At 42.0% G+C, this 138140-nt stretch overlaps 14 protein-coding genes across 29 annotated transcripts; 8 read left to right on the top strand and 6 right to left on the bottom strand.

Annotated features, from left to right (window-relative positions):
- Positions 1–1189: 1189 nt before the first annotated feature.
- On the bottom strand, positions 1190–4796 carry LOC115047991 (myeloid-associated differentiation marker-like protein 2). Its single transcript, XM_029509280.1, has 3 exons — positions 3880–4796; positions 3374–3791; positions 1190–2299 (listed from the first exon to the last, which is right to left on the bottom strand). The coding sequence occupies exons 2-3, from the start codon at positions 3652–3654 to the stop codon at positions 1657–1659; spliced, it is 924 nt and encodes a 307-aa protein (XP_029365140.1). The 5' UTR covers positions 3655–3791; positions 3880–4796; the 3' UTR covers positions 1190–1656.
- Positions 4797–8475: 3679 nt separating this feature from the next.
- Positions 8476–24268, bottom strand: aspscr1 (ASPSCR1 tether for SLC2A4, UBX domain containing). Of its 2 annotated transcripts, none has more exons than XM_029501849.1 (17): positions 24171–24268; positions 23884–23939; positions 23306–23420; positions 20871–20971; positions 20133–20190; positions 19963–20036; positions 19272–19827; positions 18634–18693; positions 18296–18435; positions 17403–17484; positions 17246–17312; positions 16843–16905; positions 15780–15832; positions 12018–12069; positions 11830–11899; positions 11208–11395; positions 8476–9069 (listed from the first exon to the last, which is right to left on the bottom strand). In XM_029501849.1, the coding sequence occupies exons 1-17, from the start codon at positions 24258–24260 to the stop codon at positions 9059–9061; spliced, it is 1836 nt and encodes a 611-aa protein (XP_029357709.1). In that variant the 5' UTR covers positions 24261–24268; the 3' UTR covers positions 8476–9058. The 2 variants fall into 2 exon arrangements, with proteins under 2 accessions (XP_029357709.1, XP_029357700.1); XM_029501840.1 differs by having other exon boundaries at positions 11208–11398.
- A 2667-nt stretch (positions 24269–26935) lies between these two features.
- Positions 26936–33028, top strand: notum1b (notum, palmitoleoyl-protein carboxylesterase b). Its single transcript, XM_029499206.1, has 11 exons — positions 26936–27562; positions 28291–28343; positions 28458–28553; positions 29124–29184; positions 29487–29545; positions 29852–29954; positions 30021–30212; positions 30292–30389; positions 30480–30627; positions 30727–30774; positions 31606–33028. Exons 1-11 carry the CDS (start codon positions 27219–27221, stop codon positions 31946–31948), a joined length of 1545 nt encoding a protein of 514 aa, XP_029355066.1. The 5' UTR covers positions 26936–27218; the 3' UTR covers positions 31949–33028.
- On the bottom strand, positions 32744–46810 carry tmc6b (transmembrane channel-like 6b). 5 transcript variants are annotated; one of them, XM_029499184.1, is made up of 21 exons: positions 46743–46810; positions 42115–42277; positions 41281–41408; positions 40533–40700; positions 39458–39622; positions 39255–39363; positions 39065–39149; positions 37867–38124; positions 37026–37237; positions 36792–36936; positions 36454–36609; positions 35983–36167; positions 35782–35872; positions 35551–35648; positions 35297–35392; positions 35130–35205; positions 34493–34626; positions 33777–33953; positions 33594–33672; positions 33366–33452; positions 32744–33269 (listed from the first exon to the last, which is right to left on the bottom strand). In XM_029499184.1, exons 2-21 carry the CDS (start codon positions 42168–42170, stop codon positions 33255–33257), a joined length of 2520 nt encoding a protein of 839 aa, XP_029355044.1. In that variant the 5' UTR covers positions 42171–42277; positions 46743–46810; the 3' UTR covers positions 32744–33254. The 5 variants fall into 5 exon arrangements, with proteins under 5 accessions (XP_029355044.1, XP_029355035.1, XP_029355045.1 ...); XM_029499175.1 differs by lacking the exon at positions 46743–46810 and adding an exon at positions 45514–45544; XM_029499185.1 differs by lacking the exon at positions 46743–46810 and adding an exon at positions 45314–45487 and having other exon boundaries at positions 40533–40679.
- Positions 46811–47333: 523 nt separating this feature from the next.
- tmc8 (transmembrane channel-like 8) lies at positions 47334–55021 on the top strand. The gene is made up of 16 exons (XM_029503675.1): positions 47334–47612; positions 49120–49378; positions 50097–50245; positions 50331–50465; positions 50557–50609; positions 50682–50821; positions 50913–51060; positions 51799–51963; positions 52043–52194; positions 52262–52334; positions 52424–52527; positions 52658–52844; positions 53667–53821; positions 54012–54155; positions 54380–54458; positions 54614–55021. Exons 1-16 carry the CDS (start codon positions 47570–47572, stop codon positions 54731–54733), a joined length of 2106 nt encoding a protein of 701 aa, XP_029359535.1. The 5' UTR covers positions 47334–47569; the 3' UTR covers positions 54734–55021.
- A 155-nt stretch (positions 55022–55176) lies between these two features.
- Positions 55177–59246, top strand: LOC115041557 (Fc receptor-like protein 3). 3 transcript variants are annotated; one of them, XM_029499092.1, is made up of 11 exons: positions 55177–55273; positions 55376–55402; positions 55488–55766; positions 55846–56142; positions 56668–56940; positions 57033–57365; positions 57781–57834; positions 57922–58032; positions 58128–58152; positions 58242–58332; positions 59038–59245. In XM_029499092.1, the coding sequence occupies exons 1-11, from the start codon at positions 55234–55236 to the stop codon at positions 59062–59064; spliced, it is 1557 nt and encodes a 518-aa protein (XP_029354952.1). In that variant the 5' UTR covers positions 55177–55233; the 3' UTR covers positions 59065–59245. The 3 variants fall into 3 exon arrangements, 2 of the variants coding, with proteins under 2 accessions (XP_029354952.1, XP_029354962.1); XR_003840625.1 differs by lacking the exon at positions 59038–59245 and having other exon boundaries at positions 57785–57834; XM_029499102.1 differs by lacking the exon at positions 57781–57834 and having other exon boundaries at positions 59038–59246.
- A 276-nt stretch (positions 59247–59522) lies between these two features.
- LOC115041567 (Fc receptor-like protein 5) lies at positions 59523–63447 on the top strand. The gene is made up of 13 exons (XM_029499119.1): positions 59523–59622; positions 59707–59733; positions 59861–59987; positions 60065–60240; positions 60798–60984; positions 61162–61265; positions 61355–61627; positions 61744–62049; positions 62137–62235; positions 62326–62353; positions 62929–62977; positions 63104–63169; positions 63240–63447. Exons 1-13 carry the CDS (start codon positions 59592–59594, stop codon positions 63315–63317), a joined length of 1551 nt encoding a protein of 516 aa, XP_029354979.1. The 5' UTR covers positions 59523–59591; the 3' UTR covers positions 63318–63447.
- On the top strand, positions 63435–69982 carry syngr2b (synaptogyrin 2b). The gene is made up of 4 exons (XM_029499130.1): positions 63435–63666; positions 65761–65998; positions 66768–66904; positions 67703–69982. The coding sequence occupies exons 1-4, from the start codon at positions 63553–63555 to the stop codon at positions 67955–67957; spliced, it is 744 nt and encodes a 247-aa protein (XP_029354990.1). The 5' UTR covers positions 63435–63552; the 3' UTR covers positions 67958–69982.
- Positions 69166–72624, bottom strand: tk1 (thymidine kinase 1, soluble). 2 transcript variants are annotated; one of them, XM_029499142.1, is made up of 7 exons: positions 72425–72624; positions 72317–72348; positions 72041–72154; positions 71509–71602; positions 71230–71319; positions 70834–70953; positions 69166–70715 (listed from the first exon to the last, which is right to left on the bottom strand). In XM_029499142.1, exons 1-7 carry the CDS (start codon positions 72488–72490, stop codon positions 70536–70538), a joined length of 696 nt encoding a protein of 231 aa, XP_029355002.1. In that variant the 5' UTR covers positions 72491–72624; the 3' UTR covers positions 69166–70535. The 2 variants fall into 2 exon arrangements, with proteins under 2 accessions (XP_029355002.1, XP_029355011.1); XM_029499151.1 differs by lacking the exon at positions 72041–72154.
- A 1855-nt stretch (positions 72625–74479) lies between these two features.
- Positions 74480–79581, top strand: afmid (arylformamidase). 4 transcript variants are annotated; one of them, XM_029497361.1, is made up of 11 exons: positions 74480–74656; positions 74744–75037; positions 75689–75793; positions 75909–75957; positions 76043–76128; positions 76215–76287; positions 76403–76500; positions 76651–76729; positions 77824–77959; positions 78339–78443; positions 78667–79581. In XM_029497361.1, the coding sequence occupies exons 2-11, from the start codon at positions 74932–74934 to the stop codon at positions 78694–78696; spliced, it is 867 nt and encodes a 288-aa protein (XP_029353221.1). In that variant the 5' UTR covers positions 74480–74656; positions 74744–74931; the 3' UTR covers positions 78697–79581. The 4 variants fall into 4 exon arrangements, with proteins under 4 accessions (XP_029353221.1, XP_029353219.1, XP_029353222.1 ...); XM_029497359.1 differs by having other exon boundaries at positions 74890–75037; XM_029497362.1 differs by having other exon boundaries at positions 74744–74980; positions 78667–79579.
- Positions 79582–80675: 1094 nt separating this feature from the next.
- On the top strand, positions 80676–86161 carry cant1b (calcium activated nucleotidase 1b). Of its 4 annotated transcripts, none has more exons than XM_029497357.1 (5): positions 80676–80753; positions 82966–83562; positions 83669–83809; positions 84285–84488; positions 84842–86158. In XM_029497357.1, the coding sequence occupies exons 2-5, from the start codon at positions 83025–83027 to the stop codon at positions 85210–85212; spliced, it is 1254 nt and encodes a 417-aa protein (XP_029353217.1). In that variant the 5' UTR covers positions 80676–80753; positions 82966–83024; the 3' UTR covers positions 85213–86158. The 4 variants fall into 4 exon arrangements, with proteins under 4 accessions (XP_029353217.1, XP_029353215.1, XP_029353216.1 ...); XM_029497355.1 differs by lacking the exon at positions 80676–80753 and adding an exon at positions 80765–81084 and having other exon boundaries at positions 84842–86161; XM_029497356.1 differs by lacking the exon at positions 80676–80753 and adding an exon at positions 81133–81339 and having other exon boundaries at positions 84842–86160.
- On the bottom strand, positions 84855–92733 carry ogal (O-GlcNAcase like). The gene is made up of 17 exons (XM_029497353.1): positions 92446–92733; positions 91972–92023; positions 91681–91778; positions 90565–90695; positions 90064–90235; positions 89837–89935; positions 89576–89715; positions 89330–89474; positions 89007–89102; positions 88628–88887; positions 88353–88527; positions 87861–87946; positions 87683–87775; positions 87512–87600; positions 87319–87439; positions 87107–87236; positions 84855–86543 (listed from the first exon to the last, which is right to left on the bottom strand). The coding sequence occupies exons 1-17, from the start codon at positions 92504–92506 to the stop codon at positions 86407–86409; spliced, it is 2085 nt and encodes a 694-aa protein (XP_029353213.1). The 5' UTR covers positions 92507–92733; the 3' UTR covers positions 84855–86406.
- Positions 92734–94656: 1923 nt separating this feature from the next.
- On the bottom strand, positions 94657–101642 carry LOC115046035 (peroxisome proliferator-activated receptor gamma coactivator-related protein 1). Of its 2 annotated transcripts, none has more exons than XM_029506128.1 (11): positions 101537–101642; positions 100068–100172; positions 99737–99892; positions 97529–99248; positions 97368–97421; positions 96410–97283; positions 96125–96322; positions 95925–95985; positions 95714–95835; positions 95448–95599; positions 94657–95152 (listed from the first exon to the last, which is right to left on the bottom strand). In XM_029506128.1, exons 1-11 carry the CDS (start codon positions 101630–101632, stop codon positions 95052–95054), a joined length of 3639 nt encoding a protein of 1212 aa, XP_029361988.1. In that variant the 5' UTR covers positions 101633–101642; the 3' UTR covers positions 94657–95051. The 2 variants fall into 2 exon arrangements, with proteins under 2 accessions (XP_029361988.1, XP_029361979.1); XM_029506119.1 differs by having other exon boundaries at positions 94658–95152; positions 95925–95988.
- A 17764-nt stretch (positions 101643–119406) lies between these two features.
- On the top strand, positions 119407–132323 carry ldb1b (LIM-domain binding 1b). Its single transcript, XM_029503309.1, has 11 exons — positions 119407–119551; positions 124987–125089; positions 125852–125896; positions 126193–126268; positions 126366–126468; positions 126600–126772; positions 127356–127478; positions 127565–127648; positions 128618–128741; positions 128829–128977; positions 130128–132323. Exons 1-11 carry the CDS (start codon positions 119518–119520, stop codon positions 130356–130358), a joined length of 1245 nt encoding a protein of 414 aa, XP_029359169.1. The 5' UTR covers positions 119407–119517; the 3' UTR covers positions 130359–132323.
- The last annotated feature ends 5817 nt before the right edge of the window (positions 132324–138140 follow it).

Genomic DNA, 138140 nt, shown 5'->3' on the forward strand with positions numbered 1-138140 from the left:
GACCAAAGCAGAGAGGAGTGAAGGATGGAGAGGAATAAGAGGGCATGCTCATTGGTATGTTGTGTTTGTACGGGTGTGTGTGCGTTTTGTGGTAATTTTGCAGACCCAGAATTAAGGAGGGAGAATAATCAAGAGAAAGGGGGAACAAAGAGAGACCTGATCTGAGATCAGACCAGTTCTTCTGTTTTATTCCTGTCAAAGATAACACAATAACACTGCTCACATTGGAGGTGCAGCCAGTGAGGCCTAAGGTCAGAAAGACACTGAATAAATGAATGAGGACTAGTCTGCGTTCAAATTTATAGACTGTGTGTGATGATGTGTTGGGTGGCTCATACTCAGAATCATGTCCTGACCTCACACTAACGGCCATATACAAGAGCCACTGTGAACTGTGAAAAAAAAAAACCAAACCTATAACAGATATCACTTAAGAACTTTCTTATCATCACAAACGCTGTATATTATTATTACCAAAAAAATCTGAGTCAACGAAAAAATCCAACGGCTGAGTTGGATTTTTTCATTAGTTGAAGCAGTTAAATGCCTCCCAGTGTTCTGACCTTGAACCTTACGGTCCATTCGGGGCTGAATGCTACAATTTGTGGATAAGCTGCAAATCATGCTGATGTGAGCGTTGAGCGGGAACCACCACAACAGTAAAGAGGTGGGAAGTACGGCACAATGAGTTGAGTAAAGTTTAAAAAAAATAAAGAGCAGCTGCAGTCTGACTGTCATGAATTCTTCAGAGGTTGTAACTATGAAGTCATTTTTTTTTAAAGCAATTATTTATATCAATATTTTATAAAATTATGGAGTGGTTCACCCTGCAACATGATCAGACACATCGTAGTGTAAACCGGATAAGGTTAATGGCCTTTTGGCCAACGATCTATGAGTTAAGGGCATATTCAGGTCATATTTGATAACTTCTGTTAGAAACGGCACTGACCACGTCAAAATTGTGTTTTTAAATTCTGAAAGGAAAATCACCAGTAGAGAGATGGCTTTTTTCTTTTAAAATAGGCTTAACTTTTTATCAAACAGAGGGAAGCGTTTTGTAGAGACACAAGACTTAAATGCTGTCTCGCAGCCTCCCTGTGACGGCAGGCTGCTTGGTCTAGTTTATTTTTGGCAGCCTGGGTAATGCCTGTCGACCTCTGGTGTGGGGTTTACAGATGACAAGAATACCACAGATTCCAGTGTCAAATTTAATATTTATATTCAAAGCTTTTATCTATCATTTGAACAGAAATACAAGTAGCAAGTACGTGTGTGTGAGTGTGCGTGTGTGCGTGTGCCACAGGTCAGCAGCAGTGCGGTTGTATTATTTTACGTGGATTCGCTACAGCGTTGGGCCCTGGTTTTTCCCTTAATCACTCAGAGGGCAGAGGGGATCATTTAAAAGGAAGAGGTGTCACATCAGCAGGGTGTGGCAGAGGAGTCGTAGTAAATATGTCGTTCACATTCCACAGATTGGATCTGGAAGTCTGGCTCAGTGGTGAACCATGTGCTGGGCCTGATAACCATTTCTCCCTCTCGATCAGTTCTGTGACTTACAGCGTCAAATATATGCAAACAAACTGACAAAACAAAGGAAACAAAGGACTGAAAAACTGTCAAGCCAGCAATGCCGCACGAGGGCCGTTTGTGGTGCTACACCCGAGAGTTACGTGAGGAGACAAATCGTATCCTCTGGGAGTAGATCAAGTCGACCACGTACAGTCCAAAGTTAATGAAAGAAAACACTGCCACCACAACTTTGCTGTCCCATGGACACTTTCCCCGTGGACATGATGATGGCCTCCAGGGTGAGCCGTATTTCGTGTCGAAGCAGAACACTGGCCACACCACTGATGCACTCAGGTAGAGCAAAACCTCCAGGAGAGTGCAAACCACCACAAACCGGTCAAAGGGCATGCAGCGCACGGCTTTGGTCCGCCCACAAACAGTCATGATGACCACCACGGCAGTCAGAGCAAAACAGAAAGCATAGACTACAACGCAGTAGATCGTAGCACTGTAACGGGAATACTCGCTCCCATTGGCCAGAGCTCCAAAGATGATGCAGGCAACGAAGCCCTGAACGACTTTGAGGAGGCCAGAGACGGTGGCCATGTAGCCCACCACAGCCTGGCCTGGTCTGGCTCGGCACCAAGCCACTTCAGCTCCGTAGGCCAGGGCGCCCAGGATGGAGCAGACGGTGACGGCAATGCGGAAATTTCGGACATCACAACCTGCGTACGGGCACTCGATTCGGACAAAGAAGAGCGGGTAGACGACAGAGGCTGTCACGAACCTGAGGAAGGCAGGAAAACACGACATCAGATACGTCATCGAAGCAGAGCAAAACATTTGTTGAAGTGCCACAGCGAGACAAATAAGGGCACTGACTTGAACAGCTTCTATAGTGTCTTAGGCTTCAGTTTTAAGTTTTTATTTGTCCATGTCCAGGTTCATTTTCTGGCTTCATCAGAGCTTTCATGTCTCAATCTGGGTTACAAAGGGAAGAAATCATGACCTTTGTCATTACAGCAGTGTTATATAAGACCACTTGCTCACTGAAAGTCCTGAGATGTGTTTGTTCATCCACTGGTAGTAACTGCCCCCCCCCCCATTTGACAGTATAACTCATCGTCATGTCATGTTCACTGCACTTTCAATTCCATAAACATCTTCTTATAAAGTAGCAATGTTAACATGATTGAGTTCAGTGAGAAGAACAGATCAAAGTTCATTACCATTACATGACATGCCACTACTATCTAAGTTTAATATTCACTCTGCCTGTTTTTTGTTCTCACTGCTGCTGGAAATTACGAGTGAACAAAGTGGAAGCATTGTGGAGTGTAAAAAAGAGAACAACGAAATGAATGGCACTAAAATGCTATAAAGAGATTAGGTGATTTGAGCTGAACCAGCTGGTTCATCACTCTCAATTTATATTACATTAATTCTTAATGAACTACAGCTGAGACAGCTTCATAACACTGTGGTGGTTGTTTATAACTCTTGGAAACCTTTAAATGACTATTTATGCATTTAAATTATTATTTTTGTATATAGCCATTGTTGTAAACGGATTGTGGAGCTATACTTTTGCCACTTCCCCTCAAGGCAATTAAAGATTAAATAAATTATTTAAAGATAACTAAATTAATCATATATAATATATATATATAATTAATTAAGCATAATTAAAGATGATTAAAAGTTCATCTAATATTTTGTGTTCCCTAATCTCTGGGGTGTATTTGAGTTTTCGATTAACCAAAAAAAAAAAAAAAAAAAAATGACTTCACATGAAATGGAGGCCAACCTACTCCACCAATCCAAACAAGTGTCATGAATCACACCTGAGTAAACGACTTACATGAGCGTTGCGAAGGCGGCGCACGTGACTGTCAGGTTGTCCCAGGATACAGGGAGGCAGCTGTGGAGACGAGTGGCATCGAGAAAGAAGACCACAACCGACATGGCGAAGCAGAAGCACCATGCTGCCATGCAAAAGACGCCGTGCGAACCGCTGTACCCGGCACTGTGCGTTACCATGGCAATCACAGCACAGCCCATTGCTAACTGGCAGAGACGGGCAGCACCCAGAGGTGAGCAGAGGGCCTTCTTGTTGAGGTATGGACCACCCTGGGAGTCCATGACTGGGTCCTTCCAGCCCTCAGAGAGCCAAACAGCTGCCCGGCAGTTACACAGCAGAGGATGATGTGGAGTTCACGTCTAACAGGTTTAAAGCTTTAGCTCGAGCCCTGTGATGTAATCCAACGTCTTGACGACATCTGTCAAACAAAAGTAAAACCAAAAGATCAATTGATCTCATTGATCTACACATGAACATATTTCAAAATGAGCCTTGTGTGCCTTTACCTCACTTTACTGGCGAAGCAGCTTCTCAGTTTGGAATTGCACTCAAATAAACTCATGAGCATCTGATGTTCCCGGAAAAAACTCAGATCCTCGTAACGTTTTTAGCTCAAAATTATGTTAAACTCTCTGACGGACATGTGTCAGGATGCCTGGGGCTGGGAAGCGTATCTTCTGCCACACTGGGGTTGTTGGGCCCTGCTTCCCGTTGCTCTGACAGACTCACCTTCCTCTCTCTTTGCTGTTTTAATAGACTTGGTGGGGACTTTCTGAAACTCTATTTCTGTGTTGTTGAATCAGAGTGTGTAAGAAACTATGTTAAACACAGGGAAAGGTCTCTAAGTGAAATCTTCTAGAAGAGCTCGAGCTGCCCAGACAGGCACACACACTCACTTCTCAGCTGAGAGATCGAGCTGACTCATCGTTCACTGATATCCTGACTCGGTGCTGTGCGCCCAGTAAACCAGTGAAGATGCGTTGAAACTCCAGTCAGACTGTAGTTTTGATAGTTTTGATGTCTATTATTGCTCATGAACAAGAAGGTGATCCGTCCAGGATGTTTAGTCCAGTCAAATCGAGCGCTCCGACAAAGCCACAGCCTGCTCCAGTCCAAGCCTTCAGATGAAATAGTCTAGAATCAGTGTCTCCTTGTGAATCCTCCTGGATATATCAAAAAGATGTTTTGTTTGTGTCTGCAGTGTCTCTACACAAACAAAGCATGAATCCATGTGTCCACATGGGCCAAGGACGCCATCAGCTCTCCTTAAATATCAGCTCTCATCCTCTTTCTCTCGCTCTGACACATACTCCTCTTAACCCACTTTCCCCTTCCTCAGTGTCTCTCCCGGGGCTGTGAGGAGGGGGTGCTGCTGCTCTGTCAGACCAGAATGGAAGTTATTTTGGGTTGGGCCATCACCACGAGTGTTGGAGGGATGTGTACATGTGCTTGGGTGTGGAGCGGAGGCATGCAGACGCATTACAGACCCAGTGGAATGAGGTGAAATGACTGACCCCTCACTTTCAAGACAAGCAGCCCGTATGAGACAGACTGGCTGATGTCACACTTATTAAACTCTATAGTTTCTGCCACTGTAGCACAGACGCGACCACACGACTTGAGCCCTTCCTCGAACCGTTCTCGCTGTGCACTTCACCCCCGCCATTCCTTTCGTAGGTCACTCGATGTCATCCTATGGTTCCTGAATGACATTTCAATGGCGGTCATCCTGGTCAGTGGAGTCGTCTTCGCTGCCAGACTGTAGCTTTGTTGTTCTGCTGCTTGACCTTGTTCTTATGAACCGCCGTCTTAGAAATTTTAAGGATGTACCCCTCTGCCACTAGAGCCAGAATTGAGCCCTTCTTTTCCTCACACAAAGCTTTTCTTTTCATTTCTTTTGGCATGCCCAATAGTTATGTTGGTTTGTTTTGTTTTGTTTTGTTTTTTTTTTGTTCCAGTTACTTTAGTACTAGCACTAGTTTTTGCCATCCAGTTGGTCCTATTGCAAAAGAAAATGATGACCACAGCAAAGGTTTTTATACATTTCCTCGTTAAATAAGATTTGGTCCAGGTCAGCACCTCAACAGTACCTTATTAGGTAGAAACAGGTAATTCAACAGACACTGGAATGGAATGACATGTCTTATATGTAGAGATGCTGATTTCTGAAAAATCTGCAGCGGTCTCTTAATTTTCTCCAGACCTGTACATACATTACCTTTTCATACAGGAGAATTTAATGTACCCTGCTAGCAGACATACTCAGGGCAGATCGGATGCGAGAGTCAGACTTCCTCTGCTGGAGACAGCTCGTGGAGAGTAGAGCAGTGAAGATGGATTTGGACTGGTAAACTGGTAAACAGCTGTGAATACTGATGTTACTTATGTAGCAACAGAAAAACTCAAAAAAGCTCTTTTTGTGAAAACATTCAACCGCTGCAGCTGGAGAGGAGGAGGAGGAGGAAAATGAAAGTGGAGTTTGGGGCCAAACACAACCTACACTAAAATGGGCTAAAAGCCTCAGTGGAGTTGAGGGCGACAGTTTGGGTGATAAACACTGTGGGTAGTTACACAGTTCATTATTCACAGTCAGTCATGAAGTCTGTTTTTAAAATGAAACTACAGTAAGTTTGATTATGCAGCTTTAACTTGCAACTGCTGAAAAAGCCTGAAATAGTCTTAAAAATCCATCAAAATAACACCACGTTAGTTGTCACACTGACATTTTAATGCTGTTAGTGTGACTAACCTGACTTTACTTCACTAAACTCCAGTGCTTAAACAACATTTTTCCTGCCATACGATCACTGAGATTATCTGTTAACCCCCTTTATTATGAAGCTAGTTGTTATGATGTTGTACCTGGGAGGCAAACCGCGTACACCCGCGACACCGTGTATAGCTCTTATAAGTGACCTTCGCAGCAGGGATTTTTTCAACAGGCAGTTCAAGTCCATGTTGACTCTTTGCATACATGTATTAACTGTCGCCATGTCCGGTGAAGAGGCCTCTCTTCTCGAGTTAAATTTCACAAATGTTCTCTGGTCTCTTACTCCACCTGCAGGTAAGGCTAAAAAACTGTCTAAATAATGTCACAAAGATGTTACGTAGTGACACCAAGTGGTCCACGATCTGCACTGTAAATGTGTAAATAAATAAATAATCTAGGAAATAATACAACAATATATAAAAAAATCACCACTGAATGAACAGTAAAAACACAACAGTCATGTCCAGTCAGGTCCAAAACGAAGTAGCTCAAAGTGTCCAGATCTCATTTTGACTCATCAAAAGGAATGTCGTCCCCCCTCTGTCCCTGTGGCTGCAATGAAGGCATCATCTTCAAACAGATAAAGCAACAACAACAAAAACAGTCTCAGGCCCTCTGCCCCCACCGTCCGCAACATCATACAACAGGAACCTTCCACTTCATTTTACTGAGCTAAAAATATTACCAAAACAAAAACCTAATCATCCCCTCTCCTTTCGAAGCTAAACACTAACTTCAAGATTTATAATGTCATCTGACAGTCACCAAACACAAAGACCGAGTTTATGTTAAAAAAATAAAATGATCGTGTCCTTCTGGGGTTCATATATTAAACTGTCCACTATTCAATTCCACAACATGAATTCATATTTATGGTAATAATATGTAATAATATAATACTTTGGATCTGTAACATATTACAGTCCATTTCATTAATCTGAAATAAATCTGAATTGTGTTTCTGTTTATGGCAGCGTTAGTCTTTGTTTCCAGCAGGGAGCAGCAGCACAGCAGCTGAAAACACACTGAGGCTCCGGGTGCTGACACCACAGCTTCTCATCAGTCTTTTAAACGTCCCAGCTATTTTAAACAGTAAGCGGCTTACCAGCAGCTATGGGCAGCAACAGGCTTTTGAATGCTTTGACTTCAAATAAATAATAATAACAATAATAATACTGTTAGGGGATTCAAATCATTTTCAACTTTTCACTAACAAACATCCAACACAAACTCTATAAATGGCCCGCTGCTTTATTTGGCATCAAAGGCTCTGGGGGCAGTTGGAAGTAATTAATTTGCAAGAGGCAGGCAGAGTGTGAGTGAGGGAATGTAGATGGAATGTACTCCTCCCTCTCTCTCTTGCATGCGTGCGCATGCGCATGCACGCGCACACACACACGCAGCTCTCCCTTGTGCACGACCTCTTTTTGAAGTTACTCTTGCAGCTCAAACAGTGAATGGGTGAGCAGCTGATGGTGACAACATGTTTACCGTTACCTGTAGATGGCCACGTCAGTTGGGGCATGTGAGAGTCGGAGGCCTCATGAATTTGTGAGCATGAGGTTTGTCCTGTGGGATCAAAGCTGTGGTCTCCATGGACCCAGAAGGCACCTGAAAAATGTTGAGCAGCTCTCTAACATTCCCGCAGACAGACACGCAATCACACACACAGACACACACACACACACACGGCCTCAGTTATGGCTCTGACAGACACATTGGCCGAGTTGTTTCAGGTGTAACCTCAGATAAATTTCATCGTTCCTTCCATCACACTCTCGAAACAGTTTGTCTGCTTGCTTTCTGTCAGATAAACTGACGAAGAGCTTGGAAAGGTCGAATTTTGTAATTTAATGTTAATTCAGTTGTTTTGTGTTTCTTACTTATCCTGGAGCCTAATTGGCTGGAAAATAAATCTGAAATCTGTCAGTAGATCAAGTTTTTAGCTGAAGGTTTGGATCCAGTAGAAACACAACAGCCTATATCCACGTTCATCACAGGCCTGGACAGAATTTTAGACTTCAGAGAAGTGACCGTTGGTCCTGGGGCTGTAAAGTGAGGCCCAGTGCTGAAGAGTCTTAGAACTGTACTCTTTTTAAGCCACTGGTTGTAAAAATATTGAAATGTATGGGGAAAATTGTCATACTGCCCACTTGATTATTAGGTCAGTGAACAATTTTCTAATAAGTTTTTGGTCCCAGTCTTTAGTTTGAAGTCTCCTTCAAACACCGAAACACTCATTTTTTCAAATAAGCCCATTTATTGGAAAATAGACCATTAAGCAGGGTATGAATTAGGCGGTAGTTGACAGACTGTACCACACAATGATCCTCATGGGCTACAGCTTCTCCTCCAAATATGCTTTCTTTTGGTTGTCATGGTGAGCTGCCAATGGATACCGCTAAAATATAAACCTTAAAAGTTGTACTCACAGGCCTTTCTTGGGGTTCATCTTAGAGACCAACATGAATCATGGGTGCTGAACAGAGACTTAAACATTGGCTGCTGATTAAGACTCAAAGCTCAAGTTACTAAATTTACTCAGAGGTGAGATTGCTTTACCGAATGTAAGTAAGTAAAAAAAGTAGTTTTTCAATGTCAATACAGGCAAAGTAAGATGCATTTTACTACAACAATCTTTATTCACCATTTCATACATTTTGATCTGCTGAATAAAAGCAGCTTCATCACTCTCCTCCCACAGAGAAGCCAGAATGAAACACATCAATCTGCGTGGCAATGAAATATGAATTATTTACAGTGGAGGTTTAGCTCATTATCTTCACTGTTTGAAAACCTAGTTGAATGCAGGCAACCCACGTGATGGTGTAAGTCCACTTCCATCACAATGCTCAGCCACTTTCACGTCGCAGCAGAGATTTAAGTGCTCTACTCTCTCCTCCGTCCTCCGAGTCTTATTTTTTTCCTGTGTAGGAAACCAGAGAGAGAAATGAATAACTAACTAATTATCAGTGCCACAGCATGAGTATAATGTCTGTAGTTTACACAGAACAAAGAAACAAGAGATCTCCTTAATGGCCAGAGTTTTTTTTTTTTTTTTCCCGCTCCACATTTTATTTTAAAAACCTTTTATTGGATCAAGCCTATTTTATTCCTTTGTTGTAATTCTAAAAAATTGGCACTTCAAATGCAATGAAAATCGTTAAAGATGAGCTCTATATGATCTCCTGTAGTTACAGTTGCTGTCAAAACACCCAGCATGATGTAACGTGTAATAGATCCCATCAACACAGGGTCATCATCATCATGTACAAAGGAGAGGAGGAGAATGAAAATTGTATTCAAAATGTCACAAGAAGATTTAGGTTTGATGGCTCTAATGTTAGTGTCTCCCTAACAGGCTAACTTATCACTGAAGACAATGATGGGCTAATCTACAGGACAATCATGGACAAACAGTCTTACATGGACTGTGTGGTAGTCTACTGTGTTATGGTGTGTGTGTGTGCGTGTGTGGTGTGTGTGTGTGTGTGTGTGTGGTGTGTGTGCGTGCGTGTGTGGTGTGTGTGACCCCTTCTACAAACAAGGTCTGTAAATCCAGATTCATCCCCCTCCCCTCTGTCTTTGTCTTTCAAATTTCTTCATGAAGGAAAAAGCACGCCACAACGGTCTTAAGAGACACACATGGACACACAAAAAGCTCATCCAGAAATAAAGGGCACGCAAAAAGACAAACAAGACACACAGAGAGAAAAGGAAACAAAAACATCAATACGCTGACCACCAGAAAGACCACAATAGACCCAACAGAGACGTGCCGTGCCTTCACTACCCACAAGGGCTGGTGCTGTGTGATGTGGCCCAGTAGAAGGCTCTTTCCCTGGGCCCCGAGTGTCTGTAGTGGTCTCCTGGGCCGGGGGGGGTGCCATCCTGAACTAATTGTTTCATCCTATCTTCTGAGTCATGAGGAATTCTGCCTTCAAAAGGCTATTTCCTATTGACTGTGGCCTTGGGCTTTGTGTGTGCGACTTTAACCACAATAAGAATCGTGTGGTTCGAATCTGTTTCTTCACAACAGAAAAAAGGAGTCTCTGAGAAAAACTGCTGGAGGAGTGAAACTGTTGATTGTGTACAAGTGCTTTCACACCTGGCCTGTTTAGTGTGGTTCACGCAAACTCTGCAGTGTTATCTTGTTTGCTTTGGTTTGTTGGGGTTGGTGTGAAAGCTGTCAATCAAACTCCAGTGCAAAAGCAACAACTAGGTGAAAAACAGTGGCGCTGTTTGAGGAGGAGCTTGACTCTACCATTTGTGGTTGAAAGCAAAGCAGATCAACCAGCTGAACTTCTGATATTCGTGAACTCTCATTGACACAATCTATTTCAGATACTGAGACTTTTTAGGTGAGGTGACACGGGTCCCTACGGAGTGTTGCATTATGGGTTGTGTGTGAGTGTCTCCAAGGTCTAGCTTGACTTTGAGAAGCTCAAAAGGACAAATAGACAAATAAAAGGATAAGAAGAGTGTAAGCATGTGACTAAGAGACAATCTACAAAAGTGCCATAAAGCTCTTGTGGATGTATTTTACGTTCACTTTAAAAGAAAAAACTTAAATGAACTAGGATGAAGCTGAACTGATTAGATGACGTATAGCACGGGTTTTGGCCTGAAAGTGTTTACTATCTTGGGTGTAGTGAATAAAACATGACAACCTCAGAGTAGCATCCTTATTTGCCCTTTGGCCTGTCATCATGCATTACTCACTCTCAATACCTAACTCTTTTGAACCAGAAAATGAAAAATGCAAAGTTCAGTTCAGTGCTGCATGACCAGCTCACCACAACTTGATTTCAACACGTAGATCCAGGAGAACCGTGCAATGAATGAGCTATATCATCACTTCCTGTTTACAGCTCCTAGTTTGTGTGTTAAAAAAAAACCTCAACTGAACCAAAGCCACTGATTCATCATAATCTGACCTGTGGCGACCACTGACCATAGAGGAGTATCTGCAGGTGAGTGTATCTACCATTTAAGCCTTAGTCATGTGCAAGTGAGTGGTGTTTCATGTACACTGGAAAAAGGACAGATGCGCTCCATCCTCACCTGGAAGCTTGAGCCACTTGGGCACATTGCCTGGCTCAGATTTGGTAGGTTTAGCAGCCTTGGCTTGTGTGGCTGGATCTTTCTTTTCCTGTGTGGACCTGCTGGTGCCTGCCGCCTGCTCTGGAGGAGGTGGCAGCTCCTCCAAGTCCGCTGAGCTGGACAAGGGCGTGGGGGACCAGAAAATGGAACTGCTGTAGAAAGGAGGGATGAAGAGTGCAGGTTGTGTGTTTGTGTGTGTGAGAGAGAAATTATTGTCTGCATTAAGTGGCACCATTTTGAGTCAGAAATTGAAAAAATTATGAAGATTTAAAACAGAAGAGGAGTAATGACATTGTTAAGAAAAAACCTACAACCTACAGGTGGAGGTTGCTTTTGGGAAATGGACTATCTTTAGAAGGATATGCGTGTCTTTGTGTGTTTGCATGTGTGTAGAGGAAATGAGGGCACATGGGGGCACCTGCTGTTTAGGCAGAACCTCAAAGGGATTCCAATGATGACAGCTTTGTGACAGGAAAATAGGCTGGTTGCCGCGGGATACAAGTGCATATATATACACACCCAAATACATGCATACCCATGCACTCATTGAAACAAACACACACACACACACACACACACATACCTGGCAATAGACTCATTTGCTTGTGAGGCTGAGACAGAGGATTGAAGGAGTTCCCTCTTTATGTAAAAAGCTGCGGAGGAAACACACAAACACAATGTTACCTATTGTGTTATTTTACATTCCTCAGTAATATACCAGTATCTAATTCAAATCAGCATACGAAAGAAAAGAACTGAAAAGACAAAAACCTGTCTTAATGTCGGAGCCAAAGTAAACCAGTGCACCGGGAAACAAGTCGGCCTGCAGACAGGGAGAGAGAGGAGGAGAAGTCAACGGAAGCCCTGAAAAATGTCTGGCACACAAGTCAATTTCTGCAAAACATGGAAAAATCCAAACAAAACTGCCTCCTGCTACACGCAAAGCAAAGTCAAGTTAATTTTTAAGAATGATTCATTGCTCAGGGTAACCATGGCTCTTTGAAGCAGACCACAAAATGAGCACCAATCAAATGGTTAGTAAAAACACTTTCACCCCTGAAGCACAACACTCCTCTCCAGTGATCGTCTTAATGGTTATAATGGACCAGTCGCAGGCAGATATTATCAACCATACAATTATGAGGTAGAAACACAGACAGACAGGCAGAGCACACGTCTGACTCTAATAGAAAGGAGACAAACAAATCTGTGCACATTCACAATCTTATGTAAGCATAAGTACAAAGTTGAGTTGTATTAACAATGTAAAAACAAGTGGTTAATACAAAGGATTTGTCTCAGCTGGGAATCACAACATTGTCAAAAATGACCACCAGAGAAAAACCGCAGCTTTCTTCTGAAGAAAACCATCATGAGCAATCTCTTCTTTCCCCTTCTCTTTGTATAACTAACTTAGGATGACTAGATCTTAGAATATATTATCATAAATTACATTTAAAAAAAAAAAAAGGTGTTTTAATTCTTTCAACTAACTGGTGAAGTTGCAACAATTCTACAATCTCCCTTTTGGAGGAGGTTCGGTATTTTTTTTTATTATAGAAACAACTATGAGGTTTATGTGTAAATGAAACAACAGTGATACTGTTAACACTTAATTCCTACATCTGCGTTTTCATAGAGGCTGGATGACATGAATTCATTGGAGTCCCTTTTTCATCATTAATGGGACACCTGCAGCTGACTGCCTGTGTGATGATTTTCTTTACTGGCCTTCCTGTAACTATAGCCAACCATCAATCTGACAATTTTCTTTCAATGAAACATTTAAACATTTACTGACGCAAAATATGATGTCTCAAAAAACATCTCATAAGACAAATTTATATTTGTCTTTAAAATGATTAAGAGTCTTCAGTGGAAACAGTGGAAGATTAATTTGCTGTTGAGTGACTGTTTCCAGCTTTAATTATGAGTGATATATGCATATGCTTACAAGCTATTGAACATTTGGAACGTCATTCACCAGAGCTTATGGTGACCTCCATCACATGAACACAGGGGCCAGATTCATAGAGGAGGTAACTGCACGGCAGGAGACACTGTGCCTAAAAGGTGTTCTTTACATTTAGATTTGTCAGACTTCCAACAGGTGTAGATTAACAGTTATTTAACAAACTGATTAGTCACGAAACACCATGAGTGTTTTTAAAAGGAGACGGTATGGCTGTGGGTGGAATTGGGCGTGTTGACCCTCCACTACAGCCAGTTTTACACACACTGGCCTCTCTCTTTCTGTCTCCCCCTCACCCTCACTAACTGGTTCCTTAATTGGGACATGCTGGCCTAATTGCTATTATCACAGCCCTGTGAGCAGGAAACAGTGTTACAGTAGAACAACAGACATTCCTGCAATCTTGCTCCCTGTGGCAGCTGCACTTCCACCCGGGACAAGAGAGGGCAACGTAGTGAGATCTGTGTGTGATTGTGTGTGTGTGTGTGTGTGTGTGTGTGTGTGTGTGAGAGCGAGAGAGAGTATGAAAAAAAACATAAGCAAGGAATGGAGAGAGAGAGAGAGAAAGAAAAAGAGAAAGAATAGATCCTGATGGGAGACTGAGGGAGAGACAGATGAGGGAGGGGACGTGTAGTATCAAAGGGCTTCTGGGTTGGGAAACATTCCTTTCCTGACATGACACAAAGTGATTAAAGTGTGCGCTTGTGTGTGTGTGTGTGTGTGTGTGTGTCCATCAATATGTGTGTGTGTGAGTGAGAAACATAGTAATGCGCGTGCACTCATGTCTGTGGCATGACAAAAAAAAGAGGATTCTTCAAGTGTGTCAAAGATAGATGATTGATGTATAGACAGAGCAACGGGGCCAGATGAAATGTATGTGTGTGTGACACCAAGGGGATTAAAAGATTTTGTTTTTGCGCACTTTAATTCTTTTAAGTCCATAATGGATAGAGACATGGCAGTGAGGGAACGGGGCTGAGGCACAAGAGAGGGTTGGGGAAGAGGGATAGTAGTTGTGGTGCTGGGGGTGGGTGGGAGAGAGGAAAGAGAGAAAACTGAAGTTGGGGTACAGGAGAGGGCCACGTTGTCAAAAACAGACGTGGAGAGTTCAGAAAGGGACAAAAAGACAAAAAAACAAAGAAACGCACATGGCTTGAGAAGATCATATTTGATTCAAAGAGATCAGCAAACCAGAGGGACACTGACACACACACACACACTTCAAAGTCTGTTTTTGAGGATCCTTATCTTTTGAAGCAATCCCTCCAAGGAGCCGAATCTTGTTCATCACAACACGATATAACTTCAAACAACTTTCTCTTCCTCTCGCTTTTTCCTTCACTTATCCCTTCGTCTGCTTCAGATTGTGTCAAAATGTCAAAAAACATGAGGATGGCACTAACTGATGACCAATGTGTGCTAGTTTTTATTTATTTCTTTTTTTATTTAAAAGTAAGAGAACAAGGAGAATCATGTGTATGCTTGTAACAGACAACAACTTTTGTTTTTCATTTTCTACCTCTTCGCTCTTAACTGTACGGATAGCTGCGAACTCAAAGGCACCAAAACATCAAGGCTGCCCATTGCTCTGTATAGATCTGTGTGTGTGTGTCTGTGTGTGTCAAGATCAAAGCAGAGCCTGTATTAACCCCATGTGCCAGTCTGGGAAAAATCAAGCCCAGCTGGGGTCAAGGACAGTGGAGAGGGGGGAACAAGTGTGAGAGTGTGTAGGGGCGAGAGAAGAGGGGGGGATTGGGAATGTGGTGGAGCTTTGAAGAGGAAAGAGGGACCAGCCGATACGTTTTACAGTCAATCAGTCAGTCAGGATCTGTGTGTGTATTTGTGTGTGTGTTGAAAACGTTTCTAAATGGTAAGTCAATGTTTTGCAATTGTTGTTTTCTTGGGTTCGAGTGTGATGTGGTTTATTTGAGTCAAACCACTCTGGCTATGTCCACATATACAATTTTCATTCTCTTGTTGCTGCTTCTTCGCCTCCTGTCCACACAACTCCAGGGTTTCCAACCCCCAAAAATGTTTTAGAAATACTGCTGGCCCAGTTTTCATCTGAAAACTCTGGGGAAACGTTGTGTTTTAGTCTAGACAGGCTGAAACAAAGACCTTGTATCAGCCTCAACCGCCACAGGTGAAGTGAGTAACAAATTACAACTGTTACTGACCTTGTTGTCTTTGCTCGCAAGTGTTGTGCAGCGATGTTGTGCATTTCAGCACCAGCACCTAAACTGTGTCTTGTTTATAGTATTTTCTGCAACTTATCATTTGTGGACAGCTAAAAATAAACAATCTGCTTCCTGTGGACCCACTGACTCGCACACACCCGATGTGTGCCATGAGTGGCCATGTATGTGTCCATCTTCAGGTGTGTTATTATGAGTATAGATTGTTTCTGATACAGAGCTAAAATATTTGTCTGGATGGAGATCATTGTTATTTTAAACTGCCGTTTTGGAATTAAAGTTTGGTAATGTTGGCTATGTCTGGCTATCATCGGGCATTGAATATAGTGCTGCTACATGTTTGGGCGATAATGTGAGGATTCTTACCTGGAAAAGTGTTGCGGAGGGGTCGTCCAGAATGGTTTTCGGAGGCGTGATGACTGAAAGAAAGTTTCGACCGAATGAAAGGGTGAGGATTAATAAGTGTTAGTCCTTAGAGACATTCATATAGGTGCTCATTGACTGTAGACATGTAATTGCACGTTTTTCTGATGTAATGTAATCTGTTTCCATCTATCACTGATGCTGCTGACAAAACAATTTTTTGTCAACATCATGAGACAGTGTACACAAGAAGACCAAAATGATTTCACTGCTTTTCAGGAAATTATGAATAACAGCAAGTCAGCTGTGGAAACACTCAAGACATTTTTGTACATAAGAGTACATCAAGTCAGAAAAGACCTCTGAGGCACGTGTGGAGAATTGAACCGCTATGACAATAAGGTTTGGCTATTGTCATCAAATTGGCTCTAATATACTGAGAAAGTGAAAAAATATTTCACAATCTGTAAAATGGAAGTAAGAAAGAAGAAGGTTTTGTCGACATAATGCAGTTGACAGTAGGCAAACAAGAAACATGGGGCTAGATTTAGGAGATATCATGTAACCCACAAGATCCCCAACAGGGATACTGGTATTGTACATGCATCGTATTTTGCTTTGACAACTTGGTTACAAGTATTCCATAGTGAGTGTGCATGATCTGGGAATGAGAGGAGTCAGACAGGGGTAGAGGCAGGAGCAGTCACTCAGATCAGGTTTTAAACAAACATCCAGATTAGTTCAATGTCAAAAAGTCTAATGCAGACAATCAAATAGCTTGTTTACAAATTATCTGGTTATTCAACTACAGTTTTTTTTTTTTTTTTTTTTAACTCAGGCACTTTGTTGCAGCAAAGTCCCAGGCCCCCAGATCACTTCTGTGAGTGCCACATAATCATAATTGTTACAAATAAAAACAAAGGCTATAAATATAAAACAATTAAATCAGAATCATCTTTTAATCAGGAAACATGTAGATAAACAGAAATATGATTTTATTGCATACTGAGGTGCTTACAATGGAATGACAGGGTGGATTCTGATGTGAGAGATAGTGGACACTTACACAGGTAGAAACTGAGCTGAGGATCCTCCAAGTGACTTCTCACAAAGTGCCTCACAGCACCAACTGGACAAAAAAGACACGCAGACAGCATCAAACAAAGTGATTTGTGAGCAGCTTCATCAGCCACTGTGTGAAGTAAAAATCATTTTTCAGATGGAATTTCCCTCTAATTTGTTGTTCTGATGCTTGTCATGTTGCTGTTGGGGCTGAGGTGGATCTAATCCCTGGAATTATAGACCTGTCTCGTTCTTTCTGTCTCTCTGTCACTCTGGTGTGGCTACAGTCATAAATGTGGTGAGGGAGCCGCAAGTAGCTTTAACATTGCAGCCATACCTGTGGCTAGCCAGCTGAAATGAACACTTTCCACACGCACGCACACACACACACGCACGCACTAACAGACCTGTCTCCAGGGGCCTGAAGAAGCCTTGTAGAATGTTTCTGTCTGGAAACTGGACCCTCAGGACCACCTGGAGACACACAGGGGCAGCAGGTTACTGTAAACAAACATACAAGAAAAAACAGGACTATATCAGTATGAGTTTGTGATTTGTACTCACTTTGGGGTATCGGGTCATCTTTTCTTTCATCTGGGCTTCTCTCAGAGACTTAGTCATCAGTGGTGCCTCCTCAAGTAACTTCCTAAAGCAATCAGGGCGAAAGGAGGACTAACTAACAATGAAATGAGCTGTGAAATAAAAGCCAGACTTTGAGTTGACAAAGGGAGAGGATGAGCAAAGGACACAAAAAAAGGTAGATTTTTCTTCCCCTGCCTTAATTCGTGTGTGGCCGTGTATGCCTGTCTGCGTGTCAAAGGTAAAGATTAATTGCTGTGGTCGTTTTAATTCCACCCGAGGTAATTGCAGTCATTGACATGGTAGTACCGCAGCCATGAGGCAGCCAGCTAAGTCAATATGGAGGGAGATTAAAGGATGTACACAGTGAGGTCTCAACCTGACGGTGTTTGGTTGATAGCTGAAAGATAAATGACTACACAAAACAGGCTTACTAATTGCTCTCTCTGTGCCATATTTAGAAGCTTTTGTAGTATGCGTGGTGTCTTATAAATGAGAACATGTTTGCAAACACACACAATGTCTCAGCAGCTGTGGTTTTTTGTGGCCACATCCAGAGAGTGCAGCGTAAACTTGTCCGCATCTGTTTCGAAGAAGCACTCATAAATAAATAAAAACTTCAAAACACACCCAGCGATGCCCGGCATTCTCCCTGCCTATGGCCTCTCATCACTGCTATGGCATTCTGCAATTAAGGGTTACACATCGACAAAACACCACAGGACCAAATACCAAACGGACTAATTATCTGGAAAAGAACGGTACAGGAACACATCTCACCCAGCCATGTTTCTGCAGCAACAAAGTGTTAAAACTTTATATCACACAGGGCCCTCTGACCCACAGTCAACCACCTCTGATAATTTCCACCTTCCCACCTCTCGCTCTTCAGTTGGGCAAAGCGCTTCCGTACATCATCCATTGTTATTTCAAAGAACTCATCAGGCAGATCCCCATGCTCCTCAGGCTGATGGGATATGGAGTCCAGGTGGTAGATGAGAGGCTCCCTCTCCACTGGCTGCAGAGTGAAAGTGAGCACATTAAAGCACTTTGAAACATCATGGTCATGAACTTTATTACAACAAGTGTTCTGGATGGGAAACAAGCACAATACAAAGTTTATTTTATCTCCTTTAAATGTGGAAATCTGTAACAAGGGACAAACGGGAAAACTTAAGTAAACAGGTTCAAGGGGCTAAAACCTGTTGTGGTGTACCTCCAAAAACTCCTCCTCATGATCCATATCCTCATCAGGCTGACTGGAGGTGGTTTGGCGCTGTGAGAGGGAGAAAAAGTTCCAAATTATACTCTATTACTATATAAAGACTACTGTATTATCGACTGTTTCCAAGTTTAAGAGTTAACTCTCAATCTCAAGAAAACATTCATGAAAGATTATGTTGGAGAAATCTGCCAGTGGAAAAGGGATAAATTACTAACATTACTCGAAATTTGCAAAGTTGTACGACTATGGCATCAGACTTAAAAAGTTGTATGGAAGTGTTTCTATGAGTGCACAGGTTGCCTTGTCTATGGGTCCACTTTATCATCTCCTTTGAGCCAGGTCATGACACATGTAACCATTTTCAGCTGGCATCTTCTGTTTGCATGTCATACCACCCACTCCATTCCCAGGTTTCCATGACCATACAATATTTAGAAAGAGTGCTGAAAATGCTGAAAATGCTCACAACATCTACAGTGCATTCTGCTTGATGGACTGGGCAGATTGAGTTTCTGAAATATGAAATCATCTCAAAATGGAAACTATGTAGAGTAAGATCATTTATTTTAAGTTCTTCATATAAGATCGTAAGAAACTTCTTTTGCACTTCTTGTAGTGCTATTGCTCACCTTGGTGCTAGACCCATGGCTTGGTTTGGCTTTCTTGGCTTTGGGTGAATCTATTGAAGCAGTGAGGGCTGACAAAGAGGAGGATGAAGATACTGAGCTTCCAACTGCTCCTCCCCCAGGGCCCCCAAGGCGCTGACCACCTCCAGAGAAAGGAATGAATGAAACCGATGGAGCAGAAGAGGAGGAAGAAGACTGCTGAGAGCTTAGTCCTGATGGACCTGCTTCCTCGCCATCTTTCTCTGCTGCACCTCTCTCAGCAGTCTGAACTGCATCCTGGGAATGTGAATCCTCTTCCTGTTGAAAAGAAGTGTGCTGAAGTGTGCTTGGAGCAGAAGTAGGATTTGGCGCAGGCAGGGTTTCCATTAGCCTGTCAGGGCTTGACTTTATAAGTGGCATGTCAGATGTTGATGTCTCTGGTTGTGATGGAGCAGGATGAGGATGAGATGACGAGCTCAGTGTGGTCTCCTTGGCAACAGCGGTGGTTGGCATAAGAGCTGCTTCTGTGACTTCTCTGCCATCTTCCTCTCCAGGAGTTTTGTTCTTTTTGAGCAAAAACCTTGAAGAGAAATCATAACAATAGTTTTACCAGAAGCTTTACATGGCATGAATCGCTTAAATATGTAATGTAGTTTAAATAGTTTTGTTTAAAGTATTTAGATCTCATGTAAAAGCTTTAAAACAGACAGTCTACCTGACAATGGCACTTCCTCCTGTGAGACCCAGAGACTTCAGAGTGGCCTTCTTCAGTGCTTCTTCCCCACACACCTACAGAGAAACACGCACGCACACACAGGCATCTGTTTTACTATAAAACTCACTTTCATCTCTTGAAAACAGGAGAGTTGAAGAACCATTCAATACCTCGTCTCTCATGTAAACGCACACTGGGGTGGATCCTGACTCAGACAGCCCTGACGTGCTAGAGTGAGGTGGTGACAGTAAGAAAAACAGATATTAAAATTCAGGGTCAATATGTTTTATTTGTTCAAGCTGTGACAAAACCCAGAAATGACTCTCTCTTGTTGAGGAAATCAGTTCAGTGATTTTACAACAAAACCTCATGCGATGCAGTGGTACGCTGTCTCCATGTGTAAACCATGTGTGCAAAACCCCTGTGTTAGAAACTGAACCATAAATGTTTTACTATTGTTCTCCTCAATAGTGAAAATCAAAGCTTCTCCCTCTGCTTCACAACATTCCCAGAGCTTTGACACTGGAATGGAGTAATATTCATTTCATGGAATGGTAACTTCCTTGAAAAGGGATTAGGATATGGAGTGATGTCATTGAGTAGAGATGAAATGAGGACTGAACGGACACACGGGGACCTGGGACCTCACAGCTGGAACTACTGAGCAACAGCTGCATAAGGGTGTTTGAGTGAGTGATGGTGATATGTGGGAAAGTTAAAACTTCAGTGGAGGAATGGTGAGAAGAAAGGATGTTATCTAACACACTGTTGGCCTGTTCCTGCACAATGACCACCAGGCAAACACACACACAGACACACACATCTGTTGTCTATACTTTTGAGGACAATACTGGGGCTGTGAGGGGTATCAATATATGTTCAAATAGAGCATGCACACACACACACACCTGATCTGAGGGAAATGAGTGAGCAGGTCCCATAAGCTCTGTCCACAAGAGAAGGATCCTTGGAGCCGAGAGCCGTCCTCCATCTGAAGTGCAATTCGCACCTAATGGATTTGAAAAGTCACACACACAACTGTAGATGAGATGTATGGCGAAGACTAAAAACACACTACACACCTGATGATCCAGGAATAAACAGTGTCTAAATTATTGAGAATCAGTCCCTCTACGCCTCTTGAGCTGGATGTGTCACTGTGTGTGCCGTCGAATGACTCTGTATAATTATAAATCTTAAAAGCCCAGTTCACCAGGACATATATTTTTTTAGGTTTTTCTCTCACTTTAATTTTTTTCATTGAGAAACAAGTCTTAGATTTACGTCCAAGAAGTCCAACTTAAAAAGATGAATCACAATAAAAACCCTGGCGCCTATTAAGATAACACTAAACACATATTTAAATGAGTGTCACTCTGATTTTTCGTCACATCATTAAAAAATTTGAGCTGCCTTTAAACACTAGAAAATACAAAAGTTCAAAGGAAGTGGGTGCAAACATGCCCTAATCTCTCATTGTGGGAATATGTGACAAAATGTTTCCTTCGATGCAGAAAAGGAAGTGCTCTACATTAAGTATCATCTCCCTAGGTGGCCGTTTGCAGGTTTTTGGCTCAACAGTGTTGATGCATTTCGCAGAATGAAAAATCTTTGATAGCCAGACTTGATTAAGCTGCACATCTGGGCATTCCTCGGTCAAAAAAATGAGTAACAACAGGCATCAGTCCGAGTCTCTGTTGTTCTTTCTTTCTCTGAGTCATTCTACAAGTTGTTTATGTTTACTCAACAACCGTGTTACAGGGGATCGAAAGCAGGCTGGACGTCAGCACACCAGGAGAGATAAAAGAGCGTGTTGGCTGTCGACAACCAAACACTCACACACAACAGCTTGGCTGACGTGAATGTTAAGAGAGACTGTGTGTGTGTGTGTGTGTGTGTGTGTGTGTATGTGTATGTGTGTTGGAAGAGTGAGTAGTGTGAGTTTATAAAATCTGTGAGGTATCGGCAGTCAACCATCCATCAAATGAACAAGAACAACAGATCAAACCCAGCCGTGATTTTACTGCTTAGATTATGATGCCATGAGGTCATAGGAAACTACAGCTAAGCTACAACAAAGTGCTTTTTTGGATACAAATCAGAGAGCCAGCACAGATGGAGAATTTATGCATTTTCAGGTATGGACAACAAAAAAGTGTATATACATCCAACCAATATACTCAAATAATATAATTTAAGCAATAAAGATATATTTTTAAAATATAGGACTGTATATCAACTGAGATTTTTTAACTATAAAATTTGGGAAGAAAAAATAATACATTTCTTGATACGATTTCATACGATATTGACACTATAACATAAGTATCTATGTTTTGTGTTGCCTTATGTAACCAGAGTTTTTTTCTCACCTTCCTCTAGCTATCCCCTCTCAGAACTTTGGCTTTTGTAAATGGCTGGATTGTCTGACACTGCACTTATGTAGCTTGTTGCTCTTTGTTACAGGATTTAAGTACACATCTTTGTATTTACCTTTGTAAAGTGAAGGTTCCTCATGACATAGGGAGGTACAGGTAGTTGATTTTCTGATACAATATGGGTAATACTGAGACCTAATTATCATACTATAATACGCATATGAACAAATTGAAGTCAAAGTATGAATAAATCAATGCCACATACTGTGGTCTTCACAGTCATTTCACAGATTTCAAATTAATTGAAGAACTTGAGAGGTTTTGGTAAACACATGGGACATTGCTCTACACCAGTCATCAAAAGTCCAGAGAATTCTAGTTTTGTAACTTTTCTTGGGTAATATGGTGAAACAACCTCTTAGTCCAGACACCCGATAATAAATACAGTATTTTTCCATTATTCCACTATTATACCCAAATAAATGTGTGCATATATTTTCATCACAATACCCACATTATTGTCTGTCAGTGTCATCCACCTCTGCCTTCTTAGTCAGACCTTGCATACAGGCTAATACACTCAGGTTATCAGTGATAACGATTATCAGAGATATCATCATACATACGCTCATATTTTATACTTTAATTGAATCAGAATCTGTATCAAATGTATCCGTCACTTTCATAATGTATTTGCTGTATAAAATGGACCGCAAAATTGTTCCCAATGTGTCGTGGATGGTATGATAGCATCATTAAAGCTTTAAAAATACATATTTCAAACGCATGAAAAAATATGCATATTGATGAGAGACTTTGTTCTCTGTGAAATGTATAGTACAGCAGCATAGATACTATTTTTTTCCAAGTTTTCCATATCCATTGTTATAATAGTCTTTATTCGATGTCCGTCCCTGTCTCCCTCTCTATCTGTCACACACATACATGCATTCATTTAAACTAACCTGGCTGTTGGTAACAGCCTGTTTCCTTGAACTTGTCACCATTTCCAGTTTAGCATTGTTGGGTAAGTTGGCAAACCTCCATGGCACCGTGAGGTCAACGACAGTCCTCTGAAACCTGTCACACGGTGATGATAGAGGGAAAACAAGTGAGCACTCCCATATAATAAAAAAATTGACAACATCTCGCTTGTTCAAAGCATTTGAGTGTCCTGTCCCATCCATTAAAAAAAAAGAAGAAAAGAAAAAAAAAAAAGTGTGTTGAGTGCCTAAAAGGTAAAAACTGTCAGCTGGATTTTTGCCCCAAGTCTATTAATTTCTTCCTGAGCTTTATCCCAGTTGCACAAGTAATAGCTCTTTTCCTTTACGTTTATTCTTCCTATATTTCTTCATGTAGAATAAAACACAGCTAAATTCAGTTTTTGAATTCTCTCAAGCCACCCAGATAAACTGTGACAGAGCCCCGTTATTTGAAATAACTATAACGCCGTTTCTTCACTTCACTGTTTACTCAGTTAGCAGTGTGAGTTTATCCACAGAGCCCAGAGACAGATGTATTAACACACTGACAGTTTACTCACTTCAAACCGTGATCGTCCGGGTTAAATCCGTGCTTTTTGCAGACGTCCTCCAACACCTGAGGATGGCGGATATAAGTAGAAAATCACAAGTGAACTCATGTCACACATTGAGAAAAGTGATGTGATTAAATCGGCACGAAAGCAAAACTGATCCGTCACCGGCTAACTGCTGTTAGCCAAACAAGCTAACTCAGGGGAAGTATTTTTTTCTGGTTTGGGAACAAAAGAGCAGAATGAAACAGTTCTAGTGGAGCTGAAAACAGAAGGGCTGTGAAAACACGACTTACCTGCAAAAGCGGCGTATTTGGAGACACTTTAACCGTCTGCCTTCTCCCATTTGGAGTCAGAACCGTTACTGCTGCCCCGCTGGCTGCCATTGTGTGCCGTGACGTCACTGTGTTTGTTTGAATAAACTTTATTGGCTTTCCCCAAGCAATGCAAACAGTTACCCACGATTTTGAGAAAAAAGGACATTTTTAGAGGAGTGAATGAAACTTATTCGTCATGTTGTTATGTGTCAGACACAGACTTGGATAATTTAAAATACAAAAATCTCTATGAAAACGTAATTATCAAAAAATTAACAAATGAGACACAAATTTAGACTGCTTGTGTCAAAACTATGACCATATCACTTCAATGTATTCAGCTAATTACCCCACTAAATGAGAAACCTGAATAAATTTGTGGAGAGGCATGATGCATGATGAGCATGATGTATTGAACATATAAGACATGATTCATTGGGTCCTTTTCACCAATCACACTTTCATGTGTAACAGCAGACGAAGCACAGGTATAAATAATGAAACTGATTACAGCTGAATTCCACTTCCAGGTTCTTGTTCTGTGTGCCTGATGCCTCCCTGTCACGGCTTCCTGGGATACTTCAATAGAACCAAGACTTTGCTTTTTTTTTTTTAGTAATTATGCCTGTGTTTTTCCTTCTGCAACTATTTCAAATGTTTGTTACAAAAAAAATACATATCTTTTCCAAAGCAGCATTAAATATCTACCTGATGAGGATATACTTTATCTATATAAATACCCATAGGGGGCATTAATGATTACAGGGCCCTGTACTTTTGTAATTTGTGGTGGTTCTTTTCATAGTTACATTTATTGATCATATTGCTTAATTCATATTAATTAATTAATTACATTTTGAAACAATGTGCTGTGAAAAACAGGATCATTATTTTTGTCCTCGCATAAAACCTATTTAAAAAGCAAAAACAATACAATTATTAATTTATTTTATATAAATTTATTTATTAACCCAATGACCGTCACAAGAGAAGAGACTGTGTCTGCAGACCAGCAACACTGCCAATCTGTTCTCCATATGGACGACTTCATATATGCACCATATGCAGTTTGAAAGAAGACCTTAGCAGAAACACAGGGAATCAAGGCCGTTTTGTCTCAGCAAGAATCAAATTGGATCAAAGCTGGAATCAGGCTGGATAGACAACTTAACACATGGTGCCAACAGATGGGGAGGTGTGAGGGCAGAGATTCAGAGCACATGAACTGACTAACCGACCATTTCTGATACGAGGCAGAGTCCACCTCAGAGAAGGCAGGAGAGAGAAAGACAGAGGTGAATACAGCTCTGAAGTTCTAGGGGGAAATTGCCGCTGTCTGAATAAACAAACAAACAATCGGTTTCCTTCCTCACTCAGCAGGCTAGAGACTTCAAAACTATGTCTGAATGGATGCAAGAACATCAAGCCATCTGTGGAGGGAATTTTTAAAGCCATACACATTTTTACCAAAAAAAAAAAAACCAAACAAAAAAAACAAACAAATATGTATCAATAGTGAATAATAAAAAGTGGTGGACTAACTTATCTATCAAAGTCAGAGAACAAATTTTTCCGTGTGTGTGTGTTTTTTGTTTTTTTTTTAACGGCCAAAATTGAAGCAGCAGCTGCATCCTCACTTTTCGTCTTTATGGTTCAAATTCCAGGAATAGTGGAGCATACAATTTCTCCAAAGCACCTCCCTGGTTGCTAAATGCTCCTCTTTCAAACTTCAGGGAGCCCAGTTCTTAAGCTTTCTCTTAGAAATATGTGATCCTTATACTCTGTTAACAACACACCCTAATATCATCATCACATTTGACAAAGTTCTTCCAGACAACACTCTGTGCTCACATGTATAACATGTAAAATCAGTGGAATGCCCCTTTTAAGGAGCAGCCATAGTATCACAGACAGACAACAGACAGGCCTTGGCTGATATGAACAGTCTAGATGACCAAACGGTGAAAAAGATTGAAGCAGTTTTCGAGGAGCTGCTCTGGGCCTTTAACAAATTCATGTACAAAGTTAAAATGGGGGGAAAGAAAAGACAGAAGTGACAAGAGACTGTGAGCAGCTGTTGTAGATGGTCAAACCAAAGGTCAAACCAAAGGTCATCCCCAGTGGCGATGTGATGGAGACAACAGGGAAGCGTTATGTCACGACTGTGTGCAAAAGATTGAATCCCTGAATCCTTCGGCTCAATCAAAATGCCCCGATTGGTTTTTGGTCATGAAGATGAAATGCGTGTGTGCGGCAGTTGGTGTATAAGTGAAGCTCAAAGACGCAGACGGAGATTTGTGGGCTGCGCATCAAACAGCAATGATTTACGGCCTTCCACCGACGGTGGATCCCCTCCACAACAGTCACTCTGGAAGAAGCAGCTCTTCTCAACCAGCCACAAACAACGTGAAAGTGCTGGACAGGGTCCTGAAAAAGAAGCCGTAAAAGGCTGGACTGGCTGGACTGTCTGTCCCCGCACACAGCGGCTCCGGTCCCGGACACATCAAAGGCCGCGTGCTCACAAGATGACCCGACATCAAAGGCACCGCGTGTGCCGCTCAACCTACAGGAGGGGCGTGCCGGGCGCACGCGCGCGCTCTTGGCGTGAGACCGACGCCCCGCGAGGAGCAACAGCCAACGATAATAAAGTGTGAGGCACGAGGTGGGGAGGCGGGATGGCTGAAGGGGGGGGGGGGTTCAAATAAAAAGCCCCGAAGCTTCTCTCATCACACCGGACTGGGCGACGGATCTTTACGCGTGTGATGGCGCATTTACTGGATGAAGCGCAGCCAGTGTAGCGCCTGAAATGACGAGGAGAGCGCACGTGCGTCTGGGGGTGAATTTCTGAATCTCGGGGCGCCATGGAGTCCTGCAGCCCGCATCAGCTCCCCCAGCGCACCTGGCGCCAGCCATAGTCCCCAAGAGGCGTCCGCCAGTCCAGCGGGTACTCCCCCAGCTCTCCGTCGCTTCCCGGGACATGCTGAGTTTTATCCAGACTTGAGAGACGTTTGCCGCTAACGAACAGAAATGCCGGGGAGCTCGGCCGGTCTGTCCGCAGTGCGCTCCTGCCTGCTGCTGCTCTTCATCCACATGAGCGCACCGGTTGAGGCGCGGAGAGTGCGCGGGGGACGGGCGCACGCTCGGCGGCTGCAGCAGCAGCAGGTTCCGGCGTACAGGGAGCGGGTGGACGGGCCGGAGAGCTTCCCTCTAGACTTCACAGCCGTGGAGGGCAACATGAACAACTTCATGGTGCAGATAAAGAACTTGGCGCAGTCACTGTACCCGTGCTCCGCGCAGAAACTGGACCAGGACATGAAGCTGCACTTTCTGAGGAACGTGTCTGTGACTTGTAATGACGGCTCCCCTGCAGGGTAAGTGAGCGGGCTTCACCTCAGACATCCGCGCCATGAGCCCTTCTGTGGTGTCAGTGCGCGCTCCCGCTCAACTGTAAGTGACAGGGACCCTGCGCGTTCCCGGCAGAGGCAGAAGCTTTCCATCTTGGGACTGATGGGTTTAATGTCCACAACATAAAAGTAGCCTCATACAGACAAATAGTGAGAGTTTGCGGCGTGATAGTGCACGAATCAGAAGAACCGCCTAAAGTTGCTCCTTCAAAATAAAAGGGCTCATCACCTAAGTTGATGCTAGAGGATGAATTAGAGTCCGAAGCTTTGTGCCAGTCAGGGCCCAGCCACGGCCCGTTATGTCAGTGCTTCTGTGTCATTCGCACTTTTATGGAGCCGTTTTGGAAATAACAACAATCGATTACAAAAGAGGGGCCTCGACTCATCACACCCAAGTTGTCAAACCTGTGTGTGTGTGTGTGTGTGTGTGTGTGTGTGTGTGTGTGTGTGTGTTCCGTCAGCATCATGACTAGTTTCCTCCGCTCATGTTTTTCGTTTGTTTCTCTGCTTGCTTGTTTTGATTGTTGTTGTTTTTAAGCAGTCAGAGCTCCAGCAGAGATTTTTAGTTGTGGGATTTGAGCCAAATCTTTCATGTCTGCATCAAAAGGCAGCACCCATAGCTTGTGTTGTGTGTGTGTGCTTGTGCATGCCACACACAAACACACTGAGTGATCTGTTTTGGGGTTGTTCTGCAGGTACTACATCAAGGAGTCCCATGGCAGCAAGAGGTGGTTGATATTCTTGGAAGGTGAGAAAATAAATGTTAAGAAAACAAAAAGGTCATACAGATGTTGAGCTTATCGCAGTGAACGATGATTGCAGATGACCTGTGTACATTTGTATCTGTGTGTGTGCTGCTCAGGTGGATGGTACTGTTTCAACAGGCAGACCTGTGACAGCAGGTACGAGACAATGAGGAGACTGATGAGCTCCACCAAGTGGCCGCAAACCAGAACAGGTAACAAACCCAAACCTCGCTTCTTCCGCTGGCCAATACAATCCACACACTCTGTGACTTGTACCCAAACGCACACTTGCATGAAAAGTGGTACACATTTGCGCTGCTCTTGAAAAATCTCTTCACAGCACCCACAGAGCTTTTACTTTCCTCAGCAGGAAAAAACGTCCTCTGAATGAACGAGATTCATAGACCTGTTTGTGTTTCCTCTTTAGCTGAGTTTGCATTAATTTTTAAATGTCAAACTCTCTGGTTCTTTTCCTTCAGCCATCAGGGAACCCCTTGTTTGTTTATGACTCTTGGCCTCCACCACCTTCTCTGTGTACACTTCACACTGGTGGCCACGGCAGCCGCCACAGAGCTGTGTAATAGTTTACCAAAGCAGGGAAACGTAATGACTTATTTACCTCAGGGAAACACACACATGCAAACACACAGATACAAAGACACAGGCGCACATCAAGGGTTGTGGATTTTAACAAGAGGTTTGAAGCATTTCAACCCTGAAGGTTTCTGATATCGTTCCAGAAAGTGAAGTAAATGTTCGATCCCGCCTTCTGTGTCCCACAGGAACAGGAATCCTGTCCCCTCAGCCGGAGGAAAACCCACATTGGTGGAACGCCAACATGGTGTAAGGGACAAAGACGTGAAGATTGTGACCTTTACTTTATTAGGCCACTGGCTTGAACATGGGAATGATATAATGTTGATTAAATGTAATATCAAATATCAAAAGCGAGTTAAAACTTGCATTGCTTTCAATTACAAATGTGAAGTATTTCTAACTGCTTCATACAGGAGTTATTGCATGAATCAGGAATTAAAAGGTTTATGTTTCAGTTTTTATTTATTGCTGTAGCTGCTTCCACCAAAGCTGCTCCAGTTTTACATTTGAGTCGACATGCTCATTGTTGCTGTTTCTCTGTCCCATAGGTTCATTCCATACTGCTCCAGTGATGTGTGGAGCGGCGTCACCCCGAAGACAGAACACAGTAAGACACACTAAATAAAACTGTAAGCTCTCAGCTGAAAGAGAAAGGAGGTGGCTGGATTGCGCAGACTCAGACTAAAAATGCAAATGTCTTAGATCTGACACAGGTTTCTCCTCCACTGATTCGCTGATAAAAACTGTACCCTTCCAAATTGATAATCTCTTTCTCGAAGTATAAATTTGCATTATCATTGCTAACATTAATTAAATGAATAATCATGTAAACTATTCTTTTAGAAAACATTAAACAATATCACAAAGTATAGAAAGGTGTCTGTGCTGACGTGTGTGCTGTTTTGATTGTCAGGTGACTACGCCTTCATGGGCTCTCTCATCATAAAGGAGGTGGTGAACGAGCTGTTGCTGAAAGGGCTGGATAACGCAAAGGTCCTTCTCCTTGCAGGAAGCAGGTTGGTATTGGATGTAACGTGTGTGCGTTTCTGACTGTGCTCTCACCCTACGCTTCCTGTCACCAGTGCGGGGGGTACCGGCGCCCTGCTGAACGTGGACCAGGTAGCTGAGCAGCTGGCATCACAAGGCCACACAGCAGTGCAGGTCCGGGGCCTGGCTGATTCTGGATGGTTCCTGGACAACAAACAGTACAAATTTACAGACTGCTTGGATACCATTAGCTGTGCCCCCACTGAGGCCATAAAGCGGGGCAGCCGGTAAGGCAAAGATGGTGGGAAAGGTACGTGCCTAGACTGCACACACTTTATGCTTAGTGGTGACGCTGCTGTTGTGCAGGTACTGGGGAGGACAGGTGCCAGAAAGCTGCAGACAGGCCCATCTTGGAGAGGAGTGGAACTGTTTCTTTGGATACAAAGTCTACCCCACATTGAAAAGTCAGTGGAAAGGCCAACAAAGACAGTTAAGACAGAGGGAGGTGTAGGATTTAAAGGCTGACCTGTGCTGATCCTTTGTCTCCTGTCCAGGCCCCGTGTTTGTGGTGCAGTGGCTGTTCGACGAAGCCCAGCTCACAGTCGACAACATCCACTTGACAGGTCAGCCTGTCCATGAGGGTCAGTGGAGGTACATACAGAACCTGGGGCAAGAGCTGAGGGGCACGCTCCGTGAAGTACCGTAAGACATTCGCACCTACACTCGTTTTTTTATGTGCACACAAGACAAAAAATAAACAAGTTTGCTTTGTTGACTGTGCGCCTGTGTTTTGAATGTCAGGGCGCTGTTTGCTCCGGCCTGCTTGTCTCATGAGCTTATTACCAGAAGGTGAGTGAGCATAACCTTTAAAGTGTTATTTCTGCTTCTAGCTATCATTAACTTTACTATCTGTCAGCTAGATGATTTAACCATAACTTTGCCCAAATAGGAACTTTTCCATTTTGTTTAATAATCTTATTTTAATTAAACTATTCATAAAAATTATCTTGAAAGCTGGATATGTTGTTAAATGTGCAATGTGTAGCAGGTACACTGCGATGCGTCTTTGTTTTACTAATTTTACAAATGATCTGCAGTAGGGTTTTATTTAATACCCACCCCCAATGCCATGCAAAAATGTTGAGTACGCTTTGTTTTTTTGTTTTTTTAATCAGTTAAAATGAAAACTGCTCATAGGTAAAGTAACAGAATTTAACGTTTGGCAGGATTAATTAGCCGATACTTTGCTGTATTATAATCACTTTAAAGACAAATCCTGTAGACCAGGTATTACCAAAAAGGCTGTTGCCCTTAATAGTCTATTACAATGAGATGTAGGCGGAGGAACTTAATGGGCCAAGATACCAATTTGTATATATATTATTTTGGATGTGTATGTTGTAAGAAAAACATTAAATGGCAGTACAGAAACACTGAGGACTTTTTGTCTGTGTGGAGTCCACAGCTGCAACTATGGGCTTCAAAGTGCTTTTAGTTGGGGCCCTAAATACACAGAGAGACTATAACACAGTATATCATTAATTTAAATATCTCAGTTTACTAATAGTGTACCAATAATTGTGTACAGCACTACACAAACTTATAGAAATACAACAGTTCCCTCAGATTTGTGTGTCCTTTACCTCTGAGCCTCCATCCTGTGTTGTCCTGTTCCTGAAGTTACTGGATGGACATTCAGGTGAAAGGCACCTCCCTGCCCAGAGCCCTTCACTGCTGGGACCGCAGCCTCCAGGACAACGTCCACATCAACAGCAGCCACGGAAACCAGAGTCACCAAAAGCAAAAGACCCCACCCATGAGGGGCTGTCCTCTGCATTTGATCGACAGCTGTCCGTGGCCTCACTGTAACCCGTCCTGCCCGACTATTCGGGACCAGCTGACAGGACAGGAGATGAGCGTGATCCAGTTCCTGAAGCACATGGGCTTCGATGTGCAGAAGATGGCTGAGCAGCAGGGGATGGACCCCAGGAAGCTACTGGGCATGCTCAATAACGGGAGCTGAGTCACATTTTCGTGTAGTTCCAGTAAGCCTTTGTGCACACAGAGAGAGGTGCTGAAAATAATTTGAAGACGACAGCAACATGGAAAGAGCACTGACGAGAAAACTACCTACAAACAAAAGTAACTCAGCATTTGAAAAACTGAACATCTCAAATACTCCTGAGTACCTGATGAGTTTAAGACAACATAAAGGATCATCGTTTGAACCTACAGGCAGATACAGATATGCTGTTATTGTGACATGTACGTCAGTGCAATGAGCTGAGTACAGTAAATACTTACTTTTCAGTGTGTATATGCAGTTGAGGCTGTCATGGCGGTAGTTTTCTGTAAATAATTCAAAATAGAGCTGTGATGGAGAAGCACAGAACTGAAAACCCTCCGAGTTGGTTTCGTGGGGATTTGGTGCTCTCTTCAGTCAACTCTAAAAATCATATTCAGAAATCCATCTACGGTGCTGCTGTTTCTACTCTCCACCAAATATGCTGCTTACTCTCATTTTGTAAAGATAATATAATGGGTAATATTTACTAATAAAAGGTACAAAGATTAAAATTATTACATTATCACTGTTGTCCAGGCCACTTAAAAGTGCTCGTATATTTATTTTTCTACTGAAAATATCTTCTAGTCTGATACATTTAGTTGTGTCTGCATTTACTTTTTTAACTTGCATGTTTGTAAAAAAAATCCTGTAACAGTACAGAATTATGTTAGCTGTTTTTCAGGCTGTTTGTAACAAGTATTTTCTTGTGCTGTTGTATTGCCCAGACTCATAAATACAATCATCCACTGATATGATGAAACATAATTTAATTATAAAAGTATGATAACAGTTTTCACATAAAAAGCACTATGTGAGTTTAGAAAACTAAATTTAAAAACAAAAGTATCATAATCATACCCCCAACACCCATGTTTACCTACAACATGCACTCTGATAAAAACAAAAAATAAAAACTAAAATTAAAAGCATTTAAAAACCTGTTCACAGTTGGTATGAAAGTGCTTATATAAGAGATGACTGAAATCTAATTTTTCTCCATTATACAGTTTGCTTTTTGCTGCTTAGCTTGTGTCTCCTATGTAGCTCTGTCTTTTCTCAGGTCTCTTATCTATAAAAAGGTCAAACATACAAGCAGCATTGTCAGGCTTCATTTTCACACAGACATTTCAGCTATGAAGAGTACTGTATAAAAACACTCCAATCATGAAAATGATTGCGGTTATATTCATCGCAGTCCTTCAGTTATTCCAGTTACATTAACCTTGGTTTAACATTTCTCCAGATTTCTGGGTCAAATTTCTCAACATGAAGAGTCCTGAAAAAAGCAAACAAACAAACCAGTAAGCAAAAGTCTGGTTGTACGGTGTGTAGCTTGAGACAAGAATACCATTATAAAGAGAGCAAATCTGACCTGACTTCTGAGTCTTCGCGCTGGGGTTCGTTTTTGCTCGTGGATGGACTGGAGGCGAGTGATGAGAAACTTTTTATCTTCTCCCTCCTGAACAATCAAATTAAAATATAATGAGGTACAGAGGAACGCACAATTTCCCCTAGAAAGCAGCCACTGAGGTTTTATCATCATCATGATATTTATATAATATTGAGAAACTGAGCTCTAAATGATGAAGCACTGTCTTACATTTTCTATCTGTTCCTGTAGCAAATTGATGATCTTCCTCTGACCATCCACCACCTGACTGTGGAAGTAGATAACTATCCTGAAGGAAAGAAGCCATGAGTGCATCTCAAAGCAAAACTCATTAATAATGCATGTTTATAATATATAAAAACACACACTGGCTAGGTTTAAATGAGCACTCACAGAAAAATGGCTGCTCCTACAAACAAGAAGAGAGGGTTTTCCACCAGGAAGGAGTGAGCCCTGGCCAGTACAGACAGGTTAGGATTATCTTTTTCCAGTTCTTCCACCCAGCGTTTTCCAGCCTGGAACATGTTTTTGAGCCCGCGGAACGGACCACACGATGAGGATGGCGCTATACTGAGGACAGAAGACACATGTTGAGTGTCTACAATGCCATTTGTTGTGTGTTTTCTTTAGATCAGACCTCATACAGCATACAAAAAGTTGCCCTTGCTGTTTCCCTGAAGATAAATAGTTAATAGGGGTGTATTTTCTTAGTATAATCTATGAAGACCAGTTTAAGCAACAGAACTTCGACTTGGAATTATCAGACACCAAAACATTGCACTGCACTCTTTGCAGGAGATGGGAAGTCACACTTTACCAATTATCTAAATGCCTGCCATAATGATCATGGAATACATGGTAGAATAGACTATTATCTTACAAAGCGATCTAATAGATTTGCTCCTTTGACCAATGCAGCTTCTCATCAGCTTGCACCATATTGCTTTGCAGGAAAGGAGGAGCAGAACAACTGTTCTTTGGTTGGAGTCCACACAGAGGCCTCACTGAAGAAAATGTGCAGATTGTTTTTTCATGCATATCTTTTGGCTATCTTGGATTTGGTTAGAGTTAAGCATTTAGTGGTTACATTTAAGAATGTGACCAGATACCTCCACATGGTGTACGTAACACACACAGAGGCACCAAGAAAGGAGGGGAAGCAAAGTAGAGTGATGAAGATGGTGGTCATCTGGCTGACTCTGTATGGCTTCCTGGGAGCCTGACAGTTCATCATGACACTGCTCTGTTGGGACAGAAAAAAAAAAAAAAAAACACAGGCCAAGGTTAGAGATAATTTCTTCGATCCCATCTTTCAGCAGTGTCAGGATTAGGCAAAAGCTGAAACCTGACAAAAGCTGAGGACTAGTGAGACACACTCGTAAAACTACTGTTCCCAAGGTCAAGAATAAACTTTCAACTCAAGGCAAAATAAATAAATAAATAAATAAAGACAGCATCTGGTAGATATAAAAAGATCCCATACTATTTAACCAAGACACATATATGTACATGGCGTATATAAGACAGTGTAAAGGGTGCAAACATGTCCAGATGTCATCTTGATCTGTTAAAGTGTAAGAATGTGGGAATGTGGGAGGTAAACAACCACAAAGGATAATTTCACACACAACATCAAAAAATAATTCCCCCTATTTTTTCATATTTATATCTATTTTTCATATTTTTTCATATTTCACATTTGGAAAGTTCAATCAGAGCTTTAGTTCTGTGTTTTCATTCAGGTACCTTCTTTATATAGAAGAGGAGCATGAGCTTGATAATCTGCACTGCAGGCAGGAGAGGTGTAAACAGAACACCCAACCTGAAAAACACAAAAAAGGTCAAAGTCAAAAAACCTTGTAACTTCATTTGGTTTGAATGTGTGGACATGTTAACAGCAACAAGTACAGTACCAGGCTAAGGTCTGTCCGTAGATGAGCTCAAGGACGTTTTTTGCAATATCAAACACTGGTTTCCTCCTCCTCTTCAGAACCCTTGTAGAAAACAATCTGCAGAGAGGAAGAGAAAAATCAACAAAGAACAAGAGAGCAGAGAAATTTGAAAAGTGGGAGTTTCATAATTTTACGTAATATAATGCAAATGAACAATATGGAAAAAACTTGGAAAAAGAATATGCTCATGTCTTGAAGAGAGTGGAATGACCCACCTCCAGAGAAACTCTGCTAACAAGGTGTCCAGTAGAGAGAAAATGAAGTCCATTAGTAGGAAGCGATAAAGCTCCTGGCCAACAAAACTCTCCCAGCACTACAGGCAATGCGTTCAAAATAAAACAAGTGAGTCATTAAAAATACATTGTACAGTAGAACTCAAATAAGTATAGCTGTAAGGAAAGAGGCATCTGCTAATGTTGAAGTCAAAATCTCATCATTCTTATTACCATCAAGTGATTGTTATCGCGGTCAGTGGCCACGCGACCCAGCCAGTGGTAACAAAGGACAGCGAGAATGCTCACTTTTAGCATCAAGTTCCTAGAAAAACAGAGACAGCAAACGTGTTATCGACAATATAATGATTTTGTATAAATTTACTCTCAAATGTTAACTCCAAATCCGGAAACCAGTGATTCCTCTGCTTATACCTTGCAATGGCAACATATGTAGATACAGAAAGTGACTCATAGTCCTCCATCCAGGCTGCGAGGTTGAACAGGCCAGGCAAAAGCAGGTTGATGAGTGACACCACCACGGGCAGAGCCAGCAAACTGGCTTCATACCTCAAGGGGTTCTGGGAGGTGAGGGGACTACGAGAAGTTTGCTGGAGATTCTGAATGAAGAGGGAAGAGAAAGCTGAAAGTAAGCTACATGATTTGCTCTCTAATGTTAATTTTAATGTGAGCTGTGTTTCTTTGCTACTTGTCAGCGTCAGCTGCAATGTTATAGGCTGACATGTGGTAACCTTTGTCACCACCAGGAGTCGCCAGCAAAGTGGACATTTTTAAAAACCAACATAGTATATAGGAATTAAAATCAAAAATCATCAAGACATCTTAAAGTGGTGTCTTAAAATTTGATCCTTCATAAATGCTGACGTCAAAACCACCCCGCCTCACCTGGTGCATGTGCTGAGAGAAGAAGTAAATGCCGATCACACAGGCAGTAGTGCTTGCTATGCAGATTGCCCAAGCTATGCTGTGAACTGTCAGTCTCCAAAGCCTCTGGCAGAAAGTGTTCTTGACATGTTTATGGTTCACCTCTGCCAAAAGCTCCTGTAGAGTGAAAAGGTTGGTGGGAGAGAAGTTATGATGAGAGAGGGAAAAGGGTGAGGTATACAAGAGGTGGAGACAAAAAGAGGGCTAAAGAAGGACAAGAATCCAATAGATCATCAGATTCCCGCTTTATATGTGACTGAAAAGAAGGAAAAAGAGGTAGATGTGTTTCAGTCATGTACCTTGAGTTGGGTTTGAATATTTTCAGACATCAGTTTGACAGAGTTTTTTTTGATGACCTTGAAATCCCAAGAGCAGAAGACTTTCATGGCCAAGATACTGTGAGATTTGTCGATTCGGAAGCTCTGACCAAACGACTTGGACATGCTGTTGAGAAATATGCAGAATCAAAATCTGTTACAGAGTTGTGTGTCTTGGGTGCATGGAGTTTTTTTCTTGTCAAAAGAACCTCTGACCTATATACAAGGATGATACATGTGATGAAGAAAGCTGCTCCTATGGTGAAGAAATATGCAAGTGGCATGTTGTAGGACAGGTGCTTTGACATGCAGTCCAGTCCAGTTCCATTGGAAACAGAGATATTCTGTCTTCCATCATCCCTGCAGCTGCTGTGCAGTGTGTAGTTACAGTAATATCCATAGTACATTACTGTGTCAGAAAAATAGCCCTAAAAAAAAAAAAAAAAAAGACAGAGGAACAGTTTAGGTTGGGCTAAAACCTGCCACCTGAATATGATTATTAAGCTTGACAGCACATTTTTAAACATGAGATCTCTCCAGATATGTTGAAGCACATACAAAATCCTCTTCTTTTAACAATAATTTGTCTGATATTGTTTTTTTCTGATAAGTTAAAAAAGTTGTGATGTCACAAAAATCCAGAAAAAGCAAATAAAATCTTTCTCCCTTGATGAGTGTAAATGATGAACGAATCAAGGGGATCTTTAATTCTAGTTTAAAGACTTTGACGACGGGTTTATCAGGATTTGATCACATGGGACTGTTACAACCCCTCCCTTTCTGCTCATCCTGATGCAGTTGATTACTTCCTGCAGGAGCTTCCAATTCGGGATGATGTTAGGGTTTAATTTTGATTTAGGTTTAATTTACAATAAACTAGTTTCATTTGTATTTAAACCTGACTGGTCTCCTTTACTTGTCACATACCTTGAGTTTGTGACAGAACATCATGTTGCTAAATGCACATCATGGATGTGGTTAGCATTTTCTAAAAAATGAGACTTTTTAATGTATGAGACATTGTGCATTGTACATGTCAAAATGGGACCCAACATACCGCTCCAGTTAGGAGCTCCAGCCCAGAGAAGGAGTGTCTCACAGCATGGAGCCCTGGAGGGTGTGCTGCCTGAGGCAGCACTAAGAATGCACTTGTCACCAGGAACAGGAAGATGTTGAAGAAGAGTACAGTCTTCAGAAATAGGAAGTATGAGAGGACTGCAGTGCCAAAACGTCCGCTGACTCTCTTGAGTGCAACTTGCCAGAGCTGAAGGGAATGCAGGAAGGACAGCCAGCTGTACCAGCTCTGTCGCACTGCCTAAGAGGAGGAAATTATAATTTCATACGAAGTTGTATTGCATTGTCTCAGAAAAAACAGACAATAATGCCACAAAACTTCACATTTTACTAGAAACCTATCCATTTCTAGGAAAAGAAATGGCTTAAATAGCTTTATGTTAGTCTGAAATGTGACTCATGCTCTAAAAAACACATACACAAAAGGTAACAGTGTGATTACACTCCTTTTATAGCAACACATACAGGAAATGTCCTTTGACACTCATTTACGGCATTAGACAATAAGCATTACATTCCGGCATTCCTGTGTCACATTTATGATTCATAGCACATCTTAAAATACAAAGTGAAAATATCACCGCACTTTGTACCAAGGCCAAATTAGCTAACAGATAATCATAACAATAAAATTGGAGCATATTGGAGTCCAAGTTTGAGACCACTAAAATTCAGATAACATGTAAAACAGACCTCTGGGTACTTGCAGGATTACTCTGGGGGGAATAAAAACGTTGAACGTGAAAAAGAACACTTTTAGATGTCACAGCTGCAGCAGTTTAAATGTAATCCATTATATAATACAAATGTTAACTAAGTTAATATTTGTTTTTGCTTTTATCTTTAATCTATCAAACAGGTCAATCAACCACAATTTTTCTAAGCTGAAGTTGTGTTTTATATATCACATTTCAGTGAATGAGGCCATTTCAGGAGTGGTGGTTGCGATACACACCAGTGAATTCATGAATAAGCCATTGCCTGTCACTGTCACCAAAAGCAGATCTTTTTCAGTCACATACAAAAGGGGGTAAAACCTTTGGACATGAGCAAGAGGATGAGGTTAACAAAGAAAAAATGCTACAATATTTTAAGTTTGCTGTCAGGTCTCAGTGTCTTAGTTTGTATTAAAAAATTTGATAAGTGAAATGTAAGAAGATGTTGCTGGTTACATTACTTACAATGATGATGTAATATTTGAGTTGACTGCAACAGGGGATCTGACTTGCTGAACGTGTGCGCCTCTCCTTTTGTAATGCTGATGCCCTGCGGGCAGAGTCACAAAGGGAATTGAGACTGATACATACAAAACAATATCTAAATATATACATGATGGGAAAAAAAACAAAATAAACAAAAAACTGCATGAACCTGAGTTCCCTTTTCTCAGCCACACTGAGAGGTATTGCTCTGAGCATCCTGACCCTGTCGCTCATTGAAAGGTTCTGCAGGTTATTCACCAAACGCTCCCTTTTGGTCACTGTAACAGAAGTAATGTTATAAACACACTCGACACAAATCATTTCATTTTCTAGTGTTTGAAGACTATAGTTGGTGGAAAAGATTTTCCTCACTCTCTGTGCCCTCTCCATCTATAGAATCTCTCTCCATGCCATAGCCTCGTATGCTTGGTCTGGCAGAGGGAGAGAAGTCTCGGATAGAGGGTCTGGTCTGCCTGCGTCTCCGAAGTTCCAGGGTCCTGTTGTAGTACTGGGAGATGATGGCCCCCCTGCTACGGCCTGACAGAAGAGGAAGAACATATTTATCAGAGATGGAATGGGCTAAATAACTAAAATATACTCAATCAATTTTGAATACTTAACGCTCTAGTGCACCCAGCTGAAGTTCAGTTCAACTGACAACATGCTGTAACATGTAGCTTTCATTAAGGTAATGAGCTGTGAACAGAAGGGAAGCACTGAAAGATAAATTGTTACTGCCCTTATGTTGGGATGATTTCTCATCAGCAATTTTATATCTAACAAACTGCTTCCCCGTGAAGGTCTGCTCAACTCAAATTAGTCTGTTTTTATCTGTCCACATACATACAATATTTCCTTTGCAGTCAAGTCAGCGTTGACCTTTTTCAAGAATTATGCCAAACAGCTTGTTCTCAGGAAATATATACAGTACAGGCCAAAAGATTGGACACACCTTCTCATTCAAATGAATAGCAAAGTGTGTCCAAACGTTTGGCCTATGCTTTATTTTTGATTTGGTTTCAATGAATGCACATTTCTAAATATTTTTCCAACCTGTAGATCACATCTACAGGTTGGAAAACATTTGAGTAACTAAACTATTCATTCTTACCCACTACACAAATGCTATACTTCCTTTTGCGATCATCAAGCTTCCCTGCTGCTTATTTTAAGGCTTAGCTGAAAAGCATGTTTATCCAAGTGCATTTTGTTTTGTTAATTTGACCTGGCTTATCATCTGGCAAACCAATTTTTACCCTTATGTTACCAGATATAACAGAATATCAAAACCTCTTTACAAATTCACTAAAAACATACAAAAAATAATTTTGTCAAGTAGTCAACCATACGCTCAAAAGATATTCACATAAATCACAACAAAACACTATACATTTCGGTGTACATATTATGCTCTCTCTACATCAGTATTTTCACTGCTGCAACCCACCAATGGTGCGACTGGGCATGGATGACAGGATCTTCATTGTGGCCGAGGACCAGCGTTCACCTATGTTGAGGTCTGTCTGCATTCCATCTTCCTGCCATTCATCTTGTCCTTGTCTTTGCTGTCTTTCCCTATAGTTATGTCCAGGGCCTGACAGGTAGGAAATGTGATCTGAAAGTTAAAAAAAAAAAAAAAACACAAACAAAGCAAACAAACAAACAAACAAACATCAGTGCCCAAACCCCCTGGACGGGTCGTCATTCCATCGCAGGACCAACAACTACTCACACTCACACTCAGACCTACAGACAAACCCAAACATGCATGTCTTCGGACAGTGGGAGGAAATGGGAGTACCCAGGGGAAACCCACGCAAGCATGGGGAGAACATGGAAACTCTGCGCAGAAAGGCCCCAGGCCCTTTTCTTTTGGGGTCAACAATGCTAACCACTATGCTGCCAAGCATAGTGGTTATGATCACAATAATACTAAAAACCAATTTGTGGATAAAATACATTTTCTCCTGCAGGGATAGGGTTCGTTGGCATTTCAGAATTAAATTGGCTTGTTGAATATGAATTGTTTTCTGATCACTTAATTGAATTAAGGGAGAACTTAGTTTAACAAATCTAGATATTTTGCTAAACAGGACCAAGGTCTAAAATGGAAGCAGCTGTTCTAATCCACCTGCTTTATATCTGACCATCCACATGCAGACATGCAAGTTTGCGCTGTGAAACACAGACAGTACCTCGCCCCTCCTCATCCAGTTGTCTTTGCAGTTGCTGTAGCTCATAGGCGTCAGGTGATTCATTCTGACTCTGCTCTGCTATTAGCTGACTGAATGAGTCATGAACAACCTCTTCGTCCACTGGGCTCCTGACACCATGAGAAAGACAGGAAAGAGGGGGATAGAAACTAAGCTAGATTCAAAAGCACACTTCAATACAGATCCAGAGTACTCTGAGAACTGCTGGCCACCGAGGACAATCCAAATCAAACACCATGACTTTCTGATGCAAGTCACAGCTAATCTCATGGGGGAAAACTTCAACCAAAGAAGTGCATGAAGTAATTTTCATTCTTCTGTGATCAAAAAAGACTGCTATCTGTGTGATCTTCCTAAATTATCTTAAAGTCAAATGGACTGACTGCTGACAAGTTTGCATTTTTACAAAGATATCAAAAGAGAAGTGACATTACCAAAGCAAATCCCACCTGTGTGGTTTCCAGTTGGAAACGTTTGCTCCCACAGGGACAAATGGCATGCAGACACGTACACATGTATATTGAAATGCGTCCAACCAAGTAAATACAAAACATTATAACAATATGAAGAAACCATAAGAGGTTAGAGGTCGACCACATGGTGGAAAAAAGAGAAACATAAATGAAAGTACTAGAAAGGCATGCACTATGATCCATCTTCCTGTTTAGAGAGTACCAAGACATCAAAGTTAGAGTATTCCTTTGTTTTTCCTGAACTCTGCTTTCTATTGAAGTTACATAGTTGAAGGTTAGTTGACAACACTTTACAGCAAAACTAAACAGGAGAAACAAAAGAGTTATGAACACTGACACTTACTCCAGTCCCGCTTCCATAAGAGGGTGGTTCAGATCAAAGTTAACATTTCGAGCCATTCTTCTTCACCACTGACTGTCGTTTTCCTTGTCAGCCAATTGCAGAGATCACACCTTCACCTGCTCAGACCTGCACTCCACTTCCACCATGGTGTTTACTTCTCTACCTGAGTGAGGTGGGGAAAGGAAATGCAGAAAGAGCAATGACTGAGTCACAGATGAAGGGGAAAAATGCCATAGATAGACTTGTTCAGAATTCCAACACTCCTGTTCATGTTAGTGCTTGTCCTACACACATTTGTAACTGCATTTAGAGAACAAAATTGTCTGGGATTGTATACATGATCTCTGATTATGGCACTTGCATAAGGTCCCATTTACAATTTGCATTAATAAGAAATCTGGATATGAATAAGAATAAAAGCGTAAATGTGATCTCATAAAAAAAAAAAAAAAAAGATTAGCTACGACTCTATGCCAAACTTTATGCATAATTTTTTATATGTTGTCAACATTCAGCGGTCAATGTGAGGTATCAGTTTTTCCCATGAAATTATCAGTTAATGAGGCGTGACGTCATCTTGTCCTGAGTCATGAGAGTTCCATTGTTGTGCTGCCTGTCATGAGGACTGTGGTCAGAGTCAGGCACATTGTCAACAGTGACATAAATATTCATAGACACAGACAGACTGATGCATTGTCAGTCACCACAGTTACTGTGGCATATGAAAGATTAGGAAGAAGTATGTTGCTTCCTGTGCATTTGGGTGTCTTTTCTTCAGACCAATAATATACCCTCAATAATGTTCAAGAAGTGCATATAAAACTTTCATCAAAGATCCATGAGAGGACATCCTGTTGTTTTAAAACATAATCACTGAAGTCATAAAAAGAATGGTTGGATTTTTTTTTTTGAAAATGCATTAGTGACTTGTAAAACCAGGCTTTTCTTCACCAGGTTTATCCAAATTTGTCCATAAGACTTAATTTATAGTTATTAGTATGGTACAGATGAGAAAACATAACATTATAACACAATGTATTAAATGATATTACTGGGGAAAAAAAATCCAAATTACAACTAAAGAAGGTTTGATCAACATCGCCCATGATTTAGTAACAATAAGCATCACATCCACTTACTGTTTATATGCAACCACAACAGAACATAGTGTTAGTAATGTAATTGTTGGGATTGAAAACATCTGTTAAGCTTGTTAATTATACATTATTCATCCTGAGTAAATCCCTACCACTAGTGCTGCAGCTCATATATTATAGTACTTAACTATGTACAACACGCTCTATGTACCTCTGAACAGAGCTGCTACTTGATCCTTAAGTCTTCTGACTTAGCAAGAATTGAACTACACTGATGTTTACCAACTATTGCCCTAATTTTTTTCTCAGAAAGAGGCTCCGCCACCAGTTGCCCTCGGTGCAAAGATCATAAAGTAAAGAAATGAACCACATCACAGGTACAAACTTGATGTTGTTGTTTCATTTGAACACACTGTAGAAAGGGTGCTGCCTGAAAAACAACATTCATAGAGCATATTGTAATCATTACAGATGCATTAAAGTGAGTGTGCTTTAGACACCAGAACCTCAACTTTGGCTTGGAATGGAACTCTTTCTGGTGCTGCTCCCAAGTGAATAAGATATTGCAGGGTGTAGCTCTGAGGATCAGCCAACACGCTGAATAAACGACTAAATGGCTAAAAAAATGTCATTCTACCACTGTGAAAATCATCCCAAATTCAGGCCTTGTTCTTTTGAAGCTCTGTTAGTACTATTCTTTTAGTGTTAGTATTCTTTTCCATATATTCCTTTAAGTTATTTATTTATTTTTTACACAACTATTACAATGTCTGTTTCTCGTTGCTGTAGGGCGCCGAAACAATGCGGTTACGCAATAGTCCAAGGTCATTACCTATACAACACTGTGCATTTGGTCTTGTGTTTCTGTCTTTAATGTGTGTGCGTGATTACTAGTATTGAAGCGGTCTTTTCAGACTGTACAGGGAGGGCACGCTTTTGTGGGAATGGAACATACACTGAACAAGCTTAACACGGGGTCAGAGTTGAGCTGCATGACTGCCAGATAAAATATACTAGGAAAAAAAACAGGGGATGAGAGAATACAAATGGTTTCCATTTGAGTTAAAGTGAGTTTAAGTTGGGTTATAAATTCATTGGACATTGCTCCTTCAAAAAAAAGGAAATAGGTTTGAAAGAAAGCAGGATAAATCTACATTAGGTTGGAAGATATAAAATAACAACAGCATAATCAGGTCAACATGAATAAACACAAGTCTGCTTTCAATTACATAGGCTTTTAGGCAGTGTTGAAACACAACAAGCAGATGGACAGTGGAAGCATACAAGTACTTTGAGGGCAGAAGTGTAGAGGAATCTGTCCACCCTGATATTTCTCAACAACTGCAATCTAATCAGTTCCCAGGGTGTTGAGAAAAGCTAAAAGGGGATGAGAAAGACAGACTAACTAAACTCAACCTGGCAGTGTCTGTACTTTGATCCACTGATATTTAGAATTTGGCTTTTAGTTTTTTGTTTTTTTTTTCCTGGGAAATAGGTGGTGGTTTAGAGAATGGAGAGAGATGAAAGCTACCTGAAAGTCTGTGTTTTAGCACAAAGAAAACAATGGAAGAGAGATTTGGCAGATAGAGTAGACAATGACAGGCTGAGGATAAAAAAATATATATACTCACAGTAGAGATGAAAGCAGACAAAAATGTGCATTCAATGAGAACAACTCTGCAGCATAACACAATCGTGCACACACAATTACACTGTCTTGGCACCAGAAGGGCCATAACTCTGCACAACTCTCCGCCTCCATTCAGTAAAAAAGGACACACAATTATAGGTTTACCACTGGCTACATCACGGAAAGTGGGAATGCCTGCACTGCCAACAGATTTGGCAAAAAATATATATCTATTGGACTTTGTGGCCATAAAAAACACACTCTTACGACAACAACCCCCCCTGCAGTGACACAGTAAACAACAAAAATACCTCTCCGGCAAGATGTGGGCCTGTAATAATTACTTTTGCAGTGTTTCTGCTCAACAAGCTATTCTCTCGGAACCAAACAGGACAGACTGACACGGTTTCTTCCTTTAAAATCACAAATCTGTTGTGTTGTTGTGCGAGTTGGCGGCTAGCTTAAAAGTTACCAACTCCATGGCGACAAACGGCTGCCTCCGGGTGAGTCAACTTCACTTGAGAGTTTCATTAAAAGTTGGTTAAGGTCCATCTCAGAGGTGACAGCAGATGTGCTGTGTCGTAAGCCGACGTGAAGCTAAACGAGTAAAAAAAATAAATAAACAGCTAAAAACTGCAGTTAGTTCAGGTTTAAATGGAAAAGCTCACTCACTCTCACGGTGCACCGGGCTCGCGAAGCTGTCAGTCAAAATAGTGAGCACGCTCTTCTGGGCGACCGGGGAGAGGCCACCGTCTCAGAGGGGGGTCGGCGTCGGGATTTTTACCACGTTTTTTAACACCCACGCCAGCAGCTGAAGTTTCGTTTCAGACGAAATTCGTGGTAAGAATTAATACATTTGTGTTACTTTCACAGAAGCTGCGCATTGGCTCTATATCCTTAGGCGACAGCAAGTTCACTTATAATTGAACCCCGCAGAGTTGGTGCTCATGGTATCTTCTGATTCGGTTTGGTTGTCAAACAATGACGAAAAACACAAAGACAAGCGGAACAACACACAGTAAAAATGCGTCCTGGTCTCTAATGTTAAAGATAAGTGTGTCCTATTTCCTCAAATACACTATCAAGCCACAGTAGAAAAATGAAAGTAAACAAAAAACAATGAAACTCTATATGTAGATGGACTACACAGTGATTCTTCCTTATTTCCACACCTGGATTAGCTGTGAAAACTACAGTGAAAGCTGTGGCAGGCTGTTTTTGTCAAGTTTTTGTCATTAAAAGTTATATTCATGGTTCGAGCTGCCCCCCTTGAAATGAAAAAACATTTTAGAGCTGTGTGTTTGTGTTGTTTTTTTTATTTTCTCATTAATATTCAATATTTCTAAACATTTGTCTCAACTAATTGGAGTAGAATTGCTAGATTTACGTAGCCGCACTCGAACATCTCACCACAGTAACCCGGTTATTGTCGGCATTTGGTGCACAACATTTGATGTAATAAGAAAGTCAGGGGTTCGATTCCCGGCGTGAGCACCCCAACGTGCCTAAGTTAACTAGTGAGTTGAGCGGCACGGAGGAGTAGTGGTTAACGCCCCTGTAATCAGATAAGAGGGTTCGATTCCCGGTGTGGGCAGCTGAACGTGGTTAATTGGTTCAGAGTAATGGACTGGGCTCGCTACAGACAATTTAGAGTAACCGATTAACCAACCGGCTGCCCAGGAACCGAACCTGCAACTGCTTATTGTCGAGGGGAAGCTCACTTACATGCATCGTTCACACCCCCTCCACAGACTTCCAGACTGTGTCATATAATATACGTTTTGTGACTGACTCCTGCTGGATAGGAAGCAAAAAAGCTCCTAGGCTAATTTTGCACTTTTTTATAGCGCAGATTTTATTTTTACATCGAAGTTCTTTAGCTTTTAGTGAAGTCACTTTACCCGATTCTTCATCCACATCTGCTTGTTTTCAAAATCTTCTCAAGAGTAACAGCTGAAATGATACTAGGCATGTTGAAATCGCATGAACGAAATGATACCTATGCTGATGTTTTTGTAAATCGTACTGACTGGAAGCCTCAAACGCTTTTTGTGGTTAGACCAGTGGGTGGAAAAAGCCTCTCTGCTTCATCATCCCATACATTACATTGAAACATGAGTTTCCAGTTGATAAAGCACTACCTCAGTGTCTGATTAGTCAAATGTGTCTCATCCTGTCAAACAAATGATAGTCTACATTTGAAAACCTTCGATGATGACGATTTACCTGATGTTTTTGAAATATGCTGGAAAGATGATGGGAAGATTGTGTAGAAAGTGGTTTGATGCTGAATGGCTCAGCCATCTACACACTCACCTTACTAAATTAATTATGACTTTTAACATTTTCACATTTGTGTTCAGTCGAGCGTGTTTGTTGGAAGATTTTTTTTTTTTTTTTTATGTTCTGAAATTATTGCCCGTGTCAACATCCTGCCATGTGATTTCCTGTAAGCTGCCTCTTTTAGCCTGTCTATATGTGAGCAGATCTAACATCTGCTCAACATGCCAGATACTGAGCTGTTCCAACAGAGTTTGATTGACAAACCAACCTCTCATGGTTCTTCACTTCAGTGCACTGTAATGCAAAGAGCAAAAAGGAAGGGCATTTATTGCAAATTGCGGAAGAATTTTTTTTGCATTTTGAGCAACGCCTTTAGTGTAGATGTGTGTTTCTCTGACTCAAGTGAAAAGATTCATAGCTTAAAGAGGAAGCTCAAGGACAAAAAATGGAGGAACACAATGCCGCCAAACTCTCAAGACTCTTGTCAGGTAACTGAAAATAATACATTTTTTTTACATTTATCATCTCTGTATACATATCTCAGATAGAAAACATATTTTTTTGCTAAAAGTGACTGACTCTGTGGATACATTATAGCAGGACATAGAATGTACTCTATTTCTGCTTTGAGGTTACTATGAAATGAAACAAAGAGCCATGGTAAACATAAGACAAAGACCTCTAGATTATGCTTCTTATACCAAAATAAACCTGTATATCAAAAAAAGAATTCATCTAATGTATGACTGCCACTAGCTTGGAGGACTGCATCCATACGCATCCATATCACAGCAATTACTCAAATGACTTATTGATGAAGTCAATCTGGAATGGCAAAGAAAGCAGTCTTGCAGGACTCCCAGAGTTATTTGGTTTCATCTTCCAAGCCTCCTCCTTCATCTTACCCCAGACATGCTCAATATAATGTTCATGGCTGGTGACTGGGGTAGCCAATCCTGAAACACCAAACTTGACTGTTTTTTGGGTGAATCTTGGATCCATGAGGGTTCCAAGAGGTCTTCTCAGGTATGGGATGCAGTTCAATGGATGATTAAGCCCATGAAGACCACTGCGTGAGAGAATCCAGCATTGTGGATACAGGAAGTTTCTGGTGAGCTGTTCTCATGTAGCTCTGCTGCAGTTGGACTGCCAATTTTGGTATAATAAGCATAATCTAGAGGCCATTGCCTTTCATATAAGTCATTTCTGATTATAATCAACTACAAGTCAAGTTATTATTTTTTGTTCCTTCAATTTGGATAAGCGACAACTTTTGTCAGGAACTGTATATAGCTAATCTGTGTTTAACATAGTCACATACTAAACTGCATGAAAACTAACTTGCTGTTAATGTTTATTTAGAGGGACCAAATGATCATTGATAACCTTCTGCTTCCACACAGAAAAGCCCAATGCAATTAATGCAACTCCGCTGAGGTCAACAAATCAGAACTGCCCTGGTCTAATTCAAGCAAATACATTATTTATATAAGTTTACATTTCATTTTTAAAAATTTGCTCAAAAATCTCACACACATGAACAATTCATAAATTTTGATATTTGTATGACATGAACTGTTGGCCTAAATGACAGTGCTAATAATAAATGCAAGAATGACAAAAACAAAAATGAAAGCAAGCAGGAAGTTAGTCCTAAATTATTTGCTTTGTTGGAAAATTGAGTGATTTTTAAAGCTGAGATGTCCCAACAATTATGGCTCTCAAATGTGAAGGCTTGTTGCTGTTTATATTTTTTGGTTGGCTGATTGTTAGTTGAACAAAACAAGATATCCCTTTTCCACCATGTTCTATCCTTCATAAACAAAGAGATTGATTGATTCTGAAAACAATTTGCAGATTACTCAAAACAAAATTGCTAGTTGCATCCCTAAATACCATTTCTAATAGATGCCCTAAGTGAAACACCTAGCATCAGGGAAGATATCCACTGCGACCTGCATTCATGTCAGAAACCACATATTGTTCTCACCACAGATGAGAGCACTCAGTCCACCATGTCACTGGACTCCTGTGAGTACTACCAAATGGAGATATTTGACCAGTTGCCCAGCATCCAGGCTTGCCGGCCAGCGCAGAACAGACAGGGTGTTTCAGGAGTGTATGAACCCTTGGGCAGCTCAGAGCCAGGGGGGAGTGTCTCCAATGCCCACCTGTCCAGAAGACCCAGAGACAAGGCGTCCACGCAGCCGCTCAGAGAGCTGGCCATGTGTATTCAGGAGAAGCGAGATGTCAGGTGGGAGAGCTTATTGTAGACTCCTCTTCTCATTTTTAACAGGGAAGGGTCCATTCTGTCACATAGTCCAACTCTAGCAGTATAAGAAAAGTAAGTAATGTCCAACCAATAATTTCCCATTCTATTTTGTTTGTTCTGTTACATTTGTTAAAAGTTACAAAAGTCCATGTGTTGTGGTCAGTTTCCTGGTAAACCTACGTTTCCTACGTAGAATAATTTTTAGTTCTTTTGTTTCTCTTCCATTTAGGAAATAAAAACAAAACTATCAGAATTACCACCTTGCAGTTATTTGCCTGTAGCAACAAGTGCAGTTGCAGTGAATTAGTGAGTCGGTACTTGAGTTATGGCAAAAAATCAGTTTTGTTTGGACAATGACCTCTGTTCCTTGTGGGAGGGTTAGGGTTAGGGTTAGGGTTACATTGTCTTTTTATACAGTTGGAGACTTGTGGGACACAGAATAAAAAAGAGAGGAGGCTAAAACAAGATAAAATCGCTAAAACTTTGAACGTGCTTCTATTCCTACAGTAACATAAGTGAAATGTACCCAGCTTAATTTTCATTATTTATTTATTATTATTATTATTATTATTATTTTTTTTTTTTTTTGTATTTTTTTTTCCAAATACTGTGTTGATGGTATATTCAGGTTTAGGACAAAGGTTTGAGATATTAAAATGCTGAAGAAATCATAAAATACTGTGTTTCTGCTGTTTCTTAGGGACTGGAGGAAGATGGAAATCCGAAATATTGGATTCTGGGAGTCCTGGAGGCGGAGCCAGAGCATCAACAGGAAAAGGGTGCTGGAGCAGATGGGAGGGGCTCTAGCAGGCATGTTGCCATGGCGACACACTCTTCACACCATTGAAGGTAAGAAAGGCCTGCAGCAAATTGCTTCATCACACTCATTAAAGTACAGTCCAAACCCTGATGCCGGGTGTTGATCTGTTCCCAGGCAGGTTTGGAGTAGGCGTGAAGGCCTATTTTGTTTTCCTCAGGTACCTGATTTACTTGAACCTATTTACGTGTATGGTTATTTGGGGTTTCATCCTTGGCCCTACAACATTTTATGGCAGAGGCAACAGCAGTGGTGAGTCAGCGGAAAAGACAGATTACAATAAATGTACCACAACTAGATTTATTCCTAAAAATAAACAGTTGTCTTTGTTTGTGTTTAACAGAACCTTTGAGGTTTGAAGGCAACGACTCAGTCCTAGATTTCTTCCTGGGATCGGTAAGTGCATGTGTGTGCATCTGTGTGTGTACCTGATATGTTTCTTCTAATTCACCTCTCTCGTCTCTGCAGGGGTATCTGGATCGTTCTCCAGTTTTCTACGGTTTTTACACGCGCGGTTCCCTAAATTTTCCGTGTCTGAATACGCCTCTGCTGTACCTTGGTGGAATCCTCACTATCGTCCTCCTCAGCCTCGTCATGGTGATCCGCAGGTCAGGGTTCATAAACAACGCAGCAACAAAAGAGTCTGGTCATATTCCTGAGCATACACGTGATGTGCTCATCTTTGAATTTCTCTGTTAGAACAACTGTTGGCTATAAGCACACCTGGATGGTGGGAAAGCGTTACAGGATGAATGTGAGCTATAAGATCTTCAGTGGCTGGGACTTCACCATCCAGGACCCTGATTCAGCGATCCTCAAACGCAGCTTCATTAGGAATGACCTCAAGGTGCACGGACAGACATGTGGTACCTGTGACCACTGTAACATACGTACCAAGGCCATCGTATAACACAAGCCTCCAAGTTCCCATAAAGGAGAATCAACAACTCCCTAAAACAGCCTTAAATTAGATTTTAAATTTTAACGTTATGAAGGCAGGATTGATTGCATAAATGTTGTTTTAGACAGTGTTTAGTGAGTTGTGCCTTACAAACTGGCAACACAGTAAATAAAAACATAAATAAAATATAACCAAAATAATTCTATGCAACTAAAAAGAATCTAACTTATGCTTCCCAGGGCTTCTGTGCTAAATTGGACAGACAGCGCTTAAAAGGGGCTGTGCGTCTTTGATCCTTGTGCAGTCACCAGCTCACAAGTCAAATATAAATGGAAAAAGAGACAACTTGTGTTTCCCTAATGCACTAAATCACATTTCAACTTCATCAAAGGTTCACTGGCTGGCTAAAGAAAATGTGTGTATATCAGATTCTATAATCTAAGTCCTATTTTCAGCTGTCTGCTTACATACTTAGACATGTCCTTGGAATAATACCATATAGTCCTTTTTGCCATAATTTGTGATAAGTTCTGAAAAGCAAAGTCACAGCACTGTTTACAGCTCTGTGGCTTCATAATGAATATGAAGCTTACTAACCACAACTCCACTATTTGGTGAAATTCGATTTGATATGTACACAGTCTCAGTATAACAGCCTTTCTATATCTGTTTGTGTCTCTTCAGTTGTTCCTGGAGGAGCAGAGCTTTTCCCTGCGTGAGGCTCAGAGGACACTTAGACAAAGAGTGCATCTCTATCTGCTCCGGTTCATCCTCAACATGATAGTTCTGTCTCTGCTGGGCGGATCTTTCTACTTAATCTATTTTGCCACAGAAATCTCACTGAAGGAGGTAGAGCTGCGATGCTGAATATCTTCTATAGATCCTGAATTGAAATAACTCATCATCTGACCCTGACTGTGTTTCTTAGAATGGCTACTACTGGTTGGTCAGTCTGTTCCTCCAGTATCTCCCCCCCATCATCATCACCTTGGTCAACATGATCTTCCCTTACATCTTCCATAAGATCTCAATTTTTGAAGACTACTCTTTCACCACGCAGGTGAATGCCACGTTGGTGAGGTGAGTGACACACACAGGGGAAACTGAGGCCCAAAAGCCTGCTGAACTCACAGTCACTTTTCTTCAGGAGCATCTTCTTGAAGCTGGCTTCTCTGGGGATCTACTTATTCTTCCTTCTGACAACTACAGAACAACAAAAGGTGAGTTGAGAGTGAGCGATAAGCATGAAACATTCTTCCACAATCAGTCTTTGATTCAGACAATCAGGTTTTTTTGTGCTTCTTTACAGCTTCATTGCAAGGAGAACCAGTTTGGCAAAGAGATGTACAAGCTGTGTATTTTCAACTTCCTCAACACTTTCTGCAATGCATTTCTCATGGACTACCCCAGGATGTGGGTTTACGAGAGATGAAAGAGTCTCTGTCTGTCTTAGTAATCGTTGATGTTTCAATGAAAAGACTTTCTCTGAGTTACTCTGCCACCCTCAGGTTTTACATTTTTACGTCTCTCCTGTGTTTGACAGGTTGCTGCGGAAGAAGTACCCTCGATCCTTACTGAACCGTCTGTTGGGGAAACAATGTTTCCCTATCAATTTCAATGTGTTGGACCTGGTATACAGCCAGACGGTGTCCTGGGTGGGGATCTACTACTGCCCCCTAATGCCTCTCATAGGGACTGTCATATTGGTGGCCACATTCTACATCAAAAAGGTTGTTGAAACTGGACACCTATTTGACCATAACTCTATCACTCTTTGTGTCTCCTAATGTTTACAGTTCAACGCTGAGCGCCTGCATGAGAACAAACACCTAAAAGCGTTCATTCTAACAACAATCCTAAAATATTATAGCCAATAAAGGAAGATCATTCCGACAAAGGCCTTCAAACGATGAATTTTGTGATTTAATGCAAGAATAAACAAATTCAATATTTTGTAATTAATTGGTTCTTGAAAAATTGGAGGAAATCACTAATTTGTTTGCAGAAAAGACCGACACCTAAACCTGACCCTCAAGCAACTGTACATTGTATATAAGGCTGATGATTTGTTCGGGTGAGGGTTAGCCTGAAAGACTGGAAATATAGGGAAACCATTAGGCTAGCTTTTCTCAGTGGTCACAAAATCCTGCTAAATTAAAGCAATTTAACAAAAAAAAAAAAAAAAAAAAAAAAGGTCTGAGTGTGAGAGTGAGTGGTTGTTGGTCTCTGTCTGTCCTGTCTGTTGGCTGTGTGATGGACCGCTGCCCTGTCCTGTGAGCTGGGATTGGCTCCAGTAGCCCCTGTGACCTGGAAATGGAAAAAGCGATGGAAGATGGATGGATGGATGGAATTTTTACAAATATATTTTTGAAATGTTTTGATTCCTTTCTGTGGTTCTCGATAACCATGTTAATGGATCTGTTTTCATACAAATGTCTTTACTTCTATTGTTGCCCTGTTGTTCGTGGCTTGCTGCTCAGCTGTGACCATCAATCATATTTAAACATTAACAATTGACGTGCAGTTCTCTCTCTGTCCAACGCTGTCTTCAGTTTACGGTCCTGCGGTGCTGTGTTGCAGAGCAGCGAACGTTTCGAGCCTCCAGTTCTTCAGTATTATTCCACTTCATGTTGCTGCTTGGTCTTATCATGGCTGCAATCCCAGTGGGCTTCAACCTTTACCAGCAAGGCGAGACAATGAACAACAAGTACGCACAATCTTTTTTTTTTTTTTCTTTTCTGCAAATCAGTTTTTTTATTTTTTATGTTATTGGTTCAAAGTACAACCCTGCATCAAAAACTGCCTGTGTGTTCATTTCCATTGCACCCTTTTGTTTCTCATCATTAGTTTTCTCTGTTGCACATTGCTCTGATTTCTTCCTCCTGTTTCCCTCCCAGGTTGTCCTGTGGCCCATTCAGAAATGGAGAAACTGTGTACAGTGTGATAGGAGCGTGTGTGGAGAGTCTTCCCAGCGCAGCACAAAAAACTGTCCGCTATATGGCCTCTGAGGCCTTCGCTCTGCCACTCATACTTGCTGAAATGTAAGTAAGCAAAGAGAACGCGCAAGAGTGATGATATTTAACTACGCTGAAGTAAAATAAGTCCACCCTATCTTACTTTAATGCTGTCATATTAGGAGGATGGAACTAGAAGCACCATGAAGGCAGTTTCATGCAGTAACCAACACTTTGCATTGACACTGCTCTGAGTTCCTCTTCATGTCATGGTCTTTGAATGTGACATGAAACTCACTCTGTTTCCTCAGTATAATCTTAACCTCATATGTGTCACGGGGGAGAGCCAATCAGAAGGCCATTGAGAGGCTGAAAGACATGCTGGTGATGGTAAGTCAAATTGGATAGCTAAAAATCCACCAAGAAAAGCAAATAAAAGAATTATTGGTTATACTCAGTTGATTGCAAGAGAAGCATTTAGACTGTGTTAGCTTTTGTACTCTTTGTTCAGGCTTTGTGTCAATCTGTGCGTATCTTCCTCACAGAGTAGCTCAGATAAGCGTTTCCTGGTGAAACAGCATACCACAATGTTCCGGCGTAAGAAGGAAACCCGCAAGGTCCCTTCTAAAGCCACTGGAGAAGACACCCCCCCAACTGCAAACTGATCTGTTGTTGTTGTTAAACATACAGTGGTCTTAAATTGCCCCTCATGTGATGTGTGTCTTAGTATCATTGAACTTATTGAATGTATGAGGTTGTAAATTATGATGGTCATTTTATGTTGCTTTTGAATATATCAAGTTTGGTTTTTACTTTTAATTGTAAACAGGCTAAATGAAGATTTTATGCAGATGAATGTATTAATAGACTCATAGATGCTATAACAATAATAGTTGTGTTGCTCTTTGTGTCTGTTCCATAACCTGAATGCGCTTCATTAAAATCTTTGTGGTTTGTGCATTTTTCTCATCTTTATTTGTGTCCAGCAGGCTGTGAGAAAATGAAGCCACACCATCTCATGTGTTATCTACATGGAACACATGTGTAACACTCCTAGCCCTGACACACACACAAGCTCAGTGAATTCACACATACACACACAGATAGACACACATATAAAACCAAGCTACAGACTCCTTGTAATGGTTAAATACATTGTACTGTTATGAAGAACGTACAGAGTCTTAATCTGTTGCCAATTCTGGGTGAGTTATCTGAATTTTATTTAAAGTTGGCACATAAATAAATTATTTAAGGGACTAATATTCTACAAATATGTCTTACAAATATGTTTTATTTCTATTCAGCTCTGGCAAGTTTGTTCATCAAGATAAGTAAGTTAGCGGGCTTGTACGTCATGTTAAAAAAATGAAACTCTTGAGAGCTTTTGTTGGTCAAGAATTTCCTGTTTTTCTTTAGGTGGGTCAATCTCTCTTCGTCCAGTCCTCACTGGCCCTGACATGGCCTACCTTAGCTCAAGGGTGGCTTTCCGATGTCATGCACGTGACTCCTCTCCACCAGTTACCTACACGCTGATGTTGGACGGTTTCCCGATTGCCAAAACTACTGATGACCAAGGAGAGGAGCCACTCTCATTCTTCCTGAAGGTCACTGCAGCATCAGCGGGGTCGTACCACTGCGAGGCCACGACCGGCGAAAACACAGCAGTCAGCAACACCATCAAACTGAGTATTGTCAGTGAGTACCAGAGACATTTAGACCATTCCACACACATTAAACGTCCTCTCCTCCCTAACTATCATTCCATCATGTCTAGCTCCACCATCAAACACCAGAGTGACCTCTGAACCCTCCCCCCCAATTGTCTACGAGGGCAAACGCATTGTCCTGTACTGCAACACCACCAGGGGCTCACACCTGTCCTACGCATGGTTTTTCAACAGGAAGGAGGTAACATCCTCAATCCCTCCTGGTTTCCATCTCACTAGAAACAAGCTACTTGTGGAGAAAGTGACTCCAGAGCACGCTGGACTCTATTCATGCATGGCATTATCCACGGTCCAGGACATCAGGAGGTTTTCAAGCAGCGGAGAAGTCAAAGTGACAGTCAAAGGTATCTAGGCCTAGCAGGTGTAGGTTTTATATGTAAACTGTGAAAACATCAAAGTGCTATGAGTAAAAAGCCATCTGGAGTTTTGCAAAGCAGTCACCGCTCACAGTCGTGCCTCAAAGCTGGACCACCTGGACCCACTAACCGTCCTTGCAGGATTAGGTTTCTCTGAGTGTTTGCCTGAGTCCAGTTATATTTTCTTTGAGCACTTGGAAAATAGTTAATAAGTGACTTATGTGAAACTAAACTGAGACAAAAACACTTCAGATAAAACAAAAGAAAAGCACAATATATTAAACCATTTAAACATTTAAATTTCAACCAAAACAGGGAACTTTGACCAAAGGTTATGCAGCACTACATCTAAAAATACAGCCAAATACGGCCAAAACTACATTTGGACATTGCGTGCCTATTCTGAATCACTTGAACACCCTTTCTGCATACTTTTGACCTGATTTTTAAGCCTGCATGAAATGGTGGTTTTACTCTCATTGTACTTCCTCCACTCTCACCCCTTTCTACCAGTTCTCATATCAAAGCCAAAGATCTCTTTCTCCATCTCCAAAGAGGGCAACATCTACCATGGCAACGTTACCTGCTGGTCAACAAGAGGGAGTCACCCGGCAAACTTCTCCTTTTCAATAGATGGCAAAGAAGTGGCATCCGTCACAGCAACCGAATCCATCTCTGCCTGGTTCCCTGTCACCCTGGTGCCTGGGCTCGATATGGGCGTGGCTCAATGTCAAGTGAAAACTGAGATGCAGGAGTTGATGAGCGAACCTCTGTCTCTGGAAGTGGGTAAGAATTATACGCACACAAGCTGCCTGGGATTCCTTACCTTTAATTGAAATTTCTACATTAGTCTTTCTCTCTTCTTCCTGGTGGCCCAGTCCCAGTTGGAGGTAGTGTGAAAGTGGAGGTGGATTATCTCTACAGAGTCGACTCCAGCCTGGCTGCTGCCAGGCTGAGCTGTCAAATCAGCAGAGGAACGTTCCCTTACGTCTCCTGGTTCTTCAACGACTCCGTTCTTCCTCCCGAGGCACCTATGGACTCCCTCATTCAGCCTGTCTTGCCACACTATGCCCTCACTAACAAAAGACGAACCCTTACCCTCATCAAGCTCGGCCCAGAGGAGTCTGGGTATTACCGGTGCAGGGCCAGGAACAGCTACGACGACTCCGGGTCCTGGGTGGAGAGTGTAGCTGTGATGGTTCAAGTTAAAGGTGAAAAGAACAAGACGAGGTGTTAGGCTCATGTGACGAAATGAATCTCAGAGGAATAATCTGTCACTTTTATGTTTGCTTTTGCATGGATTAAACAAATGAGAATTAATGTGCCAATATTGGGCCCCAGAGGGGCAGATTGTGTAAGATGGTACAGAGGAAAACTATCTGTTTCCCTCTGCTTTCAGTGCATACACTGATCTAAGACACTTAGCTGCTCTCTGTAGAATATGTACCGTACCGACATGAGAGTGACAATATTCTCACTTGGCTCTAGGCAAGACAAAAATATTATATGAATTATATAAATCTAAAAACATCAACCTATTCGTTCTTTTTAAATCCAGACATTTTTTTTTTACATTTTGTGTGCTCTGTGCTCTTTACTACATCACACTTTTTCACTTTCAATCAGACAGGACCCTTAACTCAATGTCTTCAACAACATCTTCCACAGAAACAGCACCAAGTAAAATGCACATTTTATATTTTAAAAAGACTTACATTGCAACTCTAAAGTCCGTCTTACCTCACTGGCCCCCCTTCTCCTCCACAGGGGTTTACATCACCACAATTGAGATTATCTCCATATCCTTCTGCTGTTTCCTTGCACTGGTGATGGCAGTGTTTGTTGGCTGTGTTTACAGGATATTTGCCCAGAACCAAGGTGTGTGCGTGTGTGTGTTTGTGTATAATTCACTGAATTTAAACATATCACTTAATTAAGAAAGTTCTTCTAACCACCTTTCGCTTCTTATGCAGGTCGTGCCCTTATTGCTCGCGCAAAGTAAGCTTTATTGTTACTGCCCTAACAAAGTTTATTGCTTTCTGACACCAACCAACCAGCTCAACAATGTCTGTCCCTTTCCCTCATAGTTGTAAAGAGCCAGCTCCATCTGCATCCACATCCCTGACAGCAGGCAAGCAGTCCGGTGCTGCCACTGCAGACTACAACGTCCACAGTCAGGTACACAAAACATTACACAGCACTGGAACACATCAGTTTCAGTCTCCTGTACGAATGCTTTACAGATCCTGCAGAATTATTCCCGCTCATTTCTAGAGCGGGAATAATATTGAATTTCGAATCAACCGTATTAATACAATTTAATTAATTTACATATTTAATTTACTGAAAATGACTGTATAGTATAGCATTAATTAAAGATAAAATTGACTGGGATCTCCTTCCTGAAGTTAACAATTGATTCGATTTAGTCAGTTGAAAATTGACGGAATTGAGCGTACATTATTACAATCTTGTTAGATTTGAGGATTTTTTTGGTATAATTTGAACCCATGAAATGAAGAGATTGGTGTTATTAATGAAACAACAGAATTCTGATTGGAGATGTGGACAATTAACTTAATGAGAAATTAAAAAAAAAGGATTATGGATGATTTGTTGTTTTAACAAAGTTTGATATATCCATCCATCCATCTTCTACCGCTTTAAAAAAAATATATAAAATTATCATCTTTTCTGTACATCACCACCAGATCATTTAGCAGCCTTTGTGAACTTGGATAAAAAAAATAATAAATTATCAAATAACCTATAAAATAAGGTTTTGCATATTTTCCTTCAGAACCTCTATGGCACGAACATTTCTTGGGGATTTCACCAACAGATAATCTGTAAACAAAATAACTCTGTGTTTCTCTCTCTCAGTTTCAGATTACAGAGACCGCAGTGTGACATGGAAAGAAAACCTTTATCTCCTCTTCATGCAAAGTGCCTTCCTTTTATGTAAAATGTCTATTATGTCTTCTGTTGTTCTGCTGAAAGGTACTACATTTACCTGACCTGTAAGAAAGCAGTGGAAAGTTAAGTTAAAGAGATCAAAAAAAAAAAAAAAAATCTAATGTATACCCTCTTGTTTTTCCAAATAAAAAATCATGTCATATCTTGTTGTTTTCTTAATTAAACCAGTGAAATAAATTATTTTTTAATTAATATTCATTTCAAAATCATAGCACAGGACAGCAATGACATGAGTGAATGAATTTGCGTAGTGAGGGTGGGTACAACAGGGAGCGGTACTACACAAATGCTATCAGTTATTTGCACATGCTTGGCAGTGTGTGTGTGTGTGTGTGTGTGTGTTTTTTCATAGTGCTTCAACCGTCTTTTCTAGCCTTTCAAAACGTCTTGTATTTTCACATTGTTGCATAATCACTTGTGAAGTCCACACTTGCGTCATGGTGAATAGTTTCTCTTGAAGAATGTTTGCTTCCCTTTTTGCGATCACACTGGGTAAGATAATCAACACATGCTGCACTACAGTACGTTCCAGTCATTTTAATGTGTAAAGGTATGATTTTTTCTTCATCCCTACAGGGCTGTGCTCCTGTTGTAAGCAGAGCAGTAAGTTAGTTGCATCATTTGATTGTGTGTATGTGTGTGAATATATATATATATATATATATTTTTTTTTTTTTTTTTCACAAGCATTAGCTAAATATTGTTGCCTCTTTATTGTATTTTTTGATAGGTCAGACTTTACTGGGGAAGCCACAACTGTCTGGCCCCTCTGAGGCTTTGGTGAAGGACATTATTGATTTTACATGTGAAGTACAGTCACAGCTAAAGAATGAATCTATCCTTCTGCGGATATTTAAGTGAGTATTAGTGCGTTAAATGTAACTATTGCATTGAGTAGTGATGGAAAATCCCTCTGATTATCAAACGTTTTCAGAAAGGGTCACCGTGAAAAGCCGTTGGGTTTTTACACGTCAATGCACGGAGAGCCTGGGATCATCCCCTTTGTAATCAAACCTTCCCATGAGGGCGACCTGGAGTGTGTGGCCAGACCTCAGAACGTCTCCACCATAGAGCCCACTGTCAGCAGCACGCACAACCTGAGAGTGGTTGGTGAGTCCAGGGAAACATTTTCCATGTGCCCATTTCACAGTAATTTGTAATTACCATCGTACTTTTGAGCATTTATATGTTTAAATGCTCAACACATTTCTGTGTGGACATGTCTGTGTGAGGTGTGCGGGTGACATTGCGATCGCATCTTGTAAACAAGCTTAGTACTAATCAGAAAAATCTAAACAGCTCAGGTGAGTAGGAAAAATATGGATAGCATATATTTTGCGCACATTGCAAACACTCCTCAGGATTTGGGTCACAGATCTGCTAACTGAACCAGCTTCAAGCTTTAATGCTCCCGAGTTTCCATGATGAACTTAAGTGTTGTTATTATTTTTCGTTAGTAGTCATTTTATTTTACTTTTCTTATGTTGTTAATATATTTTATTTTACTTTATTCTCTCATTGTTGTGTAGTTGCTGTTTACTGCTAATTTACCTTATATCTGTAAAGCACTTTGAACTGTAATGCCCTATATGAAAGGTCTATCCAAATAAAATTTGATTGATGCTTCAATAATTGATCTGAAGTCTGCTGCTGTGTCCATCCTGCAGAACCAGTGGACAATGCACAGATCATCATCCTCTCGGATCCAAAGAAGGTCTTTGAGGGTCAGAGTCTGAAGCTCCGCTGCCATCTTCAAGCTGGAAATCACGTGTCCTACAAGTGGCTGCTGAATGATCGGCTCATCTCTCCGTCTCCTGGTGTTAACCTTTCCAATGGCCATCTCTTGATCGAAAGGTCAGCGGAAGATCCAAGCAGAGCAGCTGCTGCCACATCTACAGCTCTTTGCTCTGTTGCTTGCTTTGGTGATCACCAGGGTTGACAGCTACTACTAAGTATCAGATATCTCAGACGTTCTCTTTATCTAACAAAGAATAAGACAATTCCTGTAAAAATATTTCCTGCCACTCTCAGAACAACGTCAGAACACAGCGGCTCCTACAAATGTGAGGCCTCCAACAAGTTCAATAAGACCGTTTTCACTGCCGTCAGCCCTGAGGTCGAAATCACAGTCACTGGTTTGTGGTTGTCATAGTTGAAAAAAAAATGTCAGTTTAATGTGTTTTTTTGGGGGGGCAAAACATAACCCTTCATCTTTTTCCCTCAGATCTGGTGTCAGCTCCGGATATCTCCTTCACCGTGTCAAAGGAGTCGGCCCACATCTATTCTGCCGTGGTCACCTGTCAGTCGACAAAAGGAACCCCACCTATCACGTTTTCCCTCTACAACAACGAAAACCTGGTCGCCACTATGACGAGTGATGACAGAAACGCCATCTTCAAGGTTCCTTTGGTCTTGGACCAGCACTTGGGATACCTCAAGTGTGCGGCAAACAACACAAACCAGACCGTATACGGTCACTGGCTGCCCTTGGATGTTGGTATGTGCTTCGTTTGAAAGTGCTGACACAGAACTGTGATGTACTCCATAAACACAGAAGGATTACTTTTTGTAATATCCAATATCCATTTTGTATTCCACCACTGCCTCTGTCAGTCTCAGTTGGGGGCCGTGTGAGAATTCACTTGGACACAGACGTTGCAGAAAACTTTGCTGTGATTGGCGTGAGGCTGTACTGCGAGGTGGAGAGGGGATCTCACGCCCGGTACCAGTGGTTCCTCAACCACACGCTCCTGCACCAACGGGGAAGCTTCTACTACGTGGTCAACCAGCGTCCAGAACAATCGATACTCCTGCTGGCTGTCGAGAGGCACAGCGCTGGGACATACCACTGTGAAGCGTCCAACAGCTTTGACAACACCACCGTCATAAGCAGTAGCAGGCTGTATCTGGATAAAAAAGGCACAGTCAGTTCATGATGGCTAGTCGTCGTTCCTGCTTTAGTCAGACATCCGCCTTGATGCCGTTCATCTTCTCCTCCTTCCCCAGTGCTGAATCACGTCCCTGTCCTTGTGGCGGCAGTCATCTTTGGATGTTTCACACTCCTGATTCTCCTGATCTCCATCTGCTGTGGGATCGCAGTGATCGGTGAGCTGACATGTTTTTACTCCTCTTTGTACTGGATGCTACATTTACTGCTGAGAAATAACACCTTTTTCCTTTTTAACCCTCTTTCAGGACGGAGAATGTATGGAGAGACGTCTCTGTGAGTTTTTCTTCTGTTTCATTCTGAAACCCTCCTTACCAATGAAACTGTTAAATGTCGAATGTCTGAAAGGGGGTGGCCATCTTGGTGTTTTCCTCTCCTCCTGAACGGGGGGGATTTTGCATTTTAGTAAATGTGAGCATCTACTCTCAAAACTAATTGTGCAAGGTTGGATGTTGGGTCTGCTGGAGACATAGCCAAGGGCAGCGATCGTATAGCTGTGACATCACAACTTTACCGAGTTCCTGACTGCTTGTTCTTTTGGGTTTTTAGGAATATGGGCTGTGTGCACCTTTCTGTGGACTGAGCACCGACTCTGACCTGAATTTAGACCTGCTTTGTCTCACTTTACAAAAATATGGGCCCTTTGAAAGCGATGAATTAAAACAAATGTCTGAAAAAGTCTTCACCGTTGTTTAATGTGGATGTAAAAAAATAAAAGAAAGTACTCATGACTTTGAGGGGGGTCAACATTTCCAGAAGCAACACTGACCACAGCACTTACACGTCCTCGGTCAAAGTGTTCAGATTCATGTTGCATGAAGTGTGTGAGATGTTTTGTTTTCTCCTCTCAGGGTGGATCTGGAGCTGAAGAGGGCTTTAGCTGCGTATGAGGACGATCTGGTTAGTCAGTATTTCTGTGACTGCTGTCGTCTTTTTACACATTCATTCCCTCTTCAGGAGCACGAAAAGCGTCGACCCCTCCCGGTGTGAACTTAACTCTGAAAGCTCAGTCGTCTTTTATTGCAGGATGTGACTGAGTACAACGAGGATGATGGCGTGATGGAGACGGACAGCGGGGATGAACTGGATCGGGTAAGACTGAAAGAAAAGCCCTGATAACCGAAGAACTCGTGCGGACAGTGAGTGTCTGTGCTCTCCTCAGGAATCCGAGCCGTCTCTGGACGGCTTCCTCCAGATGCTGGGTCCGGAGCTGGAGGAGGAACCGGCCGAGCTGCCATGAGGAGCGCTTCTTACCCCCCCCATTTGTGACCAAATAAACATCTTTTCGTGCCCTCTGCCGTGTGTGTTTGTGTTATGTGAGCCAAAGCGAGGCGGAGGGGCTGAGCCCTGATGACAGCCACACATGATCAGTCTCCAGTCCGCCCCCCTCTGACGCGCAGCCGCAGCTCTTAGTGCCTTTCCCCGGGAGGGTCGGTGCTGTCAGCTGGGCTCATCGGTGCTCCGGAGGCGCACACATGGAGCAGACCGGCGGTGTCAGCAGCGCTTACGGGGCTTCGCTCGCCGGAGGGGGCTTCGACTTCGTCAAGTTTGTCCGCCAGCCGCAGACCATCGTGCGGATACTGAGCTGGGTGAGTGGACCGTGGGCGGAGGTGGCCCTGCTGATGTCTGTATTTATTCGGTGAGCGGTTCGGAAGAGGGACGGGGTTCGAGAGCACGTGGCGGGCCGGCAGGTGGGCCCGGCCCCGCTGCGCACCTGCCCGTCTTTAACCCTAACCCTGGCAGGGCGCGGGGATCCGTGCGTGTCCGCCACTGCAGCATGTCACACATGTCACAGCTTCCTTCTTCAGCAGAAAGTGGACGTGATCGGCCGCCCTGTTATGGAGAAGTGATGCAGAAAGGGGGATTTCACGGCCCAAGGGGAAAGTTGTGGCACACGGCTGATCACTTGTTGCCGGGCGAATTTGATGGCGCAGGTTCTGTTGTTGTGGTTCAGGAAGTCATCCGGAAAGTGCAGAATGAATTTTGAGATTTTGTGATATTTTTTTTTTTTTTTTGAGCTCACTGCTCTGTCTGTCCTTGACCGTCCCCTTGGTGGAAGGTTGGGCTGTGAACCATTACCAAAGAAAACATACTGCTTAACCAGACGATGAGGACTGAGGACAGACTTTTTTATTTTATATCTTTTTGTTTTGGGGAAAGTGTGTTTGTGTGTGAGAATATATGACCAAGAAAGGGATTATGTGTGTGTCACTGGTAAACAGTGGTGGATGGGCAGGTAAGGTGATCCCCTCTCATCTACTCTTGGTGAATGTGTTTGTCTGTGATCTCTCTCTCTCTCTCTCTCTCTCACACACACACACACACACACACACACACACACACACACACACACACACTCTCACACAACGCATACTGAAACACACACACACTGATCCACTCATCTCAAATTCACTCTAGCTAAATCCTCATGTATGTCAGCAGTTATTCTAGGAGAGAGGGCTTTTCACTCAGTAACCCTGCCTACAGGTCCCATAATGCACCACACCTGCTCCTGAAACAAGGAAAAGTCTGCACAAAGGCTCTTTGTCACTAAAAGCACTGAATCACATCATTATATCTTCTCTGAAATGCCAGAAAGATACAAACACTGTTCAGATTCTTTAGCGACCCAGCCGTCCTGACTGTTAAACACTGCATCGACACAGAGACACCCACAATATTCACGCTAAGCGCTGTATTAACACAACAACATCAGGAATCGGGCATCAGCAGTATTTCCTGCGTCATCGGATAATTTATCAAAAGAATATACTGCATGTACATGAGCAACATGTTGGCCTGACATCCATCTGTCACTCATCGCTTTCCATCTGTCCGTTTATGAGCAGACAAATCCATCTTTTCCTGTAAAAGTCCCTGTCTCTGCTTTGTCTTGTGTCTCTTTGTGTTTTGGAAGTCCCCCAGTTCACTTCTCTAAAGCCTACTGCTCATTTCCTTTACCTTTCGTCTCATTCGCCCAGCAGCGCTATGGCCTCTCCTCCCTCCCAGTCTGTAAACATCCCCTCTCTATCCTCTTGTTATGAGTGTTATTGGGGAACTGGTGGCATCTCTGGTGTCACATGGCAGGCAGCTGCACTCAGAAATAGGTCATATGGTTAGATGGGTAACCAAAGGGGACGGTTACACACCACAAGAACACACAAATTGACACAAGAATTGGAGGTTGTTTCAAAAGTCGGCAATAAGAGAAGAGACCGTTTGTGAAAACAATTAGTCTCACTGTGTGTCATGGAACATAGAAATGAATTAGGTTGTTTCATTCAAGAGACTGAAGTTGTGACGATATTTATGCATGGTCTCTGCACATGGTCATTCATTTTCAGAGCAGTTTTAACTCTTTGCTAGAAAAACTCGTAGAACGTTATTTGAGAGAGAGCTCCTTTTCATTAGGCCCTATAGTATCATCTGTTTTCTGCTGGGGTTGGCATTGTGACAGCAGAGCTCCTGACTGACCAAGTAGACCATACAGTTGATTTATTTTTTTTTAATCTGTGCTAGTGAACGTTAATAATGCATAAGAAATGTGTGAAATAGGCATTAAATCAAACCCATATTCCAAAAATGCCCTTGAAGCAAACAGCTGGTTCCTTTCATGGAGGCAGCTGTATCTTTGAAAACCATCAAATGTTTGCCAGCATCTTCTTTTCTCCAATTCACTGCAGATATTTGCCTTGGTGGTGTTTGCCTGCATCACAACAGAGGGGTACATCAACAGTTCCCACAGTTCAGACGCGAAGTGCTTCTTCAACCAGAATGACTCGGCGTGTCACTATGCTGTGGGCATCGGGGTGATTGCCTTCCTGGCCTGTGTGGGATTTCTGGTGTTGGATGTTTACTTGCCTTTCATGAGCAACGCACAGGAAAGGAAGTACGCTGTCATGGCTGACTTGATATTCTCAGGTAAGCCAGAGCTTTAACGTTATACAACAACTGTGCTGCTACTTTTGTTTTCATTTCACACCTTGCAGCTCTAATGTTCAGTCTCAACCGAAGGCCAGTTGTACTGCTAAGCAGCAGACAGGCGAAATTAGCAATTAGGTGGAAACATACTTGAGAATTTAACAAGTAAGGAGTCAATGCTAATGTACCTCTATATCTGCTGAATGTGTTTTGTCAATCGTGCAAACTATATCAACTGAATGTCCGTGTTGTGTTCATTTGCAGAGATGGTAAAAGTTAAAAAAAAAAAAAAAAAAGACCTTCTCAGGGAGCTAAATTTTAGCCTGTAAAATATAAAGGATGAGTTACTGAGGAGGATTCTCCAAGCCCATAAAATCTTCTGTTTTCTCATTTAAAAGTGAAATTCTACATACAAGCAATTGATCATTGCTGCTCTTCCTGACATTCTATAGTATGTATTATTCATTTTCACACACAGTTAGGGCGGTTGGAGTGGGAAGATGGCCTCACAGATTTAGCTGGAATTAAACATTCATCACGCTCACAGTCAACCATTCTTCAAGGAAACAAAGAAGTGGTGCTTTGGAAAACAGCTTGTGCTCACAGGAGCAGATGGTGACAGCTCTTTTAATTCTGCTGACATTTTTGTTCTTTGGTCTGAACCATCAGGGGAAATCCATTTTCCTATCAGGCTTTCTGTCATTATTTCACGCACTGTGGAAAAACAGTTGGTTATCTCTATCTGTGTTTGTGCATCTGTGCCGTCTAGGGGTGTGGACCTTCCTCTGGTTTGTTTGTTTCTGCTTATTGGCCAGTCAGTGGGGTCACACTGAAGATGTCAGAGGAATCCCTGAGGACGCTGCACGAGCTACCGTAGCTTTCTCCTTCTTCTCCATCGCCACCTGGGTGAGCAGGATTTTCCTTTTAATTAAATTAGACCAAATGTTAAAGTAAGCACATTATTATCTGTGCTTTTTGCTAATGAAGTTCAAAAAAAACTTCAGTTGATACAAAACCTGAAAGACTTGCTTGAAACCTGCTTGAGGCACTTCTTCTATCACTGAGCTCTCTGCTATATTTATGGTCAAGCTTTCGTCTGGTAACACAGGTGAGAGTACAGGAGCGGTGCGTTCAAATGTTCATGGTAACCTCTGGCATTTCACTCTCGGGTGCTGGCAGCTTGTATGTAAACTATTACTGCAGGAAATTATGACAAAGTTTTATCTCCAGCGTACTCTTATCTTGTGTGGCTCACACTCTCTTCCAGTAACCGGCCAGAGTGCATGTGAAACACTGACAGCACATCTATGATGCCAAGTGACATTTTAAACTTCAAATTGATTTGACACTGAACAGCAGTAAGATAGACGTTACTAGTGTAAAAGGAATTTCTTATTTCTTATCTCTGAGCTTTCTGACTTCACTTGAACACATCAATCAGAAAAGTTCTATAACCGCATTACAGAACAACAGAAATTTAGCTGTATTGAACTTGTTGACAGACGAAATCAATGCGATGGATTTTCTCTTCTGAGCTTCCTTCAAGTCTCTGCACGTGTATTTCAACACTGGAACGGCTCGAACGCTCGTTTGTTCTGCTCCGGAACATCTTCAGCAGCAGCGTAGCATCAAAGCCATTGACTGAAACGTTGGAAAAGTCTTCAGTGTCTGTGCTGATCTTTACATTTTCATGTCATTGTGTAGGGAATCCTAGCCTACTACGCCCTGGGCCGTTATCGCCGTGGCGTAACTGAAATTACCATCCCAACCTACGCAGAGCCGCCCCCGGGCAACACGACCTACCCTCCAGCCTACGCCCCCACCTCCTACAACCCCACTACCTACACCCCTACCACTTACACAGCGTATCCCAGCAATGTGCCCGACGTGCACCAACAGCCTCCCTTCATCTCCAACACCAAGCAGCATGAGGACACATACCAACCACCCAACTACTGAGCCAAAGGGAGCTCTCATGGTCGTGGCTGTCCCTGGTCTTTTGCTGATAAAGTGATTGGAGTTGCACTGCTCAGGAACAGAGCTATATCATATTGATGTGGTTTTTGCATTTGATTCAACACACTTTTTCCAAGAGTAGTCAGATTTGAGAACCTGAGCAGTGCAGCTGCAAGTAAGAGAGAAGGGACGCTGCAGTTTACTTCTAGAGGTGTGAGGCCAGATCTGCAGACATCAGGCTGAGTGTTTAATTGTTGTAATTAGTGCTGCTGATGGTGAATCTGACCTTACACCCCTGTGCAAAGATGCAACTTTTACCTCAAATGGGCTGATCCTGAAGGGGAGAGGTAGATAGAATTTACCCAGGAGGTCAAAGGTCACTTAATGTGACATTATGATGCTCCAGTCAGAGTAAAAGATGATCTCTCTGATTTCTCTTTACTCTGTTGGAACCTGACAATGTGCATTTGTACATATATTTCACTATGCAAAGGTGCCTCTTAATGGTTGCATGTGCCGAAAATCTTTTTTTTCCCTTTCAGGGCGGTTATCATGATGACCTCTAAACAGTCTTTAAATTAAGTATAATATAATTTGGGAGTAGACCACCATGAGGCCAAACGTGCTTGATTTGTTTTGTGAAACGTGGGCTCTGTAGTTCTTATGCAGTTAGATTGTCAGCCATATAAACATAAAGTCAATCTTTGCACTAGAGGACAGGGCTGTTGCATTCTCCGCCTCACCCTGCAATACTTTTGACCACTTTAAGATGACAATTTTATGTATTTCCTTGACTCTGATTATGGCAAATGTAGCAGCCTTCACACGTCCAGCCCATTTATAGATAGAAAGGAGGGAGGGGAATGTAGATAACTCCACTTATTGAACAGGTTTATTCACCGAGCATGCCCTCAGACTGAGGAGCTGCTTGTTAACTATCAGTGACAAAACTTCCTCTTCACTCTGATCCCTCACATTTCCTCCAAGGCCTTGGGACATTTACTTTTCATTGCACTGTTTATCTCCTATTTACAGGCACACTTCAGCGTCCATGTCTTTGCTAATGACAAATTAACGACTCATTCTGCAATGGTGAGGATCAAACACCTGCCCTTTGAAAAGCTGCCTTGTGCCTGAAGTGGGTCAAAGGTTAAGGCCTGAGATTAGCTTTCTGTTGTTGCAGGGATTTAGGCTGACTGCTAATGTGAATGACACCCCTGAAGTTGGATGTGATTTTATTAATGGTACATCTACATCTGACACATTTGTAAGCATGAAAAAACAAAAACATGGTCAATTAGATTGTTTAAAGGAAAACACACACACAAGTAGAACCAAAATAAATGAAATGTATTGTTGATTTGATATTTGCCTTAAAGAGAACTTTAAGGGTTTTAGAAGAAAGCAAATGAGAGCAAAATGTGCCTTGATTAAATACTGTTATATTTAGGTTAAGCAGCTGTGTATCACAGCTGCTCTCTTCTGTGCTTGGGTGATTTTTGCTAATTCTATGTTGTGGAAAATCAGATAAAGCTTTTGTTAATGAACACTTGAAGCCTGTGTATTCATGTGACAAACTTATTAATCATAAGTTTTTCCAATTGTGCAGCTTGAATAACCTGAGTTTATAACATGTTCTTCAGAATCCAGGTTTCCACGTAGTTTTGTTAGTGATAACAGGCTAAATTTTGATATTAAATGTTGATGTAATGTATATTTAGAGTGAAAAGTTGCCCACATTAAAATGTCTGTAGCATTGATATTTTGCTTGACTGTAAATGTGGGAAGACTAAAATTATTTGTGAAATAATTTGATTTGTGTTGACTTCTTAAAATTCTAAAAATTGCAATAAGAACTTAATCAGATAATGTGCATCTTATTTTCTTTTCCCTTGTTTGCAAGTATTTTGCACCTCTAAATTTGGCCCATGATCTTTTGTTTTCAGTGTTTTCCATAATCATACCTGTCAGAAGCATACAGATTTACTCCAAACTTTTTGTTTCTAGAATAAAATCATTCACAGGTTGTTTGTCTTAGTTGGGTCATTGTACTATCAGTAATAAGAGCTGTGTAGAGCAGGTTCGTGATGAGACACTTTTCCATTCCAGCCTACCAGCTCACCATGCTGCCACACATGCCAGGATTTGAACAGGTTATTTTGGTCCTTGGCTGCAATGGAAAGGCATTGGATTACATATCAGAGAGTACACAAGTTGAAAACATTTGTGTGAGCAAAGGAACATTAGCCATCTCTTAAAACCACAAAGTTTACTTTGCTTAGCTTCCAACGTTGTCTAGAGAAATCTTCTGCATAAATGAGGAAAAAAAAAAATATATATATATATATAAAAATTTTTATAGTGTATGCAACATGTCAGACACCCTGACAGTGGAGGTTCTTTCACTCATCAGGACTGAGGTGTACAGTTGGATAATAAAACACAATAAAAGATACATGTATTATACATATACATCCACAAACCAAATACCAACACTCTACCATTTCAAATAAAATTCATGCGCACACACTTTGTTCATCAGTTCTCTCTTGATCGTCAATATCATGTCTTGATTTTATGATCATAAGTGGATGTGGGAGAAAAGCTTCCTCTGAGCTCCAATGTCCATGTGTTTTCCTGGGAGGGGCTGTTGTGGAGTTTCATTCCTGAGGGGAGCACTGTTCTCTTTGTCCGCCATCAGATCCCCATAACATCTTCGACACACTGCCTGATACTTGTCAGCTCCACCAATCACCTCCAGCTACAGCACAAACAGTAGAGATGACTGATGTTGAAAGTGTGATTAAAGAAAATATTGTAAAAACCATCAGATTTTCAGAACAATCAGACAAATAGCTTCATTAACTTTGCCTCCTTACCTCCTGCTCTGCTCCTAACCTCTTGGTGTAGGCAGCTTCTTTGTAACACTGCATGCAGACAGCATGGAGCTTCACCACACTCTCCGCTAGGGGGACAAGGTTGAGGATATTCCCGAACGGCTACAGGAATGCACAGGACAGCAGAGAAGCAGTTAACAATAGCAGGACTGAAGAGACTTACTATAGGGAGGGAAAATGAGCACAATCAAGTGCCTGTTAAAAAGCTGCGCATGCAAATTGTTTTGTGCCATCTCAATAACGTGTTCGTTGTCTTGGACATCTTACGTCTCGTGTCTACACCCACAGTGATGCTCTATCTGCCCCTCCAGCATTTACGCAGTGATTGACTGACTATGTGGATGAATGGCATCACTGATAAAGCTCACAGATACTCACCTTTCTCTGGAAAGTTGCATCCAAGGCAGCGACAATCACCGTCTTCCCTAAATTTGCCATCTCCTCGCAAAACTCCACTGTGTCAGGAAACTATAGTAACACAAAGGAAGTACAGATTTAATGGGTGATGACTTCCTACTAAAAGTAAAGGAGGTGCACACAATCAACAACCCTGGCGCATCTAGACAGATAAAATATCCTCAACTGCCTGGATTTGAACGCCCACTAATTTAAGTCTAAGCTGGAAGAAGGAATGAAAATACAGTACAATATACTTACAAACTGTCCCTCATCAATTCCAATGACAGAGGCTTTCAGTGCCAGAGACCTCACTTCTGCCAGATGTGCAGCTGGTAGAGCATCCATTGTATTTCTAAAAGATGGACGTGATAAAAAAAAAAAAGAAAAGAAAAGTACCTGATGACAAACAAAAGACATTAGGTTTTTGCATTACTAGTCTCACTACTGATGCTTGAGTTATTTTGGGATTAGATTGGTGAGAGACATTAGTATTCTTCCATGTCTGTCATGTCACCTAATATAGTTGATGATTTCAACCCATACAAGTGTACTCTTGACATAAATGAGATAATGCTCTGTTTATAGTCAAATTGATGATAAGAAAAAGTGAATCTAGTCAACTGTAAGTTTTTATTTGGCCATGTCTAGTCTTCTATTTTTAGTGGAGTTTATACATGACAGAAATGTAGACAAATAGCAAATGTAGTTCTGCAGGAAAAAAAAACAAAACAAAAAAACTCAGACAGGGCACTTCTGTAAAGTTCAATGAAGAAGCACACTGAAGACTCACTTGTCATGTGTGGACATGCCTGAGTCAGAATAACGCAGGTCTTTGGCGTATTTGATCACCAGGCAGTCATACTGTGCTATCTGGAAACGGCGCACTCGTCTCATCAGCTCAGTGCTGCAATGTCAAACAACGATGAAGCAAACAGCAACCACAGCGATCCAACTCCCCCACATCACAAACAGCCCCAGCCCGCCGGTTATTGTGTTTCCAAAGCTACTTTTGGCGGTGAACGGGAGTGAGAGGTGTGTGTCTGCACTTGGTGAAAGGATAACCCACCTTTTGCCTGAAAACATGGGTCCAAAGATGACCTGCAGACAGCAGCAGAGGTGCCGAGGTTAGTCGCAACAAAGCGGGACATTAATGGCGGTTTAAGATTACACCGACCTGGATTTGTCCCATGGCTTTCCGCGGTGAATTTGGAAGAACTCCCAGGAAATCCGCACACTGCATTTTTATGCTAAGTTTTACTAAAAGGGCGTTAATAATTGTAACTTAAAAACAAACAAAAGTATCGTTTTGTTGTTGCTGTTGACGCTGAAAAGCAGCTTTAAATTGAATGTGGCGCGCTGGCGTCAGCAGGCGGATTTATTTTTACCGGAAAATCCTCGACCAATGAGCACAGAGCAGCTCTGACGTAGGTCTTTAAGGCCAATCAAATTCGCGATAGGAGAGTGGCGGTACCATGTCGGCCAATCAGAGCACGTAATACTGGGCATGCGTCTGTGCTGGGCGCTCAGTTTGACTTAAAAAGCAGCAGCTGCAGTTCGGTGATGAGGAAACTCGACTTTATGTGAATCCCTCACCAAAGTGAATCGGTCATTGAGTCGTCTGAGTCACTGAGGTGGTGCGCACACACCTACTCAGTCCGCCTCATTCCACTTCAAGGAAATTTTTTATTTAGCATAGTAATTGCCTTTGCAAGACAAAACTATTGTCCTGTGGCTGGAATGGGAATATTGTCTTGCTTATTTTTTTTTAATGTGGAAAAAACTTTGCACAACATTGTTTTTGTTTCAAAAATGCTGTATAAATAAAGTTTGATTAGATGATTGATTGATTGGTTGGTTGATGAATATAGTGAATAATTTCCTTTCAGCTGGGGTAAGGCACTGTGTGTGTGAATGTGCTGCTGCTGAACTGGGAGTGACAGACACAGGACTCACGGGTTCAACTCTGAACAGGTTATCACCGAATGAGTCATAAATCACCAGTTTGACTCCAAACGAGTTACCACAAGAGATGTCAGGATTCAGGAGGTCAATAAGTTAAACTCCTCTCGCGATAGGACGAGAGGAGTCAGGATTTATATGCTGTGAATCTAAACATGTTACCATGAGAGGAGTCTAAAGTATGCACTGTGTTGAACCAACAAACCAGAACTGCTGCTTCTCCCACAGGGAGTCCGCTTACAGTAGCAGGGATGAGTCAACGACAAGTTAACAGAGATGAGGAATCATGATTCATAAGTCAGTAAAATGACTCTGGAGTTGTGAACTGTTCGGTCAGGGCTCACACATCACTACTGCAGTTAACAAGACACACACATACATTCAAATTCATGTTTATGTGTTGCAGCAATCCATGTTATTATTATGAGTCAATGAATTCGCTTTCATTTAATTGATAAATCAGCTGTGTATGGACTGGATTGACACCAGATGATTTTACATAAATGTCCTCTAACAGTTGTTGGAATGAACAACTTCGGACTACGGTCTTTGGTCAGCATAGTATCTGAAGAGTTTATACATTTACTGAAGGTCAATACATTAGTCTCATTTGTAGTGGCTTCTTTCTAACTACACACTTGTTACCACACTAACAGTGTGACAGCTACCTCGTGCAATATATTATTTGCAAAGTTTGATGTGCGAATGAGAAGATGGTATTTTATGTTTAAACTAATGAACTTAAAGGTTTCTGATATCCAATAATCCAAGCACAGTCTCTTTATTAAAACTTCTCTAACATTCTTAGCGCATTTGCACAAATGTTTCACGAACAAACTGTCTTTGTGCATGGACCTCTTTCTGTGCAGACAAACAGACTTGCAATAATAGTCAGGTCTTAATATTTTGACTCAGACTCAGACAAAGGCATTTATTGTGCAGTTATATTTCATACAGCAAACTGACAGAAAACACAAAGAAAGCTGAAAACATTTGAAAGTAAAATGCATGTTCTACTAATAAAACCTGTTTTACTGATCCATGCAAAGTGATTTTCCTTATTTGTTCTTCCACTGTGTTTTAGACACTTAAAATAAAGGCATGGGCAGGACTGCCACTTCCTAAACAGCAGCTGCAAGCTCAGTGGTCACATGTTGTGTCTGTCAATCTTTAACATAGTCGGTCTTTGCACATGTTTCCGGGTCGAAGAGGGGAAAGGTACTGCAATATACCCCCCCTCTTTTTTTTTTTTTTTAACTTATTGAGCTGTTTACTTTTCAAGTGTGGAGTCCGTCAGTCTAAAGTTCAGAATATCAGTGTAGAAATATTGAGAACTTTTGCAGCAACACCACTCTTTTGCAGAGATTGGTCGGATTTATCTGGAATTTCTACGATTTCAGTCACTTCAGACTATAAAACGATGCACTGGACCGAAATGAAGAAAGATGTAAGACGTTTCTCTCTCCTTATTTGTGCTGACATTATTCTTGGCGTTATGATATCTTCCTTGCTCAGCCTCGTTTGTCCCCAACAGCGCGTTTTGCATAGAGGCTTTAATGGCTTTATGGCGGAGGCAGCAGAGGGGGGGCGCTGTTTACCATGGCCGCCTGACGGTGAGCTGTGTCCGGGCTCTGCTTTCATGGCCACCCGGCTCACCGGAGTCTTTTCTCCGTCTGACAGGAGCTAGAGAGGCAGTTTTCTCCCAGCTGGTGGTCGCACAGGATGTCTGCAGACGACGTGATCAAGGCGCATGTGAAGGCTTTGAAGGAAGGTCGGTTCGTTTCTGGAGGTGGATCTGATTACAGGCAGAAATCCGGTTGGGGTACAGGTGTCGTGGTAAATGTTGTGTGTCCGCCCCCCCCCTCCTTCCTTCCTTGCAGATTAGATTAGGGCTGTGAAACACACTCCATGTGTCTATGGGATGTGTGTTAGTTCAGACCCAGTTGTGTTTCTGAGCCATTCAAAGTGCATCATCTGTGTTGTGTGTGAACATTATTATGTAGGAGGAAATAAAGCAGGTTTACCAGAATGCAATCTACTACATTTGTTTTCTTTAAAAAAAATAAATAAAAATAAATGAGTAATATTGACTAAAAACCAGCATCATGATATATGAAAGATAATTTTGAGGTATGATAGATTTCAGTGTTTAGGTTTTTGGTGCCTTTCACAACAGGGAGCTGTCATGGAGTGAGGGGAGGGGGAGATGGGGAACTCAACAAAGGTCCCCTGCTGGACACGGACAATGAACCTCCTGTGCTCTTGTGTTTCTCCATGAGAAAGTTAAAGTCTCAAACAATGACACAAGAATGTCTAGTTTTGTCCAACGCAGTAAATTAGATTCCCCCAAACCAATACACTTTATGGCATGGATGCAAAACAGTTTTATTTTATTTTTATTTTTTTTCAAATTCAGTTTTATTTACAATGCGGCACAGTCCAGACTGGCCTAGGTCTAACATTGTGTGTTAATACTCAGGTACGGAGCGAGCCCGTGGCTTGGCTCAGACTTTACTCAACGTGCCATATGGACAGGGAGATGGGGAGAAACTGGATGTCTACATACCCAGCACCACTTCTTTGGGTACGGACTTGTGTCGCTGCCGTGACCTTCAAACCCAATCCATTGTCTTGTTTCAATTATGCAAAAGCTGATATTACTCATGACAACTAACCAAGCCCCATTCCCTGTCTTTAAGATGTTCCTCTAGTGATTTACCTACATGGGGGCTACTGGCAGTTTCTCAGGTAGCGATCTTTACCCTGAGGCCTCTGAATTTTCAGTCTATGCAGAGCTCTTTTCTTTAAATGCTAATGCATTGTGCACCTACAGCAAAGAGGAGTCAGGATTCATGGCTGTTCCGTTGATCAATAAAGGCGTGGTGGTGGTTGCTGTTGGCTATGACATCGCCCCCAAAGGTAGTCTGGTGACAAAGTTGTTTCTGTTCTTGGGGATAGGTGTATCATTTGAGGAGATGAACAGTAATGTCAGCCTTTCTTTTCAGGCAACATGGACCTGATGGTGTCTCAAGTGCGCAGGAGTGTCGTGTCTGTCATTCAGCAGTATTCGCATATCAGGTAACATTGCTTGCTTGATTTTTCTGTTATCGTCCAGTGTGAGGAAAGATCATCTCGTTTTATCATATTAAAGCTCAATTTAAATCCATGTTTGTGTTTTATGGACCTACCTCAGTGGTCTGTACCTGTGTGGCCACTCTGCTGGAGCTCACCTCGCTGCAATGGTCCTCTCCACGGACTGGTCGCAGTATAACATCACTCCCCAGATCAAAGGTGAGATACATCTGCAGTAACCTCATTATAGTTAGCCGTTTTTAAGTGGAATAAAAGATGTTTAGAAGTTTTAAGACACTGTTGATTTGCTCATCTCGTGCTTTTTTCTGCCCTTTTTTTTTTTTTGTTTGTTTAACAATTGTCTCTCAGGAGCATTCTTGGTCAGTGGCATATATGATCTTCTGCCCATCCTGTCCACCTACGTGAATGATCCTTTGAAGATGACAGAGTACGTTGACAAATATTGATCGGATTGTTATTCACACGGGGGCAGCTCAGCAGCATAGTGGTTAGCACTGCGCACAATAAGAAGGTTGCGGGTTCGGTTCCCGGGCCTGGGCCCTTTCTGCGTTAGTTTCTGTGTTACATGTGAAAGTAACCAGGTGTCATCAAATGTCTGTGTAGAAACACTGAGCCTCTAATTATCAGCTCCAGTTAAAAAGTAACTGAATGAGACCTGATGGTGTTTCACCTGGATGAGTAATTTCAGTAATGCTGACAGAATTCAGCAGCTGTGTTGCATTGATAATAACTGATGACAACAAAAAAGTAGCAGATTTGCAATAATTATTGCAATAATAATTGAATTTGGACAAAACCTTATTGACCTGTTCTGTCTAATTTGATTTTATTGATAATGATGTCAGGTAGTTTTTCCTCTCTTAAAGGGGAACCTCAAAGTCTGTTTATAGGTCCCAGGAAATAAAAGTATAAACAGTTGAGGGCTTCAGAAGTACACATGAAATCTAAGAAAGTGCCTCGGTGACTTTAGCAGGCCACTGTTACCCACTCATCATCTCCTAAGGCTACATTTGCCATCATTAGCATAATCCTACCAATACACCAATTGGTTTCCCTGTAGAAGAGTTGCATTATGGGTTATAAAAGGTACCATGTTTTGACGAGGAAGAATAATACGGAAGGATATCTGTGGTTCTGCTTCGTCAGTTTTGATTTGTTTTGCTTTGTCATTTGTGGATCCAATGGTGTCTGCATTGGTGGGACAATCTTTGAAGAGTATAATCAGATTACCAACTAGATGAAGAAGGGTTTTATGGTAATCGGATTAACAACAAGTGAACAGATTATGCAATTTCCATCCTTAATCTGATTACTGTTTGTAATCCATAATTGGTCAGAGTTCAGAGGATGTATGTAGTCATGTGATATATAGATTTTTTAGTTTCATAGAAAAATCCTTCTAATTCCCATGACATGAGAAATGCAACTACTTAGTTCTTAGATGTTGAAAGCGCTTTGTGTGTTGTGATTATCATTGTGGTGCCAGTACTCTGCCCTTGGGGTATATCTTTTTTTTTGCAGGGAGGTGGCGGTTAGGAACAGCCCCAGCAAACTGGTCCCTCAGCTCAAACTTTCCTCCTCCAGCTGCCATATTGTTGTAGCCGTGGCTGAGAATGACTCGCCAGAGTTCCGCAAGCAGTCAGAAGAGTACTACAAAGTCAGTACTGCATGCAGACAAATGTTAACTCATCATCGTATGTGTGTGTATATATACTTTTTTTTAGGGGTGAATTTTCCAGCCCTAACACTATACATATATATAGTCTATATATACTATAATGTATATTATCAACAGAGAAACACTTGGCCTTTGTCAACTATCAGATCCCAAAATATTTGTGAAAGATGTTTATTGTAAAACTGAAAATAATATTATTGCTTTCATTGATGAAAAAAACAATTCTAAACAGATTTAAACCAAGCCTGCATATTCAAAAAAGCTTAGGTTTTTTTTTTTTTTTTTTTGTTTTGTTTGTTTTTTGTTTTGTTTTGTTTATTTTTGGGTCATTCTTATCTCTTGTCTTGACACTTTTCAGACTTTGGGGGAATCAGGACTGAATGTGACCTTGGAGGACGTGCCAAACACAGATCACTTCAGTATCATTGAGCAACTGGTGGATGGGGAGTATCACCTTACAAAGGTACATATACACTTAAAACAGTAATAATCCAAACACTAAAAGGAAATTTTCCTGAATGGCTACATTTCTCTCCCGCACCAGTAGCTTTGCAATATTAATGGATCGTAATAAAGAATGTTTTTTTTGTTTTTTTTCCAATAATACTAAATTCAATGTACTTCCCAGTATGTACGAAAGCATGTTTAATTTTATTTATTATTATTTATTTTTTTATTCTTTGTAGCTCCTCTTTAAGATGATGGGGAAGAGCTGAGGTGTCCGTGCCATCATAATATCAACATACCTCTGTATCATGCACCAATACTGTTAAAATATGTTTTATTTCACATTTGTACTGTAGCAAGTGTACAATAACTAAAAAAAAGATATGGTATGGATTGTTTTGAGGGTCAAGTTTAATGTTATTTTATTTATAGTTAACTTTGTTCATCGTAGTTACTGTTGCCAGAAAATGCCCTAAAGAATCGTATTATGTTCTGTTCATTTACTTGTTAAAAAGACATTTGTGTGCCTAAAATTAAACCACATCAAACATTGTGATTGTAACAAATAATAGTGCTGATAAACCTGCTCACATTCACTTATAAACAACCTGTTATTGTCTCTTCTCATTTTCCCATGTGACAATCTGAACATGAACTACAAGTCCATGTTGTAAAGACAATGACAGGAGTTGAAGTCTGACATATATAAAATGAATGTAGCTTTTTAATGTAACCACAAAGCTGATATCTCACGCAGGGAAAGTTAATGGGTCAACCACACTTGATAGCTGTTGATTTAAAAAAAAAAAAAAAAAATATTTGCACTTTTTATTTTCATCTTGTACAATAAAAATATAGTAATTTTCAAAAAGATATATTTTTAGCAGAAATTTGTCTAAAGTTTAGTTCATGCACATTATGTCGTACGTTCATTCATTCTCGTAAGAATTGTTTACTTTATCGCTTGCACTGTCCACCTTTAATCGTTCCTGTAGATTATCATAAGAATCATCACAATAAATATTTATATTTGTGATTGGGTGTGTTGACAGTTGTCTCCATGTGTGCTGTAGAGGAGATATTTACATAGAAACTATATAATCATGCTCTTTTAAAACTTGAGCACTCTACAATGCGAGATCTCTATTGCATCCCTTGGCGTTATTATTATTATTATTATTATTATTATTATTATTGTCCTGCTGTTTCTACTGCCCTTTTGTGGAATTAAACATGAAACATTAAACATGAAATCCAGACAGCATGTCAGGTATGCGTGAAATTCAACATTTCACTGGTTGCAGAAATGCACGTCAACAAATGGCTCCATGGTGCCACCTTGAAAATGAAGAAAATTCCGCCTCTCGTTCTGCATTGATGTACAGGAATGAAAACTGGTACACATATTTGGACAAACACCATCCTGCTGACTAGCATTAGCAAAATACCTGATAAGACACCTGAGTATGATGGATTTGTTTACGGTGCTGCTGTTGCGCCCTTCTGCTCTGACTTGTCTGTTGTGTTCTGACAATGGCATTATAATTCATGACTTAAGGTAAATATTTCAATTTCAAAGAGCAGCGGACTAACTTCACTTCCCAGTAGCTCATAGAGCAGATGTGTTGTTCGTGAACGATTCTTTCTTTTTTCCCTGGTCCGCACACGCGCGCCAGATTTGTTCACGACTTCTTCGGCCCCTGAGTCTCTCGTTCACTTGTCTCATGGCCGCTGTGCAGACTCAGTGTGGAAATGAGTGATTTGTTCACAATTCATAACTACGAGTCTTCGGGCCTTTTGTTAATTATTCACATGGTTACAGCAGTAACGTGACCAATGCTGTATCCAGTTTTTGGGGGGTGTGCGGGGGGGTCCAGTCTCTGTGGCGGACACACAGATCAGACTCAGTCAGCGTGTTATCAGATATCCCTGATCCCTCCATCTCCACATCCATTTCTGAGCTGGAGCCCAGTCCGTCACTCACAGCCGGTGTACAGCATCATATAAAAACATATAAAGGTGGAGACATCTTTCACATCTTAGCTTTAGATTTGTGGCATCACATAAACAAACTGAGTGGGACATTAATGGGGTTCATGTGGGGGTCCCTGGGGGCCCCCCCATCAGAGGGATGATTATCTGCTCCTCTCAGTTTGTCGTTTCCAGTCAGATTAAAGCTGTTAGTTTGTGGTCCTGGTACACCTGGAGGTCAAACATGGGGCTGACCTCCGTTCACGGTCCAGGCAGGAGGAGCTCCCCGCCTACAGGCCGCCTACAGGCCGCCGTCAGTGCCGCCGTCAGACACGTCCCACCGGGTCTGCTCCAGGTAAGGATCCGGATGACAAAGCCACAACACGACGGTCACAGCAGAACTTATTTCAGCTCGGCTCCTTGGAGCCGCCGAGTGTTAGCTTTAGCCGGCTAAAGCCGCCGCCGCTGCCGCTAGCCGGGCAGCTAGCTAGCAGCTCCGCCGACCGACGGGCTGATGTCGTCGGACAGGCAGTGTGGAGGTTTGTGTCGGGTCCGGGGCTGAGCTGGCAGCCGGCAGGGACACGGAGGACCTCACGGTCTGTTCCGTAGATCCTCAATGTGCCTTTGTCCCACTTCGCTCCTGCCAATGCTGGAAAAATGGTCGCGTGTTCCGTTTGTGACTTCAGGTCAGGAACACACAACTCGTCACTGCTGACTCACTGTCTGAAGTAAACACACAACACCCGACGCCTTTTTAATTCTCATCACTTTGCTTCTCGGGAGGATGAAACTCGACATAGTTTAACGGAGGGACGAGGAGGAGACTTGTTGAGGCAGCTCAGTTATTCATGTGGGATGGACGTGGAGTTTATTATGGGATGTGTGCAGAGGAGATGCAGTGATGGCTACAGCACATTCAGGAGAAACGAGACGAAGGAAGGGTGAATAATTTAACACTTTGCAGTGTTCAGGTCTGTTTGGGATGAGAAACCTGCTGTAGTGACAACTGGGGCATTATTTGTTGGCAATGTGGGTTTGCCACTGTGTGTGTGTGTGTGTGTGTGTGTGTGTCTGCTTGGTAAAAAATATATTTTTTGGGAAGTATTTCTAGAAAGTGATTTACACCCATAGGTTAGAACTTAATTCAGTTACTGACTGTGCAATGTGTTTGACTGCTGTTGAAGACTGTTGAGCACTTTTGTTGATGCTGCTGGATGGATTCATTGGGGTTGCTAAACAGGATTAAATTATCTGTCTGCTAACAAAACCACTCTGTCAAATCAAGCCCACCTAGATATTGCTTCAGCTTTACCGTGAATGTGTAATTTACAATCGTTTCAGTTTGTCATTGTGTTCATCATGCTGTTGTCTTCACAGTTATGGGTTTTAATCTGAGCGATTGTTTGTAATTGCAGGGGAAGTGGTTTAAATTTTAGGATGTAACTTTTTTTGAAGAGTAGGAAAACACGAGGGGGCAGGAAGGGTAAGGGCAACATGCCAAATTTTCCTTAACAACTGCTGAAGAGAGGTCATGTTTCATGATGTTTTTTTATTACATATAAATGTTGATCACGGCCGCTGCATTAGGTGTCTCAGTACAGGTGAGAGCCTGAATGAGATCAACCTGTGCTCGCGCTGGAATGTGCTCACCAGACCAGTTTGGTCACCCTTGACAACAGAGGTCGAGGGTCATCTTGGCATTCACGTTCTCCCAAAACAGGAACACCTTGTATTTCACCAGGCATCTGTTTGCGTGCCAGCTCAGTCATATTAGCTGAACCTAAGACAGACAGAGGAATATGTGTGTAACTTAAGTGACCATGAGCAATTGCGCATTATAAGCAACACAGAATCGAAAAGAAAAATGCAACAAAATTCACAAACTTCTATGTTAGTGTGAGTTTGGTTTGTGGATTTCTAACATGTTTGGTGCCAAACTGATGTTGCTACACAGCAGAGTTAAAGGCTTTACTTTTTACTTGATATGTGCTTCTGTGTACAAAAAATATCTGGATGCAGAAAATAATTAGATTTAATTAAAATGAACTATGTGATTCTTGTCCTGGGGAAGATTGACATGCCAGCTACCTACTCAGTATGCAGATAGTGGTTCTGCTTAAACGATACAACAAAGCTCTGTTGTAAACAGAACAATGGGGACGAGAGCCTGTCTTCCCAACACGTCCTCCTTCCCCATGTTCATTTGTTCATTTTCTACACTAGTTGTTTTCTATTCATACTTTAAAACTGCATTTGTTCAAATACATTAAATAAAACAATTACAACAATTGAAAGTTATTATGAGATGAAAACAACTCCAGCTCAAACTATTATGTATTATCATTGCTACAGTACGGGCGAAACATTTGGACACATGTTCCTATTCATTTGAATGAGATGGTGTGTCCAAACCATTGGCCTCTACTGTATATGTACACACATGCAATAATGTTTCAAGGCCTTCTATAAGCTCCATGAAGCAAACCAAACTTGTTTTTATCTGTTAAACCCTTTCCTCAATCATCCCTTTCTCTTGATCTGCTTTTTCCTGCTTCACCCCCTCCCAGGCTTTGGTAATGATCGTTCTGAGTCCACGCCTGATGATGAGAATGAAGACAGTACGTCCATGACCTCCTTTGGTGTTACCCTCCGAGGCCTCCCCTTGGCCTTGGGATCCATGACACAGGCTGCCACCTCAGACTTGCGCTTTCACCCAAAATGGCGGGCAATCACTGTGGCAACCCTGCTAGCTTTAGTGCTCATTTTGTATCTGCACCAAACAGTAGGGAACAGAGATACTGCTACCAGAAGATACTACCGCAACAGGGCTCACAGTTTGCAGCTGTACAATGAGGCTGAGGACAACATCTTCAGGGACAATCACAGACAAACTGCAGGAAGCAGCCTGCACCATCAAAAGAAGGGAAAACCTTACAATGACACCTACCCGTTAAGTCCACCAGAGAAGACAAAGAATGGCGTCCGCTACCGTATTGGTGTGATTGCAGACCTGGATACTGCATCACGTAGCTCTAAGGCTCAGACATGGTTCAGCTACATGAAAAGAGGTTATCTAACTGTTTCTGACAGCGCTGACAGACTGGAGGTAGTGTGGGATTCTGACATGCTCACCCTAGAGAGTCATCTGGCTGAGAAGGGACGAGGTATGACTTGATTAAGAGCTTTCCTGTACATATGTATATTCATTGTGTTTTTCTATTTAAATCAATATGCCAAATCTTGTTTGACTATTTACTAACTGTGCTGCAGGTATGGAGCTGTCAGAGCTTGTGGCGTTCAACGGTCACCTGTACACTGTAGACGACCGCACAGGTGTGGTGTACAGGATTGAGGGCAACCAGGCCGTCCCCTGGGTTATATTACCTGACGGTGATGGCTCAGTCTCCAAAGGTCAGTTTTCAATAGACTTCTCAAAGTGTCACATTGGGTTGTGTCTCAAGGCCAGAGTTCAAATCTGCAATTTACATCCTCTTCTCATGCACCCAAGAAACATCTAGGATTAGATATCTGATCCCTACACAGACTACAGACTACATTTGGAGGAGGCCTCAGCCTCAGCCAGGTGGAAATACAAAATCATCCTCGGCACATTCAACTGATTTCCTGAGCCTCGGCCTAATTAGTCCCACAACATTTTCCTGCGGAACTGAGAATATTTTACACAAGTGGTCAGGACTTCAAAGCCAAGTGTGATCAGGCACTTAAAGAGCTGACCATTTGCAACCAGCTGTTATTGCCAATTCTGAACAGACCCAGTGGATTTAAAGTAACTCTGCTTCTCAATAGCAGCATTTTTTTATTTTTTATTTCATTTCTGATGAGATTCAGATGCCTCATTCCACATCTGTCCCTTTTGTGTACTCAGGGTTCAAGGCAGAGTGGCTGGCAGTGAAGGACGAACACCTGTATGTAGGTGGCCTGGGGAAGGAGTGGACTACGACCTCTGGGGAAGTTGTCAATAACAACCCAGAGTGGGTTAAAGTTGTTGGCTACCATGGCGACGTGGAGCATGAGAATTGGGTGCCATACTACAATGCCCTGCGGAGTGCAGCAGGAATTCAACCTCCAGGTGCTGAAAGATGTTTTTCTTTAGTGTCCAAACACAATGTCTGAATTGCTATCACATAGTAATTTTGACATTAAATTTGTTTCAGAATACAGATTCTTTATTCAGTTTAAAAATAAATAGAGTTGCAGCGGCACTGATTGCAACTGGTGGGGCTCCAGCCTTGGCCAATGAGTGTGTAGAGAAGCTTGCACGTAGACTGAAAACAACTCTGGGCTAAATGCTTTTGGGAGTATGCAGCTTGACAACACAGATGAACGAGTCACCCAAATAACCAATAAAAGTTTGTGTATTTTCCAATTTTCTGTCAGATGTTAGTTTTTGTTTATCCGTTTCGTTATCGCTCCCTTCCACAGGTTATCTTATCCATGAATCAGCGGCTTGGAGTGAGCGTCTCCAGCGCTGGTTCTTCCTCCCTCGTCGTGCAAGCCATGAGCACTACGAAGAGACTGCAGATGAGCAGCGCGCCACAAACCTCCTTCTGTCCTGCCCCACCGACTTCAGCTACATCAGCGTGCGGCATGTTGGACCTCTTGACCCCACCCACGGCTTCTCCTCCTTTAAATTTGTTCCTGACACAGACGATCAGATTATTCTGGCCCTAAAATCTGAGGAGGATGCAGGCAGGATCGCCACCTACATCATCGCTTTTACACTTGATGGACGGGTGCTAATGCCTGAGACAAAGATTGGGGATGTAAAATATGAAGGGCTTGAGTTTATTTAACAAATGACAGGGCTGAAGATGCACATGTTCCTGTAAGGAAACGCTGTCCTTCCTGTGTGAAACAGTAAAGGACTGACTAAGCTATGCAAGACCGTTTAAGTCTTAGGGTTTACATTCCCCTCTCAATAAGACAGTGTGACAAAATGTATACATCTCATTACTATATTAAAAATTATACATTACATAATCTGCACTTGAGAGGCAGAGAAAAGAAGAGCAGGATCAAGCCTCACTACCAGAGAAGCACAGTCAAGTCAACAGACCTGCGTAACTGATGCAGCAAAGTGGTGTCAGGTAACACATCACGTTATCGTCCATCTCCAAATTCCATTTTTAAGATCTTTTAAAGCCTCAGCTACCTTATTATCAAAGCTGGGAGAACAGAGTTGTCTCAGCCTTGAGATAAACACCCTGGTCTGATTGTACTGTAGATGACTAATATTCCAGAGGAGTCTGGGTACAACAGCTTTTTTATTATTAGCTGTCGGTCTTGCAAGCACCAAGTTAATTTAGACTTCTCCTACAGCCAAATTCTGCTGGTCAGATACACAGGGGAACAAAGTAACACAACATAGCAAAAACAATAATAAAACTTGATATGAATGTCCTTAAATTACTTGAAATATGGAGCTTACTCATTGCTTTTCTGTTCTATTGTACCTGTTCGGACACACTTAAGTTCACCTTATTAAATTCAATATTATTGATGTTATGCTCACTAGATACAGAGAAACATATGTTCCATAAACGTAAGTTATTCTGAGTTATTCAGTTCCAATGTAAATGTTTGCTCTTTTCAGTCAGAAAAAGTAAACACCGGTGATTTCATTAGAGATGAATTAATATATTCCTTTATATTCTGAAAACATACATTAAAATTTCATCTTTTGTTTTGTCTTATCTTTGACTGTAAAACAAATCACATCATTTATCCATACTGTCTGATGTTAACATTAAACAGTTGTATGCACACACACACAAAAAAAAAAAAAAAAAATCACTACCTGTCTACAAATTCAGTTCAATTCAAACTTAACGATACACTCTTCTGGTAAACATTTAAAAATTTCATTGCTATATATATATATATAAAAAAAAAAAAAGTTTCATGAACAGGCTTGATCAGTTCTACATGCTGTAGAGTTAATACTTCACAAGAACCCAAACCTGAGTAATATCTTTGATTGATCTCATTCACATGTCTGTTGCCATGGTGACGATGTCTGCATGTAGACCATCCACTTGAATGGGTTTGAATGATCCCAGTTTAGTGTAGAAGTTCAACATCCTCTGATCACTCTGCCTCAACTCGCAGAACGCTCCTCTGGAACCTGAAAAGAAACCCAACAGTGTTTGCCACTTCATCTAATTTGTGATAAAGAACAACTTTAAGTACTGTTGGAACAAAGCCAGACAACATTTAAGTGCAGATTTAAGTTTAATGTAGATGTTGAAATGACATTTACTGACCAGACGCCATTTTGTCTCAGGTCATGAGTGTTGAGCTCAGCTGTTTTTTTCATTCATTTTAAACCAATAAATCTAAATAGTTAAGTTTAGTTTCTGCAAACCTTCACGAAAAAAATACAGTGCTGGCACTGCTCAGCTCACCAGGACTGTCATCCTAGTTACTTTGGATGGGAAAGAAGGGAAAGCCACCATGGTACACATATTTTTAAAAAAATAATAATAAAAAAAAAAGAACCCGAAGCTTCAACTCTGAGGTGTTTCACTGCAAAAGCTTCAGCAGTCATTACGTCCTTTGCCTGAATACACTGACACTGCTGAGCCTTTCCTGTCCTGACGTACAGGCTTCACAGTGTCTCCTTGTGGAGAATATGCAGCCTGTGAAACTTGAGTTTATGGATTACTTTATGTGGAGGCCAGAACCTACCACTGCTCCTGATGGAGGACAACAGCCCACCAATCATACGTTTGGTTGGAGATGGATCAGTGACCCTGGGCAGCACTTGTACGGCGATCAAGGAGGGGAATTCCTCAAACACAGAGCCACTTACTGCCCTCTGAAGGGAAAAGATGGAAAATCATGAAATACAGTATCTTACCATTTCATATTCTAGAGAAAGATTTTTGCGTTTTGATCACCTGAATCTTGGCTGCTGCTGGTTTGGCATCTATTAATGCCAAAGCATAACCACACATCCCAATCTCATCCTCCAGGACAAAAGCACACTGAGGGGAAGGGGCGAGTTCCCCGGCTGACAGGCTGCAGAGGGAATGTTAAAATATCTTAAAAAACCGACAGAAATTCTTATAATTGTAATTGATGCTCACTGACCTATCGGAGATAAGTGGAGGTTGTGTCACCAGAGCAGGTTCGCCATCTCCTGCACTCTGTATCTCTTTGAAAATCCTCTGCACCTCCATCTAAGACGGGAAACGACTCAGTACATCACCACTGGATGTTAACCATAATACATCACAGTGTCTGAGATTCTGCCGTCTGTACCTTGTCCTCGGGGCAGAAGGGCCTTATGCAATATACTGCTGTCATGGGAGGATGTCTATATAGGTCCCTGTTTCCATGTCCAGGAAGCATTCTCTATAATACAGCATGTTCATGTTTATGCAGAGCTAACTTAGAGATGATACAGTGTCCATCTTTAAACTTTGTAATGTTGAATTACCTGGAATTCTCCAGAGAGCCCTCCCCTGAAGCCCCAGGGTTCAGGGTCATCATTCATGAGCTGGGCCGAGGGTCGACTCTGCCCCCCTATGAAAACAAAAATACAACAGGTGAAGCTGCAGTCCACATTTCATTGCAATATAATCACATTAAAGAGTTTGAGGTTTCCATCATCTTCTCTGTCCAAAAGCAGACTTTCCTGCTTCTCTATCAGCTGTATTTGTTTTGCTCCCAGTGCTTCAACTTAACACGGGAATCGGTCAGGTTATAGTGGCAAACAGTTTCATGAATCTAATTTGAAAAGAATATTGGACCAGGGAAGTATATGTGGGCTTGCTCTTTTATCAACACTTCCCTCTGGTCAGTAGCTTTCATCTGTGTAGAAAAGATCACCTTATCCTTTGAATACATTGTACTCACAGCAGCTTCTCTCCGCCCTTCACATACCAACCTGTGTATCCTGATCATTGTTGGAAAAATGTCATTTTCTCACCCAGTGTTTTCACAAAGGCACGAGCCAGACCGACTCCACTCTTAATGTCACAGATGTAGTTGTAGAGGTCGTACAGGATGCTGCGGTTCGGGGCGTTTGAGAGTCGGTTAAACATCTGCACCACCGCATCACACATGTCATCAAACCGCTGCGCTCTGGAGCACCACTCTGCCGTCTGAAAAACACCGTCAGCTGTGTGAGCAGAATGTGTGCAAAATCATCTGCTTCTGTTAAATACAAAAACAAAACAGAAAAATCCAAATTCGCAGTGTCACCATGTCTGTTCCTGCAGTAGCAGCACAACGGTTGCTCCTGAGCCAGTCCAGCTCCTGCAGCATGGTCCTGGCTGTGGGCCCGTGCTCGTATGGCAGGTAGAAGAGGTCGGACAGCAGCTTCAGGTCGTCCAGGGTCAGAGGTTCGGCTGTGTACAGGGGGTTGTCCCCCGGTCCGGGCACGTAGTTCTCTCCCAGGTCTGTCTGCATGGGCTCCTCATCTGACAACTCTTTCTTGAGACAAGCTGGTGGACGACAAGGGCCTGGAAGGATGAGGATGTAAAGACGCTTTTTTCCCCTCACTGGGACTCTCACACTGCTCACACTGCTCAGTGATGTACTGCTAAAAATACATGAAGTGTTCTCTGATAAATGACTCCACCTCCGGGCTGATCCGTGCGCTGGAACTCCTGCAACCAGTCAGTGAGGGCCAGCGTCAGAGCTTTCTGGGGACTATAGGGATCCTGCTCCTCCTCACCTGGCGGTGAAGGTTGGAGACAATGAGATAATGGACACACCACACAGCCAAACCCAACTTCCCATCCCAATCTCCAACAAGATAAACATCTAGATAAGGCAACAGCCGTTATGGCATCATGGTTCTCAGAGGTGACAAGTAGCAATTGTTTTTTTTTTACATATGTATCTGTACTTCAGAATATGAGTACTTATCCTTATTATTATTAAAACCAACTGGATCCTCACCCATCTCCACATCCTTTGGTCCCCCGTCAGCAGTTGCTTTGCACCATGTAGCCAAAGTGTGAATGGCCACAAAGTTTGGGAAAAACTCACAGTTGGGATTGGTGAGCACACCTTTCAGTTTGGGAATCAGCTCAGTGGGCCGATCCTATTCAGAGAAGACAGTATTTTAGGAAACCGAGCCATGCCGAGACACATGTTGACCCCTGCTTTCACTTTTAATGCTAATGTCAACAGGCATACGTTTACCTTATAGGGCCCAAGAAAAAGTCTTTGGGGATCATAGTCATTTGCATGGATATTGTCCCAGATGACTGGTGCTCTCTTTAGCACAGAGGACACCTCCTCTATGGACTCAACTGAGATTTTGTGGGACACCACTTTTGGACCTGAATAATAAATAAATAATAAATAAAAAAATTTTTTTAATTAAATATAAATAATAAAACTGTAGCAGTGATTAGTTCTGTGCAGTCACGGAGTCATTGTTGTGATTCAATGAATTCTCACCAGTCCACAGTATGTCTATACCAGGCAGCAGCGTCTCCCCAACAGTGTGCAGGTAGGAGGACTGGGACACATTGGGAGTGCAGAACGCAGCACAATAATCTGAGGACACAATGAAGTAAAAGTGAAAAATACCAAACAAATTCAATGAAGTTTGTGGATGCGTTTAACCATGTGCTTCGACTGTTTGGAAGTTTGGTGTTGTTCTCAGTGCCGCTTGGCTGTCTGACCTGTGGGACAGAAGAGGAAGGTCTCGGGCTCTCCTAGGTGCCGGTACACCTCATTAGTGATGGCCGCCTGAGCGTGGGCGAAGGAGCTGAATACCTGCTTATCAGCTGGACACATCTCTGTCTCGATGTCGTCAAACAGTAAAGAGAAGGACTTGCAGCCAAACTCCTTCACCTAACGACAAAAACAAAACAAAACAAGGAGGTGATCAACATTTCAAATTTGAATGATAAATGTTAAACCTCGGATAAAAACAGTTTCACCTGCTAAAGACTTTTCTTGCAGCAAAAGAGCTATTCCACCAGGAGTTAAAGCTATTACCTGCAGCAGTGTCCGGGCCATCAGCTGCATGTTGACCTAATTCCTGCGCGTTAAAAGTTCCTATTTTATTGCAGCATGTTTCATAAAAAGCAATGTGGTATCAAAACAAGCTTCAGAGAGCAATAAAGATGAGATTCAATTCTGCAGTGCTCCACTCTTCACCTATGCATACTCAGTCCTACCTGATCCAGTTTCTTTTTCAGGGCAGCGACCTCTTTGGGGTTGGAAAACGTAATATCCAGACCAGGCGAGATTGCGTAGATGAACGTGACGTCATGCTGCTTAGCTGCTGATATCAGAGCCATGAGTTGCTCTGGGGGGAAAACAATAAATAAGAATAGCTGTTTGATGAGGAACACCCTGCTAGCATGGACCTTTGTAGGACACTTGTGCTTAATGCTAATGATTATAAAAAACAAACAAACAAACAAAAAAAACAAATACATGCAACCACAGATTTGACTTGAACTCAGAAATCAGAGAGATGATAGTTTTGATAGCTCAAATTTCAAATCAGGCCTTTAGGTAATGAGGAAAATCTGCAGTCTGCAATAACGTTGTTCAGTATTGTGATGACAATGTCAAGTGTGATAAACAATTTTGTGAAGTCAGCATATTCAGTTCTTCAAGCGCAGTGCAAGATAAATTTAGTCACAGCCAAATTGACATAATGTAATCTGACAGTGTGGACGTGTGGCCCCTGAATCCAGAGCACCATTTTTTTCTGGTTGATTCAGTTCAGGCGATGTGTCCTTAAAATTCATTGCATCTTTGTTTATTGCCTTTATTTTCAAATTCACTATCTATGTGGTTACATCATGGTGATGATAAAAATGTGGTTTATATGCCAATACACTTTATTTATATAATTGTTATCACTTCCCTTCAATCTGAAACATTACTTGTAATTTGTTGACTTGGTTCATTTTGCAGCTGCACGTCTGCAAAATAGGAAACTAATTATGAGCTACTGTCACCGTTGTTAGCTATTCTTACGATATTTATCAGTCGTGGCTTTACAGTTACTATTTTCGTAGTTGCTGTTATTGCTGTGACTGTCATCATTACTACAGAGTGACACCCCTCATTATAAAGAGAGGGTCCAGACCTGCTGTATTTGAAAGTGCCTTGAGCTCCGGCTGCTGTGACTTCTGCTGCATTCATTTAAATTAAGACCACAACAGGTCATGAGGAGAAGAATCAATTTTTTTTATTAGGTGTTTTTTTTTTTTTTTTTTTAAAAAAAGGTGTCTTTGAAAATGTGAGCTGTGAAAAATGTTCAGGATGTGTGAGCTCACCGGCCTCCTCTGCAGTGTACAAGTCTCTCCAGTACATCCTGTGTTTGTAGTCATCTTTGGGGGCGTACAGGTACGTGTTCAAACCCCACTTCTGCTCCCTGTGAGGACAGAAGCGCACAACGTGTCACCTCACAGTGCTTTTAAAAGTAGAAGTGAAACAGCAGACGAGCCCTCAGGATCAGGAAGCAGAAAAAGCAGTAAATTCATGTGAATTAAATATGTGCACCAGTATCAGGACACCATTTTCCTGAACTCAGAAGCTAATGAGATGCATGTAATGTGTTCACACACCTTTTAAAGAGCTCAGATCTTTGCTCCATAGTCCAGGGTCGCCCATAAAAACCTGCATTAAGCAAAGGTCAAGTTAAACATCACCTGATATAACCTCGCCAGATGTGATTAATGTATGATTCAATGTGTATTTCCAGAGAATAAATCTGCAGCATAAGTTCACTTCAATTCAAACAACTTTACTGTCCCCACTAGGCCCAATCCGGGGTAATATGATCAGGCTTTTGTGTACACAGAACCATTCACAAGGACAGATAAACAAATACATCAAGGACCTTAAATGTGGAATAAATCTATAAATAAATACAATAAAATGGCTAAAACACAGTGTTGACAGAGCATAGAACTATATCCTTAAAAAACACACCAAAACGATAGATAGAGAGTGTTTATGCCCTGAATCAACAGCTGTAGCAGGAACCTGGAGCTGGGATCGGGTCCTGCAGGTTGGGGCCCTGGTCCCCGTCCGCTCACCTTCGACCACCCCACTGATGAACCGTCCCGGCCCGGCCCCGGCCCCGGCCGACGCTGACATGCTGAGTGGTTTAACGTTGGCAGGCTGTTTGACAGCAGCTCCGTTCAGACACACACCTCCTCTCCCTCGTGTCTTTCATTTCGCACACTTTCATCGCACCCCCACCTCTCGCGCCTGCGCAGATCGGCCGGGTGCGAAAGTTCGCGGTGTTGCGCAACACGACGGCGACAGGAGCTGAAGTGTGCGGCTGTGAAGAGCTCAGAGAAAGCAGCTGAGAAGCAGCTCTGGCTTTGTTATCACGAAAGTTCATCTCAGATCCGGACTCATGCTGATCAGACAGGTATTATACCGGGTTGACGTCTTAAAGGGACAGTGTCCATGCGTCTTAAAGGGACAGACACCTGAAAACCCAAAAGGATCAGACAAAGTTAACACCCAGCACTTCAAATGAAAAATTATTGACAAAAAAATGCAATTGAAGGTTATTTCAATAACAAAATAGACTGAAAAAGTAGCAAAGGAAAAGCAATAAGAAATAAACTAAAACAATAGAAAAACAAACATGTCTAATAGCAGCTTTAATAAATAACTTCAGTGGGGGAGTGTGTCTGCTGACTCACAGGAGAACTGTTGTGTTTGCAGCCAAGCAGATTTTTTCTGTTGTTTCTTATCAGAGCTGAGCTGATTACAGACTGGATCTCTGGAGCTCAGCCAGTCTGTCATCAGCCTCTTCAGCTTCTCTGTCTCTTCCTCCTCCTCACTTCTGTGCCTCAACAAAATCCTGTTTCTGGGCTCCGCAGGTAGTTTTTCCAACCTCAGATACTATGTGTGTCACATTCCAGACTACTGAGTTTAGATTCACGAAGGAAACAAAATGCAGTCACTTTATACACCGTTTTAAAGGATATGGGCTTTACGAGCATGCTATTTGGCAGCATGTGCCAGTATTTGATAAATTAGGTAATGATAATTTAGACAGACTGATGTAAAACCCACCATGTGCTGATATGTTGAATAGGTTATTAACTGTTACTATTTCCACATCTGCTTTGGAAAATATACTGGTCCTTAGTACTCAAAAATAAAGCCTTAAAAACGTGAACATTCTCACAGGATCTTTAGCTTCTATAAAAATACTCTTGTTGGAAATATTCCTCCTCTTTGAAATATCCCATATCAACCAATATGGAAATATTCTTTGTTTGAAAGTGTTACACGGCAAGACACAAGTAACTTCTGTGCATTTTCTAGCCTGTGAGTTCTGGGGTTTAACTTCCAAAAAGGTTGTGATGCCACAGAGTCATGATGTTTGATTAAAATCACAGCAGAGGAACCTTCAGGCCATCGGGGTCAAACACACAGTGCACGTTTTAGCATATTGAAGCTAAAGCATTCATTTTGGTCTATCTTATTCAACACACCCTTGATGTATATGAGCTCGTTTTTTTCTTAATCCAATGTTCCATTATAAAGGGCACCTGTACTGGTTAGGCTTCCCAGTTTTTTTAAATATTGTATTTATTAAAAAGTAATTAAAATGTGTAATTGTAAAAATGGCAATTAAATGATAAAGTGGCTCGCAATTAGACTCCACTGTGAACTCATAACTTTGTATATCTGGTTAGAGGCCCCTGGAATGGGAGGACTTTAATTAGAGAGCATTTCATGTTATTAACAAAACCAACAACTAATTAAGCATACCACAAGAAAGGTCTATTGAAAAGTAGGCAAGTTAAAACAACTCAGCAAAGTTATCTGAAGCTGAAAAATGTTGGGCATGCTGAAATGAATTTCACATTTTGTTGCAGCTTTGATGTTTGACGGGACGTTCTTTCAACTTCAAGAGCACTTGAAGCCATTAATGAAGTTGCTGACTCTGTAAGATCTGAAGACACTGGATAAAGCCCACAAAGAGTTTGAGCTGCTGTGCAGAGAGAGACTTGAATGACTTTAAGATAAGGAGACTGAAGAACAAACTGAACCTGATGTGGGATTTTGTGTCAACAGAAGCCCACAGACTTCCAGGAGAAAAAAAAAAACAAAACAAGATACAGAGCTTAAAGAGCAGGCAGTGGATGGTTTGATAAAACATGGCTATCCTTGTTCATGCCTCCGGTTAAAGTCAGCTGGGTTACTGGTCTGGCTCAGTGGGACCAAAATATTTAATATGTTTAATGTGTACTGATTACTCATTAAACACATTTACATTGTAATCTGTGTGCTTTTCCTGCACTGACATGCCAAAACACCTGCTTTCACAGTTATAGTGAAAATAAACGACACAAACTTCAGTTTACTTGCAGCTGGTAGTTCATCTGGAAATTCAATGAACCTTTACTTGTTTTTTTTTTTTGTTTTTCTTTTACATATAAAAAAGGTTATCAGTGTCACAGAATGCAACAATAGACAAGCATTCAATAGCTCCATCAGTAAAATGTTTTCAAGTGCTACATATAAATTCATATTTACTGCACACAAAAAACTGCATGCAAACATGAAAGAGACCACACAAATATACACAGCTTTGCTACATAAGTGGGAGCAAAAAGCTCTGAGGTTTGTGAATTTAAAAAATTGTCATTGTCCCATCCAGCTTGACGCTCTGCTACCTCTTTAATCCCCTCTGGGCCTGTTTCAGCAATGAGTCAAAGTCCAGGTCATCAAACCTGCGTCTGGGAGGCGGCGGGTCTGCATCTCTGTTTGCATCTGAGGAAGAGAGGGACATTCACAGGCTCAGGCTTATTAAAGAGAATGAAGGTTTGAGACTCTCTGGCTTCACTTTACAGACCGGGGACCACCGGCCACTTTAAATACAGACTATAGTCGACATCAATACTACTGAACTGGTTTCAGCAACAATGCCTGCCACGTGGGAACTTTCGTCATTTTCATCATTCATTTTCCAACTATTTCTCTGTTATGTAAACATTTTGTTTTCAAACTAAAGGCTTTCCTTCAGTGAAGTGATGCATTTGACTGTTTTATGGCTGGAGGGTCTCACCCAGATCAGAGTAGTGTGAGTTGCAGAACTGTCGTCTGCCACCGAAGCAGATGTCAAACGGCAGCTCATCAGGCTTCCGTATTTTACCGCCGTTGTCTATGGCTGTGAAAGCATCCTTCATGTTGTAGAATGTCACAAAGCCATAGTGGTCGCTAGGGGAACCAAAGGTGGAGGAATGTAATTTTGATATAGGTAAAATTAAATGGGGGAAAAAAAAAACAAAACAATAATAAACTGTGATCCATAAAAAATGTACACATATGTACCCTCTGTCTCTGAAGTGCAGCGACACACATTCCACCTCTCCGAATTGAGAGAACCGCTCTCTGAGTTCATCATGGGTCATTGAACTGCGGATGCGGCCAACATACACCACCCTGCGCTCATCCTGTGAGAGAGGACTTTCAGGATTACTCACTGCTTGTTGGATAACTTGAAAAACCACAAAGACATCAGTCGACATGATCTTTTACGCACTATAGCTTTAAGTTTCTGAATCCTCATCTCATGCTCCCTCCTGAGTTTCCTGGTCTCTCTGCTGCTGTAGTGAGAAAGGTGGATAAAATACAGACTGAGATTAAACCCTTAAACCTAGTTATGCTACAGAGAGACACACATAATGGAGAAACGCCTGCATTTGACTGCTCTATTACAGAAGACTCCAGACATCAACTAACCTGTAACTACTTTTCCACCCCCTATGGCAAATCTGTGGGGATGGTGATCGGGATCTGGATTGGGACCAAGATCTGGATCGTGACCTGCTACATCTAGATCTGGAGAAAGGCAGCCTGTAGTGTCGAGGTGGGGAGTGGGAAATGGAGTGACATGGAGATGATGAACATGAGCTGCTCTCTGAATGTTTGCGATGGAGCCTGAAAGACGGACAAAGTTACAATTTAGAATGAGGCACAAGAGGATAAACAAGCAAGATAATAAACATAATCACAAAAAATAATTACCTCCGTCTTTTTGGAGAGCGAGATGCAGAGCTGGAGGAAGAGGATGAGGAGGAGCAACGAGAGCTGCTTGTGATACTGTCTGAGCTGGAGTCAGAATGAGGAGATCTTCTCCGAAACCTCCTCTTCTCTCTCCCTCTGACGGAGGGGCTGGGTGGGGGTGTAGGGAGGCTGCACGGGGCTGTCTCGTGTTGCTCTGCTCCACCATCTCCTGAGGCAGCGCTGCAGCCTGAAAACAGCAGAGCTTTTTCTGCTAATGGCTTTGTGTCTGATCGAGTCCTGGGTTGCTCAGAGTGATGCCGCGACACAGACTTTGTCTGTCCTGTTGACGTCTGTGTTTGTAAACCAGCAGCAGCACTTAAGTTGAGAGTGGTCACCTGAAATTCGTTACTAACTTCAGAAACATCCTTGAGTAAAGACAGCTTAGCTCGGCTACGCTGTGTCACACTGGTAAGCGAATGATCCACGGGCCCACAGTAATCATGATCACAGGATACAGATGAAAACGTGTGAGGAGAAGAGTGAGCCGTGCGGGGCTCTGTAGTGCTGATGGGAGTCTTCTTTGTAGGCAGAGGACGGGGGTCGATAATCTGAATGGCCTTGGAGGGAGGATTTTTGCGGCTTGTGGGGTGTTCCTGCTGAGTGCTGAGGATGATTTCAGTGCCCATGGGCTCGGGGATGTCCACAGCATCTAATGTTTGGAGCTCTGGCAGACTCCTGAGTGTTTTCTGAGACAATTTTAAAAGATCAACTGGTTCCACAGAGAGGGATGGTGGCAGTCTGGAGGTTTTCTCTGATCCTACAGGCTGATTTTTATCCATGTGTCCATCTGTTTGTGGGATCTTGGGACCACTCTTACCAGCTCTCTCCTCTTTAGCTGCAGGAGGGAGGATTAAAAAGTTACACAATAAGCAGGAGTCAGCAGCCAAATAAACAGTGTACCAGGTGTCTTATCACTCACATTGTGTTTCCTCAAACTGTTCCAGTAGGCTGGTCAAGTCAGGGGCTTGAATGCCTGGAGTGGTAAAAAACAAAATAAATAAAACAAGAACAGCAACAAATTAACATTTAGACAGCGCATCACACTACTTTAGTGTCTTTTCTCATGGCTCTTTTATCCACCTGAGTCAGATATTGCAACCTTGGCGGCGGGTGGTTGTTCCTGAGGAGAGGAGATACTTGAGGGAGCACTTGGTAACATCTCGTCCTTCATTAGTATGGGGTCATCTGTGGGAGAAGGTGGTTGGGCAGAACGTGGCATGGAAGTAGGACACTTTATACGCCTCACTGAAACTGGACTTAGTGACTGAGGAGGCTTTGGTTGAAGCTTGATTCCTTTTGTTTGGGTCAGACTTTTTTTCTCTGTCTGTGGTTCATTGAACCGTGAATCTGGGCATGTTGAGGCAGGACAAAGTGCTGGAGGTCTACAGATGGCATCTGAGGCCATCTCAGTCAACTTGTTCTTAATTTCTTGAAGTAGAGAGTAACCCTTCTGTTTTACTAACAACACTGGAAGCTTCTCGGAGGAGGGTGGCTGTTTTTGAGGAAATGCTGCTGAGGAGTCATTGTGGATCTTCTGTAAATGTGTAGTGCTCTGGAGGGTGAGGTCTATGCTGAGGATCTCCTCTGGGGACTCTGATGAGGGGCGGGCGGTGGAAGGTGATGCTGTTTGACTAACTGGCAAGGGCACAAGGACAGGATTTGGCGGATCGCTACTAATCAATATTGGTTTCTTTACTGGACTGCTTTTGTTTTCCGATACATTAACATTTGGGTAAGTTGCTACATCTGGGAGTGGACTAGCAGGTGAGATGGTTTTGGATTCAGTTCTTGGGCGTTTTGTCTCTGGTGGACTGGGCCTTGGTGAGAGAGAGGCATAATGGCATGAGGTCCTGTTACCAAATTTATGCAGATGACCAGGACTGAATCTGGTCAGCTTTGGACAGTGGGGTGTTGTCTTTGGTCCACAGCTATTCTGTCTTTGTCCCGGTAAACAGAGGATGGGGGATAGCTCTTTGGGGGGCTCAGGGACAGAGGGCCACTTGGTTGTATAGTTCCCCTGTTTCTCCACCAGGGGCTGTCTTCTCTGGCGCAGCTGTCTGTACTGCTGGAGGCTGAGTGATTTGGCCTTGGTCTCCCCTTTAGCGGTCAAAGCATCACCCTTGTCACTGCTCCTTTCTGAGGACATAGTTGTCTGGTGCTCACATGCTGACCCAGCTGGATTTCTAAGTGCCTTTGTGCTACTCAGTTGATCTGGCATGCTGTCACTTGTTAGGTTTTTCTTGTTCAATGCTTTTTCAACTGATTCGTGAAATGAAGCCACTTGAACTGGGCCAAAGCGCACTCTTTTCTTCCCCCTGCATGGCAGAGCTGTGGATGAGTATCCATTCACTAACACACTCTTCAGGACTTTGCTATCGTCTCTTTTTTCATCTCCCACTTCTTTCCCCTTTGCCTCTTTCACGGCTTCTTCATCATCAGATACGACATTTATCTCTTCATCACTCTCCTCAGTGGGCCTCTCGTACCTTAACACCACCTCCTTGGAGAATATTGTTGGGTCATTACTCAGTTTCTCCCCCTCCTCTACATGCAGCTTCAGACAGTAGGGGTGCATGAGCTTAACCAGGTTGACCAGGGAAGTTGAGGTGAAGACATCAACACCATTGTCTGCTTTCTTTGATTTTTTGTGAAACAATGTTTGACTCTCTTGTGTGACCAGCTGTGGGAAGCTGCTTCTCTTAATTGAATTTCCATCTTCCTTTTCTCCATCACTCTTTATAGTGAATGTCATATTTGGTGATTTGGGTCTTGGTCTCTGTCTGTCAGCAGGTGACATCACCTGTAAAGAAGGAAAGAACAGTTTAGATGTTCAGTGTCTATAGTTGAATTAATAATTAAACTATAGATTTTAACAAAACCTGTTAAAGATCCAGTATGTGATTATTACATGTGATTAGTTACAACAAAGTGAATGCAACATAGTGAAGGTGAAGATCCACTATGGCAAATATGGCTGTTTTTGACCAGCCAGGAAACCAGATCAGCTCAGTAGGCTGTCTGTAATAGAAGATGTTGCCTTAGCAGACAAATGGCGCACATGTGGTCAATCAGCAAGTCAGGGAAATTTCAGTTTGCAGGAGTGATGTTATAGTCCAGAAAAAGTAACTCAGCGCCAAACTCTTCTTAGCATGTTCAGTCAGTTAAGTCTGACTCATACCACTCAGCACTGAACTCCTTAGAAAATGGTTTGACTTGGCAATTTCAAGATTTCTCCTTTTCACTTTCAGCTCATTTTCATCTGTGCATTACTCCAGTGTATGAACGCACCACTGAGCTGCTCCTGTGTTCTGGGTGGTTGAGGAGCTTGGCGTCTGTTAAAACATGAAAGGGAAAAAGAGTCCCATCATCATCCTCCCCACTGTCCAGCATCTCAGACAAGGCTGAAAGCAGAGCCTCATTCTCCTCCTCCACTACGCTCTTACCCTGAGGAGACACAGCAGTAGTCACATTTATTGATTCATTTGTCAAATCCACAAATATGGACCCTGAGGTAAACAGGAGTATCATAAACCATAGGATGACAAACACTGAGATGTTAAGGGATATAGAAACTCTCACAGTGTGTGGCTGTGATGATGTACAATCATTAAAGACTGACCTCTGAGCCCACTGTGGAGTCCTCTAATATGGCCAGGATGGAGTGATCTGCACAGGACTGAGGCTCCATGTCCACATCTTTAACGAGGTCTCTGCTCAGGATCAACTGCAGAGATGCAGACATGCAGAAAAACTGGATGAATCCCATGGCGTGTTCATGTGCACCCACACTGGTAAGGCCTATTTGTACCTTCTGTAATTTTGCAATGAATGTTTCCCTCTGGGTGTAACCAGGAACTTAAGTGTGAGAGGCATTAACCTAAAAAACAGGAAGAGCTGCTTGCCCTGACAATCCTGAAAATACAGTGATAAAAACTCAGAGGCAGAGCTGAAGCTTAATCCACGTCACACATCATTGAGCTGAACTTAACATAAACTTTGGTACAAAGACTTCCATACAACTAAATTTAAGTGTCAACGCTTCAACACTTAAAAAATAAAAAGTCCATGACCCAAAGTTATTGCGTTTACTGTCCCTGCAGAATTGAAAAACAGCAGATGAGCTGCAGAAAAAAAAAAAACTTACCTGAACATAAATGTGCAACTGCAACACAGTTCAAGGCTATTATGTCATTGCTTGTGGGACCATGCTATTGTTTTTGTGCGTCTCCAGGGATGACCATAGGAAACGAACATCAAATACTGTGGTGTGTAGTCTGGATTCTTTTTTCAATTACTGTAAGTCGACAGCAACTCTTGCTTGATGTGATCATGATTTGTCCAGCCACAACCCAAAACCTAAATGTTACATTATCATTATTTTTATTATGTACAAAAAAAGGAAAAAATATTGTTACATTTGACCTGCGTGTCAGTTCAATAAATGACATGTATAACATACATGTATAAAATGAATCACTTCAGACAAATGGAGGAATGTGAACAGCAATTGAAGTGTGTGTGTGCTAGAGCAGGATGAAGAAGACACTGTGAGTGAGACTATGATAAAAGCCTTATTGGGACAGCAGGCTGAGGACACAGGAGGCCCCAGAGACAGCCCACTGTCTCAGCACTGTCCCAGGAAGCAGGAAATAGAGACCTGCTCTGCTCTAAGAGGACATTCACAGGCGGATGGGGACGGCAGTCTCACTAAAGTCTACACGGAGAAATGTCCTCAAACTCAAAATCTAACCCGAGTCCTGAGTCAGGGAGGACGGAGAAGGGACATAGTGTCCCCCTGAGGAAACCACCCGCTCCCTCAGTCACCCTTCACAGCCTAAATATTTAGATCTGCCATGTTTGACATGAACCGAGGCGGTCTATCTCATCATTCAAGCTGATTCCGTGCCGACCCGGTCCAAATGTGGGGCTAAAAGCTGAGCCGCCTACCCGCAACAGCAGCCCGTCTCAGCCACGTGTCGCTCCGGACACATGTGGCCTCTCGCCGGTCAAACGGCCCGTTAAAACACCGGACACCGCCGGCCTGCGGGCCTTTAGGAGGAAAAGCAGCTTAAGGGAGGAAACCGGTACCTCATTGCGGGTGTTGTCGGCCGGAAAGTCGCGGTTATCGCCATTTAAATCCCCGTCTTTCCCTCTCCACCGCGCCGCCATCTTGCCGCTCCACATGGTCCGCTGGCAGGCCGGACGGAGCACGTGGTTCCTGGCTGGCGGCGCGCGGAAATCACCGACCCGAGATCAGCTCCGAGTCCGCGAGCCAGGCCGAGGAGAGGAGACACGTCTGATCCGAGGTCAGCTCAGGATAGTCTTCCCCATCAACGTCCATCCTCTCCTCAAAAGCAGCGACACGTTTTCATTTGCTGCTGCAAAGACACGTCGATACAGAACCACCGTAAATTTGACTTAGGGAAGTTTTTAGTTTTTTTTTTTTTAATACGCCGACATGCAAAAAGTGCTTATTCAAAACGTTTTTCGTATCAAGCTACTGCTGTCACATAGATTTTTACCATGTTTTGATTGGACCACTGATGCTGGAATTTGATAATTTTCTAAATTTCATTTCCTTTATTGCTCAAAAGTGACGCCCAATGCGCCACAGGTCGCCCTTATAATGAACACACAGTGTCACTTCAGGTTTTGTATGTGTGTGACACTGATTCTGTGGATTGAACTAAAGATTCTACCAATTATCAAAGCTGGTTTAACAAGAAGGCATCACTAGTCTAAAAGAACTGCTGTGTTAATATTAATCAGGGGTGTAACACACAGTAACAAAGTAAATGTATTTGAGTACTGTACTTAAGTACAGTTTTTGAGTATCTGTACTTTACTTGAGTATTATTTTTGGGGGATCCTTTTACTTTCACTTCACTACATTTGAATTACAAATTTTACTTTTTACTCCACTACATTTCTACTCATGCTCTCTTACTCACTGCTTTTGCGAAAGTCTAACATTACTAATTTCATTGTATTTAATTTTAATTGTTTTTGTTTTCCAGGTAAGAATATGGCCACGATGTATAATCCTCATCCTACCTGTATTATTTCTCCATAACGGCTCATTCTACATCATACAATGTGGCCGTATTATTACCTGGAACACGCATTAGCTTGTAGCCGGAGTTTGGATGTCTTCTGTGGACATCACTGACAACAACACGGTCCAACTCCTCATCAGTCACAGCTGAATACAGGTCTGTCTTTCTGCACAAACACAAAACATTAACGAGTAATGTCCCGGTCCTTTGGTGTGTTGTTGTGTCTGAAGTGGTGGAGTGCTTCTTCTAAATTTGCGGCTAATATCTTTGTCGGAAAGTGTGGAAATAATGTCAACAATGTAAATACCCCCCACCCCCGTGTCTCTCTCTCTGTTACCTGACTGCAGCTGGGGCCCTCTCCTCTGTCTCTTCCTTTCTGATGGAGCTACCAAACTCAGCTGTTTCTGTCAAAGATAACGTTTTGTGTCGGGCTTTAATACAAGCTAGGCTAATGGACGTTAGCATTAGAGCTGGTCAGTTAGCTTAAGGTACAAGCTAACGGCGCTGTTTCTTATCTTGCTCTACCTTTCTCGTGCCTGCTCCACCGTCACTATATTTTTTTTTTAATATATTTGTATAGAAAATGTCTTAACCCTTTACTCTCTTATTCTCCTTTCTTTTCCTTTCTGATCACCGGACTGATGCTAACCGGACATTTTCCTACCGAACTTCAGACAACAGAGAACAGGCTAGCATAGCAACAGTAACCAAGGGGGGCGGGGCTTAGTGAAGGATCGGTGGGTGAGTTTGACAGATAAAATAAATTCATGAAGCAACAGGACCGTGAAATAATTAATTAAATAGTAAAATAATTATATATACTTTTACATTTAATGAACTGGTATAATACATTCTTCCCTTTTTCCTCCATAAATAAGTCAGACCTCCACAGACCAGACCCCTACAGACTCCCACAGACCACCTCTGTCCACCTCTGATATTAATATCTGTTAAAATGTGTCAGAAGACAGATGCTTTGTCCAGGATGTCTTACACTAAATTAATTTTATTCTTAGTTTGAATGTGTTTCCCTGCTTTATGGCAGGAGGCTGTAATAGAGCGAGCTCTAATAGTGTAACTGGGAGTTGTGGTGAAATTGGAAAGAAGACTCTGTAGAGCTGTTAAATACACATTCAGAGCTTCATTATCTCCCGTGCTATATCTGCTGAGTGTGTAATGAAATCATAGCGTCTTAGGCATAACATAGGCAATAATATAGTCAGTCCTTGAAGTGGGGTTGTTCAGAGCGTATATATCGGCCTCCTACGGTCTGCGTACTCACCAGAACAAACAGAAATGATCTGCATGTTCAGACGTCGCAATAACAATGTGTTGACTTTCCTGATTAACGTGTGTGCACTCTCTCCTGACGTGGTCTGCTGCATTGGTCTACGGGCTGTTGTTACACTTTTTCACTAGAGAGGGTACCCAATGAGGTCCAGTTTGAGATCTTCGCATGAATTTAAATGTGCTCGGGCCTCAGAAAGCATTTATGCTGTGCACTAGATCATTATGATTGAACACATTTGAATGCATTTATTTTCATGACATTTATGTTCACATGACTTACTGTAATGCTGGAATCCAGCATGACTTTGCAGTCACATAATTCAGTACCAGGGCTGATTGATAACTTCTTTTTCCTCTTTCCACTTCATCCTGTGCAGCTTCACACCGTGTTATTTGATATTTGGTGAATAATTATTCTCAGTGTCTGAATAATAAATACAGCTGTCTGAACCAGTGTTTGCATCTCTCTCGTTCTCTCCGTAGCTGATGCAAACCTACAGCAGCACCAAACCTCATGCTCCACTGACAAATCATATGACAATCTTTGGCTGGTTGATTACATTTACATATTGAGTACAGCGTTTTCTAGTACCCATCACAACATCCAAATACCAGTTATGATGTTGTTCTACCACAAAGAAAGTCATTTCTGCCGAAGATGGAGTGTTTTCTTTTAAAAATGAATCAAGCTAGGGGCTGAGCGGCATCATTTTAAACCCCGGGTTGTAGGAAAAACACATTACCGCATAAGAATAGTGACAAACACCTTCTCAAAATCTTATTGATGTTGTTCTCTCACTTTGGAAAAAGCTTGCTTGTCTCAGCCTAAAAATTAGAAAGACGGCTCTCTGCATCTCTTAAACCGAGTCATGAACACGTTTTTTTCATTCATTCAAACTCTGCCAAGTTAGCTATTCTTCTGGGTCCAGTCTAAACTAAGCCTGACATCATGTAAGCATCACATCAGAAGTTTAGTAAATGTCCAATTAATCAGTCAATTAAACCACGTTAATAAACCAGTATGATGCAAAACACTTAAATTTTGGTTTTCTGATGACGAGTTGACTGTTACATGTTGATATTTAACACGGTCAAGTAAAATTATCAACAGAGATTTTGTTTACTGGATTGGGAGTGTTCTGGTTTCAGCTTTTGGCCTGATACTTAGTGCCAAACATGAAACCTTTTTCAATAATACTTAATGCGTAAATACTATTATTTAATTTCACACATAGAAAGCAAAACATTACCATCCACCACCCCTGTTTGTGAGTGCTTGGCGAGTGTAAGAGCAGTGCATATTAGGATGGATAGCAGAGGAAACATCAGACAGACCTCTCACTCTGTATACTGACAAGGTTTTTGGTGACCTGTAAAGGAGAAGTGTCGATTGTTCTGATTTGTGATGGAGGAAACTATGGGGGGACTCAGCTACATGCTTGAGCTTCAGCCAAGCTGAGACACTGAGCACAAATGAGCACCTAGCTGATATATCAAACAGCTGGCAGGGGCTGACACAGTGTGAGGGATTGTACTCGTGCTATCTTCCCTGTCTGTGCTGACAGGTTTTGGGTTTATATTGCCCATGGACTGTCCCTGCAAGTTGACAGGATTGGCTCCTTAAATGATGTATGACACTGTGGCTCTCTGAATCCTTTTATAAGACTGTCATTTGTGCTCTGCAATGCTAAATTCACCCATGATACAAATATCTTGAATTATTGAAAAAACACCATATAAATATTTTAATAAGATGAACCGCTTGATTTTTGTTGGAGATGCATTTTAAAGAGTCAAGATCATAAATTACTACATACATACATCAATACGCTCTTTTGGCTTCCACTGAAATAGTGAGTGCCAACTTCATTTTATCTTTATGTCTGAGTTTGTGATCCGAGTTTTGTGTTTTGTGTCCACCTAATAGGGAAGAGAAGAAGCACAATGTCTGCTCTTCTCGAGCTTTACCCTTGTCCAGAAACTGCATGCCCAGATTTTTTTTTTTTTTTACAAGGCAGTGAGTTGATATGATAGCTTGCTTATAAGTCATTTTCCATTGTCTCTCCTGCCTGTTGCATTTAATCTGCAAATGTTGTCCACTGCAGAGCATCAGGCTTGTATGGCTGTGGAGCCAGTGTGAGTAGTCTTGAATGTCTTAAATGGTGAGTGTTTTGGTTCCATCATCTTAGAAGCAGCAACTTGAAGGGTAGCTCTTACAACTGAGTTCTAATTGTCAGAAAAGTCAGGAAAAGATAAGAAAAAAGAGTGAATGCTGATGGTTTAGGTGATAATTCTTGTACACCAACACCAACAGTTGCGTATACTAATATAACACATATATAACATATAACATATACTTTAACATACTTTTATTCCTTAATAACGTTAGAGCCAAAATGTAATCTATTGTTTGCAAACGGAAAATATTTGGTCACCAAACTGTAAAGATCAATCTGCTTTTGGCTGTTTTCTCCACTAGATGGTGATATTATTCATTAATTCATTCACTTTCTACCTCTTATCCGTTTCCAGGTCGTGGGGGCTGTTGGAGCCAATCCCAGCTGTCTCTGGGTGAGGGCGGAGTCACCCTGGACAGGTCAGCAGTCCATCACAGGGCCAACACAGAGACAGACAGAGACCAACAACCACTCACACTCACAGTCAGACCTACGGACAATTTAGAGTCACCAGTTAACCCAAACACGACGTCTTTGGATGGTGGGAGGAAACCCCAGTACCCGTAGGTACCCCGGGCAAGACTTAACCTCTATGCCGCCGTACTGCCCTGGTGCTTTTATACGTCCTCTAATAAGTTCAACTCGCTCACATTTTCTGATATCCTTTAAAGTTGTGAATGAGTTCATTCCCAGTGAACTGATTGATCCATGCAAGCCACCTTTTCACAGTGGATGCCAATCAGATATTCATACATGAATGATGAGGATGCATAATGAACGCAGGTTCATCACCTCTTCTGTTGTGTGGTGATATCTGGTAGTATCTGACTCTTTCTCTGTGAAGGGCTGTAGATGTGTCTGGCCTGTTATCTTATCCAGCGCAGAGTTGACCTTTCCGGTGAATGTCATGGAGGGACACCGAGTCAGTGACTGTACCAGATTAGTGGGGGTGGAAATAGGCTCCCAGACACACATCTTAACAAGATACCACCCAGTGTGTATTCCTCATACACATCTTACTGAATGTACAACGGCCTGATGTCCTCAATTTGCATCTTCTTTGCTTCCTCTTCTTTTATCTCTCAATGTAATATCTTCTGTGCTGTTGCTCCCCCCCCACCCCCACCCCCACCCCCACCCCACACAGACACACACACACACACACACACTGCCTCCTGTTCCAGCTCCCACAACTCTTGAAACACATTACTGTATGAAATGGGGCCAAAGCATCCTCCAGTCTCCGGCGGGTGAAGTGTGAGTGTGTTCAGGAGTGTGCAGAGGCATGTGTAAGGGCAATGCGTGTAAGTGGGTCACCTTACTGGAGCATCCAGTGCCTAGCCACTGTGTCAGTACATGGTCGCACACAAACACCAGCATACACACATTTAACACAGTCCCTTTCCATGATGCCCTTTTCTTCTACTTTCATTTTGGATTCCTTTGCCTCACTTTCCTTTCATGTCTGCTTCCCTCCTCTCCCCTCTGCTTCTTGTCCCTGCCTCTTGACCTGGAGAATGACTCCCACGGTGCTCTTTTGACATGTTTGAATTTTTAATGAGCCCATGAGGTGTAAGGAGTCAGGTATATACTTTTATTTTTCTGTCTGTGTATGTTCTATAAGACTTATTGTCAATTTTTGGTTGCTAAGTCATGCAATGTTTTGCGTGTTTATGCACGCCTGTGATCTTTCAGATATTGTGTAATGCAGGGAGCTGTGTGTTATAAAAAGGCAAAAGCACTTTGATCTTTAACTTGACACCCTCTCTGCGAGGGAGAGCATGGCACGAGGGAGTAGAAACAGCTGAGTTAGGAAGTTGTGTTGTTTTTCATCCACATTTGATTAATTTTTACTTCAAGTGAGTCTTTCTTTTCCTTCTGCTCTCATAGCAGGGAAGAGGAATGCCCTCCCACACAGTGCAGAGAACATCTGCTTATGAGAAATGAAAACCTGGAGAGACAGAGCAGGGTGGAGGGACTTACATTAATATCGAAAAAAGAAAAGGAGGCAAAGGAAGAACAAGACAACATGTAGAGGTGGAAAAGGGAGGAGAGAAAGTGACAAGACATCAGCTGGAGAGGAGTAGGAGGAGGAGGAGGAGGAGACTTCCCTCCCTGCAGAACAGCTGAGGTTAGAGACCATCCGCCCAAAAGGTAGTGACTTACAGGTGTACACATTCACAGGATTGCATACACACAAACACACTCAGAGTGGTAACACAAGCCTGCATCAATAATGTAGCCGAGAGAAACGGGATGCAGATTCTGCCTTACATAAGAGTTTACAGAAGGAGTGTACAGAGAGCTGGCTGGCTCAGAACAGCCCCTTCAGTCTTTGGTTTGCCCTCCAGCGGGATACACACAAGATTTCTTAAGATGATTAATCACATTTGATATCAAAACAACCTTTCAAGACTAGAGTGCTACAACAGCGGCACAAGAATGGCAGTAGAGCCATTTTTACTTTTGCCCTACTGACTTTAGGTGATTTGTTTCACTCTGTGGAGCAAAATTGTTAGCTGCTTCCACACACATTATATTTCATTATTTTCCTGGATCATTCATTATGGACAACAGACACGCTTTGTTTTTTAACATTTTAAAACTGGGGACACACTGGCTGAACCTGTGTGGTGTGAGATGTGATGGGAGCTGTTATTCACATCAGATAGGTTACACAGGATTAAAAAAAAACTAAAGAAAATATGAAACACACTTTCAAAGTTTCAGTCAATTCTTGACTTTGGTGCAGACTGACATATCTCAATAACTGCAGGATGAATAGCGATTAAACACAGTGCAGACAATTATATTCCTAAGAGAATGACTGCCAGATCAGGATTAGATCACAATCACACTTGAGGTTTTGAGGGACGTGACAACTACTGGATGGACTGCAATGAAATCGGATATGCATATCACTGTTTCCCCTCAAGATGAATTGTATTCACTTTTCTGTTCATCGCCAATTCAACATGCTTAACTAACGTTACAAACAGGGTACGTACATCTGCTCAACATAAACATGCTAGCAGTATGGAAATAGGCCACAGATACACAAAAGATCCTTCTTTTTCATGTTTTGACTATTTTCACTACCTGTACACTCCCTGCCAAACAGCACAAAAAACTTAGTTACCAGCTTGTTACATGGTGAAGCATCTTCAGGAGATGGTGCAGATGAAACCAGAGGATGAATATTTGGACATTCATCAGGTTATTTCCACTGTGGGAATGTAGAAGTGGATAAGCGGATGAACATGGATGGGATGCAGAAGTGGAAGCTGTTTGGGAACATTAGAAGATGATCATTTGTCAGAGTTTGTATCTATCTTTGCTGCTTGTTGCCTTGCCACAAATCACACCAAAACAAACAGTTAATGGAAGATGTTTTTACAATTTACAATTTCATTGATAAGCGCCAATATTGACCTAGAAAAGCATAAGGACAGAAAATAAAAAAACATGTAAGAGAAACATTTGTCCAAATCCAACAAAGTTTATTGTGAAGCAGCACAGCGGGAAACTCGATAAGCTCCAAAAATTGCTCTCTTCTTCTCCTTTGCTATTTTCTTCTCCAGTGCCTTTTCTTCACCTTCTTGTTTTGTGTTTACTGTCTGTCTTTCCCTTTAATCTCCCTCCACGGCTTCCTTTGTCTCTGTTATTTATCTGTGTTATGTGGGCTTTGACTATCTGCTAACTGGCAAACTACTAATGCGTGCATGTGTGCGTGTGTGTGTGTGCTTGTACATAAATAATTATGGTGAGGTGAAAGACAGTGTGCTTTGTGCACACATCCTTTTGAAAGTATGAACTTGTCAAAACTGTCTCTATGAAACTGCTAATGTGGGCAGAGATATGTGAGAAACAGTTTTCATTTGTAAGTGTGTGTGTGTGTGTGTGTGTGTGTGTGTGTGTAGAAGCTCATCATGCTTGTGCTATCCCTTTTCTGCCACATTGCCATGGCGACAGTGCCCTCCCGGGGTAATGGGGGACGAGTGCGCCAGAGCTATTTATTCTCTCTTTCTCCCTCCCTCCATCCATCTAGCGCCCTCTCTTTTCCTCTGTCGCTCTCTCACCATCTCTCTCACTCCCTCCATCTCTGCCTCTCTGTCTCTCTCTTCGCTCCATCTCCCTCCTTCCTCGACTCTTTCTTCCCATCTCTGATTGGCTTAACACGCTCCTTCTCAAAATGAGACACTGCCTAATGAGACAGAGGGTGAGGAAGAGAGGGAGGGAAACAAAGAGCAAGTGTCTTAAAAAAAGGAAGTAGAAATATGTGGGGGAGGCGATCTATGCTGACTTGTATTCCTCTGTGCATGTTAAGAGGTTTAACATAACTCTGCAATGTCATTTTGGAGGGAAAGAGTGTTGGCCAGTTATATGCATATTTAAATGCAGCTTTCTGTGTTATCCATGCGCCTGTGTGTGTGTGTGTGTGTGTGTACTGTACTAGGTCTCTTGTGTTGTGAGACTGTGTATTTAGCAGGAAGTGGTGAGCTCAGTTGGGGTCATGACCTTCGTAAAGGCTTTAATATCCCTGACTGAGCAGCATTTATGTGAACAGTTTACAGCAGCGGTTTTAAACTTGCAGAATCCTTCTTTTTTTGTTGCCAGATGCAGCAACTTTCTGCAGCGATGTGGGCGCTGTCCTCATATTTAGCATCAGTCCTCCCATCAAGCTCACAAAGTGAAAGCAAACAAACCTAAATGTAAAATGCTTAGCTATTCTTCCAATCATTTCAAGACGCAGTTTTATTTTTCAAACTATGTCAGGAGTCCTGACCCCGGGGTAGACAAACCTCAGCTTTAAATAATAAAACTGTTATCGTGACTCTGTTTTTCTCACTGTCAACATGAAAACGCCAAAAAACAACAATATGTCTGTCTCTCAGGCTCTCCGTCCCCAGCACTCAGCCCCAAAGCCCCTTTAAATCCTCAGAAACTAATACTACTACTACTAATGCTCAATTCCACTGTAAAAAAGACAAAACAACTGCAGGAAACAGGTGAGTATTGCAATGATACTCAAACAGGAGTAAATTGTGATCTTCCTGTGGGTTATTTTCAACTGTGGATTAACACACATTGTGTAGGAGGGAATGACTCAAAACAAATTTGTGTCCCTATTCAAAGTAATGAAGGAACATGTGGAGCAGTGCAGCTCACTGATGTGCTCAAGAATTGTTTTGGACAACAATGCAGCTCAATCCGCCATCCTTCAGGTGTCTTCTTGTATAACTTGGGCCGAACAATTGTCTCTCTCACCCATACATACTCATACAAACTTACACATCAAATGGGGAAGGACAAATGACATAGTGATGGAAGACAGATTAGAGTGAGATGGAGAAGGTGGGAGAGAAAGAGTAATAAGGAAAGAGAGAGCGAGACGGGGAGGGGGGGCGAGGGGAGAGTGGGAGAGATAAATGGCCAAGTAGACAGGAAGATGAGTGAAGCGAGGGAGCAACACAGTGTGACATACTGCAGACAGAAAGACTAACGGAGCGAGAGAGTGAATGGGTGAGAAAAGGAGACGAGAGAGAGAGAGAGAGAGAGAGAGCACGTCAGTCCCCCCCAGCTCTCCGACTCCCTTTCCCTCCCCCCCTGCCCTCCCCTGCCATGTAGCAGACATTCGCTGGATGATAACAAGCCACTCAGACGGCTGCAGCGCACACACACACACACAAATTTCCTGAAAATCATCTGAACCTTCATACGTGTACTTCTGTGTGTGTGTGTGTGTGTGTGTGTATGTTTGCGTGTGCGTGCGTGTGTGTCTGTCATTGTAACAGCAGTGGACGAAAAACAGCTTTTACATATTTAAAGGAGAAAAAAAGCACCCACATCACATGGTTGTTATTCTCTCAAATCTGCCTCTCAGGTCACTTTGACAGTCCACTCTCTCTCTTTCCCTCCCTCATTTACTGACACACACACACGCGCACACACACACACACTCACACAGGCGCTCAGCCTCTCATTCCCTCCCTTCTCTTCCTCTCTTTCTCCCTCTCTCCTCCCACCTGAGCTGTAATTTGCAGGACTGATGAGGGTGAGGGCAGGGCAGAGGCAGAAACTGAATTCTCCTCACTCTGTAACACACACACACGCACGCACACACACTCACACACACACTCAGACACACACAGCGGTGTGATTCACTGTGAACAGCTACAACTGAGAGAATCCGATCCTTTGTGTGTGTGCTCTTTTTTTAACCTCTTCTTCCCCTCTTTTTCTCTTTCTCCCTCGTCGTCACTCTCTCCTCCCTCCCTCCCTCTTTGCTCCCTGGTGGTGTGTATGTGTCTGTGTGTGAACCGTGGGGATAACAGACGCTCATGTGAGGAGCCTCAGTGGCGGCAGCAGTGACTGGTGAGAGAGAGGAGAGGAGAGGAAAGGAAGAGAGCAGGGATAACACAGCCACCACCACCACCATCATTCTGATCGGATTCACACCAGACATGTGAGAAGATGTCCGTGGGCGGCTGCGCGTGTCCCGGTAGGTAGCTGCCGTGGTGATGGTTGCTGTTAACGACAGCCCTTCTGCTGCTGCTGCTGTTGCTGCTGCTGGCAGCCGCTGACTTTTCCTGCTCGTTGTTATTGTTGTTGTTGTTGTTGTTGTTGTTGTATTTTGGTTGGTAAGTGCAGCTGCTGTTGTGGTGTGACCGGGGCAGAGAGAGACAGGGAGAGAGGTGCCCCAGGGCCTTGGGGCTGTGTTTGCAAAGGCTCATGGGAGGTCGCCCTTTGTGATGGCTGAGAGGATGGAGAGCAAAGAAAATACCAGAATAGATGGATCAGCATTGTAGTAGTGTCTCATCCCCTCTGTCAAAGTGCTTCTCATAGTTTGTTGTTCAGTTTGAAAAGAGAGAAGGGCTTTGCTGTCTGTGCGTGAAGTTGTTGTTATGGCACCATTAATGCTACTTCTCCTGCTCCGTCACCAGTTTGTTTTCCTTCTTGTTGCTTCTGCTGGTTTTTGACTGATGACATGACTTTACAACAGAGTTCTTCTGAGGTCGGCACAGATGCTACACTTGCTCCATCTACAGTGACTGTCCTCTCTGCAGAGGTAGCAGAAGAAGAAAAAGGATCAAAGTGTGACATTTAAAGGGCAAAGATCACTGGCTCGGATCAAATGCTTGCATAATTGATTCAGCACCTCTTCCCACCCTACGATTATTAATGAATGTTTGATGTTTCTCAGATCACGCAGGAGTATATCATTAAGGATGCATAACAAGCCCAACAATGGAGGTGAGAGGCAGGTTTTGTCACTGAGGGGAAGAGCATCATCACTATGTTTTTTTGGCTGTAGGTTGTACATGTGTTTTAGTGCCCTTAAAGATGTACCTCTCATTGTGCTCCTCAGCCTTTCTATGGAGTCTTCCAATACCCCAAAGTCTTCCTGAGTTAATTGAGGAAGGTCAGAATGTGTTGACCTTGCCTTCACATCTTAGTTATTTCTGTTGCCATTTGTCCATTTACTTCCCTTTCTCTCCTGTCTTGACCCACTGCTGCTTTTAGGAGGAGGCAGAAATAGCAGACAGACAGCCTAGTTTCATGTCTAGTCCAACTTGAAAACAAATCAAAAGGCTAACAAAAGAACATCATGGCCCAAGTTTTATTTCTCTTTATTGTTCATTCATTATTTAAATAAAACTGGTTAAAGTTGAGTAACAGCCAGCTGAGAGCTGAGCAACTGAGAAAATTATATAAGAGCATCATATTGAGGGGAGTGTAACTTTTGTGAAAGCCAAAGAAGTCCCTGCAGTCCCCAGACACTTGTGTTTGGGTGTTGAGCTCCTGACAGCAAACAGATAATTCTTATTTTATTGGCTTAAATCAGACAGAAGAGGAAGGAAAAGGAGGAATCAAGGTCTAGAAATAAAAGTAGTACCGCCGAGCCCCAGGCAATATATTATTAAGTGTTACGATTTATGTTGCACCCCTGATAGAACGTGTAGAACATGAAATATAATCCTATAGCTGAAAATGTATTCATAATCATGATAGATGTACTCAGAATCCACTGCCATGCAATATTCAGCAGCAGGAGAGGAAGTAAGTGTGATAGAGTTGCTCTGTGTGTGTGTAGGGTGCTGTATCACCCTGACGTGGCCTCCTCCTTTCTGCCTACCAAGCCACAGTGGCTGCTGTGGTCAACCCTCAAACAGCCGGGATGTGGATGGAGAAATATAGCCAACCACGCATCCAGGATCAAATTTCCCTGGTGCCAGTCTCAACTTGAATCATTAGAAAGATGGAAACACTAACAGGTCCATGTTTTGTGGTTTGGAAACTTAGCTGACAGATTGTTTTGAGAGCGGAAAGGTTAGGAGGAACAAATGAGGAGACAATTCCAGCTCATCTCAGCCTGTGCACTGTTGCAGCTTTTAGGTAAATGAATAGATGCTGCAAAAAAAAAAAAAAAAAAGATTTTACCGCTGTGATCAAACCAGATGGATTTGGAGTCAGCAAGGACAAACTCTAGACGCACCAGATTATGTGTGTGCTTTATTTCGCCGAATGCATCCAATCTGTGAAACACACAACAGCACAGGGAAATGTGGTGTATCTGTGTTAAATATGCCTGCATTCACACAAGCGTGAGTGAGTGTGTGTGTTTTCAATCCCTGCGCAGTGCCCCATGCTAGGAAGGCAAACCCTGCCACCTCAGCCGTTAAGGAAGCCTGCACAGCAGAGGCGGGAGCGTTTGTTTAGAACCGGGCCTTAGCTATCTTGCGGTCAGATTGCATACTTAATCAACGTGGTCATGGAAATTTCCAAAAAGACGTATGACCGCACTCTTGTGCGCTCCACTTCTGCTCTCATATTGTTCTCTCTGGTGTTCCCTTTTCTTTTTGCCTTGGTTTCTCTGCTCAGTGGATTTTTTTTATCCAGACTTTTTTCCAAATTAAAACGAAAAGGAGAAAGCGGTCGCTTTTCCCGTTTTATTTGGTGTCATGAAAATTTGTCTGTTTTGATCTTCAACCACTTGTTTCTCCGGCTTCACTGCAGATGTCAACAGAGATTTACCAAAAAACACTAAAACATAAAACAACACAACGCAAGGTTTAATCTATCTGAAAGGCAGACTGGGATAAGAAGAATAAAAGGATTGACATATTTCTTAGTGAAAGCCTGGAGGCCTAAACAGTGCTTACACATGTACGTACACAACGTCGGGTAACTACAGACTGTTTGTATGAATGAACCCAAAACCTGCTCGGTAATTTGCACCTCGCACTCTTTGTTTGCAGCCATTTGAAACAAGTCAAAGACATTCAGGGGGGTGCCACTACTTGATAACAGGACGCATCACACATATAAAATATGAAAAAGCAGTCTCTCTTTAGCCGTTCACTTTTCTTTCTCTACTTCTCTTGTTTACATTCCAGAGCTGTGTTCAACACAGGAGGATCCTCCCCCTTCTTGTGTGGGCTCAGGGTTTGTGTATGTGTGTGGACACACACGCACAGCATGTGCCCCAACATGTGGATGACATAAACAGCGGGGCAGAGTGTGAGGATGTGTTGAGAGATATTAATGAGAAGAAGTTATTAAACAGTACTCTGAAGATTCAGACGTTTTGGGCTTTATGGCCGGTCGGTGTTTGCGTTGACCTCCCCAGACTTTAGTCTTCTGTCCTTCCCTTCCCATTCCCTCTCCCTTGACTCACTCTTTCTCTTTGACTCTCTTGATTGCAAGCGTATGTTCCCTGGCTGGCTGTCTAGTGAGATGAGATGAGGGGAGGGGAGTAGGGTAAGGAGGGATGAGAGGGAGAAGGGGAAAGAAATAGAAAGAGAGAGAGAGGGAGGCAAGAAGGGGGAAGGGGACTGTGCCCTCTCATGCAGAGAGTCACATGGTGTCCCTGATTGGAAGAAAATGAGTAAAGACTGCAGCCCTGGCTGAAATGGCAACAGACAAAAACGCACAAAGGCTGAGCTGTTTAGAAACGGGTTGCACAACAAGAGAGCCTGAAGAGGAGGAGGAGGAGGAGGGTGTGATGGAGGGGAAGAGAGAGGGAGTGAGCAGATACTGAGGAAAGATGTGGATTAAGAGAGGAAGAGGGGGACCAGGAGGGAGAGAAAACAGAGGAGGAGCAAGGTGAAGGGGGGGGGGGCAGAGAGCATAAGAGCCAAGAAAAGAGAGGCAAGTGGGAGATGAGCACTGTAGGAGCGCAGGAGTGGGAGGGAGGGAGAGAGAGGGTGAGACAGAGAGTGAGCGAGAGTGATCAGACTGTGTTTCTATGTTTTCTGCAAGGCTGAGCGGTGACGTGATTGGCTGGGGGGGGGGGGCAGACCTGACTCTGAGATCAGAGACAGACAAAATGGCTCCCAGAGAACAGAGAATGCAGCATCAGGGCACTGTCATCTCCCCTCACACAGCTGTCAGCTGACACCAGCCACTGCCACACACACACAGACACACACACTTAAAGGCTAAGCCACCTGCAAAATGCCAGAGAGAGTAAAAGGAGCTGAGGTTGATGGGGGATAATGCTGACTATCAGGAGTTGCTATAACAGGTACATGTGCATTTTTGTGAAACACTTCTTTATGAAATGCACAAAACGTATAATCACGACAAACTTGCACACAACTGAGCCCCTCTCTAATATAATCCCTTCACCCATTGGCCTGTTACAACATGTGACACACTCGTTGCTGAAGTTCCCTCGTTGCAGTGAGCCTGTGTTCGCCTGCCAGAGAAAATCCTGAGTAGGGAATTCACCCAGTGAGAAAATACTGAAGAGCAGGATGAAAACAAACACACTGGCCCAGAGCAGCCACAGGAGGGCGCTGCTAATCAAAGAATTCCTCTACTCCTCTGCTCCTCTGCTCCTGGTATGATGCTGGGTGAGGTCCTGACTGGAAATCAAATGGACAAAGTGAGATAATAACAAACAATAACAAAAGCATCATTCAAAGTTAGACGAGGGTTATTTCATATGTATATTTTATGGTATGCTTTGATTTGCTCTTGCTAAAGAGGTGAATTGATGACAATCATCTCAAGTTTAGTAGTGTTGAACACAAATTCAGATGTTTAGGCAAAAAACAAACAAACAGCAAAATACTTCATGTTAAGTAAAAGTCCTTCAACTGAAGGCATAAATATGGATTTAAGTAGCCTATAAAAGTTGGAATATTTCATAATAAATAGGCTAGTAGGAGGTATATTTAATATAATATTACATGTTATTTTTTTATTACTAACAGTAAGTGATGCAGATAAAACCCTTTTACATAGCCTATATAATACACAATAGTATTATATGAGCTATGAAATGATACATTTCTATTCAATTAGAATGGGCCTATTCAATTCTAAATATGAAATTATATTTCATAGCCCATATAACCACAATAGTAATATATACTCAATGTTATGAAAGTGGACTTTCAGCTAAATTATTTCCAAATAATTTGTGGATAACAACACAGATTAAATATCTGAATAATCAAGGTACTTTCAGACTGATGGAAAAATTGCCACAATAAGGTGATTTGGAAATGTTTAGACAGTCAAAGCTGTTCTGATAAAAACCATTAGACAGGTAAAACAAGGTTTTTTTCAAATCAAATCAGTGCCTCTGAGGAAATGGTCTCCCAAAAACATCAACATACTGTGTACTTCAATAAACAAATAAGAGTACTGTATGACAGTAGTAATTATGAGCGTAAAAATGTAAAACAATTTGAGATTCTGGGCTGTGGATGCAGCTGTTTGTGTGAATAATAACTGCAGACTGTTTAAGACTTTGTTTTTGAAAAATATGTAGTTTTGGCAGGTTATGAAGATGACACAAATACATAAGGATAACAATGCTGTCAAGTTAATCCTCTTAGATCTGAATAATATATGAGCATAACAGACCAATTTAGCTAAATTTGTTGAAATAATATATATATATTTTTTTAAATCACAATATGTTTTTGTTCATTTGTACAATTTTATTTGAAGCTGTTATTGTATTTGCTCCTCAGCTGTCAACAAGTGTCTCTGTGGATTTATTTTATTTAAGGCCTCGTTTTGTCCACAACGCTCGCTGAGGTGTTAACATGAAATAAAAAGATTATAAGGTTCTGTTCATTTACTTTTCTACTTTGACCAACGTGGCCCAATGCACCCTGAGATATTAAGAGGAGCAATGATAGCGTGCCAACAGTAAGCGAGCACGACAGATCGGTGTTAAACTCACAGATGAGACGTAACGCCTTCATCCGATTTCTTTCCACTCGTTTAACACACACACTGAGACCAAATATAATATTTATAATAAAACTATCAAAAGTTGGATGGCGGTTCCTGATGCTTGACTGAGCTAATGCTCTTTTAGCTGGTTTAGTTTGACGCTTTCCAGGGTTTCCTGGGTTAAACTACTTCCTCATTAATGTGGGATCAGAAACAAAATGACCGAGAAGTTAGATCATCAGAATGAACATACTGAGCAGCTGGGGGGGGGGGGGGGGGGGGCAACTAACTTTAACTGCTTTTAGCTCTGTCTTTTTATCCGGGCTTTCTTTCTTTACTTCATCTGTAATTAGTGTAATTTATTGACTTGGCAGGCACTACATCATCATATTGACCAACCCTATAATTGATTTATGTGTAAGTGACATCTTGTCTCTTTCATTCTTCTGGCAGATATGTCCATTATTGTTGCATCACATTTCAGTAATATTTAAGTCTATGCTTTGTAGCTGCCAGGTCAAATACAAAGCACCATAAAATAGAAATACTCTAGTAAAGCTCCACTGTAAATGAAGGAATGAATGCCCTTTTGACTCCATCAAAGTGGCATCTTGTCATTTGGAACTTTTATCAGAGCTGAGTGAGTCTGATAGATCTCCGTCCCTCCATCTGATCCAATAACTGAGCGTAGAAGATTCAGCTGCCAAATGTATGAAATGTGGCACATGGTGTTCACTGCAGAGAGCACCAGAGACATATAATACTATGAAGAGGTAAAAGCTTTAAAAGCATTAGTTCTGGCATTTTACTTGGAGAAGAAATGTGAATTGAATCCATGAAAATAGGAGTGGTTTTGTTTTTATTCCTGTTCGGGAGAGAAACGGAAGAAGCAGAACTCAACTCATGTGTCTCTGACTCAAATGTTAGCTCTCACAAACCAGGATCAGTTTAGTCAGGGCTTTTTGTGCAGTCGTACCAACATGTGACTGTCCTCAGGTCAGTGTTGGAAACAGCGTCGAGGGGAGGGAGACTGGGACGGCTGTTATCACAACTGTGGCAGATGTGTGTGCTGCTCAGTTTCCTGTTGACTAGTGAGTGGAAGTGGCATGCTGCACACATTTGCACATGTGCACGAAAACAAGCATGCACGCTCACATTAACCAATACTTGCACAGAGCATGCACAGACACTCAGCACACACACATATAGTGTAGACGCCCCCCCCCGTGCCCCTGAGCCTGACGTCTGGACATGGGAGATATCAGAGAGAGGGAGAGGCGTGAAACAGAGACCTACCCTGTGAGTTAGACCAGTGTATAACTGTGAAAGTTCATTTGTAGGTGACAAAATGGCAATGTCAGAGCAGCTGGAAACTAAAGAAGGTAAGTTTGACCGGCTGGTCTTTTCCTTTTTGGCTCTCTCAGAGCTGATAGATCAACAAAAGCCCAGGGGTCAAAATGTTGTACCTTTTATTTTGTGCCTTTCTTGAGAAAGTGCAAATTTGGTACATTCCTTCTTTTACTGACTTTAAATTAAACAAGGTGAATTAAACAAGTTTCACTTGTAAGTTTAAGTGTAAGCTTAGTGAAAACCTCACAGTTTATTCAGCCAGTGCATGCTCAAGCTTTAATCAAGTATTGTACATGGATTTATGGCTTTAGGTGTGAATGTGTGACTGGAAATGGGGAAATGAGGGAAGCTGGTGAAGTGAAGGTGAGGTAGTGGTGTGTGTGTGTGTGTGTGTGTGTGTGTGTGTGTGTGTGTGTCTGAGAGAGAGAGCCTCACTGGTTGGGGTGCTGGTTGAAGATAAGGCCTTCCCTATGCCTGAAAGCAAAAGAGACGGTGTGTGTAAGCCATTCCAGCCTTATCCCGACACACCTCCCACCCCCACCCCCTCTCCATCACCCCTTCACACACACATTTTCACATACGCACAAGCACAAGGGATTAACCCAGTCATGTACCATTTCAATGGATGAGCTTTGGAGACGCGCGCATGCAAACACACACACATTTAGGATTAACCCTTGTGTGTCCACTTCCATGGATGATTCTTAGACTCTCTCCGTTTGTGGCAACATTGACTGCTTGTGTTGCCATGGCTACAGGGGCCAGTGAATGTAAGATAGGCAAATCCACATAAGTCACCCACAACAGACACTCTAAGCTACTACTGACTACACCTCCCCCTGGTACTAGACACACAAAGATGTTGCCAAAAGACTGACAGCAGCGTTGTGAGCTGTGAAGTGCTCATGCCACAGGCTAACCATGGTCAAACCAATATCCATATATTCAGCCTGAGCATCTTTGTCGCTCGGGTGAGAGACAGTCCTTGGAGCGGCTTATCCTCTCTACATGTCTAGCTTTAAGAGACCCTGCACTTCACCATCCTCCAGATTTCACCCATCAGAGTTTCAAAAGAGGTTCACATTTGAGTTGCCATCTTCATTTTGCACTTGTGAGAGAGTTGCGAGTTCTGCTCAGAGAACACATATCCAGACAGAAAACATTCACCAATATGTCAGCACAAAAGAGCACTATCTGTTACACAAATTACAAAAGTACAAGACCCAATGGATGATACTATTATTACTATTGTTATTAATATTGCTAGTAATAATAACAACAATAAATGCATTAATAATAATCATAACAATATCATCATTTTCTATTATTATTCTTTTGATAATTTCTTTTTGTGATAAGGGTTTCTTTGCTTTTGGTAAAATATTAAATATACATATAAATAGTAAATAAAAAACTGTTAGAAACATTACTTTATTGCACAACAACTACTGAAACTGTTTCTTGAAATGCACCTGGGACCAAAGCATTTTCTACAAGCTAAAATTATCTGACCACTGTTTCAAATAATGACTCATACTTCTGAGTAGGAACAGGACTTGAGTATTGAGTAGTATAAACCTTTTAGGTATGAATTCTCCTAAAACCAAAATAAAATTATTAGCATTCTGCTCCATACAAACCCTCTGGGAAAGCAATTTAACTATTTCCAGAGAGTAACTGACAAGTTACTGGCAGCTTAGTGAGTGAATAAATCATTAATAAAACATTGTGTTTTCACTGCTTGTGTACATGGGCAGTGTAGAAATCAAAACCATTGTAATGCCGGTTACTTTAACATCTTTCAATGATCAGAAGGCCCCTCGGCGTTTGAGAGGAAAGATTTTTTCAGTGAAGTGAAAGACAACTAAAATGTTTAAACTGTGTTGATTCCTTTCCTTTTGAGGAAATACTATGGAATACACACACACACATAAACTTATATACATATGTTTGTGTGTGTGTGTGAAAAATGTCTAGCCTAATACTTCTGTGCTTGTTCTTTTTATATCTCAACTTTGGCCATATGGGTGAGTCCTCACTGGCTGTGATCTGAATATCTGATTATAATTTGAGGCGATTTAAGCAGATTTAGAGGCCTGTGGGATTCTCCTTTTGATTTAGTGCTTCCTGTATGTGTGTGTGTGTGTGTGTGGGCAGGGGGGAAAAGGCAGCATTTCCCAGTGATGGATGGATTTACTTACCTTGGAGACAATTCAGTATACAAACTCAGTGACACAATTAAATGGCGACAAGCCAGTAAAGTGAATTTATAAGATCTTAATCCAACATGTCTGACCGGGCTGCTGTCTGTGCATCAGTCTGCATCAACCTCTGGGATATTTCACATGTGACCTGGGTCTCGGCCGTCTCTGTCTCAGCTCAGTTGTCTGTAGAAAGCTGTTGTGCTCTAATTAAGGTGAAGATGAGAAACACTGTTTCCGTACACGTTTCCAACCGGCTGTATTAGGCCAATTCTCATCTGTGTCAGTTAGAGGGAAAGGATGGATGCAGAGAGGAAGAGGAGGAAAATAATAATAGAAAAAAAAAAATGCTTACCAGACAACCTTTATGAGCAGTTGTGCATTAGTGGGGGAGGAGGAGGGGGGAGGAGGGGGGAGGCTGGCGGTGCTGGGCAGAGGAGAGAGGAGCAAATGCATTGCGGAGGGAGAGGAGGAGGAGGGCCTACAGCTATTGTTCATGTCCTCCCGTGAACAAAGGGCTCATCGGGGTCCGTATGTAAACCCACAGCAGGCTTCAGCCCACTGACAAGGCCTCATGCGGGACAAAACATAACCGATCGACTCCCCCGATTTTAGGCCTTATTCCGCGCCAGCCTCTGGATTTGAGGAGATTTTTTTATTGATCCTATTTAGAGGGACGTATTGTGTTGGTACGTCGCGTCCAGCCAGCCGCCGTCCAGCGGGCCTATCGGTTTTTACGCACGGAGCGTACACACGGTCTCTCATCACGGATCTGTAAACATCAATTTTCTGATTGGACTTCTTTTCAGGTAAAGGGTCGCTTTCTGCCCCCCTCCTCCGCCTCCTCAGCACACACATACACGCTTTTACTGCAATGTCTGGCTGCCGAAAGCGAGTAAATGTGTTTGACGAGCTGTGCTGGTTGTGATTTGTCGCCTTATTTCGATGCTTTCTCGCTGAAAGGGGATTTAACGCTGAGGCGTTAGCAGGTGGGCTAACAGCGGCTAACAGCGGCTAACTGGGGACTGACTGTCCGGGCTTGCTAGCGTTAGCCTGTCCTGTCCTGTCCTGTGCTGTCTTGTCTCCCAGGCCTGCGGGGCAGGACAGGACACACTCAGTGTTTGGGTGGCTGGACGCCTCGATGCCCGTTATAATGTAATGTTTCTGTTCGGGGGATGTGTCGCCTGATAAACCCAGAGCTGGCTTTTGTTTGGAGCCGAAGCTCTGGAGGTGTTGTACGTTTCAGCCAAGCTAAAGGCTACATGTTAGCATCAGGCGCTTTCTAATTGCCTTTGTAAGCAGACAACTCCGTGCTAAATGCACTTCGGCTGCCGAAGTTGTGACCTACGTTGATATTTGAAGCTCATATTAAGGGAAGTTTCATTAAAGCACTCCGGATTCAAGACGTTTTTGTTCAATGTTTGCTAACACTGCTTTATGCCTCAATTTAACCCAGCCTACATCCCGGTTGGATAGTTGCATGTCCCCCTGAGCCATCATGGTGGTAGTCTGAAGTGGCAGATGTCCAAAACCACCACAGGTTATTCTCTTTTAAAGGGACTTGGCCATGTTGGATGGATTTTAGCTCCGGGGTTGGTCTGGATTCAAGTGTGATTCTCGTCCCATCATTCAACATCTGAGATGAGATTTGCTCTGCAGGTTGGTCGACGGCGAGTGAAGTCAGGAGGAGATGTATATGTGTAATGTGTGTATGTTTATGGCTTATAAGAGAGTGGACCAGGACTCCCAGAGGAGGAAGTGGCGTCCAGCTGATGTGATTTTGACTGCCTGTCATTAACCACTAACAGTAGAGGAGAGGAGCTAATGGAGCTCTCAACAACTAATGGACACATAACCATCGATTATTTATTTATTTATCAACCCCATTTGTTTGCCTCCGGTGATGCATCCAGCCCATAGCATAGTTCTGCTGCTGGCCCACACAGTAAACAACTTGTTTTTGCCCAAAGTCGGACACACACATACGTTTTGTGGCTTTTATTTTGTTTCCATGTTACAGATCCAAAGCCTGTTTGGGTCATCTGTGCTCTTCGTTGATAACATCGTTTCTTCACTCATTTATTCTAGGTGTGTGAGAGTTATAATAGGACACGGGGCTGCTGTTGAACACACAGTGGGAACCAAGTAGAATAGCAACCGGTGGGGATCTAACTTTTATCATTGAAGAGAGGATTCATTTTAAATGGACACAAGCATAGAATAGTATATATGATGGTTTTTGCAGACAACAAAAGTCAGTGTGTTGCCAGTCTCTCAGTAGTATATCAAAGTAGACTGTTTTGCTTTTTGTTCAGTTGCACACCTGAAATATGTCACATCACTCATTTGTTTCACATCACAACCCCCCCCCACCTCAACATCATCCCATTAATATTATTAAAGCCCATTTCACCCTCTGTATCTTGAGATATAGTTATCTATAATACACATAGACAAAGATATGTTTAATATGCAGAAACAAGACGGAACAACATAAATGAGGTGGAGCTTCACCATGGAGACGGCAGGGGTCATGACCTAGAGGCCGCTACGCTTGGATGGCCTTTATGGCAGAGCTGGGCAATTAGAGTACACCAAGAGCTGGATCTGTGTGTGTGTGAGAGAGATTCATCAGTTTTTTAGTGTGTGTATGTGAGGGGACTCAGTGCAGGTCCTTCTGTCTGGCTTTAGATACTTGTGAGGATTGTAGCAGTGGTGCACTGGTTACAGGACCATTCTTCCTCATCATGTTTATTTTTTTTTTCTTCTTTTAAATCCATGTAACAATATGAGTGCATTGGAGATGGCCTGTTCATGAGTGCAGCCAACTGGAACTGGGCCAATTTAGCCATATTAGGATGCATGTGCCTCATGATAGACCAATTTTTGCAATTGTCATTCTAAAAGTGAAGAACATTTAAAGTACCTCGATAGTTTCAAAGGGTGTAGCAACTTCTCAAACATCACATTCTTTCTCTGTACCTCTTTATGGTTTGGGGTTTTAATCGGTCTCTTTGCAAGCAATGGCATCATTAAATGGCCCATAGTGTCAGTTACTGAATTTTTTTGACAGATACTTACTGACGTTATTTCCAGATAGTCGTCATGTCATGTCAGCTATAATTGTTACAGGGTTCACAGTTTTGTGTTTTTGCCATCTGAAATACCTAATAATTACAGCTTTTAAATAACCTCTCAAGCGATAATTTTGAAATAAAACATTCAAGTAATGGTCCATCTAATATTTTCCCTCACCTCTCTTCCAGGCTGTTCCTCCAAGTCATTCAAGCTGTACTCCCCCAAGGAGCCCCCCAACGGTAGCACTTTCCCCCCTTTCCACCCCGGCACCATGCTGGACAGAGACGTGGGGTGAGTTTTCTGTGTGCATCTTATGTGTGTTTTTATAACATACCATTGTTACGTAGCTCTAGGAAGACAGCCTGAATATCACATGTTCAGTTCCTGCACTGAAAACCGAATCAGCCTGGCAGCTGACCAATCTACAAGTAGTAAAGGCTTCAGAGGACAGAGTCCATGAGCTGTGCTGTATTGTGAATTTGAATTGAAATTGAATAGAGCGTGACTATTTGTTCAGGAGCTTCACAAATGTAGTTAAAGTAGAGTTTGACTTTTAACAACAGATGTTTTATCAGTTACAGACCCTGGGTAAAGAAAAGGTGCAGCCAGTGTGGTACTAGATATTTCTTAACTGGTGATCCTTTGGTAAGGACACAACCAGCCACTCTTGTGTCAGTAGGTGAAATATTGAGCTTGTAGCACGTGTAATTTCGGTCCAATGCCATTACCACCACCCATTATCCAGGTAAATGGCTGTTGAGCTAGAGGCTAAAATTGATCGGACTTGACTTGGCTCAGTAAGGTTAGGGATAGTGCCTGTGTGGAGTTGTGTGCTGTATTTCACAGCTTGTCTTTTTGCAGTTAGCGAATCAGCTGGAGTTGATGTATGTGTATTTGGGAAGTGTTGTTATTTACTGTCTGCTTGTATCATCTAATTTGTGCCATGTTTGGCATCCATCCCAGGGTCGTAAAGACAGACTAGCTGATGGAGGAGCATTGCATATTAGCAGTATAGCTTAATGTAATTAATTTCTCTGTGTCTTGTTTTTCCAGTCCCACCCCAATGTATCCTCCCACATACCTGGAGCCAGGAATAGGGTAAGACTGCATTATTTTTCATTATCTCCAGCTGATGTAGAAATGGCAACAATCAAGTATAGATAAGGTGGTTGGAAGCTATTTTCTTATCTCTTATCATTAGAGCCTTTGCATTAAGTCTCTCAGCTGGGTTGGGAAACAGCTAAAAGTAAAGTAACCATGAGTGTTTTGCTGTTAGAGGGATCAGGATGTTTTCATTAGTTTGCTCAAGACGTTTACAATACCACATACTAAATGTTTTTAATTCATGTCCTGCTTTTGTTTTGTACTCTTTCTGGCTTTCTCTCCTCATCTAGGAGGCACACACCATATGGCAACCAGACAGACTACAGAATATTTGAACTTAATAAACGACTACAGAATTGGACAGAGGTTCGTAGGGACCCACAACTGCATATTTTCTGCACATACAAAAACGATCCAGACCTGTTGTTGATAACTTAATATATACCTCCTCCTGCCCTTCTAGGAGTGCGATAATCTTTGGTGGGATGCATTTACTACAGAGTTCTTTGAAGATGATGCCATGTTGACCATTACTTTCTGTCTGGAGGACGGACCCAAACGTTACAGTAAGAAATTAAATTGTAGAACATGTCATTGCTTTAGACCTGTTGTCATAAATTGACTAAATGTGAATAATGTATCAGAGCTTTACCTTATTTTTCTCATGTCGTCTATCCCTTTTTACTCTTATCGCCAGCAATTGGCCGAACGTTGATTCCTCGATACTTCCGGAGTATATTTGAGGGCGGCGCCACTGAGCTCTACTATGTGCTTAAACATCCCAAGGAGTCCTTCCACAATAACTTTGTGTCCCTTGACTGTGATCAGTGCACCATGGTCACCCAGAATGGAAAGCCCATGTTTACACAGGTGTGTAACGACAAAACTAACTACAGCCTCCATAACACAGTAAAAGCAAAGTAGAAATTAACTCTTTTCTATTGCTTTGTGTTGCTCTGTTGTTTGACCTGTATTGTTTTGTACATGCTGTGTTTAAAAAAAAAAAATAAAAAAAAATCCCCCTGTATTGTATGGACGGTATTAAATAAATCTCAGTTGTGAGTCCAAAAAATAGGAGTGAGTACTTTGAAAACTTGTACATGGGATTGTTAAGTTTTAGCGACACAGTGCACACCGGCAACACCTCATGGGCTCCAATAGGATGGTTCTGATTATTTTTTTTTGTCCCACTTTCTTTAATAAAAAGTGAGCAAAGTGAGCTTTTGTCTGAAACAATCTGCCCAAAAAAGTTGATATCACAGATGACTCATAAAAATGGTTGCCAACTTGTTTGTAGCTTGCAAGCAGGTCATCTTCTAATTCTTAAAATGATTCTTTGTAATATAAAAGCTTTGTTGTTAAACTCATAAGTTCTGCATAAAAAGCTTTGTACAGTGGTAAAGCCTTCCTGTTTGCTGCTCTATACTGACCTCAGTCCCCTGAACTGCTTTAGGTGTGTGTAGAGGGGCGCTTGTACCTGGAGTTCATGTTTGACGACATGATGAGGATAAAGACGTGGCACTTCAGCATCAGACAACATCGTGAACTCATCCCCCGCAGTATACTGGCCATGCATGTGAGTGAAACCACACACGATTCATACTGTGTGTGCAGGTGAATGTTCAGGGATTTCGTTTTTACTGTTTTCTATTGATACTCCAGGCCCAGGACCCACAAATGCTGGACCAGTTGTCCAAAAACATAACAAGATGTGGCCTGTCGAACTCCACCCTTAACTACCTCCGAGTAAGTCACGCACAAATGCAAGAATTTTTATTTTAGAATGAGGTGTGTCTTGAATGTTTGTTGTCATCTAGCAGTTTCCTTTCCTCAGTTGACGTAATTTAAAGCCTTGGCTTTGTAAACAAATGTTATAGAGGCGGGGCAGAGTTTTCTTTTGGCAGGTATTTCAGACGCAGACGCACAACGGGATTGTAAATAAGAATGACCTACTGCTTCCACCAATCTTCATATTTCTGCATGAAGGTTATGCTTGTATGAAAGATGCTCCAAGAGAATCCAAATCGTGGACTTCTTGTATTTGGATAATTGCCATGTTGCTTGTATATAATGATCACACACAGACAGAGCAAAGGTTGGAGTGAAAGTACAGGTTCAGTGTTCAGGTTCAGGTTCACAAACCATGTTGGCAAATCTAGAAATGTGATTTAATGTAACAGCTTTGGTTTATTTACTCTCAAAATCCTACAGTTGCTCTATGACCTCTGCCCGACCGTCCAAATGATACAGGCTCTTTGACACCTATTAATGTTTCACCCCACATTGCTTTTCTTGCTGGCTTTGAGAAGCTGTGGCCAACAGTTAACTGCTTGGGGACAAAAAAAACCCCAGAACAAACATGTTGCTTCAATATTTACAATGTCTGATTCGTAAAGAAAACAATGCGTTTATACATTTTGGGCAGTCGGGTGCTCACCAGATATTGGCTGTCCAAAGACACTGCCTGTTCACCAGAACCAATTCAAATCCATAAAAGGAGAATGCCTGCTCTGGAGTATAGCTGCGCAGTGAAAACACTGGGATGTGTTTTAGTACCTTTTGACTTTTTTATGAGCAGTTCTGAGTCCAGCGGTGGTGTAATTTGTGCTGAACACCAGCTGATAATTACGGTACTCAATTAACTGGAGCATCTGTAATGATCTTTAAAAATGTGTTAATCTTTGTCTTATTGTCTTTGTGTGTTGCCTCCACCAGCTGTGTGTGATTCTTGAGCCCATGCAGGAGCTTATGTCCAGACACAAGACATACAGCCTCAGCCCCAGAGACTGCCTCAAGACTTGCCTCTTCCAGAAATGGCAGAGGATGGTGGCACCACCAGGTAAGTCAACAACACCAGTCATAAACTGTTTTGTTTTTTTTTTAAATAACAACATGTTCCGTAGCTGAATGTCTTTCTTTCTTTTAGCTGAGCCATCCAGACAGGCCCCCAATAAACGGCGGAAGCGCAAAATGTCAGGTGGCAGCACTATCAGTGCAGGAGGAGGGACTAATAACAACAACAACAACAAAAAGAAGAGTCCTGGCAGCGGCTTTCCTCTTTCCAGCCAAGTTCCAGTGAGTACACTGCCATCTTGTGTCAACACTCTGTTATTATGCCTACACTCATTGATTCATTGACAGAAATTCACACGATGCAATGAAACTGTTGAACTTTAGATCGAATGAATAATATTGACACACAATGCTGGATAGAATGCGGGGTGTCAATCCAGTGCAGTTTTTTGTCTGACCTATGGAATTGTTGGAACTGGAGCCATTGCAGCTCACAAAAACAGAAGCAGTGTTTGTGTGTAAACAATACCTGCCTCTGGTTGTCTTACCATGAAATCCTACTCTACTTTAGCCAATCATCATTACTTATGCGGTTGTCACCTAAAGGAAAAAAAAATTCCAGTGTAGGGTGAGAATGGGCGCAGGAGAGGGGATTTTCAAAACAGGTGTAGGCAGGAACATGATGCAGCATGAAGTTCATGGAGATAAAAAAAAAAACAAAACAAAAACAAACACTTTTGCAGCTCCTGTAGCTGACTGTCTGAGAGCCAAGTCGGCACCTTCAATGAGTTGCTTCACTTCACACTTCGTAATGTGCCACATTTAATTGTCGGCAACGGTATGGGTGTTGTAACGATGGAAATAGTAATTAGTCAGATGACCCGTTACTGAAAAAAAAAAAAAACAATAACACCATTATTTCCATCACTGCTACTATTTATGTATACTAGTAGTCAATGCTAAAAGGCACTTCAACATTTGAAACAGTTTCTCTTTTAATTTTTATACACATTTTATGCTATGGTGTAAGTAGTAGGCAAGTCTACTAAGTGTTGTATTTGTTAACTGTTAACTTAAAGTGTTATTCAGTACCAGAATTGGAACTTTTTCTGACAAGCAAAATAAATCATTTTGGAAGAAAAAAATATGTCTCTTTATGCACAAAACGTGTATCGTATCGTGGGCTACCTGTACCACTGCACCCCTGATATACAACCTGTCAGGTTAAGTGAAAGGATAGTTATTAATATTGACAGTAAGTAGATCATAGATGATCACGGGTTAATCATCACTTGCAGCCATTCAGAAAATTGAGCTTACTTGATGCCAGTCAAAGTGTTAAAAGTGATTTAGGGATTAATGGAGCTTTTACCATGATGATTTAGTCAGTCAATTTTTTTAATTGTTCTGCTGCTATATTGCATCTCTGCAGGATGTGATGGTGGTGGGAGAACCTACTCTGATGGGAGGGGAGTTCGGCGACGAGGATGAGCGTCTGATCACGCGGCTGGAAAACACACAGTTTGATGCAGCCAATGGCATCGATGATGAGGACAGCTTCAACAACTCTCCAGCGCTGGGCTCCAACTCACCCTGGAACAACAAGGCCCCATCCAGCCAGGAGAGCAAGAGTGACAACCCCACCTCACAGGCATCGCAGTAGAGCCCAGAGCCCCACAACCTCAACAAAAACCCCAGTCTGTCACTCCTCAGCCCTAACCCCATCCCAACAACCATGAGTGCAACAGCGATGGCCCATCATCTTCCCACCGACCGAGACATCACTGTTGTGCCCAGACTCATCACACCCAGGTAGCCCGAGAGAGCTCAGTCAGTCCTCAGACAGTTTCACTGTGCCAGAGGAAGTCTTACAAGGTGTCAGTGTTTAGACACGGGTCCCACCTCTGTCTCCCTTTTCCTCACGTCTTACACAAAATGGCCCATCTACTCTCACTAATTTTCAGTTTTGGACAGTAACTAGGTAGATGTGACCAAGCAGGAGCGCTGACTTGATCTAGGGGAGAACTGTGCACACTGAATCATCCACACTGAAGTTTACATGTAGGAAGGGGCAGGGTGGAGGGATGATCGCAGCGGGGCTTTGAAATGGTGGCGAGTTGCTTAGGGACGACTTGTCCACCCGTCCTCTGAACATGGTTCTCACTTCTGGTCTGCTGTCAATGCACAATGCCGCTCTGAATAGTTGATCATAGAGTATATGTGTGTGAGTACGAGTGTGTGTGGGTGTGCATGTGTGTCTGTGTGAGGAGAGAAAAGAAGCAGTGTGAGCTTATTGTGGCTTTGCTAAAGCAGACAGACCAGAATTTAGAGTCAGTCTTCAAAACCATTGAAATTCAGACACTAGCAGGAGAGTTGAAATGTGGCACTAGGGAAACGTCTCTCTCAGACACACACACTCACACACACACACACACACACACACACACACAAATGAACATAATGATTGAAGGATTTTGAGTTCCGCAGTGCCCGAGCCATCTCTGATTAGACTACAGTGAATGCAGTCTTTCAAACAGAGAGCATCTATGAAACACACATGCACATACACACAGTTACACATTTTAAGAGTTTTTATACAGTATATATTTCCCTAGAATGTTTTTTAATTTGTATTAAACGCCTTCATTTCAATTGTTACTTTTTTATTTTCTACCAATACTGAAAAGCTACAGACCAAGGAGCAACACAGGACTTTTATCCCTCCCCCCTCTAAAATATATTGTTTTTATCTTTTATGTTTATAAAAGAGAAATAATTTAGTGTGGATGTTTTTATTTTGTCTTTTTGGTCCTTTTTTGGAGATTTGAATTTTTGTGTATTTGTGCTTGTATATTTAAGGTAGTAGCAAAGTTCTGTCTGACTGTAATAAAATGTATTCTTACTTAGATTTACCTAAAGCCATCCTGATCTAATGTAAAGAAACAAAAATAGGAAAAAGGAGAAAAAACACTCATGAACCCACCCCCTCTATCTTCCCACCTCCCCCCTTTCCTCTTCCCTCTTTTTTAAAACTTGTGTAAATTAAATTACAAAATACCCGAGGGTACATTGGCACCATGGAAAGATGATTTTTCTTTTTCAGTTGATTTTTTTTTTCCCTTCTCTTATTTATTTTGGCAGATATTCGCTCATGTTTTTCATTGATACTGGAACAGACTTTTCACTTACCATTCATCCCAATTTTGTGAACTACGACTTTGAGCTTGATGTCAAGTGAATGTGCTCACTGAATTTTAGTTAACCAGTGAGGTTGAGATTTTTTTTTTTTTTTTTTACTTTTTGTTTAAATTGATCTCCATTTGTGTGATCTCTGTCAAAAGAGTGAAGTCATACACACATCTTCTGAAACCAGCTTAACATTAAGTTCAGTCGGCATATTTGGTAGCACTCTGAGTCTGTAAAGTCTAACTAAAATAGCTGAAGCTCTGTTATCGTTTTGTACATTTCCATTTTGATTCCAGCGACAGTTATAATTGAGTTTGAATGGTGACTTGTACCTTCTCCAAACCTTGTAGAAAAATCATTGTTTGATATATATTTTTTGATTTGGTTAGTTTCTGCCCTTGATAATTAATGTATGGTACCAATAAAAAGATACATTTTCACTTTAAAATATTCTGTGTAGTTGTTTTCATTGTTAAAAATGGGAGAAATATTAGAGGATGTTGCTTATAAGTGGTTTTTGTCGTTTACAGAATGCCAAGTGGGTGACTAAAAACACAATTTTTCCAGTGTTTCCTGATAGGTTCAGTGAGTTAGTGAAGGAAATGGGCAGGTTGAGCTGTTTATTTATCTCAGACTGGAAAAGCCTTTGATTTGCTTCAGCTGAGTTTTAGAAGATGTTTTCGCAACAGATTGAAGACTGTGGACGAGTTTCACACCACTTCCGATGAAATAACTTCAAGAAGGAATATCTTTATTAACCCAAAGTTGTTTCAATGTCAACATCTGTCCCTGGAGACAGGTGTGAAAAATGTGAAGCTGTCATTTAAGTAGTGGAAATAAGTGGTGGCTTTGTCAGGTGTGCGACAATGTCCGAGCACGAGAGACACCGTGTTTACACAAAACATGAGACTCATTTCTCCTTTAAATGCAGCCAGCATTAATAACAATTTGACTTAAATTTCACTTAAATTGTGTTTCCGCACTCACTTTTACGTTGATTGCAATCAAGCTGTAAAATTTATTCCTTTATGATGAAAACTTCAAATTGGACTTTGTTGAGCAAATAATAAATGAGCTTTACGTCAAAATGATGAATATTCACATACATATTGCTCATGACAGGAGTATTAAAATGTACTGTCTTGGGGGGAAATGACACACAAATAAGACACTGATGTCACAGTGAAAAATGAGAGTTATGAGACGTGGAACCATCTTTAAATTGTCCAGTAGGGGACTGAAGGCTGTAAAAGACTCAGGAAATACTAGGGATCTTAACGGGGCCCATCTTATTCCCTGTAATGAACCTGATGGTTCTTGGTCTCCTTGGATATATGACATCATAAGTTCCGTAGAATTTGTGACATATTTGCCTTTGATCACCTGGTGTGCCTTTGATCTTTCCTACATAAATACAACTCCCCGGTCCAGAAGCAGCACAGTTCGTCAGAGCATCCAGGTGAAGTCACATCACGATCTCGCAAGAACACAAATCTCCTTGAGAACACAAGCACAACAACCCAGAGAAAGCAAAGTAAAGAAGTTGACCAGCGTTTCCAGACAAGAATCAGCGAATCCCAGTCAACAGAAATGCAGCCTTCCACCAAAACGGAATCAGGAGCTGCTGCTTCACCTGCTGTTTCCACTGAAACGCAGCCCAGACAAGTACTTAGAGGAACACCGCTGCCAGAGATGCCAACCACAGCTGGCTACCTGGAGATCAGTCCAGGAGTGTTTATCTATCAGGTCAAAGGCCAAACACCACCACACAGGAACCAACAACATCCAGGTTCCAGGCAAAATAACTGGCAACAACAAGGAAACAACAACTACCAGAGGAAAGTCTGGATCCCCCAGCATTTCCAGCCCGGAATCCAGACTGCACCACAACCTGCAGCTTTGTATCATTTTCAGACTGCACCACAACCTGCAGCTTTGCATCAGTTTCAGACTGCACCACAACCTGCAGCTTTGTATCAGTTTCAGACTGCACCACAACCTGCAGCTTTGTATCAGTTTCAGACTGCACCACAATCTGCAGCTTTGTATCAGTTTCAGACTGCACCACAGGCTGCAGCTTTGTATCAGTTTCAGACTGCACCACAGGCTGCAGCTATGCCGCAGGTTCAGGCCACACCACAACCTGCAGCTGGATGTCAGGTTCAGTCCGGACTACAGCCTGCAGCTATGCCGCATGTTCAGTCCGGACCACAACCTGCAGCTAGGCCCCAGCCCCAGTTTACCATCCTGAAAAGACCACAGCCTGCAGCTATGCCGCAGGTTCAGGCCACACCACTGCCTGCAGCAGTACCGCAGGTTCAGTCCGGACCTCAGCCTGCAGCTATGCCCCAGGCCCAGTTTACCATCCTGAAAAGACCACAGCCTGCAGCTATGCCGCAGATTCAGGCCACACCACAACCTGCAGCTGTACCGCAGGTTCAGTCCGGACCACAGCCTGCAGCTATGCCGCAGGTTAAGACCACACCACTGCCTGCAGCAGTACCGCAGGTTAAGTCCAGACCTCAGCCTGCAGCTATGCCCCAGCCCCAGTTTACTATCCTGAAAAGACCACAACCTGCAGCTATGCCGCAGGTTCAGGCCACACCACAACCTGCAGCTATGCCGCAGGTTAAGACCACACCACTGCCTGCAGCTGTACCACAGGTTCAGGCCACACCACAACCTGCAGCTATGCCCCAGGCCCAGTTTACCATCCTGAAAAGACCACAACCTGCAGCTATGCCACAGGTACAGGCCGGACCACAACCTGCAGCTATGCCGCAGGTTAAGACCACACCACTGCCTGCAGCTATACCACAGGTTCAGGTCACACCACTGCCTGCAGCTGTACCGCCGGTTCAGTCTAAACCAAAGCCTGCAGCTATTCCCCAGCCTAAAGCCCTGGCCACACCACAACATGCCGTTACCTCCCAGATCCAGCCTGCAGCTCCTTTCACTGACAGTAACAAACCGGCTCTACTTCAAACACCAGATAAGCCAATAGATCAGATCATCAATGAGATGACAAAAGAAAAGTTTGACTTGATCAATGAAGTAGAGAAGCTGAAAGAGCAGCTCCAACAGCAAGCAAGTCGAGCAAACCAGGAGAAGAAAGCCTTCATAGCTAAACTTTCTACAAAGGCGAAGGCCGAAACGGAAGCTGCCCACCAAATACGCCAACTGGAAGAAACTCTCCAAGCTGAAAGGGTGAAGGCTGAACAATGTCTTGCTACTCAGCTGGTGGAAACATCTATAGCCCAAGCTGCACTGACCATAGCCAATGACCAACTGGCAGAGTCCAGATGCCAGTGGGAGACAGAAAGGTCCCGTCTCTTGGATGAACAACTGCAGGAAACCTCCCACCTCAAGTCAGCGTTGTTGAAGGTACAAGAAGACCTGGAGACGGAAAGGTCTCAGTTGGGTTTGGAGAAGTCCGGCCTGCTGGAATCTGTGGAGGAGGTCAATCAGGCTGCAAAAGACAAAGCTGACAGTACAGCTGCACTGATGGAACGATTAACAGCTCTGGAACAAAAAGTGGAGGAAGAACAGAGCAAGCCAAAGAAAAAATCCGCCTGGAGACGGTTCTGCCGGCTCTTTAGGAGGAGGACAGAACACCCAACCTCAGTGTGATCTGTTGACATCATCAACCTGACCCCCCGTTCCTCAGCTGAGGCAGACAGCCTCCACCCAGATCCACCCACCCAGGTTACCAAAAACCTGCTCTTTGAAACCAGTTCTCTCTCTCTCTTTTTCTATTTGTCTCTTTCTTTCTCTTTATCTCTCTATTTCTCTCCCTCTCTCTCTCCCTTTACTCACAACATAAAAAAATAAAAATAAAAAAAACAAACAAATAAAAAAATGCCAGAATGATTATTGTATTTCCCCTCAAAGACGTGACAAATGAATACCGTTCATGTCAAATATTAATGTCAATACCAATAAGTTAACATGTTAAGCTGTATTTTTGCTACTTGCGCCGCAACCTTCACGCAAACAAACACACAATATTTGACAAGTTCAATAGATGCATTAATTAATATGAGGTGGTTAACAGGAAAACCAACAATTGCATTTTCTTTTTTCTTGATTGTCTTGTAGCAGAAATGGGATTTTGTAGGATCCCACATTAAATGTTTTCAACATCATTCAGCTCCAACTTTTCACTCTGCATTTATGTTTTTCCTGTGCAGTTGTGATGGTTACAAAGTACAACAGACAAACTGTAAAATAACAATAAACTGAGTTAGAAAGAGAAACAGCTGGTGAAGTCCAAGAGCAGAACTGACAGCTCTGTTCGTGTGCACCTCAATGCTGTTAATCTATGATTTTTTTAGTGTGACAACTAAAAGCACACACGCAAACCAACATTAGTAAAACTAATCCAGGTTCAGAGGCGACAGAGCAAATTTTTTTTTAATTTTGTCTTATTGGTCCTATTTTGGAGATTAAAATTTTTGTGTATTTGTGCTTGTATATTTAAGGTAGTAGCAAAGTTCTGTCTGACTGTAATAAAATGTATTCTTACTTAGATTTACCTAAAGCCATCCTGATCTAATGTAAAGAAACAAAAATAGGAAAAAGGAGAAAAAACACTCATGAACCCACCCCCTCTATCTTCCCACCTCCCCCCTTTCCTCTTCCCTCTTTTTTAAAACTTGTGTAAATTAAATTACAAAATACCCGAGGGTACATTGGCACCATGGAAAGATGATTTTTCTTTTTCAGTTGATTTGTTTTTCCCTTCTCTTATTTATTTTGGCAGATATTCGCTCATGTTTTTCATTGATACTGGAACAGACTTTTCACTTACCATTCATCCCAATTTTGTGAACTACGACTTTGAGCTTGATGTCAAGTGAATGTGCTCACTGAATTTTAGTTAACCAGTGAGGTTGAGATTTTTATTTTGTTTTAACTTTTTGTCTAAATTAACCTTCATTGACTTCATTTGTGTGATCTCTGTCAAAAGAGTGAAGTCATACATACATCTTCTGAAACCAGCTTAACATTAAGTTCAGTCGGCATATTTGGTAGCACTCTGAGTCTGTAAAGTCTAACTAAAATAGCTGAAGCTCTGTTATCGTTTTGTACATTTCCATTTTGATTCCAGCGACAGTTATAATTGAGTTTGAATGGTGACTTGTACCTTCTCCAAACCTTGTAGAAAAATCATTGTTTGATATATATTTTTTGATTTGGTTAGTTTCTGCCCTTGATAATTAATGTATGGTACCAATAAAAAGATACATTTTCACTTTAAAATATTCTGTGTAGTTGTTTTCATTGTTAAAAAATGGGAGAAATATTAGAGGATGTTGCTTATAGGTGGTTTTTGTCGTTTACAGAATGCCAAGTGGGTGACTAAAAACACAATTTTTCCAGTGTTTCCTGATAGGTTCAGTGAGTTAGTGAAGGAAATGGGCAGGTTGAGCTGTTTATTTATCTCAGACTGGAAAAGCCTTTGATTTGCTTCAGCTGAGTTTTAGAAGATGTTTTCGCAACAGATTGAAGACTGTGGACGAGTTTCACACCACTTCCGATGAAATAACTTCAAGAAGGAATATCTTTATTAACCCAAAGTTGTTTCAATGTCAACATCTGTCCCTGGAGACAGGTGTGAAAAATGTGAAGCTGTCATTTAAGTAGTGGAAATAAGTGGTGGCTTTGTCAGGTGTGCGACAATGTCCGAGCACGAGAGTCACCGTGTTTACACAAAACATGAGACTCATTTCTCCTTTAAATGCAGCCAGCATTAATAACAATTTGACTTAAATTTCACTTAAATTGTGTTTCCGCACTCACTTTTACGTTGATTGCAATCAAGCTGTAAAATGTATTCCTTTATGATGAAAACTTCAAATTGGACTTTGTTGAGCAAATAATAAATGAGCTTTACGTCAAAATGATGAATATTCACATACATATTGCTCATGACAGGAGTATTAAAATGTACTGTCTTGGGGGGAAACGACACACAAATAAGACACTGATGTCACAGTGAAAAATGAGAGTTATGAGACGTGGAACCATCTTTAAATTGTCCAGTAGGGGACTGAAGGCTGTAAAAGACTCAGGAAATACTAGGGATCTTAACGGGGCCCATCTTATTCCCTGTAATGAACCTGATGGTTCTTGGTCTCCTTGGATATATGACATCATAAGTTCCGTAGAATTTGTGACATATTTGCCTTTGATCACCTGGTGTGCCTTTGATCTTTCCTACATAAATACAGCTCCCCGGTCCAGAAGCAGCACAGTT

This window comes from Echeneis naucrates, chromosome 1, assembly GCF_900963305.1.
Source record: "Echeneis naucrates chromosome 1, fEcheNa1.1, whole genome shotgun sequence".
Taxonomy (NCBI): domain Eukaryota; kingdom Metazoa; phylum Chordata; class Actinopteri; order Carangiformes; family Echeneidae; genus Echeneis; species Echeneis naucrates.

Bases quoted from the DNA above. Each gene is read 5' to 3' on its own strand.
- ldb1b (XM_029503309.1), top strand. From the start codon at position 119,518: ATGGCAATGTCAGAGCAGCTGGAAACTAAAGAAG. The intron at 125,897-126,192 runs GTAAGACTGCAT...CTCCTCATCTAG, and splicing joins TACCTGGAGCCAGGAATAGG to GAGGCACACACCATATGGCA. The intron at 126,269-126,365 runs GTTCGTAGGGAC...CTGCCCTTCTAG, and splicing joins GACTACAGAATTGGACAGAG to GAGTGCGATAATCTTTGGTG.
- tmc8 (XM_029503675.1), top strand. From the start codon at position 47,570: ATGGAGGAACACAATGCCGCCAAACTCTCAAGACTCTTGTCAG. The intron at 51,964-52,042 runs GTAGAGCTGCGA...TGTGTTTCTTAG, and splicing joins CAGAAATCTCACTGAAGGAG to AATGGCTACTACTGGTTGGT. The intron at 52,195-52,261 runs GTGAGTGACACA...ACTTTTCTTCAG, and splicing joins GTGAATGCCACGTTGGTGAG to GAGCATCTTCTTGAAGCTGG.
- tk1 (XM_029499142.1), bottom strand. From the start codon at position 72,490: ATGCAGTGTGCGGATTTCCTGGGAGTTCTTCCAAATTCACCGCGGAAA. The intron at 72,349-72,424 runs GTCGGTGTAATC...TGCTGTCTGCAG, and splicing joins AAGCCATGGGACAAATCCAG to GTCATCTTTGGACCCATGTT. The intron at 71,603-72,040 runs GTGAGTCTTCAG...TCCATCTTTTAG, and splicing joins GGCATGTCCACACATGACAA to AAATACAATGGATGCTCTAC.
- LOC115047991 (XM_029509280.1), bottom strand. From the start codon at position 3,654: ATGGACTCCCAGGGTGGTCCATACCTCAACAAGAAGGCCCTCTGCTCA. The intron at 2,300-3,373 runs GTAAGTCGTTTA...TGCCTTCCTCAG, and splicing joins GCCGCCTTCGCAACGCTCAT to GTTCGTGACAGCCTCTGTCG.
- LOC115041557 (XM_029499092.1), top strand. From the start codon at position 55,234: ATGAAGAACGTACAGAGTCTTAATCTGTTGCCAATTCTGG. The intron at 55,403-55,487 runs GTAAGTTAGCGG...GTTTTTCTTTAG, and splicing joins AAGTTTGTTCATCAAGATAA to GTGGGTCAATCTCTCTTCGT. The intron at 58,333-59,037 runs GTACACAAAACA...TCTCTCTCTCAG, and splicing joins ACTACAACGTCCACAGTCAG to TTTCAGATTACAGAGACCGC.
- aspscr1 (XM_029501840.1), bottom strand. From the start codon at position 24,260: ATGGCAGCCAGCGGGGCAGCAGTAACGGTTCTGACTCCAAATGGGAGA. The intron at 23,940-24,170 runs GTAAGTCGTGTT...CGCCATCCTCAG, and splicing joins CAAATACGCCGCTTTTGCAG to GTGTTGGAGGACGTCTGCAA. The intron at 18,436-18,633 runs GTACACCACAAC...TTCACTCTGCAG, and splicing joins ATGAGGAGGAGTTTTTGGAG to CCAGTGGAGAGGGAGCCTCT.
- cant1b (XM_029497355.1), top strand. From the start codon at position 81,015: ATGTGCCTTTGTCCCACTTCGCTCCTGCCAATGCTGGAAAAATGGTCG. The intron at 83,810-84,284 runs GTCAGTTTTCAA...TTGTGTACTCAG, and splicing joins TGATGGCTCAGTCTCCAAAG to GGTTCAAGGCAGAGTGGCTG. The intron at 84,489-84,841 runs GTGCTGAAAGAT...TCCCTTCCACAG, and splicing joins AGCAGGAATTCAACCTCCAG to GTTATCTTATCCATGAATCA.
- afmid (XM_029497359.1), top strand. From the start codon at position 74,630: ATGCACTGGACCGAAATGAAGAAAGAT. The intron at 76,129-76,214 runs GTAGTCTGGTGA...CTTTCTTTTCAG, and splicing joins CTATGACATCGCCCCCAAAG to GCAACATGGACCTGATGGTG. The intron at 77,960-78,338 runs GTCAGTACTGCA...GACACTTTTCAG, and splicing joins AGTCAGAAGAGTACTACAAA to ACTTTGGGGGAATCAGGACT.
- notum1b (XM_029499206.1), top strand. From the start codon at position 27,219: ATGCCGGGGAGCTCGGCCGGTCTGTCCGCAGTGCGCTCCTGCCTGCTG. The intron at 27,563-28,290 runs GTAAGTGAGCGG...GTTGTTCTGCAG, and splicing joins AATGACGGCTCCCCTGCAGG to GTACTACATCAAGGAGTCCC. The intron at 29,185-29,486 runs GTAAGGGACAAA...TCTGTCCCATAG, and splicing joins TGGTGGAACGCCAACATGGT to GTTCATTCCATACTGCTCCA.
- ogal (XM_029497353.1), bottom strand. From the start codon at position 92,506: ATGTCAGCGTCGGCCGGGGCCGGGGCCGGGCCGGGACGGTTCATCAGT. The intron at 90,236-90,564 runs GTAGGACTGAGT...TTTTGTCGTTAG, and splicing joins TGAAAAAGAAACTGGATCAG to GTGAAGGAGTTTGGCTGCAA. The intron at 89,475-89,575 runs GTAAACGTATGC...TTCTCTGAATAG, and splicing joins TTTTTCTTGGGCCCTATAAG to GATCGGCCCACTGAGCTGAT.
- syngr2b (XM_029499130.1), top strand. From the start codon at position 63,553: ATGGAGCAGACCGGCGGTGTCAGCAGCGCTTACGGGGCTTCGCTCGCC. The intron at 63,667-65,760 runs GTGAGTGGACCG...AATTCACTGCAG, and splicing joins TCGTGCGGATACTGAGCTGG to ATATTTGCCTTGGTGGTGTT. The intron at 66,905-67,702 runs GTGAGCAGGATT...GTCATTGTGTAG, and splicing joins TCTTCTCCATCGCCACCTGG to GGAATCCTAGCCTACTACGC.
- LOC115046035 (XM_029506119.1), bottom strand. From the start codon at position 101,632: ATGTGGAGCGGCAAGATGGCGGCGCGGTGGAGAGGGAAAGACGGGGAT. The intron at 100,173-101,536 runs GTACCGGTTTCC...GCATCTCTGCAG, and splicing joins CCGACAACACCCGCAATGAG to TTGATCCTGAGCAGAGACCT. The intron at 95,989-96,124 runs GTTAGTTGATGT...TTCTCACTACAG, and splicing joins GGGTGGAAAAGTAGTTACAG to CAGCAGAGAGACCAGGAAAC.
- LOC115041567 (XM_029499119.1), top strand. From the start codon at position 59,592: ATGTTTGCTTCCCTTTTTGCGATCACACTGG. The intron at 59,734-59,860 runs GTAAGTTAGTTG...ATTTTTTGATAG, and splicing joins CTCCTGTTGTAAGCAGAGCA to GTCAGACTTTACTGGGGAAG. The intron at 61,266-61,354 runs GTTTGTGGTTGT...TTTTTCCCTCAG, and splicing joins GGTCGAAATCACAGTCACTG to ATCTGGTGTCAGCTCCGGAT.
- tmc6b (XM_029499184.1), bottom strand. From the start codon at position 42,170: ATGGCTCGAAATGTTAACTTTGATCTGAACCACCCTCTTATGGAAGCG. The intron at 41,409-42,114 runs GTAAGTGTCAGT...TCATGGTGTCAG, and splicing joins CTTATGGAAGCGGGACTGGA to GAGCCCAGTGGACGAAGAGG. The intron at 38,125-39,064 runs GTAAGTAATGTA...TCCTCCTCTTAG, and splicing joins TCAAATATTACATCATCATT to GCAGTGCGACAGAGCTGGTA.